Here is a 144,179-nt window from a genome sequence, read left to right on the forward strand (position 1 = left end):
GTTTACGCGAAGCTCTTTTATACAATAACGTAGGACTGATTTTCCAGAAACAATGAAAACAAAACGCTGGCTGTGGAACGAAGAAAATAAATTACAAGCTGTCTGGCCGTTAGAAAGTAGAGGTAAATATAAGTAAAATTCAAACGAAGAGTAGCTGCACCCACAGGAACCTGAAATTCTATCAATAATCAAGCCAACACAAGTCTGAATAAAAAAGACACTTTTTATATATATAGAGAGGAGTCTTTTTTATTCAGACTTGTGTCGACTTGATTATTGATAGAATTTCAGGTTCCTGTGCTGTATCAGATTCTATTTCCTCGCAATTATCAGGTGTTTCAATAACACAGAATAGAATAATAACTGCACACTCATATTTTGTAAGTTGTACATTTGTTTGCGGTGTACCCGTCAGTTAAATGCTTCCATCATACCTGAATTTGAATTTGTTATTCGCAAACTTTACCCCATGCAGTCTCCATCGGAGCAAAAAATCATTCGAACAATATTTTAAATATTTTTAGATAGTGATTAATTTTGTCTTTGAAAGTGTTGTATGGTTCAGCATTTGTTATATGAACCATCTCATTTTTCAACGAAGAGGCTCGGTGTTGATGTGGCTTTTGATAACTATTAAAGACCCACCAATACCTACTTTTTCTTCCCACATCAATTTCGTGCAAATAATTCTGATGATACTGACATAATACAGCTATTCTACGAGATGACAAATGGGCAATTTAAGTCTTCCCTTTTTTCAGTGTGTTTTTCACAACTTTATCTGCAAGCTTATTCAGTCAATCTGTTGTTAGTATAGTTTACAAAAACTAAAATAATAACTATCTTACACTGTAGAAACAAAGTATGGACTAAACTGGCCCTAACACATCAAGTACCTTGCATACTACTGCACTAATAGACTAATATAATAAGACATTAAACACATTGTCTTGGCCTTATATATGTCACTGTCAATTTGTTACTAGGTACTTGTAATTTCTCATTTTCTTCATACAAAGCATGCATAATAACCATTACGGAAATGCAAAAGTTATACAGTTATTTTGCAGCGCGTCTTTAATAGAAAACTTTAATAATCACATAATTTTTATCCCAATATCAAGGTTAAAGGCTTGGTATTCAAAGAAATATTTAGAATTAATCATAATGGGAAGTGTGAAATCTAGCGGAAAAAAAGAGATCACTTTGGATACAAAATCACCCCAATAAAGTCACGTACATAATAAATGTCTACATTCTTTACTTTTAATCACGAGTACGTATAATTGTGTAAATTATAAATATCGCGTGACCTTGAATTCAATGATGCATGTTATAATGATGTGAAACAGAAAGAGCAAGCCCAAATTTACTTCATTTACTTCTGTTTGTACGAAGGTAAATAAATAGAAGACGGCTCTGTTTATATAAAATTACATGAAAATAAGATACATTTAAACTTCAACACAGATCATGTACTTTTACAAATATATAATGCAGTAATATAGCTTTAATCTACACCCTGCTAAATTAAAAAAAAAGAACTGTTTTGTCATTCAGTTTTGGCAGTACCATTTATTATTCAATTCAAAGGCGTGTTCATGAAAGTTTATTAACAGAATAGCGAACAGTGCAGACCATGATGAATGTGGGCTCATTTTGCTCTGCGCTGGTCGCAAGGGAAGATTCTCTTGCCATTAGCAGGCTAAAGTAAATGGTAGATTACCCGGGAAAATATGGCATAGCAAACACGTCCTCAGCAATGCATCGCAAACTAGGAAAGTTAAAAAAAAAAAGAATAAAATAGAAACTGACGAGGAAAGATATAGCAGACGGATTGCTTCAAAAATCCAACAAGAACATATCTGTAATATTTACGATGCAATAATGGATATGGGGTTAACAAATAGGTGGGGTGTTGAGGCAGGTGGGAAAAAAGTATGAATTTTCAAGAAAGGATCCGCGCTCAAAGCACACAGTATCCCTAGTTCGTAAAAAGAGCACACGCACACGCAAACGCACACGCACACGAACACAAACACACACACACACGCAGAGCAAAAATAAAACTGGCCGATAAAAGATTTTGAGTAGAGAAAGTTCTTGCATAGAAAAGTCAGATATTTAAAAAGAAACAAAAAATATTTTTTGGAGAAAGAAAACCATAGTGAATAATATTGATAAAAAATAAATGCTGTCATTATTATTTTTAAAGGGGATGCATTTGTTTATTTATAGTCGTCATCGGTAACCTTCAAGAAGACTGTTAGTTACTTTAGTGTGAGATTCAGGATAGTGAAAGATGCAGAAGATGCTCCAATTCCAGAGGCCTACCTGCATCTTTAGCGTGACAGGTGTGTTGCGTATGTTTTCTTGTTTGTTGTAAGCGTTTTCCTCCGCCCCACTCCCCCTTTTGCCCTCTCCTTTCCCTTGCATCCCCTCCCCCTTTACTTTTAGTAAGTTTTCGTGGCTCCTCTTTGTTTTGGCAGCCGAATCCCAAGACGGTACTTGATTGTTTTTTCCTACTTGTGTGGGTGCGTTTGTAAGCTTGTGAGTCTATAACGGTGCCCTACTGTTTTCTTATGTGTTGCTTGTTCGTTTTTCTGTTATTCAGTTGATCGTCGTTGTGTGTTTATCTTTGGTACATAAGTGTCTGCGCTATTGTGGTTTACGTTGTAGTGCGACTGTTTTTAAAGAACATGGCATTCCCTTGTATATTCGTCCTTGTTCAACTTTCCCCTTCGGATCCCCCCCCCCCCACCTCCGCCCCCCGCCCCCAACCCGACCCCATTTCAACCCTTACCAATTCCTTCCCCTTTATCAATATTTAGCTTATATTAATATGTACTTGTTGGATGTTTGAAGCAACCCGTCTGAAATATTTTTCCATTACAGCCTCTTTTGGTTGTGGGCCTACTATGTAAATGCGTGGCTCTGGGACTGTGTTTTTGGTGCTCTGTGCTTCCGAGAAATCTACCCTTACCTATTATCTTAAGTAACTATTCAAGAGACTCTCGTTCCAAAGTAAGTATTTTCAGTAGGAGGGGTTAGGGCTCGAACTCAGGACCCCTGGTTTCGTAGTCAGACAGCGTTACTACTGGAAACTGCATCCGCTCTTTAAAAAGGCAGTTGATCACCGACCCTTTCAAGTGTACTGAATAGCTTTCCCATATGAAAGAAATATCCCTTGCAACGGTTTAAACAGAGCTCTAATATTCAGGAACATTGAATGGAATCCGTGAAGCTAACCTGAGCGTGCTCTCTGTAAACTATTTAATATCTTAAATTGCATTTAGTGTTGGCGTGCCGTGTAGCAGCGATTGAAAATCTCCATCTACTTTGACGCACGTGATTTTATATTTTCTAGGAAGAGGGGTGGGTTGAAAGGTGTAACATGTTTATCTGCCTTTCACAAACAGATAAAGGTAGAACAATAAGGTAAACAACAGACTCAGTAGGTAATTACATAGATGACGGACGGGAAAGCTTTATTTCTTTGATTTGTTTTGTTGGGACTACTTTACACGTTAGGTCGTTATAGCACGAGACGAGCTTCCAGAATTTGACAGTGCAGAAAAGCCACTTGTCGAGTTTGCACACGTTTCAAATACCAAAACAGGGGAAAGAAACTCCGACACAAATACAGATAATATGGCGGTTTTCCAGCCTTTCATGGTGGAGGAAGACTCCGGGGTCTCCCCGCGGGTGCTATTTTATCATGGGTGGGCAGCTGGGTGGATCAACAAACTTCCCGTAAGCCAGCTTAATGGCTTCCTCGCATGAAGAATTATACGCCCCCCAGTGAGGTTCGAACTCACATCGGTGAGGGCAAAGTAATATAAATGCAGTGACATTAACCACTCCTCCACTGTGGCTCCCAGTTTAGAGACATTCGCAGATGTGTTCATGAGACGGTTTACAAGGAGCCTTCAATGATACACAGAGTGCAATTCCATGAAAAGTGCGATATTGTCTCCAGTAAAAGGGCTTCTCCTTAACGAAAAAAAAAAACAGCTTGGCAGAATTAAACAGTCAAGAGGTGTATGCTTTCCGTGACGATTTGGGAAACGATATTGTGTCTGAAGTCATTCCGTCTTCTACATTTGATTAATGTGAAAAGGTTAGTATTGGTACAGAGGCCAGGAATACTGTTGATGTTAACTCTCCTGCTGTTACATAGCTGAAATACTTTTGAGAACGGCGCTACCCCCCCCCCCCCCCCTCCCACCCCCCACCTTAAAAAAAAAAACAAAAACAAAAACAAAAAAAAAACAAAATAATCCAGTTCTGTTAGGCGTGATAGGTTTGTACCTTTCAATCCATTTCTTGAATAGACTCAATCATTCCAAGACAGAGTTGCATTCTATGCTAGAAGGTCTTTTGATAGATTTTATTTAGTTCTGTTAATGAATGAACGGGTGTCAGACGCAGATGTGTACTTAAATAAAGTTGTTGAGTTAGACCTATAGGTCAATATTCAACGTTAAAAAAAAACTCTAAGTCATTCCGAAAAGCGTCGAGTTCATAAGTTACAACTTAATGAATAATACCGTATTTGGTATAGATGTAAACTAAATGCTTAATCATATAAAACGTATAAATATGAATTACTTGTAACATTTAATTTAAACATATTTTATTCGAATTATTTTCATAGTATGAATACATTATACAAAATGTAAGGATTTGACAGGAAACTACACCTGTAACAATGAGGTTTTGGACAGAAAAAGTCAATGGACTTGACTATGCCCCGGATCTATTAATAATGTTTTAGTATTTTAGTTTTATTGAACGCATAATTATGAAAAGGATTGAGCATAAAAAATAAATTGGTATTTCATCCATGACATGTTTGTAACGTTGATCTATTTAAAGCCAAAATATGAAAGTGTTATTGTAAATGATAACGAGTTTTAAGAAAGTGTTGTTTTTTGTGAAATTCATTGAAATGCATCAGTAAAATCTTAAAGTAGTGTTTTAAAAGGAATGCTTATTTTTTGTCATTGGACTGTTTGAATAAGATGCGAAATACCCTTATTGCATTGAATTTCATTGAGGCAAAGCATTTTCATTTCATCAAAATATGATAAACTTATTTCAAAGAATATAGTTTAATTTAAGAATTTAGCTACTTATAATCATAAACGAGCGCAAAAACTCTTAATACGGGTAAAATGGGAATATTCGGTCAGTTGGCCGGATCGTTGCATTTAAAATCAAACAAGACCGAATGTTTAGCGAGATGAACAAACAACTTTTTAGCGATGTTACCTTCATACGAAATTCGACTAAAATGTTCAAAGATACTTATATATCAAATATTTACATAACATGTCGCAAAACGGATTTTTTCGTTACTCGTTTTCACACGCGAATGTGTTTTGCAGCAAATATGACATTTTTCATGTTTATTCTTTTTCAAATAAAGCAAAAGTGCATTTTAAATTAAAACACGGTTCCGTAACATGTCAGTCATTTCATAGTCATTGTAATACATACTATAGAAGAACAGCGTCCTAATTGTCTTCTATGTATAGTAATAGTTAAATAATGACTGGCTCTGCATCGAGAAATGTGCACTTGTTTTTTTAGCGGAATAAAATCGGGGAATACTTTCCGCATGTTTCTCGATTCTAAACTTATAACCTATATTAATTCCATCCAAACAGAGAGATTCAGTCGTATTAAAAAATATGTAATAAGAAGGTTTTTAAAAGCAAACAATGCAACAAAACCATCAGTAACAATGAAAGTTTGATCGACTGTGTTCATGAGAGGTAATGAAAAACTAAACCGAACAAAATATCCCTAGCACCTGCTTACGCAAAGCTCTTTTATACAATAACGTTGAACAAATTCCATGATAAAACTGAATAGGAATTTTTGAGAACAGAATGCTGGCTGTTGAATCGCGCAAATATATTGCAGACTATCTGGTTATGAGAAGGCAGGGGTAAATATTAGAACAATTCGAACGAAGAGTCTATTCCCTTGAAATTTCCAGGTATTTAACCCTTAGCCTGCTAAATTTCGAAAATGGACTGGTCCATTATTCAATCTGGACTATACCATTTGTTATTTGAAGGGGTGTTCACTGAAAAGCGAACAGTGCAAACCATAGTCTGCAATGGTCGCAAAGACAAAATCACTTGCCGTCAGCAGGATTCTTTGTTAAATAACACAGTATAGAAAAATACATGCCCACACATTTTATATAAATTGTACATAATATACATTTTTTTTTAAGTTATGCCCGTCAATAAAACGCTTCTATCATGAACTGAAATAATTTGATTTTAATGTTTTATAAACATAACCTAAATCTCTGTCTAAGCAAGAAATCAACAATTTAAACAGAATTTGAAATATATTAAGTAAACAGAGTAATTAAATCTATCCTTTAAAGTGTTATTTGGTTTAATATTTGCAATAGATATAGCTATAGATATATATATCTCGTTATTCAACCATCTCGGTGTTTCTGTGGTGTTTTGTTTTATGAACTATCAATAGATACTTAATATATCTCAATTTCTATCCCAGTTTTCGTGGAAAAAGGCTTGGTATTCAAGGTTATTTTAAGGCAACGCATATTGCTACAGTTTGTGCAGAAATGAGGAAGGGGTGCATATTTAAGAAATTGATGGCGGGAAGATAAAAAAAACATATTCCTTAATTGATATAATACTCGTGGACACATGTAAATTCAGTACTTTGTGGATAAGGATGTGACACTATCATAAAAGAACTGTATAGATATAAACCCAATTTCACTATATATTACGAGATATCAATTACAATCAAATTCATTAATTGATATATACCTTATTCTATTAGGGGATGTGTAAATACCGATTAACTTGATGAATCAAGTTCGAATTATCGGATATCTACCTAACATGCATAGATACAAATAAAATGAAATGAATGGCCTTAGTATGAAAAATATAGAACTATAGTTCATGAATACATAGCGTTCCTTCTTATTGTCCAAGTTTTTACAAGGAACTTTGCACATTTACGAGGATATAAGGTTAACAAATGTTTAAATTTGATATTGTCAGTGGACATTAAAATGTATTCTTGGTTTCTTAGTACCTCGTTAAAGCTTTCCGATCGCACATTATTAAACAAAGAACAATGTAAAAGCATATGTCTTTCGTCTTCTATCTGTTGAGAATTACAAAATTTACAGAGTCTTTGTTCTGGCATTTCGCCAACATAGCGTCCTGTCTCGATGCGAAGAGGCAATATACCGCATCTAAGTTGAACTATTAGGGATCTTTCATTTCTGTTAAGATTCAGTTTTACATATTGCTCTGTATTTCACTGTTATATATGTTCCTAATTTTGAAGTAGTGCTTATTCTCTGAGACCATGGTTGGGAAAAGTAATCTGTTACCAATGATTTTGCCATATTAATGTCAACAATTTCTTTATTATTAGAATAATCAGTTATCTGTAGTTTGGTCATGATATCTCTGATTTCGCTCGACCAGTTATTAAGACACTGATTGTAGTCCCGTTCAAATACTGCGCGCGTTACCCTACTCGTATCTAACTGCAAAGGTCTGTTCCAATAGCATAGCATACATATCCATCGTCTGTAGACTCTTGGTATCCATCCGATATCACCCGTAATAGCTAACACGGGGGCAAACCTATGGACGCCCAGAAAATAACGTATAACTCGGTGCTGCACATTGTCAATACTGTTATACTGCTTGTAACCCCATATGCCCGCTCCGTAATCCATTACCGGGAGAACGCAAGTTTGGTACAGCTTATCGTAAGTTTTAAAACCAAATTCTTTCAACCCATTTAACTTTGAAATTATTTGTCCTAGAGCTCGACCGGCTGATTTTGCAAGAATTTCACAGTTTACAGTAAAGTCACCTTTACAGTGAAAAGTGACACCCAGATATTTATAACACTCTACAGTTTCAAGCGAATTATTTCCAATTTTGAAGACATGCTGACTTTGGGGTATTCTATGCTTAGCCTTTCTAAAATGAATACATTTGGATTTATTGGTGTTAATCAAAACTCGCCATTTCTTACACCACTCATGCATTTTGTCAAGCATGCGCTGCAAGTTTTCTTCATTTTTTGCTACCAGTACGATGTCGTCTGCGTAAAGAAGGAGTGACAACTTCAACGTGCCTACTTCAATCCCACAGTCAAGGGAGTTAACTTTCGTACCTGTATAAGTATCTGTACCATTCTTTACCTATTATCATATGTGTAAATGTAATTGTGAAAAGTATATATATTGTTTGACCTTGAATTCGATGGTACGTGTTACATTGATATGAAAGCAAATGCAAAAGCCCAAATCATATTCTAATCTGTTCTCTTTATATGTGGGTAGTGAATAAAATCAGTTATGTTTCTATAAATAACCATTAGAAATAAGACATCTTAACTTCAACACAGACTTGTGCCTTTACAAATATATAATGCAGTAAAAAAACAAAAACTTTCAATATAAAAGTTAAAGGTAGATTTCCCAGAACAACAGAGCATAGCAAACATGACCAGAGCCATGGATCACAAAGTAGGCCCTGAAACAAACAAAAACTGTAGTGGAACGATATAGCGGACGACAACAAGAAGAACATTTTAATAATATTCAAGATGCAACAATGGATAGGGGGCTGACAAATGGGTGGGGTGTTTGGGCAAGTAAAAAAAACCAAGTATGAATATTCAAGAGAGAAAGCCATGCTCCAGACAAGGAATCTTTCTAAATCGTAAACAGATCCCCAAAGTCATCCCCCCCGCCCCGCCACCCCCACAACTCCACACACACATATGCAAAGCAAAAATAGAATTAGCGGATTAAAGATTTTATCAAATGTTTGACGTCGCGGGAGGGAATTAAAGCCATTAAGGAGGTAGGTTATCTTGTTACCAGGGTAAATTCAAATTAGTTGAACCGCAGCATTTTCTTTTTTTATTTCGTGTAATTTAATGATTTAACTACTACAATTTGAATTTCGTTTGTCTCTGGTTCTTCAAGTACAATTTTTATACAGGTTTGAAAAACATGACCTTCCAAAGGTATCTTATATAGAAAGAAGAAGGAAAATAAGTAGAGCTATATTGAATAATTTTCAGTGCATTTTGGTTTCATTGCTATCCGTAGAAGTCTGCATAACTGATACGTTTACTAGTATGCGTGTTAACTTTCTGATTTAAGCTTAAAATGTATATGTCGTGGGCTTGTGTTTCCATGGGAACGGATTTTCTCTCATTTTTAAACAATTATGTATGGAAACGGGGTTTTCGACGGCTTCAATGCCAATCTGTAAATGACCAACATGAAATATTGCTATGAACATTGTTTTTGTGTCTTACAAAATGACGGGGCGCAGTATTTTCTTTGTTTAGATTTTCAACAAGCGCCTCGTGATCCAGATTTTGTCCCAGTTTTATCGCCATTTTTACGCATAATTCTGTCTGACAATCTGTATTACCGATTTCTATAGATCATATAATGTCTTAGCTTCATTTTGAGACCAATTTCTGCTTTTAACTCACTTGTTTTATCGAGTTATACGAGTTCCAAGCAGACCGCGCTATTCTGCACGTTGCGTATTCTTGCACCGTGTGACGTCATAGTGTACTAGGTCGCGCGCCCTTATTCTATTTAGTTCACTCAGCATCTTTTTGTAAACAGAAGCGCTAGAAGGTTTAAACCGGCTGTTACATTGAAAATGTATCCTCATATGGAGGTTAAGACCCATTTTAATTAATTAAACATTTAACCTGTCACTGATCCTAGATCTTTACCCATTTTTGTATAAATCTAGTTTATTCATTATAAGGTTTAACCCACTTTTGGAACTTGACCCAATCTGGAACTTGACCAGATCTTGACTTGACCCATTCCGTTCAAATAAGATTTTCTACCTTATCCTTCATTTTATATATCTGGTATACTTGTATGTATTTATATTGAAAACCGACATTGATAATACACAAACTGGTTTAACCAGATTCTATTATAAATTACTTTTAAAACCGTCTGTTGTCGTATGAAATTATAAAGGTGTACATTAGACCTTTAATAAAATAGATAGAACTGGACACATCTTTCTTGTCTCTGTAGATTAGAACCGAACCCAATTTCCTATTATGTTGTTACCCCTATTAAACGCCTGGCAAAAGCCTTTTTAAATCCTGACTCACAGAAAAGAGAACATCATTCTCATTTAAGGAGACACAACATTTGGTGTCAGAAGTGGGATTGATAGATTGATTGACTGATAGATGATTGATTCACAGATAAATAATAAATAAAGATATTTGAAATTTGGTTATTCACAAGACATTAAGTTTTCTGTGTCTAAAACAGAAATATCATTTGGACGGTTAAAAGGATAGCAGTATGAGAAACCTGGTAATGTAACAGATAATTCTGTTGACTTTATACAAAGAGTCGGTTATTTTCCAACCGGATGTTTGAACCAGATATACAGTTACTGGATAATAAATGATAAGTTCTTGACTTGGTGTTTGTGATTATTGAGTACAATAGCTCCCATTATTAATCAATGAGTTTTGATTACAGAAAATGAACAGTTAGTTGATAGTCTGATTTATTGATTGAAACTGTAGATCTACATAAAGCTACATTTATTTCTTCTTCACCAGTTCTGTTGATCGAATCAGTGACAGGTATTTTTCTTTCTGAAAAGAGAAATGACAATATAGTTTAGTTATAAACAAATATAGTATTTTACAATATTTCAAATAAAAGAATGTCTTTTAAAATTCATACATTTGTATATTCATAATTTACAGTATCATAGAAAAATTAATACAAATATAAAATGGATAAGTATTTACATGTTTATGATTTTGGGGGCAGTGCCTCAAGAAATGTCTCATCCAATGAAAATGACACTACTGAGAGAAATGAGACTAGTATTAATACTAGTATAAATGAGAATAGTTCTGTTTGCTCACCAAACCCTGCCACACAACCAGTTGAAACTGAAAATTCTAGAATAAGAGACCTTGAAAATTATATGGGAAGCCACATGTCTCAAGTTATACAAAAAATTACTAGTTTGGGTAATACTATTCAAAATGTAAATTCCCAACTGCAAAAGCAAATGAGCAAGGTAGAAACTGAACTATGTACTGTAAAATCTAAAATGTCTGAGATAGAATAACCTGACCCAGAAATAAAATTCAATCATCATGTGACAAGGGCCGCCAGTAGTTACGAAGCACAAAATGAATCTTGTTATGATTCAAGAAATGGGGCAGAAAATAATAACTGTCTGTCAAATGGTCAAAATATTCAACAGTCTGTACATGAAGTAGTACCCACATATCAGAATTTGTCCGTAGCCCGACCCACAAACAACCTAAAAATGAGACCCCAAACTTATAGTGGTGATGAAGACTTGCAAGATTTTCTTGCTCAGTTTCAAATAACGACAGAAATAAATCTTATATATGTTTTGTATCTGTTTAACCTTCTAGTGTCAGTGTTTGTGCAGTTAATTTCATCTTTTATTTGTGTACAGCTATGTGTACACATAAATTCAGTATGCACGATTACAGATACTTATTAATGATTCATTACTGTCATGTCGAGTAAATCTGCTTGGCTCTTTTATCAGTCTTAGAACTACAGTTTTTCGAGTTGAAGGCTTGCTTGGTCCAGTCCATTTTTTCGTTCACCCGCAAATCCTTCTCTTGGCTGTAACCTCTGCATCCATGGACCGATGATAGGCTAAAATCTGTTAGATAGAGCTATATATTAGTACGTACAAGTATTTTGTGTCTGGACTTGTAATATTGTCAAATTTTATATCGTCACGTTATTCCATCGGTCGAAATGGCAATATTCCTTGTCCAGAGCATGACTTTGTTATTCCTTGAAGGATTTCTAGCTCAAATATTCAAAAAATAATAGAGCTTTTGGACTCGCCCGTGCGTCGGTGTCCGCGTCTACGTCTGCGTCGGCGTTCCGATTTGGTTAAGATTTTGTATGTAAGCTGGCATCTCAGTAACCGCTAGAGGGAATGGATCGAAACTCATACACTTATTTACTGTGATAAACTAACACTGCACATGTTCCATAACTCTATTTTGCATTTTTACTAAATTATGCCCCTTTTTCGACTAAGAATTTTTTGGTTAAAGTTTTGTATGTAAGCTGGTATCTCATTATCCACTGATGGGAATGGATTGAAACTTCACACTCTTGTTAACTGTCATCATCTGACATGCACTAAGTAGGTCCCATACCTCTACCTTTTTCAAAATTATGCCCCTTTTTCGAATTAGCAGTGTTTGTTTAAGTTTTTGTATGTAAGCTGGTATAATGAATAGTATAGTATAGTATATAACATCACGTACATGAAATACATAGAGGATATTACATGAGTGTTTTTTTATATTGAATTTATTAAACGAGTTGAATAAAATGATAAAATGCGAGGCTCTGCCGAGCATTTTATCAAATTTATTCAACTCGTTTAATAAATTCAATGTGGAAAGTCACAAATGTTATATTCTTTTTATCACATGTAAGCCTTTCTTGTCGAAACATAAAAAAATCGACTTTCTTTTACTATAAATTTGACCAACGTCGCCTATACTATAAATGACGCCGACGTCAAAGCTTTATTAAACTAGTTATTATCATTTTTATTTAATGGCTTTATTACACTCCTGCGACGTCAAACATGATAAATACAATAAATAGACATTGCATAAGGCAGACTGAAAAGTATTTAAAAATACAAAAGCTTGGTACAACAGTTTACATATAGGAGGTTAGACAGTTAAACAAAGTCTTTAAAGTTTAAGTTTGGTCATATTTTGAACTTTAGAATATGAGTATTTGTTTCTAATTTATCTTAAAAATGTCAAGTCAAGAAAAAAAAAAAAAGATTCCCGCGTGGGTAATCAAACCAGGGCATTTTTCATTGTAAATAATAGTAAAAACAACTAATTCGCATTTGTTTCCATAACATATAGTCTGTCAGTAATTAAGAAAGCTTTTATTAAGAAATATAGTATTAATTTCCTGATAGCTATTTGTTTTCCTTTTTGTCATACGATCTGAAGTGCCAGTGCCTGTAAGTTTACAGGTCTTCTCCATTCTGTTCTATAGGAATTTACCTTCAGTCTATTTCGCAATGTATAATCATTCCATATAAGGAGATTTATAAATGTTATAAACAAAAGAACATTTTGGGAGATATAAGAATCCAGTTATGCGTAGGACTTGCAAGAAAGAACTAGAAATATTTTATTTTAAAGAAATGGTAGCTGAAATATTTTTGTTGTGCAGTTAGATTATGGATAACGTTTCTGTAATTCAGGATGGAATTCATTTTTAAACACATTGTGGGAACTTTATCGTCAATGTACTTTGATGTATGTGTTCTTATGAACTGTTTTGTGTGGATTATACTTGTTTAAACTTCACTATATGATAAATTAGTTTTTCAGTTGTGACAGGCATCTAATAATATTACGATCTGAATGAATTTGTTATTTTTTAAAAGTTTGTTGTTGACATTTCTTTCTAGTTACCCTTTGCCAGTAACAATATAAATATAAAATATCCGCAGCCTTTGATCATTTTTCGACGTCGCATTGTTTTTACGTCAAACCGTGATGAGGTCACAGCTGGCAGTCAGCATGTGTTTATCATGGGACCGCGACTGGAATATAACTTGATGTCATGAATAAAGGCGACATCGTGGCTATAATGTAGGGATGACGCATACGCCGGCACAGTTTAATCAGAATTTCAGCCATGCAACGGACGTCAACACACCCAGAGTTTCTGTGTTGAGTCTGGCACCGTTTAAACAGTATTTCAGCCATGTAATGACAGTTAACATACCCAGTGTTTCTGTGTTGAGTCTGGCACCGTTTAAACAGTATTTCAGCCACTTAATGACAGTCAACATACCCAGTGTTTCTGTGTTGAGTCTGGCTCCGTTTAAACAGTATTTCAGCCATGTAACCGTAGTAAACATATCCAATGTTTCTGTTTAGTCTGACTCCGTTTAAACAGTATTTCAGCCATGTAACGGCAGACAACATAACCAGTGTTTCTGCGTTGAGTCGGCACCGTTTAAACAGTATTTCAGCCATTTAATGACAGTCAACACACCCATAGTTTCTGTGTTGAGTCTGGAACCGTTTAAACAGTATTTCAGCCATGTAACGGCAAACAACATACCCAGTGTTTCTGTGTTGAGTCTGGCACCGTTTAAACAGTATTTCAGCAATGTAACGGCAAACAACATACCCAGTGTTTCTGTGTTGAGTCTGGCTCCGTTTAAACAGTACTTCAGCCATGTAACCGTAGTAAACATATCCAATGTTTCTATGTTTAGTCTGGCTCCGATTAAACAGTATTTCTGCCATGTAACGGCAGAAAACATAACCAGTGTTTCTGTGTTGAGTCGGCACCGTTTAAACAGTATTTCAGCCATGTAATGACAGTTAACATACCCAGTGTTTCTGTGTTGAGTCTGGCACCGTTTAAACAGTATTTCAGCAATGTAACGGCAAACAACATACCCAGTGTTTCTGTGTTGAGTCTGGCACCGTTTAAACAGTATTCCAGCCATTTAATGACAGTCAACATACCCAGAGTTTCTGTGTTGAGTCTGGCTCCGTTTAAACAGTATTTCAGTCATGTAACCGTAGTAAACATATCCAATGTTTCTATGTTTAGTCTGGCTCCGTTTAAACAGTATTTCAGCCATGTAACGGCAGACAACATAATCAGTGTTTCTGTGTTGAGTCGGCACCGTTTAAACAGTATTTTAGCAATGTAACGGCAAACAACATAACCAGTGTTTCTGTGTTGAGTCTGGCACCGATGAAACAGTATTTCAGCCATGTAACGGCAAACAACATACCCAGTGTTTCTGTGTTGAGTCTGGCAACGTTTAAACAGTATTTCAGCCACTTTATGACAGTCAACATATCCAGTGTTTCTGTGTTGAGTCTGGCTCCGTTTAAACAGTATTTCAGCCATGTAACCGTAGTAAACATATCCAATGTTTCTGTTTAGTCTGGCTCCGTTTAAACAGTATTTCAGCCATGTAACGGCAAACAAAATAACCAGTGTTTCTGTGTTGAGTCGGCACCGTTTAAACAGTATTTCAGCCATTTAATGACAGTCAACACACCCAGAGTTTCTGTGTTGAGTCTGGCACCGTTTAAACAGTATTTCAGCCATGTAACGGCAAACAACATACCCAGTGTTTCTGTGTTGAGTCTGGCACCGTTTAAACAGTATTTCAGCAATGTAACGGCAAATAACATACCCAGTGTTTCTGTGTTGAGTCTGGCTCCGTTTAAACAGTATTTCAGCCATGTAACCGTAGTAAACATATCCAATGTTTCTATGTTTAGTCTGGCTCCGATTAAACAGTATTTCAGCCATGTAACGGCAGAAAACATAACCAGTGTTTCTGTGTTGAGTCGGCACCGTTTAAACAGTATTTCAGCCATGTAATGACAGTTAACATACCCAGTGTTTCTGTGTTGAGTCTGGCACCGTTTAAACAGTATTTCAGCCATGTAACGGCAAACAACATACCCAGTGTTTCTGTGTTGAGTCTGGCACCGTTTAAACAGTATTTCAGCCATTTAATGACAGTCAACACACCCAGTGTTTCTGTGTTGAGTCTGGCACCGTTTAAACAGTATTTCAGTCATGTAATGACAGTCAACATACCCAGAGTTTCTGTGTTGAGTCTGGCTCCGTTTAAACAGTATTTCAGCCATGTAACCGTAGTAAACATATCCAATGTTTCTGTTTAGTCTGGCTCCGTTTAAACAGTATTTCAGCCATGTAACGGCAGACAACACACCCAGTGTTTCTGTGTTGAGTCGGCACCGTTTAAACAGTATTTCAGCCATTTAATGACAGTCAACACACCCAGAGTTTCTGTGTTGAGTCTGGGACCGTTTAAACAGTATTTCAGCCATGTAACGGCAAACAACATATCCAGTGTTTCTGTGTTGAGTCTGGCACCGTTTAAACAGTATTTCAGCAATGTAACGGCAAATAACATACCCAGTGTTTCTGTGTTGAGTCTGGCTCCGTTTAAACAGTATTTCAGCCATGTAACCGTAGTAAACATATCCAATGTTTCTATGTTAAGTCTGGTTCCGTTTAAACAGTATTTCAGCCATGTAACGGCAGACAACATAACCAGTGTTTCTGTGTTGAGTCGGCACCGTTTAAACAGTATTTCAGCCATGTAATGACAGTTAACATACCCAGTGTTTCTGTGTTGAGTCTGGCACCGTTAAACAGTATTTCAGCCATGTAACGGCAAACAACATACCCAGTGTTTCTGTGTTGAGTCTGGCACCGTTTAAACAGTATTTCAGCCATTTAATGACAGTCAACACACCCAGAGTTTCTGTGTTGAGTCCGGCACCGTTTAAACAGTATTTCAGTCATGTAATGACAGTCAACATACCCAGAGTGTCTGTGTTGAGTCTGGCTCCGTATAAACAGTATTTCAGCCATGTAACCGTAGTAAACATATCCAATGTTTCTATGTTTAGTCTGGCTCCGTTTAAACAGTATTTCAGCCATGTAACGGCAGACAACATAACCAGTGTTTCTGTGTTGAGTCGGCACCGTTTAAACAGTATTTGAGCCATGTAAAGACTGTCAACATATCCAGTGTTTCTGTATTGAGTCTGGCACCGATGAAACAGTATTTCAGCCATGCAACGGCAGACAACATAACCAGTGTTTCTGTGTTGAGTCTGGCACCGATGAAACAGTATTTTAGCCATGTAACGGCAAACAACATACCCAGTGTTTCTGTGTTGAGTCCGGCACCGTTTAAACAGTATTTCAGCCATGTAACGACAGTTAACATACCCAGTGTTTCTGTATTGAGTCGGCAACTTGATTCTCTTACATTGTCATAGTTATTCCTGGTTCGTAAAAACAAAATGGCACGTGAAATATCTTGTTTCTTTTTAGTTTCCCTCCACGAATTAACATCGGCGAAGACCGAGCTTTTGTATTTATCATCCCGTGTGCAGATCATCGACAGAAAAAATACACAAAGACTTTCCTCGAATAAGTAAGTGTGTTATATCAGCAACATATTTTGGGATTTTCAACTCCCAACAAAATCAGTATATCTTAATCTATAAATACGCAGCTTGTATCGTTGTATGATAAATTCCAAAGTTCAAGCAAGGCTTGGAACATTTGTTTTCGTATTTCAAAAGCCTTGAATAAAATTAAATTAACTATTTTTTTCTTGTTCCGTTTCGTTTCGCGTTTCGTTTATATGATTACCGTGTTAGATAGTTATACTTGGCAAAATGAAAATATCGATTTTGCAGAAATTGTATTGCAACATGCAATCTGACTAAAGTACATCTCCTATTACGCTACGCATAGGATCTGAGAACGACCTATTCATGGCCTCGTTCCGACGACCCTTTCGCTAGCCAATCAGAACATAACTTACAACATTTTGCAAATCTACCTGTAGCCTTGACTTTTGATATTTACAATTCTTATGTCATAATGTGTCAGATAGCGGGTTAGCTCAGTCAGTAGGCCACTTGCTTTGTAAGCGAGGGGTCCCAGGTTCGAGCCGTGGAATGACTGCACATTTTTCTTACTCTTTGACATTCGAACAAGTCATCTGATTGGATAAAATAAAAATAGCAATACTGAAAATCCAAAATATACAGAAGACGTCTGTGAATGGGTCGTTTTCAGATCTTCGTTTAGAAGATCAAGTACTTTAGTCAGATTGTTGCAACATGTAAGTTTGCGCTTTAAAAATATAAATTATGGTGATAAGATTTCCTGGACAGTGAAACACAACAATATAAATCGTTTATTACATACTACATGGCATAAAATGCTATGCTTCGTGTGGTTCCACACTGTTTGTTCCGTTCCGTTTCGTTCTGTTCCGCAAAATGTAAATAGCCTCATATAGCATCTATCAATATTGAAGCTAAATAATCCTCATTCAAATACTTTGTTTCAAGTCTTTTATTTTTATTTAGTTTAACGTCACACCGACACAATTATAGATCATATGGCTAGCTTTGATGGTGGAGGAAGACCCCCAGATGCACCTACGTGAATTCTTTCTTCACGAGCGGGTACCAGGGAAGAACCAGCGACCTTCCGTTAGCCAGCAGAATTCAACACCCCGAATGAGGCTCAAACCCACAAAGGTGAAGGGAAAGTGACCTTTACCTCTCGGCCACGTGCCCCCCTCCTCTGCCCCCGCTCCCCAACCCCCTCAAATTGTTTATAAAGAACATACTATAATACTCTTAATTAAGGTCTTGACTGCACCGTCTTTGCTATCAAAGGGATACTTTAAGTTCATGAAACTTTAAATTTGAAATTGGTAAATTAGTTCAAATGAAACACTAAAATTCATTGCCACAGTGTTTAAGTGTGCATATATGTAATTCTATTACGAAAAGTGTAAAAAAATAATTAGAGATAATTTACATAGGTTCCAATGGTAAACAGTGCGATCATTTTAACCTTTTTCACGGGATTTTAGGTGTTTTGTTAACAGATAAGTTGACATGATATTTCCCGCGACTCTTCATTTATGTTGTAAACGCTAGTGACGTTACGCTCATTGTTGGCGTACATTAGCGTAACTGACGTTATCGTCGTTTTAGCCGTTTTGACGTTACAGGGATTCCTCGGGGTGGTTGGACTACAGTTTTCATAAATTAATGCCGTTTCGATATTTAAGGAAATATTTGATATAGATGTACATATAGTATTGTATTTATTTAATCAAATTATTTATCAGACAGTGAATTATATTGCGATGTTTTAATACAGTTGTAATACGTATGCGTTATTTAGTTTTCAAACGTATCGTCGACGTTACATTAATTTCATGGCTGTGACATCTCGGCTAGATTTTGCAATCTTAATGTGTTAACTTTAATTCATATTCAACGTAAGACTTATGCATATCAATTTGCAGACAATTGTATGTACTTTCAGAATGTAGTCGAAGTTTTGTAAACACATACATATTTCTTTAAATATTTCAGCACGTAACAACTTCGTCATTTTATTTTTTGCATTTTTTGACACGTGTGACATCGCGGCTACATTAAAGTATACATATATTAAATGCCATTATCAAAGTCAAAATAGGACAAACTCTTACTAATTCAAAAGTAGAGTCTATGTACTTTTTGTAAAAATAAGTATTATAGAAAGCATACAATAGTTAAAGAAAATACAGAAATTTTAAACAAATCCTGTCGAGGAAAGACATAATATCTTACGTTTTCAGTTGGATCTGTCTTTTGCGTCCTGTTTTTTACAGGAAGTATTGAACGACAAATGACTGCAATGACGTCAAATATAGTTAACGTCACGTCACCGAGTGTTTGGGATTCACCAGTCTGTAAACTCTTGCTTCTGATTGGCTGTTTCAGGGAACAGTTTTTGAACTAACCAATCAAAAAATCACATTTTTAGACTGTTCTCTGTACTTTTCATTTACATTGTTCTGTAATACTTTGGCCTACAGTCTTCAAATTGCACTGGATAATTGACAGTGGTCTGTATATTACTCTGATTGATTTTGTATTTGGTAGGTCAAAGGTCAAGGTCACAGTGACCTTGAACTGAAAACAGTATTGGCGATTTAGTGATGAGCTTCAGATTTCATCTCACAATTGCCAGTGTTCAGTGAATGTCCCCAATTGTTCCGGGAAATCAGTAGGTCAAAAGTCAAGATTACCATGATCTTTAGACTGGAAGTTGTTTCCATTCAGTAACTTGAGAATCTTTTATCTACTACCTTTGCACTTTATCTGATGATTTCTGGTGGTCAGTAGATAAAATCTAATATTTTGTATCCTCTGTAGGTCAAGGTCACAGTGGCCGTGTGATGAAAATCGGTTTCCGTTCAATAACTAAAGAACACTGGCCTACTGTCCAAAAACTTCATAGAAGGATTGCCTGTTGTTAGTCAGTTGGGGCTCATTATGTCAAAGGTCAAGGACATTGCGATCTGTCATTGTGGGCATGCGTGTTTCAGCATAATAGAGAAAAAAATCAAATATGATATGAAAATATCTGAATTAATTGGACAGAAAAAATTATTTAAAGTAATTGGTATATTTCTTTCTGGGGTGCCTCCTTGAGTGAATGGTTAAGGGTGCTGACTTCAAATCACTTGCCCCTCGCTGATGTGAGTTCGAGCCTCACTCTGAGCATTGAATTCTTCATGTGAGGAAGCCATCCCAGGTTCTACCCAGGTGCCCGCTTGTGATGAAATAATGCAAAGAGGGGCATCTGGGGTCTTCCTCCATCATCAAACCTACAAAGTCGCCATATGACCTATATTTGTGTCGTTGCGACATTAGACCCAACAACAACAACAAATTTCATTCTAAACCAATGTTTAAGAAGATGAAAAACAATTCAATTTTGATAATTATAACATTTGAAAAAATACCCATTAAAATATTTCAGATAACAAATCGTCCCAATAATATTCCTGAACAAGAATTTTATAGAAGACAGCAACTGCAGCAGCAGTCAGGACAGAATGGCAACAACCCGTATGGCAATACCCAAAACCCATATGGCCAGAACCAGTATGGCAACCAGAATAACCAGTATGGCAACCAGAATAACCAGTATGGCAACCAGAATAATCAGTATGGCAACCAGAATAACTATGGCAATAACCAATATGGCAACAACCAGTATGGCAACAATCAATATGGCAACAACCAGTATGGCAATAACCAATATGGAAGCAGTTCATATTATGGTATGCAACTTTTTCTTCTCTTTCTTAGGTCACTTTATCCATAAAAATGCATGGTTGCCCTAGAGCAGGACAATTTTAAACTATATGTATAGCTCTACAGAAGTTTAAAAAAATCTTTTTCTTAAAAACTTGTAAATTCAGAATTTAGCATTATTTCAAATTATAAAACATTATGTATAATTTCATGGCCAAGTGCTGTTGAATCTGATTCAGTCTAGGGAGTAGTTATAGTAGTATGGGAATTTTTTTTTATACCCCCACAAAACGAAGTTTGTCGGGGGTATATAGGAGTGAGCTTGGCGGTTGGTCGGTCAGTCCATTGGTTTTCATGGTTTCCGGATGATAACTCATGAAAGGCTTGACAGATACATTGGTGTAACATCATGAAATACAGGTCAAGTTTTACTTTGAGGTCAGTAGGTCAATGGTCAAGGTCACAGTGACTCGGAACAGTTAAACAGTTTCTTGAGAACGCTTGGGTCTAGGATCATAAATTTTTGTACATAGGTGAAACATGATAAAATATACAGGTCCAAGTTCGACTTTGAGGCTAGTAGGTCAAAGGTCAAGGTAACAATAACACAAAACAGTTGAACAGTTTCCAGATGATAACTTGAGAATGCTTGGGCCTAGAATCATGAAAATTGATAGGGAGGTTGGTTATGACCAGCAGATGACCTCTAATGTTTTTGAGGTCACAGGTCAAGGTCACAGTGAACCGGAACATTTAAATGGTTTTCGGACAATAACTTCAGAACGCTTGGGACTAGGATCATGAAACTTAATATTGAGTTGGTCATGACCTGTATTGATTTTGAGTTCCAAAGGTCTAAGGTCAGAATGACCCGGAACATTTAAACCTTTTTAGGACAATAACTTGAGAACGCTTGGGCCAAGGATCTTGAAACTTCATAGGGAGGTTGATCATGACCAGCAGATGACCTCTATTGATTTTGAGGTCACTGTCAGAGGTCAAAGGTCAAGCAAGTTCAGCTTCGACATTGGCTTAGTTCTGTGACAAGGCCATGTTGTGGGGGTATAATCGTCACTCCTGTGACAACTCTAGTTATTTTAGCTCTAGGATCCAAAAATAAGTCATTAAACCCAGTTCACCCACATTTAAACACAATTCACCCATGTGCCGGACCCTTTGCTCTTAAGTTATCAAAAATAAATTGTTTTTCACCCTTCTTAAATATTGGTTCAGAATAGAAATATACAAATAACTTTAAATATTTTTTTGTCTTACCTCCAATTAATTCAGACACTTTGTCATATTTATGTCTCCCCCAGGAGACATATTGTTTTTGCCCTGTCCGTCCGTCCATACGTCACACTTCATTTCCGAGCAATAACTGGAGAACCATTTGACCTAGAACCTTCAAACTTCATAGGGTTGTAGGGCTGCTGGAGTAGACGACCCCTATTGTTTTTGGGGCCATTCCGTCAAAGGTCAAGGTCACAGGGGCCTGAACATTGAAAACCATTTCCAATCAATAACTAGAGAACCACTTGACCCAGAATGTTGAAACTTCATAGGATGATTGGCCATGAAGAGTAGATGACCCCTATTGATTTTGGGGTCACTCCGTCAAAGGTCAAGGTCACAGGGGCCTGAACATCGAAAACCATTTCCGATCAATAACTAGAGAACCACTTTACCCAGAATGTTGAAACTTCATAGGATGATTGGTCATGAAGAGTAGATGACCCCTATTGATTTTGGGGTCACTCCGTCAAAGGTCAAGGTCACAGGGGCCTGAACATGGAAAACCATTTCCGATCAATAACTAGAGAACCACTTGACCCAGAATGTTGAAACTTCATAGGATGATTGTACATGCAAAGTAGATGACCCCTATTGATTTTGGGGTCACTCCATCAAAGGTCAAGGTCACAGGGGCCTGAACATGGAAAACCATTTCCGATCAATAACTAGAGAACCACTTGACCCAGAATGTTGAAACTTCATAGGATGATTGTACATGCAAAGTAGATGACCCCTATCAATTTTGGGGTCACTCCATTAAAGGTCAAGGTCACAGGGGCCTGAACATTGAAAACCATTTCACGTCAGCAACTTGAGAACCACTTGACCCAGAATGTTGAAACTTAATAGGATGATTGGTCATGCAGAGTAGATGACCCCTAACGATTTTGGGGTCACTCTGTGAAAGGTCAAGGTCACAGGGGCCTGAACATTGAAAACCATTTCCGGTCAGTAACTTGAGAACCACTTGACCCGGAATGATGAAACTTCATAGGATGATTGGTCATGCGGAGTAGATGACCCCTAACGATTTTAGGGTCACTCTGTTAAAGGTCAAGGCCACAGGGGCCTGAACATGGAAAACCATTTCCAATCAATAACTTGAGAACCTCTCGACCCAGAATGTTGAAACTTCATAGGATGATTGTTCATGCAGAGTAAATGGCCCCTATTGTTTTTGGGATCACTCCGTTAAAGGTCAAGGTCACAGAGGCCTGAACATTGATAACCAGTTCCGATCAATAACTTGAGAACCACTTGACCCAGAATGTTGAAACTTCATAGGATGATTGAACATGCAGGGTAGATGACCTTAATTGATTTTGGGGTCAGTCTATTAAAGGTCAAGGTCACAGTGGCCTGTTCATGTAAAATCATTTTTTGGAAATAACTTGAGAACCACTTGACCTACAATGTTGAAACTTAATAGGATGATTGGACATGCAGAGTAGATGACCCCTATTTATTTTGAGGTCACTTGATCCAAGGGCAAGGTCACAGGAGCCTGAACAGTGACTTGAGAACCACTAGGCCAAGAGTGTTGAAATTTAGCAGGATGACTGGACATGCCAAGTAGATGATCCCTATTGCAGCCAACCATCAGTGTCTCTTTGACTTTCACTCCTGACCCCTATTGACTTCTTGCCTATAGGACTTTGCATTGGGGGAGACATGCGCTTTTTTACAAAAGCATTTTCTAGTTTTCTCTCTTTTTTTGGCATTATTTTACAGAAAATGTCCACTATTTCCAGGAAATTTCATTTCTGTTACAGGAACCTGTGGATCTGCAATCAATGTTTGTCAGTTTACAGTTTTTGTACCAAATGGCACAGCTGTTTATAACTACTATATGACCTCCCTAGGCAACCAGATTACACGTGACTTACCTCGATACAGATGGGTAAGTAATTTTGTTACTTCCTCTTTTGCCATTCTGACGTATTTTGTTACAATGCCAGTGTCCGTCTGTCTATTAGCAATTTCGTGTCCGTGCTGTAATTCTTGAACTCCTGGAAGGATTTTGAAGAGACTTAGCTCAAATGTTCACTTACATCGAGACAACGGGCATAGTGCCTGTGTCAGATCGCTGGCTTGAAGGTCAAGGTCACAGGGGTCAAATGTCATACCTTCTGGTGTATATTTCTCTTCATTGCAGTGCTCTTGTTTATTTTAGTTTAAAAGTGGTTTTATTTCTGGTACTGTCAGTAAACAGTTTTTCTCATGATTTTAAAACCTAAACTCATACATGTCCTGCTTTGCAGGGAGAACGCAGATGTAGAGATAGAGGAGCCATGGATACTTTATATACCTTAGACATAGCTAGAATTCGGAGATATGAAAGCGAGTTCAAGGTATCTAGTTATAACTGGATATATGTTTCAGGCGTAAACAGAAAAAAGTTTGTTTTTTCAGGTTTTACGGAGATTGATTATTCCAAACCAGCTGGTTTTCATTGAACAGCTTCCGGTTAGCTCACAGTCATACCGATACACGGCTCACAATGGAGATCAATTAATTCTTAGAAAGGAATCAGAAAACAGTAAGTCAGACTATTGAAATAATTATTTTTCCTTGGTAATCTGAATAGTTATTGTTCCTTGGGAAAACAAATCATTGTCATTTTTCGGGGTTACAAGTTATTTTTCTAGCTCGACTATTCGAAGAATAGGGGAGCTATTCTGCTCGCCTCGGCGTGAGCGTTAGCGTCACACAAATGTTAAAGTTTGCGTACCACCCCAAATATTTTCAAAGTCCATTGAGATATTGCTTTCATATTTTGCATACTTGTTTACCATCATGACCCCATTCTGTAAACAGGAGCAGACAACTCTGTCAAGCATTTTGACTGAATTATGGCCCATTTTCGACTTAGAATATGCTTATTGTAATGTTAAGTTTGCATACCACCCCAAATATTTTCAAAGTCCATTGAGATATTGCTTTCATATTTTGCATACTTGTTTACCATCATGACCCCATTCTGTAAACAGGAGCAGACAACTCTATCAAGCATTTTGACTGAATTATAGCCCCTTTTCGACTTAGAATATGCTTTTTGTAATGTTAAAGTTTGCGTACCTTAAATATTTTCAAAGTCCATTGAGATATTGCTTTCATATTTTGCATACTTGTTTACCATCATGACCCCAGTCTGTAAACAGGAGCAGACAACTCTATCAAGCATTTTGACTGAATTATGGCCCCTTTTCGACTTAGAATATGCTTATTGTAATGTTAAAGTTTTACTCATAGCTTATATTATACTATCAAGCACTGAGAATAGTCGAGCGCGCTCTCAACTGACAGCTCTTATTGTTCCTTGTGGTTACTATTCATCGTTGTACCTTGGAATGCAAGTGAATGTCAGCCCGCCCGCTTAGCTCAGTAGGTAAAAGCGTTGGTCTACGGATCTCGGGGTCGCGAGTTCGATCCTCGGGCGTATGTTCTCCGTGACTATTTGATAAACGACATTGTGTCTGAAATCATTAGTCCTTCACCTCTTATTCATGTGGGGAAGTTGGCATTACTTGCGGAGAACAGGTTTGTACTGGTACAGAATCCAGGAACATTGGTTAGGTTAAGTGCCCGCCGTTTCATAACTGAAATACTGTTGAAAAATGGCGTTAAACCCAAAACAAACAAGTGAATGTCATTCCTTAGGTGACAAATCATTGTTGATCCTTGAGATTAGGAATCATTGTTTTTCCTTAGGATTACAAGACTTTGTCATAATGAGTCCTTGGGGTTACAAATCATTATCATTGCTTGCGGTTATGAATGATTTTTGTTTTAGAAATGCTATTCCTTGTTAAAATCTTCTGTAGTATTCACACAAGTCATTATATATTTTGTACTTAAGATAATCGCAGTCAGTGAAAATCTGTTCTCTCTTTTTTTCAGCTGTTCGTCTGTCCTGGAGCGGAATGTCTGCACGAGTCATAATGTCAGATTTAGGAGCCACGAATGGTGTGGTTCACATCATTGACACTGTGTTGTCACAGTTGAGTGACCAGACAGTAGACATTAGTGCCAGCACAGCCCTTTCAGGAAATTTCTGTGTCTTTGGGTTAATTGCCTTTACTTTGTGTTTGTTGCATAAACTTTGGAGATAGTCATGTTTGTTAAGAATTTTCATTTACTGCATTTTTTTTTTCTCATTTTTAAGTCAATGATACGTAAATTGAATGTCTTTATATAGAAGAGTTTCATCAATGATACATAATGTCTTTATATACAAGAGTTACTTTTAATCTGAATGACAAGATATATTTTATAACCATGAATTGTTTTTAGTCTATTTGATACAAATGTTTACAGACTTATGATATATCTACCATTTTTGTTAGAAAAAAAAATCTATGAATTTCCCTTTTTTTACTTTTATAATACATTATATCTTTAAGGCAGGATTTTATAGGGAGTAATTTCATATACACATTAGCTAATGCCTGTACTGGTGCAGCATTAATTACTAAACTACTATTTTTAAGAATTTATGATATATTGTTCTAATTATGATTTGATTTTTATACAGTGCAAAAAATTCATTCATTTAGATCATAAATTTTTTTATTTTTCATCTTGCCATTTCATTATGCATTCCATTTATATATTTCAATATGCAAGACAGTTTGTCTTAATGCAGCGAGACATGTTTGAGGGTTGGTTTGGTTTTTCGCATAATTGAATTAATATCATCCGTGCCTTACGATGTTCAAGAATATCGGGCCCCTGGTCCTGATTTCAGGCTTCTGACTGCCAGAATTTCCCTATATAACTCTATTGAAAATTGAGATTTTGGGTTTGATAATGTAGATTTTCAGGTTTTTGATTTTTCAATGAATCTAAGTGACAAAGATGACATATATATTTATCAAGTGTCAAAATCACATAGAAAAATAAATGCTGTGATTTCCATTGAGAATCAAAGGGAATTACACGGTCAGGCCGCCTAAGACAACTTTCTTATCTAATCAGATTTCAACTTCTCCCCTAAGAAGACATGAATTTTTATTCAAGTTTGATTATGCGTAAAGCGTCAAACCTTTTCAAATATGACTGTATACTAGATAAATGCATATAAATTCAGGAACTATCGTATATTCCCTTATTAAACCCCTTTCACCCTTAAATTCTGACATTTTTGTATCTATTTGAACTATAAATCAAACTACTAGCGATTAAATTATTAGCTTGCCTGATTTTCCAGGAGGTATTATCGTCACTTGATTGTTGACGTTGGTTAAATTGTTTTAGGTCAACTTTTTTTCCCAAAAACCATAAGAGCTACAGCTTTGAAACTATGTACACTTGTTTGCCATCATTAGTTGACTTAGTAGGCCAGGAACCATATCTCTGATATATATTTTGTCAAAATTGTGGCCCTTTTTGTACTTAGAAAATTTATCATCATTAGGTGACTGTGTAGGCCAAGTACCATAACTCTAACCTGCATTTTGTCAGAATTATGGCCCTTTTTGTTCTAAGAAACTTTGAACTATAAAACTCTTGTTACAATTGTAGCAACATCATAGGGATGATGTCCGCTTAGGACAAAAATTCACTTCTTTTTTTTTTGAAAATATGGAGGGGGGAAGTGTTAATCAGGGAATATATGGAATATATTATATACATTCCAATTGTCTAGTGAAATGTTCATGTTTTGTGACACACATTCCAGCCACATTGTAAAGTTTTATTTGTTTTGTCACACATTCCAGCCACTTTGTAAAGTTCTAATTGTATTGTGACACATTCCAGCCACTTTGTGAAGTTCAAATTAATATTGTCTGGTGGTATATCAAAATCTGCAGTGTTGTCTTCGAATTTGTTTTTGTTTTTTTAGATATTTCAGTCTAAATTTTACTACATTCCAATGGTACTATGAGATATTTGAGTCAAGGTAGTTCAAAATATTTTGTGAAATATTTCTATGGGACAGTAATTTCATATCATTTAACCCTGCTATTTTACATGCAGTGACCATCTAGCACAAATATTCATTCACTTGTTAAGGAATCATAAAGATATTGTTTGAATTCCAAACATTTGTAAATAACACGTTGTGATACCCTATTCTTTCTATATCAAAAGAGAGCTCATCTCCAAAATTATAATTTTCAAAACATTAAAACCTTGTCAGCAGGAGGGGCCTCCAAGGCTGAGTGGTTAGAGTCGTTGACTTCAAACCATTTGCCCCTCATCGATGTGGGTTCGAAACCTCATTTGGGGCGTAGAATTCTTCACGTGAGGAAGCCATCCAGCTGGCTTACGGAAGGTTGGTGGTTCTACCCAGGTGCCCGCTCGTGATGAAAGTATGCATGGAGGGGCACCTGGGGTCTTCCTCCACCATTAAAGCTGGAAAGTCGCCATATGACCTAAAATTGTGTCGGTGCGACGTTAAACCCAACAAAATAAATAAATAAATTGTCAGCAGGATGAAATAATCATAGATCTATGTGAAGTTTTAGTGCAACTTGGCTGCGTGCGAGCTTTGGAGGATATGCTCTGTTGTTGATGTAACATCTTCCCTGAACCCCCATTCATTCAGCAGCTGTTAAGTCTTCAGAGGACTTGATCACTTGATATGTGAAGTTTTAATTGACATTTTTGCTGCTGTTTTAATTGATATTTTTGCTGCCTATGCTTTGTATATTTTGATGAAAAAATCTTCAAATATAAAAAAAAAACTAACTGTTAAGGTATTACTGCCTGACTATTTATATAAAATCCCCTTCCATAGTTTGTGCTGTTGACCAATCTATAGTTCTACACAAAATTTTGCTGGGTTAAAGTCAAATCATTAAGGAAAAAATTATGAAAAATTATTTCTGATGTCATGTAATAAAAACGTTTTCGAATGGCGTGCTGGTCAATGTTCACATCATTGACTAGCAAGTCATTCGATGAAACGAGTTCCTAATAGGGAGGTATAGAAAAAAATCACCTGCTTGTTTCATTGCATTTATTTATACTTCCATGCTGTATTTTATACTGTAAAAGCAGAAATTTTGCGAGGGTTTAATTAACGCTATATTCGCGAGGCCCTAGATCTAGTGAAAATTAATTCTCGCGTAAATATTCATCATTAGTATAATTATAATTCAAGTAGGATATCATTTTTACAATTTCCCGAATATTAAACCTCGCGATCATACTCAAAATTTCAAATTCGCGAAATTTTGACCCAGCGAAAATACGTGCTTTTACAGTATAATTGACATCTAAATAGTCAAAAATTAATCATGATGTATCAAACTAGTTTGTCTCGAAACTCTTGATTTTTATGTACATTTACTGATATTTAAACATGTATATCTATTTCTATATCTAAATATACATTTAAACATGTATATCTATGTATGCTTGACAAAATTAAAGTTTGCACGCTAATATAGATTAGAGAATATATCAAAGACTTAGAAGAAAATGAGAGAAGCTGTGAGGTCTATGCCCAGTGTTTCTTGATATTTGTTCAACTTTTATCTTGCTGAAATGTAATGAATGACGAAAAACATTGATCTTGTGTTTCTGGGAAAAAAAAAACATTTTCTGAAATTAAAATAGGTAAGGTTTTTGGCAAACAGCCAACAGTAAACGTAGAGCTTTTTCTATTTCATGTATAACCCTTATCGTGCTGGACACAATTGATTCTGCCTTTGCGACCAGTGTAGATCATGATCAGCCTGCACATCTGTGCAGTCTGATCAAGATCTGCACTGTTTGCCATTCAGTCAGTACCTTCTAACAGTTAGTGGTGCTGTCCAGATTGAAAGATTGGCAAGTTCATTATAGAAATTTAGCAGGGTAAGGGTTAAAGAGGAGATAACATAATTATTTGTAGTAGCAAAAATAGGAATTTTTAATCACTATTATTTAAGAATACATATGTAAATATATAGCTGTTAGATCTATTTAAGTGCTTGCTCTTACAAAATAATATGTATTTAAAGAGGTCAATAGTGCCATAAAAATAAATAATTTCATAATTTATAAAAAAAAAAATGACATTATACATTGTACAGTCTTAGTTGTATATTTTTCTAAAATGTTTTTCATAATTTTTGTATAAAAAAAAAGATAGATTAAAGATAATAAAACAGCCCTAACAAAATAAATTTCCATTTCTTTTACGGTATTGGACCCGTAATGACTTAGCAAAGTATGTATTCTCCATTATGTTGTTTTTCAGCATTTACAGGAATTAACGGAAAGTCATGCATGCTTTGAGCTGCATTTACATCGAAAGAATACGGAATCGACAAATAAGAAAACATTAGAACTTGGAAATTGCCGAGTGTCAATATGGGTCCACTACCTTAACTGTTAGAAATTTGCAGCATTATTTTATTTTTTTTATACTTACAACAGTCTACCTTTTATCTATTTGAAACAGCATTAGCATTTTTCATATTTTTATCTGGTAAAGGCATAGTATTATTATAATGTTTGATTTTTAGCTTGACTATTCGAAGAATAGGTAGGGCTGTTGGACTCGCACGTGCATCAGCGTCAGTGTTGGCGTCTGCGTCATGATTTTGTTGTGTTTTGTATGTAATCTGGTATCTCAGTAACCACTTGTGGCAATGCATTAAAACATCACACTTATATTCACTATGATAAACTAATTTACAATGCAATTCTGTTTTGCTTTTTACAAAATTATGTCCTTTTGGATTTAGCAGTTTTTGGTAAAGTTTTTGTATGTAAGCTCGTAGCTCTGTACCCAGTAATGGGAATGAATTTGAAACTTCACACACTTGTCCACTGTGATGAGCTGACATGCATTGTACAGGTTTCATAAATATGCTTTTTATCTTTACAAAATTGTTCCCCTTTTTCCGACTTCTTTATTCATTCAGTTGAAAAGGCTATTGAATAGTCAAGCGTTCCTGTGCTCTGACAGCTCTCGTTTTCCACCTATTTTCTATATTTAGACTGCTCCATTAACCCAGACAACTCCTGCATTTTGGGACTTCGAACAGCAGGTTTTGTACTGTAATTTTACTATCCATTAATTTAAAATCCACCTGTCATGTTTGTATATGTACCACAGGGTCAGTATCTGTTGTAATACTCTACACCTTGCTTGGAATAGATCATAATTAACTCAAAGATCATGATTAACTCAAAGATCATAATTAACTCAAAGATCATAATTATAACTCAACATTTGTCCAAGTTTTGGAGTTTAACTTGCAGGTTTTATGAACAACGCAATTATTACATAAACATGAGATCACAGTCCAGTAGTAACAAAGACACATGATCAGTATAGAACAACTCTTGTTCAAAAACGTGAAAGAAGCATTTCAGATTAGAACATAAAACGTTCATCTATATCATAAAAATCATTATTACTTTTACTCAAATTCTAAATGTTACTATATCATATTATGGAGCCTGCCCGCTTAGCTCAATAGAGTGAGCGCCGATCTACTGATCACGGGGTCGTGAGTTCGATCCTCGGGTGGGTCTAACTAAAATGATGGCGTTAAACCCAAAACAAACAAATGTTTATTTGCCATAAGCAGTTATGTTTTGGCACCCAGGCTTGAAATAAGTGCAAAGGCCTTCCCTTGCAAAATATATCAGTAGCAGAAAATATAGTCTATAAAACATAGTTGAAGACCTTGATGTGATATTATGGTTATAGTGCATAGAGTACGTGTGCTGTTTTACTGTTGATATTATGAGAGATGCTTTACCATATTTAATATAATTTAATACAATAGATAATTCTGGAAAATGACAATGAAATGTAAACTTGATTTTGTAAGAAAAACATTCCGTGCGTACATTTACATTATATTTTCTTTAAAAAAAGGATTCTTTTGTATAATTGCAACTTTTTATTATTAAGAAATCAGGACTTTCTATAAAATTTGTGAAATGACTACATTTTATCTTTTTTGAAACCTACTTGGTCTCAATACTGATACTAAATAGAGTAATTAGTTAATAGCTTGTATCATAAATTTGTACATAGCTGTATATACTTCTATGGCATTTTGTAATTATAATTGTAATTTTATCATAGGACTATGATTGTTCAGTAAATATGATTAAATCATATAGGATTCAATCCATTCTGTAAATTACATTCTGTCATGTTTTCATATGTACCATATTTACTCACCTATAAGACCAGATTTTACTCCTAAAAAATCCAACCAAAATTAATGTGTTGTTTGGTCTATTAAGTAGGGCTGTCATCGATAGAAACGATATCGATGTATCAACGATTTTTTTTTGTCGATCGATTATCGATTCCCATTTTCAAAAATCGATATTTTACAGGGAGAAAAAACTACCCAAATAAACACTCAGACCCTAAAAAACAACTTAAGTTCACAAAGTTGTAAATTTGGATGAATGCAAAAAAGGAGTGAAGGCAAAATAAAAATGAAAGATGTTATTAATTTTTATGTATTTCTTTTATTTCATAATTTCAAATACAACACAATGAAACAGAAATATGGAAAGTAGGCAATAAAACTTAAAATAGCATTTACAGGAAGGTATATAGTATTATATGAACAAATAGGTCGTTAATCTAACTTAATAATCAGTATATCGATGTATCGTCGATATTTGTCTTCTGATATATCGGTATCGTCGATACGCCTAAGACCCAATCAATGACAGCCCTACTATTAAGTGAATCAATAATCCGATAAGTTTTTATGAAAAAAAGTCTGTAAATACCGACAGTTTTGAAGTTATTAGAGGAAAAAGTCTTACAAATCGTCTTAAAAATGGGTAAATACGGCATTTATATTGAAGTTAAGGATGTGCTCGATTTTTAGTAGATTTAAAGTTTTAAATATTTTTATACAAATTTAGTTTTAACGCATTCTTCATGACATTTATGTATATCATTATGTGTGTATATAATCGCATGTTACATATCAGTGTCTTGTGTATATCATATCATAGAAACATATCTGTAAGAAATAATGGTAATTAACAAGAAAATGTAAGTTTCTACATTTTAATGGTCAACAAAACCACCAGTTTTCATAAAGTTTATGAAAGAGATGATTAATTTGTGCAGTCTGTTTCATTTATTTTCTCATTTTTCAACAGCAAAGTGCAATTCAATCATTTTTTTTAATTGATTGATACTAATATCGATAATTTCTTGCCAAGATTTCTTTTAACTTGGAAATAACTCTGGTTTATTAATCTGTCAATTTTCAAAAAAAAGCCTTAACATGCACCATATTATGTAGATTGTTTTAAATTAAGGTGGCCCACATGATTAGTACAATAGGGAGAGCACGGGTCTATGGATCGCTGGGTCATGAGTTTGATTCCCGGATGAGGCATGTGTTCTTGGTGACACTTGATAAAAGACATTGTGTTTGAAATCACCCATCATCCATCTGTAGTTCATGTGGAGAAGTTGGCAGTTACTTTTTAAGAACTGGTTAATACCGGTACAGAATCTAGGAACCCTGGTTAGGTTAACTTCCCGCCTTCAGTTAACTGAAATACTGTTGAAAATTGGCGCTAAACCCAAAACAAACTATCTAGAGGGGATTATACTTAATGAAGATACTGAAGAAATGAAGGCATGTACAACTTGTGTTCAGTTTTATGTACTGTTGTAAAGTAAGCACAATTTTTAAAGAATTTGTACTATCATGATAGCAATTTTTAATTTCTGAAGTATGCATCAATTTAGGACAAATTTTACATCATTTATAAGTCTATACATAAATGTTTAAATATTCTAACTTTGACGCTTTTTGAGCACCAGTAAGGCTTATAAATTTCTTAGCTATTAAATGTAAGTTGCTCTGTGCGTTTTAAGTACAGGTTTATCCTTACATGTAATTATTTTTATACCACTATTTTGTTGTATATCGCATATTATGTTCATTGCCATTATGTGTACATATCCCCTTTTTACACAATAAAATATTTTATTAGTGATAACCTGTATTAAGATTTTTTCTAATCTTCTGTTTGCAGACAGATCTTCTGGATAAAATAGCTTTTCCCTCTCGACTTCCTCTGAGTTTATAATAAAAAGTTCAGTGGGTGCAGATCAAAACGTGCCCAAACCAAAATGTACCCACGTGGTTACGTCAAAATGTACCCAGACCAAAACGTACCCACGTGGTTAGGTCAAAATGTACCTAAACCAAAACATACCCACGTGGTTAAGTCAAAATGTACCCAAAACAAAACTTACCCACGTGGTTAAGTCAAAAATGTACCCAAACCAAAACGTACCCACGTGGTTAAGTCAAAATGTACCCAAAACAAAACTTACCCACGTGGTTAAGTCAAAATGTACCCAAAACAAAACGTACCCACGTGGTTAAGTCAAAAATGTACCCAAACCAAAACGTACCCACGTGGTTAAGTCAAAATGTACCCAAAACAAAACTTACCCACGTGGTTAAGTCAAAATGTACCCAAATTAAGACGTACGCACGTGGTTAAGTCAAAATGTACCCAAACCAAAACGAACCCATGTGGTTAAATTTCAGATTCATTAGTATGATACTAGTAATCTCTTGTATAACTTAATACATCAAAATAGTTTCCTTCTTGAGGTTAAAAGCATCGAACATGTAGGTAATTTCACAAAAACGCCCAGTTAAGTGCTGTCACATAATTGAAAACAGCAAAGTAATTGTTTAAAAATACTTCATTTATTCTACACTCAGTTTCTTTTGTATTTTTGCAGAAAACAGTACAACCAAATTTTGACTCTTTTGTGGGTACATTGCAACTTTTACATTTAGGATTTATTGTGGTTTGTTTATTTTAGTTTGGGTATGTTTTCTGACTATAATGAGTGCTTTCCTCCGCACAAGGCATCTTCCATCAGTTTTCAGAACTTTTCTCAAACGCTTCGCCCTACTGCTTTTCTTGGACAAACGTTCTATCTAATCCGTACACACTTCCGTAGTTTGGCGAAATGTTAGAGAAAAGTCCAGAGGAGTGATTGCAGACGTTTTATACCAAGGAAAGCACCAATTTTCCTATATCCAACGCTCTTTATCTTTTGAAAATCCGTCAGTGCCTGAATCGGGAAATTTTCTCCGTGTCTAGGATATCCAAAAGTCATGTGAGTTGGCCACCTGTATTAAGAAAATTCTAGCCTAACACCACTGTCCTGTATTTCGGTATATAAGTTTTATTCATTATGAACAAATTTGATTTTCGAGGAATGATTTTGTCATCACTTGATCACTTACCAAGAGCCGTTACTCTCGCCTACATTTTTAGCTCGACTATTCATAGAATAGTGAGCTATTGCACTCGCCCATGCGTCGGCGTCCGCGTCCGCGTCCCGATTTTGGTTAAGGTTTTGTATGTAAGCTGGTATCTCAGTAACCACTTGTGGGAATGGATTGAAACTTCACACACTTATTCACTGTGACAAACTGACTTACATTGCACAGGTTCCATAACTCTATTTTGCTTTTTTACAAAATTATGCCCCTTTTTCGACTTAGAAATTTTTGGTTAAGGTTTTGTATGTAAGCTGGTAACTCAGTAACCACTTGTGGGAATGGATTGAAACTTCACACACTTATTCACTGTGATAAACTGATCTACATTGCACAGGTTCCATAACTCTATTTTGCTTTTTTACAAAATTATGCCCCTTTTTCGACTTAGAAATTTTTGGTTAAGGTTTTGTATGTAAGCTGGTATCTCAGTACTTACTAATGGGAATGGATTGAAACTTCACATACTTGTTCACTATCATGATCTGACATGCACTAAGCAAGTCCCATAACTCTACTCTCTTTTTTTTCAAAATTATGCCCCTTTTTCGACTTAGCAGTTTTTGGTTAAATTTTTGTATGTAATCTGATATCTCAGTATCCACTAATTAGGATGGATTGAAACTTCACACACTTGTTCACTGTCATGATCTAACATGCACTGTGAAGGTCCCATAACTCTACTTGGCATTTTTACAAAATTATGCCCCTTTGACTTAGCAGTTTTTTGTTAAGTTTTTGTATGTAAGCTGGTATCTCAGTATCCACAAATTGGAAAGGATTGAAACTTCACACTCTTGTTCACTGTCATGATATGACATGCAGTACAGAGGTTCAATACCTCTACTTTGCATTTTACAAAATTATGCCCCTTTTTCAACTTTTGTATTCATTCAATTGACAAGGCTGTTGAATAGTCGAGCGTTGCTGTCCTCCGACAGCTCTTGTTATTAGAATTACGGCCCTTTAGTACTTAGAAGGTTAAATTTTTGTTAAACCCCACTTGACTTAAATACTGTTAAAATTATAACTTTGAAACATTGTTCACCGGTTGATCAACATTAGTCGAGCATATAGCTTTAAAACAATATTTCAACATCTACAGGTGAGTTGGGCTCCCCGTGACCGGGTGGTCAAGGTCTCGGGCTTATTTCAAGTTACTTGCCCCTCACCGATTTGGGTTCGAGCCTCTTTTGGGACGTTGAAATCTTCAAGTTAGGAAGTCCTACAGCTGTCTTTTACGAAAGGTCGGTGGTTCTACCCAGGTGCTCGCCTGTGATGAAACAGTGTACGGAGAGGCACCTGGGCTCTTCCGCCACCATGTAAAGCTGAAAATTCGCCATAACATATAACTGTGTCGGTGTTACGTTAACCCCAACAAAAAAATAACAAGCATAAAAAAAAATCTATAGAACTATTTTCTTACGTATTTTCTTATTTCAAGCACGTACTGACGTGCATTGGCACCCACACGAAATATATGCTAACTAAACATACGAGATCATAGATTACTGAAATGCTTTTAAGTACTGAAAACGATGTCTTAAACTTTATGTATTTCATGATTAATATAAGTGAAATGAATTGGTACCTTAAAGGTCACGTTTTCGTATTTTATTTGGAATAACTGCATGTAGTACCGGTGCGAATTTTCGTCTTGTACTAGAGTGAGAACCGGATAGCAAAACTGACAAAGAAGCCGCAAAATCTAAATTATGACAGCAACTACTAATGTGTATTTAATATTTATAACAATTACTGCTCGAAGCCATACGTTCAGACCGAAAATCGCACTTGATACGATCAGAAAATGACTAACTCCTGTGTATCATGGTACGCGAAAACCACCCAAGGGCCATATCTTTATAGATTATATCACACACTAATTTTGCATTTCACTACTATAAATCTTTGATGAAATATGAATCAATATGAGTGTCCATGTTCAATAAAATTATTATCCGTTTAATCAATTCAAAATACTTAAAATACCCTTGAAAATATATGTTCATAGCGGTCGAAATGGTCCAGTGGAAACACTACCTGACTACGAAACCAAGGGCAGTTAGTTCGAGTCCCATCTCCTCCAACTACCATTACTAGCTGTGGGATATATATAAGAGTTCCGCGTATAGGTGTTTTAAACATGACACTCTTGGGCCACTGAAATATGTATCTCTCCCTATCTGTATTTTTTTCTTATCTATATATCCCTATGTATTTATCTATGTGTATTTATCCCTTTGTATCAACCCGTATGTATTTATTGTTTATGTATATATACTTAATTAAGTTTTTATCCTTATGTATTATTTATTTATTGAACGCATTTTACCAATTAAATAACAGATTGGCTTCAAAGCGTGTGCTAAAATGTCCAGTTGCTCTCTTCAGGTAAATCTCTACTTTTGAAGTTTCATATTTTGGTTTAACAAACACGTTAAAACGTGTACGGCTGAATTGACTGAAAATGTTTTTATTTTTTTGAGCCGCACCATGAGAAAACCAACATAGTGCATTTGCGACCAGCATGGATCCAGACCAGCCTGCGCATCCGAGCAGTCTGGTCAGGAGCCATGCTGTCCGCTAATTGTTTCTCTAATTGCAATAGGCTTTGAAAGCGAGCAGCATGGATCCTGACCAGACTGCTCGGATGCGCAGGCTGATCTGGATCCATGCTGGTCGCAAACGCACTATGTTGGTTTTCTCATGGTGCGGCTCATTTATTGTTTTTTACAACGCAGACGTGCTTTTGAAATAAAGAACGTAATCCTACACGTACGCATACAAGTATACTGGTGATTCAAAGCAACACTAATTTGATTAAAAACACCAAATTAATGGAACTGATACACTTTTACACTTTTAACTCTTTTTCTCTTTTAGATTTTTAAAAGAAATTTCAATTTTTAGCAAATGCATGCATTCGAAAAAGATTTACTGACCGTGTCATTTTGTCATTGTTCAATAACAAAACACATATATTTCTCAATATTTAGTTTATTTGATATCATTAATGTAAGACTCAAAATAAGTTTCAGTGTAAGGAAAGGGTTTTCTAATTCCTGTTCAGCTTATATGTAATGCAAAGATGATTTGGATTGACCCAGAAAACGTGACTTTTACTAATAAACCCAGTACCCTTCATAAACATGATATGGAAAGGTATTTGTACCGCCCATTGCACTAAAATACCTTAAAATTTTAGTAACAATCTCGATTTGATAGATAAATCACAAAGAAACAATATACATTCATATGTTAATTATTGGTTATTTGAACTATGACCATTCCGATAGATTAAACAGGTGGACTGCGGCAAGGAGACATTTTTCGTCCTTTTTTCTTTAGGCAATTTGTTAAAGATTTACAGATATCCCAACGTTCACAAAAGTTCAGAGCATATTAATCGGCAAAAGGTGTTAGGTGGATCTTGTTCTGTAGTTGAAAAGGTGTCGTTTTTCGAATTTTGCGTATATAGACTAGATTTTCAGGAATTATTGTGTCTATAAGTGCGAAAATGATCTGTCGTGCATTTGGCGTATTGCTGTATTTCGCAGCTGTAGCAATCGCATTAGGTAACAATAAATTCTTTTCCATAAATAATATAACTATATAAAATCATTTTGATAAGTATAAATCAGTGTTTAAATCACTGAACGCTTAATCAACAGCATCTTAATTTATTCATTAAACTTGGTAATGTAATGCTCAGCCGTAAAAATTGATTTTTTTTCTTAATTTACGCGATTTAATAAACAAGAACACGTTATTATAGTAAACTTTGTTAAAGAATAAAGTCGTTAAAAGGTAGATTTTTTTAAAGAATTTATTTGTTATATTTATTCTGATTTCACGTTCTCTGCTTCCAACGAAATATTAATAATTTTTACGAATTTTTTGTCTTTGGTGACACGCGTATAAATTTACCCATGATTCCATAATTTTCAGACCGTGATTGCGACGTGAAAGCGGATTTATTTTTCGTCATTGATGGTTCTGACAGTCTGTCTGACGCCGACTTCGCAGCTAGCAAAGCCTTTATAATTCAGGTAAGTTACGCTTATACTCTTATTGACCGGCAGTCGATTCGGTAAATATTTAATTTATTTTTCGTCATTGATGGTTCTGACAGTCTGTCTGACGAAGACTTTGCAGCTAGTAAAGCCTTCATAATTCAGGTAAGTTACGCTTATACTCTTATTGACCGGCAGTCGGTTCAGTAAATGTTTATTTACATGGTATCAGAAACAAATGTTCACAGATATTTTTTCCGGTCCTGATTTTAGCCCAGCAAACTTATTTCGAAAATAGACAGGTTATTATCAGTGATTTATATAAGAAGGCGTGTAATGATATATTTGTATTGTACTGCTGTTTCTTGGCTCCAGAAAAAAAAAACTTTAAACGGACACAGCTCTGGATTCAGCTGTCTGAATAAGGCATATATTGTTAAAATCTCCGGGTATTTTTAAACATCATTAAAAATAACTTCAGGTTAGATAATTATATAAATCAGATAAAAAATTGCCAAGTAAATTTCATAATTTATGTGACATTTCTGTTGACATGGCCGAAGCAGAATATCTGGAGAATGTAAAGATCATTGCTGAAACTTCGAGAGAACACTTACTTCGAAATAAGCCCGCTGTATCATTCGATGGAGCCGACTTTCTAGACGTACTTAAGGAAATGTTCAGCTTTTGGAGATCGCGTTTTATCGAATTATAATTCTGCCCTACTGAACACAAATAATAAAACTTTTTTTCTTCAAATTCACAGGTGTTAAGAGCATTTGCCGTTGAAAAAGACCGTATTCACGTGGGGGCCAACGTGTTTGGAACAGACGTCTACGACCGTATCGAACTTATGGGCCCAACTTTAGATTTTAAGATGAAGTACAGGTAAGGTGTAAAAGTTATTACCAATCCCGAACCGGAGTTCCTAATATCTTGTCTAATTACATCATTTTATATCGTTTTCACAAGAATTCATCATCAACCTCTCTTAAAATGTGATTTAACTCTATAAAAAATAAATAACGAAATGTGAAAGAACATGAAACACAGTTAAGCAAAATGATAAAAGCTTATTTTAGCCTTTAGTAAATTAATGAAATCTCGTAGCATTTCATTTTACATGAACAGATGTGTCATACAAGGAATGCATTTGAAAATGTAGTTCATTTCAATATTTGAGGAGTCTGAAGCTATCGATCAGGCAATTTTGTGCAAATCCTGGCGTTAGAATAGTTTAGCATGGCATGTGTTCGAACATTTATAAACATATATAAATTCGCTTCATATACCTTGATTCTTTAACCTTTATCCTGCTGGCGGCAAGTAATTCTGCCTTTGCGACCAGTGCAGATCAAGATCAGCCTGCACATCCGTGCAGTCTGATCATGGTCTGCACTGTTCACTATTCAGTCAGTAAATTTTTTGAGTAAACACCCCTTCGAGTAATAAATGGTATTGCCCAAGTTGAATGATGGACATGTCCATTTTAAAAATTTAGCAGGCTAAGGGTTAATGTATAATTCTGAGCATGTTCGGAAATAACAAACAGAATAACCTTCAATTTTGATTTTTGGATTTTTGTATCACCTAATAATTTGAAGTTAAGTGTATATGATATGGGTCCGTCCGTCTGTGTCGAAGATTAGCATTTTACCCAACAAGTGAGCAACACTTCAGTAAGTCTTATACATGTCTATTATATGGCTCAAAAAAACTTTATTATGACCTCTTTTTCAGACTTTTTGAAAAACGTATAGAAACTCTCCAACGGACAAGGTCTGGAACCGCCACTTTTAAAGCTATCCAAGAAATGAGGAAGGAGTTCGCTGATCGAGGTAACATTTGTAACTAAGGTCATAGTAAATTACCTCCCTACCAGTATTCTTTACCTCTCCAACTTTGATATTTTTCTCAATAAAAATCAACATTGCTACATAATTTATTTATCCTTAACTTTGCTAATGTCTTTTTTTTTTGTTTATTCAATTGACATATGTTACAGTTATATATCTAATGCATACAATATTTTGTATTTTTTTTTTTTTTTGTTATCATTTTGTGCCTATTCTACAAATAAATGATAAATTATCAGAGATAACAATGAAAAAAAATAAATCCGCCCCGCCCCCTTACCATCTTATTAAGAGAAAAGTTTGGATCTGGCATTCTATGTTTAATCGACTGATCTGGAATAGTCTACAATAAAAATGAAGTTATAGTAATTATATATTTATAGCTCTTTGATGGTAGTAGTGATAATAATAACACTTTATGTAACATGTTACCATGCCTCAAGACTAGCAGTATATGATTCATGTATTTGGACATCTCAAAATGAATTCTTATTTCGGAGAGTTTTCCCGTGAGTCATGCCATGCGGCACAGGATTTCAAAGAGATGATGAAGAAGATGGTGATGATGATAATAATGATAATAATAATATAACAATAATAGTTTTGATAATAATATTAATGATAATTAAATTTGATTTCCACCATAGGTCGCGATGACGTCACGAAAGTTGGCATTGTGATCACGGACGGTAAATCTGTAAACATAAATGCGACTGCGCAACAGGCACGCGCAGCACGTGACGAGGGTATTAATATGATTGCCATTGGTGTTGGAGACAACATCTTTAGGTACCCTTTTTTCTTATTATTAGGGCAAAATAAAACTATCATGGATGCATTTCATGAGAAAGTATTGTTAGTTTAACAACTATTTAACGTGTTTTAATCTGCCTCACAGTTCTAGATCACTTTATTCTGTGTTCTGAGTTTTTATACTTTATTAAATTTCAGATTACATTATATAAGGTGTATTCTGCAGGGTTAATAACTTTTTAATTAAATGCAAATTATATATTTTGTGGTCAGTAGATGACCCTTATTATTTAAGGGGTAAGTAGAGAAAAGATTAAGGTTACAGTCATCTCACCAAACAATACCTGGAGAATACGCCTAGGACTGCCAAACATTTTAGGATGATTGCATGTGAATAGTTTAAATTATCTCGAGGGTGTTGAGTATCCGTAGATCAAAGGTGAATGTCGTAGTGAAGTTTAGACTAAAATTGATTTTGATTAATATGATAAAAACGCGCCTATATTCATGAAAGTCCATAGCATAATTTGCTTTCCCGGTTTTTCAGACCGGAACTGTACAATATTGCCAGCTCGCCCACCTCCGTGTATGAGACAGACCAGATAATGGGTGTGGTCAAGACGATCCAGGATGCTGTCAAGGAATATATATGTATTGGTATGTTAGCAAACAGAAACGTGTAAATTTGATTGTTTGTAATCTTATTTATTGTCTGCACCGGTAACCCATATTGGCGACAGACTGCAAGTAATGTTAGTAGGAGGGTGGTGAAAGATAAAGTAGATGTTCCGACTCGAGAAGCTTCCCTGGTTCTTTGGTGCGCCAGGAGTAAAATACGAGACTGTTATCCCAATTATTGTATTTATGTTCGAGGAGCCGGGACTCGAACGCATGACCTCTGGTTTCGTAGATAGACATTGTTACCACTTAACCACTGCGTCCGCTCCGCACGTGCAATAAAATTAAGGTTAATAGACGAAGAATGGGTAATTCAAATCTAGGGAAAGCTTGAGATGACGGTAAAATATTAACAAATTTCACTTGCATATTGCCACACGGTGACGCAATAGACTTCTTCAATGATACGGCACAAGAACTATTTTTGAGAGTAGATATACGTCCTAAAACAAAACTGGGAAATGATCTTGTCTGCCAGAGCAGAAGGAAAAAAGGCGAAAATGGTCCAGATAGGATACTAGACAGAAATGGTTTTCTTGCAAGTACACCTTGTTCGTTATAATAGTCCATGTATTTCAATTTTCTGAATTCCTTCAAAGAAATAAAATGTCATGATACAAGGCCTATCAATATGCTTACGTTATTTTATACATATGTCTCATTTTGTTCCACTATTCCTCTATTCTATTACATTTTATTATACGCAGTGATAACTACTACCATATCAACGGAAGCGCCTACCACGCCTGAAAGTGACAGCCTGAAAGGTAAGTTTTTCTACGACTATTCTAACACTTTTAAGATTTTCTTTTATATGAACAAAGAAGGGTTTTACCGTGTATTGTCTTGTCGATTGATACACTTTCGCAAAATGACCTACTTAAGGATATTCAAGTTTACTGCGTCCATTTACGCCTAAAAAGGATCACAGATTAGTATCACTTCCTGGTGTAATTCGAACGTGGGCATGAAATTTCGTGGTTTTTGTCAAAACGGTAATTTCGTGGGGATATGAATTCGTGTATTTCAACTTCTGAACATAAAATGAATGGGAATTTTATTTGTTCGTTGGGATTAAATTTCGTGGATTGATTCAACCACAAAATCCACGAAAATTAGTCCCCCACGAATATTAATTATTTCACACTAACTTGTTTGATGAAAGCCTTAAACCCAGCCAGCAATCTATAACGGCCCGATATCGGCTTCAATAACGGCTGCAAATAGGAATGATGTCGGCCCGACGTCGGCAGACGATATCGGGCCAAGATCATAATGACATCGGTCCGACATTGACAAACGATATTTGGCCAACATCAAAACGATAACGGCCCGATATATCGTTGTCGCGAAATAGTGTGACACACAGTGCTTCATCAAAGTTTTCTTCAAATATACACTTTATAAATTATCAGAGTAATTTACTTGAGAACAGATGTGTCTCGCATCCTGTTTATGATGGTTATTTGATTTTATTGATATAATATTTTTCACAACTACATATATATACTACATGTTTTATACAGTTACGTAAGTTTTCTGTATATTCTTAACACTATTAAAATTGTTCAATTAGAATTTTTAAAAACATTTTCATTTTTTTTTTGTAAATATAAATTTTTCTACGGCGGCATTCTACATAAAATAAAAATGCATCTTAATTATAACCTCCCTTTATTACATATAAAATAAAATGTTGATAAATACCGTCTACAAATTTTGTTTGGAACCTAGTTTGATTAATTCTGGCATACATCATATTTGCTTAATAAAATAGCACACATAAACAATTAGATTACATTTTCACGTTTATCAATAATATTTTGAAAAATATAGCTATATTAGAGAATCCAATATCGGCCCGATGTCAATCCGACTTACGAAATAGTTACACTGATTGATGTCGATCTACCGATTTCAATATTTTGCGGCAGTTCAACGGTCCGATCTCGGCGATATATGATCATTTTGTGTGGATTCTCTGTAAAACCTAACCCACTCACTCACTCACAACGGCCCGACGTCGGCCCTACATCGGCACATTTTGCCGACATTCCGACATTATACCTATATCGGGCCGATGTAGTCATGCTTGCTGGGAACTTATTTGAACCACTGTCGAATCCGCTTCCTGGGAAAACGTGTACTGGTGACATAAGAGAATGTGTGGTCGTAACCCCACAACCACAGGGTTGAGTGGATGAACTTCCTGTTGCACAATATAAACAAACACTTTGTTTTTCTACTAAAATTATAACCCAGAATGACTTATTTATACCGTTCTTTTTTTTTTTTAATAAACACCAAGTACATTTTGTAATCTCACATGATATATGATAGGTTAACTTAAAAAGCAGGCTCGATACGCTGCTCGGGTGATCCACCGATCGCTCCGTATATCAAAAATCTTACTGACCGAAAATAACATGAGCCGTGCCATGAGAAAACCAACATAGTGGGTTTGCGACCAGCATGGATCCAGACCAGCCTGCGCATTCACACAGTCTGGTCAGGATCCATGCTGTTCGCTAACGGTTTCTCTAATTGCAATAGGCTTTGAAAGCGAACAGCATGGATCCTGACCAGACTACGCGGCTGCGCTGGTCTGGATCCATGCTGGTCGCAAACCCACTATGTTGGTTTTCTCATGGCACGACACATTTACAGATTATGACTGCCCTGACTGTATGATTGACGACACGCATGGCTTTATGAAACATCCCCATAGCTGTGAGAAATATATAGAAATCATCGCCGACGAAAACGGAAACCGCACATACATTTACAGAAAATGCCGAGACGGTCTGTTTTGGGATCAGTATTATTCCACATGCAGAAGGCCGGAACATGTCGAATGTGACCTTGGTAAGTACATTCTGATCCATCAGATGTTCCTCAAAAACGTTCATCCGGGGAACTATGGTAGACCTCTGGTATGCGGGAATGGGTAAGTAGTGTATATATTTCATGTTGTAAGCCGGAACGTGTCGGAGTGATCTCGGTAAGTAGTGTACTAACTTTGGAATACCTCTGTAAGATTCACATTGTATCATTGTCAGTCGAATATTTTAAAGATTCTGGTCGGTTGACTAGTCCTTTTTTTGTTTATAAACGCTTCTGTGAAAGCACTTTTTGTGCCGGGCTCGCTATTTGACTTTTTTGTGTTGGGTTTTTAAGTCACACAGACACAACTTAGGCCAAAGTAAATACTTCCAGATTTAATTGTGGGTTGAGACTACAGGCCCCATGCTCCAGGCCCCTCAATGGGCCTTATATCAGACACGAGTGGATTACTTGGTAGAACCATCAAATGTAGGTGGCAAGTGATTCGAAGTTATTAATTAACCGTTCGGCCCCGGACGCTCATTTAAGACACATTAGTTTATATTAGATTTAACCGTTAGCATTATCGTTTATAATTTATTTCCATTTGGTTATAATTATCAAGTCTTGAGCAGTTCAATAGGAATTGTCAATAAAACTTGGACTATTCTCTGCTCAGCCTGTTGTACAGTTACAACAGTCAATGAACGATTTAAACTTGTTTGTTTTTGTCATTTGTCTGCTAACTTCTTCTTTTCCACAGACCCATGTTTGACAGACGGTGTGGTATCCTATGATGTAGAGGATTTGTGCAGCGGTTACGTTATGTGTGTCAACAAACGGAGCATGCGCGCTTGTTGTCAGACAAACCACGCCTACGTTGCTGGAACGGGGTGTGTCTTAGATCCCACGTGTATGGACACGTGTGATGGAGATGATAATCACTTGATTCATCCGCTAGGTAAGTAATAAATCAAGTTCAGCTTCCAAAATTATTAAAGTCACGCCATACAAAATACTACGTTGGTATGCAAACTCAAAATATCTGTTATCATTTAACCTTAAATGTCTTTGCATCGATTAATTTATTTGTGGAATGTTATAAATGATTCCACTGTACTAATTAGTGAACATTTAAAGAGATATTTCCGAGCAGAATATATGACTGAACAAGAAATATCTTTAAAAAAGATGGTCGGCGTGATGTAACTGAAGCACAAGTTATTTATGGGCAGAAACCTGTATTTTAAATCTTTTGGCAATGTTGAAAGGGGCCTCTGTGAAGTTTTGTATAAATGAGGACAGTAAACTGTGTTTAGATATTGTGGAGGGCCATACGACGGACTCTAAATAATCACAAAAGCTCACTTTGAGCCTTTGGTGCTTAAAAGATGGTAACAGTAAGCAAACAATATTGAAATACGTTCTATACTTTATTTCTGGAATTGTTGGAAGCAACATGAACACTAACCCTACTTCAGATTATTACCAAATTTGTCTATCATTCAGAATGTAGTACTGTTTTCACCGGAAAGATTAATTTAAAATTTAGAGTCTAAAATTTAACAGTATCGGACATGTTGTTGCAGGTTAATAATGATTTGCATTGGTTAGAAATTGTTGATGTAATGCAGGGTAAGAGTTAATGACTGTATAAAACAAATAACCTTTTTGTAAAAACAAAACTTAAGGAAACGAAACTTAACAAAACAGAAATAACTTAACAAGAAAACTTAACAAAACAGAAATATGCCCGGATGAGCAGATGAATATTTGGTTACACACACCTGTTTAAGTGGTACGCATACAACCCGATGGTGCTGTACTTATAGAGGTTATAGATGACGAACGCGTTGTCATTTCACTCAGTGTCACACATGACTCAAAGTGAAGCATTTTCAGCCTTTCCTCCAAACAGCGCCACTCTTAAAAAATCTCTCATTATGGCTGAAAATACCGAGAATACCTTACCAAGCAATCCGATTGGTACATTATCCAGGCGGCATAAGGTCATACAAGGTCATAAAATCTCGCTTAATACACCACGCCGAAAATAGTTTGATTTCAGAAGATTAACAAGTTTTGAAATTGTACAAAATGGCACCCAAAGTGGGCTTCCTTTTGTATGTTAGTTTTTTGTATAAAATGCGCAGATTTGTTTTCTTTTTAGAGTTTATAATTTAAGCCCTGGACCCGCAATGGCAATCTGCAATTTCTGTGCGCCTATTTTTCGTAGAATCCATATTCGGAATACTTCAGTCATAACAGAGAGTGGCTTTTAATGTAACAATCGGTGACAATCGGTGAATGCCGAAACTGCATACGGTGAATACGGAAATTAACGGAAATTGCCGATCGTCATTACGGATCCAATACGGTAACCTTAACTTGCATTATGTTTCAGAATGTGATAGTATTCCTTTCCCTGGCGATGATCGTTACTACATACAGTATGAAGGTGAAGGTCATACCAATAAGACACGGCCTTGTGCCCCTGGAACAGTCTTCAACGTGGACAGTTGCATGTGCGATAAGCATGATACAAGGCCTCAGACTGGAAAACTTGACGGTAAACTTTAAAGAGTAATTTTAGAAATTAAGGCATGAAGACAGTTTTAACTGCCACACGATGAAACTGATGCACAGCGAAGATGCGCAAAAGCCGTATATTTATTTCTTGTGAATTCAGGCAATCACTCTACAATCAACTGTAATTTTTTTAAGAAAAACATATGTAATATTGTACTTTAGTCCTGATTTAAGGTGATAGACTCATAAACTGACAGTCGGTATTTTCCGTTCGATTACGTAAGGGCACTGCACCCGATATCGGCATTCTTTGCTTATTATGAGAAATCGCTTTTTCCGAAACAGCATAAGATGATACGTAATCGCACGGAAATTGCCGAAATTGCCGATTAACATTACGGGTCCGCCACATTAACTTGAGTTGCTGTTTCCACAAAATTGCGGCTATTGAAAAACTCAAACAGGTAATGGTGAAATATGCTTAATTACTGCATTTCATTTTGTTTGTAATAAATGGTGTATTCGATCATTAAGAAGATGCGATCGAATTAGTTTATCTTAACACTTAACATCTTAAAATAATTTCTTTTTCTTTTTTACAACTATATAAGCTACGCCATGAGAAAACCAACATATTGGCTTTGCGACCAGCATGGATCCAGACCAGCCTGCGCATCCGCGCAGTCTGGTCAGGATCCATACTGTTCGCTTTCAAAGTCTATTGCAATTAGAAAAACCGTTAGCGATCAGCACGGATCCTGACCAGACTGCGCGGATGCGCAGGCTGGTCTGGATCCATGCTGGTCGCAAAGCCACTATGTTGGTTTTCTCATGGCGCGGCTCATTTATATTTTGCTCTTTACGAAAATTTAAGATTGCAACCCTACTGCCAACTTCACTTTTGAGAACGGGTTCGAGGACTCGGCAGGACACGCTTACGCCGGCACAGAATTTGTTGACGTCATAGACGGACATGCGCAGTTCAATGGAAATGGAATGGTGAACATTTATAGGTTTTCTATGGACACTTTCGGAAAAAAGCTGGTCCTTCGAATCCGTTTCCTGCCGGCTGCATCAGGTAATGAAAACAGAATTACTGTCTAATCAGAAAATTTAGCGAGGGATTTGTTTCCGCCATATTCAATAACTGCCCATATATTGCGGAAATGAAAATTCCCAGAAGTAGTTTTATTACTAGAAATAGCTCTAAATTGTCACAAGCTGGCGTTCTACCACGCGAACCAGTTACAGTACTAAATACGTCGATCTTAAGTCTTGTGACAATTTCTGATTTTACAGAACAGTAGATACATATCCAGCCTTTTTTGTGTGTAGTTTTGCCTCTATTTTAGCCGAGCCCATAGCAAGGCTATGGAAAAGACCAAATAAATTCACCATAGGGCGTAAAAAAGGTTAATATTCATAGTTTTGGTTAATTGATTTGTAGAAATTTCTGCAGCAGAGAGACTGCATGACTTAAAAAACATATCATATCTTTTTTAAGTTTTTACATACTTTTTACGAACTACATGTACACATGTTCATGTTCATTTTACTCCTTGAAGTAATATATTTTAAGTATAAATGCGTAAAAATGTACATTACAGGACAAAGCAATGAAGCTCTACTGACCAACTGTATCTCCAGTAAAGGGGAGAGTTCAAGCATCTCTATAAGGGTGGTGAGGTCCTCTGTCGTCACTATGGTCGTCTTCTCAACAGACACAACCCTCGATACACAGCAAGTTACCATACCGCTGAGAAATCCGGTAAGTGCCCTCGAAATAACATATGGCAATTTCCGTACGATTACGTCACGACTCCCGTTATACAATTCGGCATTCTTCGGACGTAAACGGAGCTGAACGCGCACGCGACTCTCCGTAAAAAACCGAAGAATGTCGAAAGCGCATACGGAGAGAACGTGAATTACTCAATGTCACTACGGGTCCACTACCTTAAGTTGAAATTGTTGGTTAATGTGAGGCTGGCATTCTATAAACCTTTTTTAAATCCTCATTTCCCTTAATATTAGGTAATCAGCCGTTCTATGACGCTGTCCATATGGCGAGTTTGTTGTAATCTGTATTACTGTCTGAACTATGGTCCCCAATTCAGATGATCGGATTAACAATACTACTTTTGGACACTTTTTCAAAACATTGCAGTTTAAATCGGTGAATAATGACCGCCAAAAAAAGGTTTGTTTTAATCTTAAAGTTGTTAAGTCCGTTTGCTGCGATCGTTGAATATTCTGTTTTCTTAAGTGAATACCATTTACCATGTTAACGGATGGCAAAAAAAATCTGCCTAGATGTAAACCCAACCATTTAAATCGTATATCATACGAAGCATTTTCCATTATTTCAAAATTCTAGTATTTCTCTGTGAAGTTTTATTTTTCCACACATGTCATTATCATGTATAGTCATACCTGTAAAACAGACCATGTTTGGGAGAGCCGAAAAGTGACCTTTATTTGTTGGCGGTCATTATTCACAGACTGAAACTTCCGAAGTAAAAAAAATAGTTATCTTTAGGAGTCGGATGGACAGGAGTCGGATGGACAGTGTTCGCACATGTTGGAGTGTATACATGTTTCTTTTTTTTTTTTATTATTTCTAGAATATTTGGAATGAAGCAACATATATCTATGATGGCAGTATGTTGTATGGTATAATTGATGACGGAACAGATCCTGTACTGGTGCAGTCGGCACCGCTGAGCGGTAAGATTAAAAAAAATAATAATAAAAGGAAAACGTACATGACAGGGATGTAGGTCAACCGTTATTCAGGAATGTGACCCTATGTTCTGTTTATGGGAGATAACTCCTGAGGATATTCAAATTTTATAAAATTATGTCCCCTTTCTTCTCAGATCAAAGATATTCATTTTTAGCTAACAAGAAATTTACCGGGGTAGTACAATCGAAAAAAATAAAATTAAAACAGTATTAAAAATAGAAAAAAAGCTAGTAGCAAGACTAGTTAGCCGTAATTGCATGTATGCAGGTGAAAACCCCAGAGAATCATGTGCACAGTAACTGTCTTGCCACTCATTTTGGTGACATTTGGTAATCTGTATCAATAGTGATGGAAAACTATAGATCAATGTATATCTTTTAAAAGCGGGTTTAATGTCACAGGGACATTATTGGTAATTTTGCAACTTTCCAGCTTTTAGCGTTGGTGCCTGTCCAAACATTATTTTATAAGCGGAGGGCACCGCGTTAGAACAACTGACCTTTCATAAGTCAGCTGAATGGCTTCCTCACATGAAGATTTCTACACCTCGTGCGATATATCGATCCCACATCGATGAAGGGCAGGTGACCTTAGACAATTGGCCACGGGTGCCCAAATAATGAGTCCTATCTTCTTAGGTATTTGTGGCAGCTTTTTCAATAGGTCTTGAAAACCATCTGCTCGCTTGAAAATTGTCCGAAAAGTTAAACCGCTTCAATTCTGAAATTGAACGGCTGAATTGTGTTAAAGTCTCAAAATTCAGACACCTCAGGCGCTTATTTAAAATTCAGATTAAAATTCTAGATATCGATGAAATATTGACCTATTACACAGCTGATGTGCCAGGGTATTTTTATTGCTGTATGTGTTAGAGTTAACACTTTTATAAGAATTTAAAGATGTTTTGCTACCTTTATAGGGGACATTCTGTTAAGGAAAAGCGGTATGATTCTTGGAGCCGGGAGCCAGTTGAACTCTTATACTGGAGACATCGACGAGGTACATATATTTTTTTTCAGATTTTCTTCGTGAAAATCTAACGAGCTATTTTTAGAATTTCACCTCTTGTATTCTGTTATATTGGAAAATATGCATAAAGGGCTTTAAAAGCGCGTGAGTTTGTTATCATCTATTTCTTTTTTTATTCCTTTTCAGTTCCAACTGTATAAATGTTTCCCGGCTTATGCGCAAGGGTACAGGGCATGATGATATTGGCATGTTTCCCGGCTTATACTTAAGAGTGCAGGAAATGACATGGTTGATTTCGATAAACATTAAAGTAAAATATTGAGGGCAGTTCGAGTCAAACCTCGACTAAGTATGACGCTGAAATCTGAGCGACAAATCAGCCGATATACGAATATGTTATTTCGGTTCAATTGTGTTAGACATTGGAGGCTAATAGCAAAATATAAACTTGCCTGCTATTGGTCCATTTCAAGAGTGTTCCAAGAAACCAACCAACTGGCGTCCAAAACCAGATCTAAATCATTGGACCCTGGATTTGAAATTTAGCACATATAAATTTGTTCCGTTCAATAGAATGATGAATAGTCCACAAAGAAGGTCTGTAATTAAATAATATATTTTCAGTGCTCGAAATCAACAATTAGGTATTTTTTTCTAGCTGAACATTTTATTATTATTTTACATTTTATTATCCTTTTAAGCTTTTTTTTTTTGATGTTTTATATTTTGAATGTGTATACGTACTTCTCAGATTTTCAGTTTTCTTTATCTTATATTGATTTTCAAGTTTAATATTATTTTCATTGAATTGTAAGGATTTGAATAAATGTTTAACAAGTGTCTGAGTTTCTTATTTTGGCAACCTATCTATCTCTCCAGTGGAACAACATCTATAAATATTATTATTATACCAGATTTATATAGCGCCCTTTTCGTGATAAACACGTTCAAACGCGCTTTGTATACATAGTGGCAAACACAGCCACACAGGGCGAGAAATTCATCCTCTACTAGCACAGACACAGAGCGATCTGACCAGAGGGACAGAGTGATATATAGCCCCAAGAAAATTGCGAATAGACAGTCTGGTTCTTTAACGTGCCCACACACGCGAAGCCGTCTTTCCTGTGAAGAACCAGTACGGGCCTCGTAGTTAGGACGAAGACACTCGAGAGCAATTTAACATAACTTTCACAACCTTTCAACTAAGTTCCTGATTGAATTGGGAACCATCCGCGGTGCGAATCATATCCAGCTATACATCCTATAAAGATAGTAAAGGCAAACGGACGAAACGGACGAAACAAATATATTCAACATACAGTCCATAAAATAAACAAACGTGTTTGTAAACATGGGCGGATCCAAACGGAAGGGGAAAAAGCATTTTATAGAAATATTTCATTGGCAAAATACAATACATGTCGTAGCCCTGGCCAACCTTTAAACCGGACCTGTCTATTTTCTAAGTACAACAACACGGTTGACCCATTTTAAAAACGTTTTATACATATTGAACTTTTACACAATACAGACTTTACTGTTTAATAATTCTGAATTTCATATAAGGTACGTGTCGTCATTTTAATGTATTTCGTTGCGTTACTGTTTTTTACTTACGCCAGCTTGAACATTTTATTCAGGTGTTGCGTTAAAGGGTAACAATTGCCTGTTACAGGAAATAAAAGTAACAGAAAAACAAACTAGCAACTATTAACAATAACAAAATTTTATTCTTAAAAGTAACAATTCAAATACCTCAATACATGTATCTAATGTGCAAAAATAGTCCTGGTCAAATTTAAATCCAAGGAGTAATAATTCCAAATTATTCACAAATCAAAACTGTATTTAAGTATGTCCAAAGATTATAAATCCTCTCTTCAAATATAACTTTTTAAGTCCACAATTCCTTCAAATGTTAAATATTCAAACGGGTAATTTTATTATTAAGAATACAGGAAAGTTTAAAATAATATCTTTAACTGTCATCAGTCAGACCCTATTGAATGTACTATCATGAAAGGTTCCAGAACGTTCATGTAAACTAAGAATAAAAAGAACATTCTAAAAAACCAAAAACAATCCAGACTTTACAAATAATTGTTTCACCCTAAATCTGGAACACTATAGAAAAAAAACTTATTTACATGATGTCTGAAAACTAGGTCAATAAACAATGACTCATCAATAAAGTAAAGCCTAAAGAGGAATGACATATGAGCCGCGCCATGAGAAAACCAATGTAGTGGCTTTGTGACCAGCATGGATCCAGACCAGCCTGCGCATCCGCGAAGTCTGGTCAGGATAAATGTTGTTCCCTAACAGTTTCCCCAAATGCAATATGCTTTTAAAGCGAACAGCATGGATCCTGACCAGACTGCGCGGATGCGCAGGCTGGTCTGGATCCATGCTGGTCGCAAAGCCACTATGTTGGTTTTCTCATGGCGCGGCTCGTGTACATAACACAGGTTACTAAACAAATTAATAATATTTATATAATATATTATGAGAAGATACGTATGTCATAACAAGATTTTTTGCTTCGCTTCAAGAAACGTACTCGTTCTTTAGCGAAATGATTTTGCGCTCGTAAAGTCGCGCAATATTTCCGCTGCAGAACTCGTACATATATTTCGATTCAAAGCTAATTAACCTATAAATATAGACGTTTGCGATTCCATCATAACTTGACATACTATATTAGAACAAAAACGAGCATGTAATAATTATCAGGTTTCAAGTTAAATTTATCGACAATCAGCATTGTACATGCCTTTGGTCATATACAAACAGAACATGAATGGCAAAGACAAGACAATACATACATAAATAATTCAACATTATAAACAATAATTGAAGTAACTTACATGACATTATTATAATGCAAATTTCAAGAAACAGTCATATTTTCAATGGTATTATTTTCTAAATTTAAAATAATCTTTAATATAGTTTGCTAAGTTGTATAATCCTTTCTTATTATGAGTTGACATAAAACAATTAAATATATTCATACAAGACCAGTAATTATAATTATCTATATGGCATTGAAATGGCTCCCACAGCTCTAAAAATACAGTACTTTGCATTGTTATAAACTTAAGTTGAATGCTCTGGTTCGTCAAAAGTAGCGTTTTTTGTTGCATAAAACCACGTTTTCCAGTCTCTGTCTTAATTAAAAGCCTAGATTCACTACTATATAAGTGCCCCCCCCCCCCCCCCCCCAATCCAATATACAACTCCCATCAGTTCTGCTGCTTATCAGCGATTATGTAACAGTAACTGATTAGAGGGCAATTAGCACAGCAGGGACCCCAACTGGACCATGAAGAGGTGTGCAGTGGAGTTGAAAGAAATTAATTTTTCTTCAGTGAATGTGGAATGATAATAATAATAATTATTATTATTATTTTGATATTATATAGATTCTGATTCTGATTCTGATTCTGATTCTGATTCTTTATTTCCTCCACTCGGGAGATTGCCAGTTGCATATTACAAACATAATTTAACTTAAACAAACATGTATATCAAAGTACAAAGGTAATATATACCGTGAATCATGATGACTTATCAACAGAAATGCCTTAATGTATAATACTATATCATTTGAGAATACATATCAAGAAGCTAGTTCTGTGTTCTACTGCTCTTCCTTGTCATTTTTACTGTCTTTTTTTTTTTACACTCGTTCAGTATTCTAATTATCTGATATTAAAAGCAAACAGTCTATAATGTAATCATATGAGAGCCGCAACAAATCGATATTTCCGTAATGCGAATACTCTATCTCGTTTTCAGACATGCCTCTCAACAATTTTACTGTAAACATTTTTTCATTAAGCAATTTTATACTTGTAATGTAATTGTTTGTAAAAATTGTTTCTAATTCAGTGAAAAAGATTTCTCGTCGATAATAACTATTACTTTAATGTTATAATAATAATAATAATAATAAAAAAATTATCATTATAATTATTATTATTATTATATTATATTACATATAGAATGATAAAAGATACAGTTATAATAATATTGAAAATAATAATGATAATAAAACAATAAAAAATGAATTAGCATCACATCGTACACATTCATAAGGTTGGTTTTAATGATGTTGCGGGTGTAAATGTATTACCACGTATGTACGCAAACGTACAACGGCACTCCTATAGTTTATTTTAGTAACGTTAACTCAGAAATGGTCTGAGAGACAAATGTTGACAAAAGTCAGACAATTTTATATTGTAGCAAGAAAAAGATGATATACTTAGAACAAAACTTATTTGATTCTGATATAAAAATATTCAGGAACATTATCTTTGTATGCTTTGTACTGGATATGGTCTAGCAACAAATTTAGGCACGAACTTAAATTGCATAAAGAAAGGTACGCCTGATGTCAGTGCACGGTTGTCACGTGGTTACTTTGTTAATTTTTCATCCTATCATAACGAAGATTGCCATCACATCAGCTCTGTCCATTCCTGTCAATAGAATACGAAAATATTAGTATAAATGATATGGTGTAACTCTAGAATCGCTTACATTGCTTACTAGTTGCTGGGTTAAACGTCACGTCAACATGTTTCATACACAAAAGCATTAGAACCTATACATTTTATTTGACCTTATCACAGATAAGATTTGATTTAACATCTGTGAGAAGGCACATTCGCAAATATATCATTAGAAATATCAGTTCAACATATACTCCCAGTATAAAAAAATTGCACGAGGTCCTAATTTTTTAAGAATCATTCTCACAAAATTTCAAGCACATGATGGCATCTTAAAACGTACTTGCCAGATGTTCGAAGTATGTCCTGAAGTTAAAAAAAAAGAAATCGAAGTTTAATCAAATTATTCATCGTTGTAGGGACAACGCATGTGTTTTTCGTGTTATAGCATCTGCAGAATCCCGAGGTATTCTGAACATGTTATAACACGAAACGAACGTCATCGGAGACTCGCGGGAATGTTTTTTTCACGCTGACGTCATTACAATTTAAATTATCCGTTTTGGGGCTGTCATACGTTTACGCTATGCCACGGAACGCACATATATAAACTGTGTTTTAAGGGAACGCAGACTTTGAAATTAGAAAAAAAGTGGGTGGGGTATGATAAAATTTACCTGCAAAAAAGTGCAAAGTTTTGGTACATGAAATGGATACTGTTTCAACTGTTATAAGTACACAAAGGATTGCTCACTAAAATAAAAATGAAAAAAAAAAAAAACAACTCGAAGAATAAAGTTATTGTTGAATTACATACGACTTATTGTGTACATTCAAAGTCAACAATTAATATTTTTTTGTGCGAAAATAATAGTGCTTTACCATGTCCATATCCTACAGATTCTAATTTAAAGAAAAAAAGTGAAATAAGTACACTGTCTTTATTTTCATTTTGCATATGTAAGCCAAAACACATTATTAAGTTTGTTTACAAAGTAGTGCATATGAAAAGATATGGTGGTCAAGGAAGGCCACATTCCAAAATTAAAAGAGTATATTCCCTTTAATACATTAAACATTTATTGTTACAGAAGTTGAGTGGCTTACAATAAGGGCCTAGAAATGGTTCCATTATTAATTTTCAACCTGGTATTCATGAACTTCAATGCGCTTAAATATCAAAACACATTCAACAAACTTTTAAAAATGTATTGTCTTAAAAATCACTAAAATAAGGTATGAAATTTGGTTGAGAGGTCCAATCAATGTGTATATGTGCAAAAGTAACATTCTAATCTTATTCACAAAACTTACTAATACACAGCAGGAATGTCAATGATCAAAACTGGACGAATATACAAATATCCTCAGTTTAATGCCATTTATGATTTGTCTTTGAATTCTCCACCATATTTTTCATAACTCTGTTTGCACGAGTTGCACGAGACTGCTGTCATTCACGTAAAAAACGGGGTCAGGCAAGTTGTAAATGCAATATCATCTAAGCGTAATTAATTGATTATGCAGTGCAAGAAAAACTTTATCTCATAACGTAATGAACAAGTATAATGTTGTAACAACAACTACACTTCACTAACACTGATCTAAGAAGCATTCGGTTTATATGTGACTTTATGATTCATTTTGTGTTTTGTTATTGTTGTCAAAAAGTATAACGGAAGTGCCTCACAACTAAAAGCGGAAATGAGTTCGATGCGCAAAATAGTCCACTGTAAGTAATATTTTTTGATAAATGTCCATAGAAATTAACAATTTTCTGACATTAAAGACGAATATCTGAATAGGATTCGTTATTTGTAGGGATAGCAATGAATAGCAATTTTGGTATTCGAATATTCGGTCAGCCTTCCGAACGAATATTCGAATATTCGGTCATCAAATGATCAACAAACTAACTCAAAATCTTATGAATTTATCGTACCCATAGCAGCGCTCTGCATTAATTCTACTTTCGTTCACACCGGAAGTAATTCAGACATTGACGAATTAAGACCGACTTATCGTTCTCATTGCTTGTTCATCTTTTTAAATATAAAATGTTTGTTATTTGCGTCCATTTACATATAATCTATATAGCTAGGTTTTACTTATTTTTACATGTTTTTACAGGGATGTAGCTCTCTCGTAAGTAAGGTTCTCTCCACTCATATTACAAGTAGCCCAGGTCTTATCGGATGATCGCGTGAAATACTTTAAAGGTCCATTACTAAGGGAAAGTGAGTTGGCAATTTTTTTCATAGCCAGTGCATAGACTTCTGCAAGACACTAAATAATGAAGATTGGCAGGTCAAAATTTACAGAAGGTCTTTGGAACTCAAAGAAATGTATGTGTATTATGTTGAAATTTCAATGAATCGACAGAATGACCCCCCAGGTCTTTTTAACTTTCTTCATACTTCATAGAAAAATAATTGTACATATACTGCGATTTATTTCGAATTTCTACATACCAACTTTCATTTTCCAATAAAATGAAATAGTTTCTGTGCTTTTTAAAAGAAATTAAAATGTTCACTTTCTTTAGTATTGGACCTTTAAAAAGACAGGCGGCATTGCTTGCATTTTGACAGTAGATTCACGTAATAGCATGAACAATACTTTCAATTAAACGAGGTGTAAAATTAAGACGGGGGTGGGGGGCGTCGGGAGACAATCAAAATCCCCTTGATCAAAATCCCCTCCACTGAAAAATGACAGGGTGTTACAAAATCCCCTTCATACTTTTGCAGGGGGTATCATAATCCCCTCTGTGATTTTTACTTCTTTCATCAAGTTCAAATACAACTATATACAACTTAAAAGTCTATTGCATAAAGCACGTAAATACAATGCCTTTAGCAAACATGATATAATTTGGAGCACTGATATCTATATATCTATAATAATAATCACAGAGGGGATTATGATACCCCCTGCAAATGTGCGAAGGGGATTTTGTAACACCCAGTCATTTTTCAGTGGAGGGGATTTTGATCAAGGGGATTTTGATATACACTCGGGGGCGTCTTATAAAAGATAAATTTTGCTTTAACTTTACCCTCTGTCTGAATATTGAGTAGAATCTACTACTTTTTTCATACAAAATGCATTTATTATCAAGAGGAATCCGTTTTACATAAAAATAATATTCACCACATTTGACTTGTTTACAACACTTTTCGACATTTTTCTTTACTGAAATACATCTTGAATCGACTTTGATTGAAATCCGAGTCATTAGTTCAAGTGCTTGATGATTTTAATTACATGTTCGCACCTACCGAAAACATGGCGATTTGTAACAGATTTACATCAGTTGGGGACTAATAAAATTTCTAAAGGTAAGTAATTAGCAGTACTTACAACAGTGTACGATGTCATCACAATAGCGATGTACAATATCGGCACGCTATATACAAAGTGACACGTCTGACAGCGACGGAAGCCATTTTCACGTGTATTTACTATGAAAGCGAATTTTGGTAAATTAGATAAACGAACATACTGGTTATTGCATTTGGTTTTTATTTATTTCTTTTGATTTTATATTTTTTCCGAATAGTGAAACAGTATTCGAATATTCGTGTCATGAACGAATATTCGAATATTCGTTGCCATCCCTAGTTATTTGATAAGAAATTATAATCATCGACATTTTTTTTAAATATTATACACGTGCTGACACCTAAGTTGTCTCCCGTTGTTTATTAGAGTTACCGTTCGTCCAGCGCAGTAATACTTTTTGCAGTATAGGCTGATCACTACCAAATAGAATGTAAGCCTCCGCAGGTCTATCACAAGTAGTCCAAATATAAATAGTACTAATCTTTTTTCCTTTCCTAGTGCATTTTCTCGGCAGCAACGTGCTTACTTTTACCCTACCGCGCTTCAGTATGTATCACTTTGCATTCTAATGAAATCGGCATGTTCCTATCGCATGCTAGATAAAAATGGCGGCGTAAGAATTTAATGTCACGAAAAGAGAAATTGAAAGAAGCGAAAAGTAGTAAATTCAGCGGGTTGTATTTAACGAACTGTAGTTTTCTTATATAAAAGTTAACACCCACTTTTCTTTTTGTTTTTCTAAAGTAGCGATCTAGTTCTTTATGGGAATATAAGTCTCTGAAAATCTGATATGCTAGAAAATGTCGAAAAACCGTTTTGAAGTGAGTGGATTTTATATGAAATAAAGAACAGCTGGATTTAGTGGTGTTCAGCCTTAATCGCCGAGAAGTCGTGGGAAAATTAAAAACCATATAAATAAACTAAAATTAACCACCTTTTCAAGATCAATTTCAAGTGATCTACGTTATGCATTTAACCCACCAGACCTGTGTAGAATCTTAGATACCTGTTCTAGGGTATTCTTTGTGTAGAATGTCTTGTTATGCCTTTGCAATGCTAATCCCACTCTGATTTTTTTTGTTTACATTTTTTATCAGTGAGAAAGATGGCGTCAATCCCGAGTTGAAATGACGTGGCGTAAAATTTTTACATGTTTAAGCAAACCTGGTGCGTTAGAAAGAAAATCTCATCCCTTCAACATTATTTGTTACACTGGTAATATAAAAATATTGTTTTTTTTCCTTATACAAAAGCTTAATATTTTGTGTTGAATGTACTTTCACAAAGACCTCTGTTTTCCTATTACATTCATAGTACCACATCCTTATCCACAAAGTACTGAATATTACAGGTGTCCATCAGTATTATATCAATTTAGGAATATGATTTTTATCTTCCCACCATCAATTTTCTTGAATATGCACCCTTTCCTCGTTTCTGTATGAACTGTGAATGTAGCAACTTGATGATATGCGTCCCCTTAACAGCACGCGAGTGCGAGCATCTCTCTGTTAACATACGTTTTCTCTTCTGTTAGACCACCCCCAAAAAGTGACAAGGACATCAGTTTTATTCCAGAAAGATAATTTTTATTCCATACCTGCATAACCACAATAACAATTTACCTATCATTTGGTTTGGGTATCCATACGTTGCGGAAGTTGAGTAGAGAAACTGTGGGACGGTTTCTGGTACGTCAAAGTCACAGTTTATAAACTGTGTTGCTATGGTGACAGTATACGCTGTATCAACATCACAACCTCCAAAGTTCCGATTAGCATAAAATCGTCTAGTATTGTTGTACCTTAAGTGTGTACAAAATAAAACAAATTGTCACATGAAAAAGTAAAATCTCCTTAAATCTTGTGACAACCAAATGAGATCTCGTTTATCAATGAAGACGCATTCTTCTCATTATTTGAAAGCATCTATGCGTATGATGTATTGACGCTATTGATCACATATATACATTTCCCCTTGTTATTACTACTTAAATCGGCAGGCTTTAAAGACCCGCCACAAAATAACTGTATTCTTTTGTATTTCCATGATGGTAATTATACATGCTTTGCATGAAGAAAATGAGAAATAACAAGTTTCTACTTACTCATTGGCAGTGACATATATAAGGCCAAGACAATGTGTTTAATGTCTAAATATATTGTTACATTAATGTAGTAGTAGTATGCAAAGTACTGATGTATTAAGGTGAGTTTAGACCACACTGTTTCTATAGTGTAAGATAGTTATTATTCTATGTTTATAAAACTATAATGAAATGAGAATGTCTGGATAAGTTTGCTGATGAAATTGTGAAAACACATTAATTCAGGGAGGGCCTAAACTGTCCAAATGTCATTTTGTAGAATAGCTGTATTATACCAGTATTATCGAAGTTCATGTGGGAGGAAAAAGTAGGTCACTAGGTTGTGGTGGGTCTTTAAAGAACAAACATACATATAATTAATCAATATACGTCATTTTTTTCCAAAACTGTAAACAACTATAAAATGCTCAGCTACTTCCAACAAGAAATGTAGTGGTTTCAGCGTGAATAATTCTATCTGCAAGTAATAGTGGTGTAGGTTGGTTGCTGGGCGGGGTCGGGTGAGCTGAGGTGTTCATATGTGTTTGCTATGTTCCTATGAATCAAAGGCGTTCCAGGCTTAAGATTAAATTTCTGTCAGGTGTTTTGTTCTTGTATGACTACAATACTTTAACCTTTAGCCTGCTGGCGGCAAGTGATTTTGCCTTTGCTACCAGTGCAGGCCATGATCAGCCTGCACATCCGTGCAGTCTGATCATGGTCTGCACTGGTCGCTATTCAGTCAGTAAATTTTAAATGAAATCCCCTTTGAACATGTTGAATAATAAATGGTATTGCCCGAATTGAATAATGGACCAGTCCATTTTAGAAAAATAGCAGGGTAATGGTTAAACATTCCTACCCTGATGCAGAGAAATAGTTGTATGTATCATTTTTAAGATTATCCCATGTGGATTCAAAGACGTTTTCTTGTGAAAACCAAGACGTGGCGTTACTTCCAGTTCCGTTGAAAATGATGTATGCAACTTCTCCTTCACTTTTGTATAACACATATTTGACCTGTAAGATAATATGATAAAAACGAAATGTCTTATTGAAGGGATAACGTATTGTTACGTATCATAACATCTGCAGAGTCCCGAGGATTGGTTGGTGCCTTAGAGCCCAGCTGGGATTCTGCAGACGTTATAACATGAAACGAATATGCGTTAACGCAAATTCTGCCACAATCCAATTTATTTCCCTATTGAACAAAGAAGACTGAAACTGTGTGTTAATATCATGCAACACACAAACACAGTGTGTACATCACACTTATTACGTTACAGTGTCAAACGTAAAAAAAATGTATATTAACAGCACCCTTCCGTTAAAACACGTTAAATACTCTTCTGTCAAAACACTCCTCTGAAAACGATATAAAAAAAGAATATCGGTTAACAATACTATCAATTATTTGGTTCTTTAATGACCCTCCCATAGGATTTTAGCATTTTCATGTGTTGAAAGGTGGTCACATATGGTGACTCCCTATATTTCTGTAGTGAGTCAGTAATTTTTCATGTAAGGATAACGCATGTTTTTTCATGTTATAATATCTGCAGAACCCCCGAGGGATCGGTTGTTGCCCGAGCTCAGTAGCGCAACGTATCCTATGGAGCTCTGTAGATGTTAGAACAAGAAATGAACATGCGCTAACGCTTTTCTAACATAAAAACGTGTAAAAATCCGAAAAAAATGAATACATTGTCCATCAACGTCTCCAAAAACTCCATGACATGCGCTGAAATATCACTGTTGTTTTATCACTTTGACGTCATTTTCTTTTGAATTATCCGTTTTGGGGCCGTAAGACGTTACGCTTTGCCACGGAACGCGCATGTATTAAAGGGTGTCTTAACAGCACGTGTGCGCGAGAATCTCTCCTTTAACATACGTTAACTCTCCTGAGAAAAAAAAACATCTCGAAAAGTGACAAGAACGGCAGCTTTATGCTGGAATGTGGATTTAGGCTCGATAAAACAAATCATTTATTGGGTTTGTTATTGACTCCCTACGGAAATATGTGAGGTTAGTATCATGAAAAGCGGGGACACATATATTATTTAACGCCTCGCCTCCTATTTATCATACTGACCCCACTAATTTTCATAAGTGTTACTTATCCGATATTTGATTATGTGGGGTCAGTATGATAAATAGGGTGTGAGGCGTAAGCCGAGTCCCATATATATCATACTGACCCATATTTCCGTGGAGGATCACTTACAAACCCAATAATTGATTTCTTTTATCGACCACTTATTTTAGCCTAACCCCATCATAATTCAACTTCCCTTAAAAAGTTAGTCTAAAAGTTCTAAACAATTCAAGCAGGCATAATTGAAAATACAGCATACAGAAATAATAAATTGATATGTACCTTTATTTGAGTAGTTGCGAGTGACGACCACATATTCACAATCGGATTTCTATAGTGCTGATTACAGGAAGTTACGTCAGTTGTCATGCAGGTGACGTCATCTTCTGTAACTGAATCACCATTGGTCCATGCTGTGTAGATATCCCCGCCAATACCGCGTGTACCTCGAAACAGAAGTGTCCATCCTGTGTTTATTAGATTATTGGAATCAATCGATTATTGGAATCAATCAAAAAGCACATTTCCATTGACATAAGAGTATGAAAAAGTTTGAAAAATATAAAAATTCATGCAAGAAATGTTTGAATACATAAACAGAATGGAATTTACTGATTCAATGTAGTCCTACCTATGTGTTATGTCCGCTGAAGAAGTGTGTGTGTGAGAAGCAATGTTCATTATGAGAAAACTTCAAAACTAACTTGAGCGATGGTATGTCTAGTGAAGATTTTTTTGAAAGTAGATCTAAGTCCATTTAGATATGCAGAACTGAAAAAGTAGAATAGATCTATACAACTTCTCATCCGTGCAATGCACTGGAGTATTTTTTTCTTTGAAGAGTATGGTTGGGGGACTGCGTTCTTGTGAAATGTAGCTTTTTTAAGTATGAAGTGAATTCTTCGTGAAAAAGAAACCGACAGGGAGGGAAACGGAGCGTAGCGGAGTGACAGACCGAGGTTTCTTTTTCTCGAAGAATTCTCTTCATGGACTCTATCTGACATAGTGTGAAATCTACACTTGACCAATCAGAATTGCAGTCAGTCGTGTCGGATTCTCCGCCTAGGCATGCCTTTGACTAACAAAAATCTGTCGGCTTCCCTTGAAATACGATGAAGGGGCGGTCATTGGTACACATGCGCATTCAGTCGACGCTCTTCGAAAATCATTGCTACAGTCGCATTGGTCTTAAGGAATAAGAAACCACATTTTTTTGAAAAATCGCTCGCTCTGATTGGTCAAAAAAGTAGGTTACACACTATTGTTTTAGATTAAGAGCATACAATAGAATCGAAACAATGTATAGTAAATCGTGTTTTACTTAAACTAATACATTTTGCTGACATGTAACCTCTTTTTTTCGTGTTAATAACGTTGAAACATGAATTTTTATACATTATTTCTTATATAAAATAGTAATTAAAATTTCAAAACATTTTACCGATTTTTGTGTAAACGTCCCAGTTGGTGTCATATGTTGGAATCCAAGCAGACAAAGGCATTGAAACAAGTTTACACTCCTTCGCGACTCGCTGGTAATTCACACTTTTACATGTGTCATCCTTACTACACATACCACAACAGTACAATTTTGTAACACCATGCAGCGTCTTATACACTCCTTGTATGAACATTTGTCCAATTTTTGTGTACGTACCATCCGAGATTGAGGTACCGCTTACATACTGCCAATTAAGTATCGCCGTGCACATGTAAAGTAGAACTATAACAAACTTCATTGTACATAGATCTGGTGCTTTTTCATTCTGAGCATTTACTGGGCAGTGACGTTTCACGTGCAGAACAGAACAGAACAGAACAGTTGTTTCAGTTTCAAATGTTTCCTTTCGTACAGTCCTTTAACTGTGATACACATTTTATTGTCAGCAGCATTATTTGACTCTCGGCTGATCCTTTCATATCAAATTACATATGGATAAATGATGGCTACCTTGTTTAAACATTTTAAATGAAATGCATATTTGGAAAAGAATATTGTTTAAACCAAACATTTTAGGAGCTCGATTATTGGGTTAAAAGTTTCCGGAAGAAATCTTCGTTTCAAGTAAAGTAAAACAATGATTTCGATTATTTTAACTGCTCTTTATTTACACAGAATGGATCTGATTTTAAGGTAGTGTATGATTTACTAAAGGCCAATAATGGCTTCTGGTGGATTTTGTAATGGTGCCGCTAACTGCATTTTGAAATTCAAACAACATATAATTACCAACGTTATGACTGTGTGTAACGAACCAAATCAAAACTAGACATCAGCGCTCGAATACATTGCACTATTTTGTAAAAATAAAAATAAAAATAATAAAAAAGATCCAGCAATCCAACATATCGTATAGATGTATAAATTAAAAAAAATAATGAAGCAGACGACACAACAACAATCGGTGTCTGGGTAAGTCCGGTGATGATGTATTTCTTGCTTTGCTTCGATAAAATAATTAAAAGCTAGAGTCAAAATCTACGTTATTTTTGAACAGCCCTCGTAAGAACTCAAAATATGATACGTGGCCCATGTGCAAACAAAATCCATAGTAATTACGAAGATTATGAATGATTTATACGGTGCTTTTATCTAATGTGTTATAGGCTACGTATGGTTGACTGTTTCATTAGATGCATTCATGAGGCAATTAAAAAACGTTCCGTCATATATAGTTCGCATTTATTATGCATGTTTCAAACTAATTTGTTCTTTGAAATATTAGAGAATAATCAATGAACAATAGCTGAGAAAAAAATGTTGGTCTGTTCGCACCATTGGTTATGTATTGTACAAAGATACATGTTTGACACTTTTATTTCCTGTGCATCATAAAGATCTTTTACGGGCGGCACATGTGGCTTTTGTTTGTTTCTATACATTATTCAAGTTAATTGTTTCTTTCTTTAACAAAACAACCTGCCTTGTATATGGTAGCTGATTTCGTTCTGACGCGTTGGCTTTCGCGCGGTTTATGTAGCACATTTTGTTCTGAGATCATGGCGTGCGTGCGCCCACGTGCCTGGACGAAACTTTTGAAGTTTCGTTGTGATGTGATTGTGCCACCAATAAAGATATCGTGTTGGTGCCCTGGCGTACTTGCCAAGATGAAATGAAATGTTTCGATGTCTCGCTTTTGCGCACGCGCCAGGAGAACTCAATGAAATGTTCTACATAAGTCGCGCGCACGCCAATGCGACATAGCGAAACATTAATGTTTCGTTTTGTCGCGTGGACAGTTTCGCTTTGTGATCAAGACGACATAAAAAACTTCCAAAATTTCGCGCGCATCAGGACAACATGTGTTACATAAGCCGCACGCATACCAGCATCACATAACGAAATGTCCTAAATAAGCCACCATAATTATTTCATTTCAGTGTGTTTTTAATCTTTTGCTGGCATTTGAAAAGAAATATTTATTTCATAGCCTGGCGGACTGGCGAATTAAAATTGAACGTGGGCGGGTCTTTTTTTTTTTGGCTATTCTATTGAGATGTTTAAAGGATCTATATCCAGAAATGTTCTTTTCATTTGAGCCGTGCCATGAGTAAATCAACGTAGTGGCTTTGCGACCAGCATGGATCCGCGCAGTCTGGTCAGGATCCATGTTGTTCGCTTTCAAAGCCTATTGCAATTAGAGAACCTGTTAGGGAACAGCATTTATCTTGACCAGATTGCGCGGATGCGCAGACTGGTCTGGATCCATGCTGGTCGCAAACCCACTATGTTGGTTTTCTCATGGCGCGGCTCATTTTATGATACAAATGGAAAGCAAACCACACGTATCTGTACTGAGCTAGCTTCCTCCTGCAACTTGTATTCAAATACTTGGATATTCATTTGTTAATAACATTCAATCTGATATCAAATGTGGCGGTTTCTTTTGTGATACTTGAAGCAAGACAGTAAAGCTCGTGCTATACCTCACGTCATGCAAAATTCAAAGCGCGCAGTTACAGAAATTACATGTCATTACATGTTGAAGTCAGAACAAATGAAATATGAACAACCATTTTCTTTCAAAATGTCCCAACTCTTATTCAAGGACTTCACATCAGTAATAACAATAAAATCCGTAAACCACTCCTTGGAAGCATAGAATGCAATCAAAACAGAATGATAACAAACTCGGTTTGATTGAGTCTGTTCATGACAGGTAATGAAATGTGCAATACCTCTCACGCCCCCTAGTACCGGCTGAAGCGGAACTCTATTACACATCTACTGAATTGACTCCATGATCCAAAAGGACCAGAAAACCCTGAATCCAAGATTGCTGTTGTGATAGTTAATAAAATCTATAATTGAGCCGCGCCATTAGAAAACATAGTGGCTTTGCGACCAGCATAGATCCAGACCAGCTGGCTAGGATCCGTGCTGTTCGTTAACGGTTTCTCTAATTGCAATAGGCTTTGAAAGCGAACAGATGGATCCTGACCGGACTGCGCGGATGCGCGTGCTGGTCGCAAAGCCACTTTGTTGGTTTTCTCATCGCGCGGCTCAATTATACTTCTCAGAAGTATGTGTTTCTCGAAATATTTCATCGAAACGCAATAAAGATGTAATACCTTCTAGTATTTCAAGCGATAACATTTAACACCATCGAGTATTTTGATACGGATGAGTCACCAAAATGGACAGGCTATTTCTTATATGTTTGACACTACTTCCGGTGGAGTTTTGCAACGTAGAAATTATCTTCTAACACGGCACGATTTGATTTCCAGTTAAACAAAGGAGATCAAGCTCTGTATATTTAAAAAAATAATATATATAAGAAACGTGTTTTAACGTTATTAATACACTGAAAAAGGTTATAAGTTTGTGGAATAATTTCACGAGGGCGTAGCCCGAGTGAATTATTCCTAGAACCGATTTTGAGTGTATTAATTTAGATAAAACACGATTTTAGTTTAAACATATTTTGTTTCAGTAATACATGAAATATTTACAGAACATTAGTTAGGAATTGGACAGAAAGCTATGTCAGATTACGGTTGTCCTCTCCATATCGGTACAATTACATATTTTTCATGGCATAACTGATTATACATGAATACAGTATTATATGAAAGAAAAGAAAAACAATGACATATTTCAACAAAACAAATAATAATTTACATATCTAAAATAAATAGTATCGTTACGTAAGATTAATTAAGATATAAGAGTTTAGAAGCAATGCATTTAATCGAACAATTTCGAAAAGAGTGTGAATTAACATAAACAGATGTCATTAAGAGGGGTACTGGAAAGTAATTGAAACACGATTTTTCAATACATTTTTTAGATTCCAATATGCCCTTAATCTAAAACAGTAGAAAACATATATAGTAGCGTTAATTCTTGGACGCTAAAACAACATAGACGTCATCACACGTTAACGTGACGTTATTTTAGCGTAAGCGTGTTTTAACAGAAACAAAGATTTTTGCGATAAACAACAGTTGACCCGCGGACCGGTAAGACAGCGTTTTCTCACTTATCGGACAGAAAAATCTCTATTTTTAGAAGTGCTGGAAAATCTTATCTCACATGGGTTATCCCACACTCCTGTGACGGACTCCTTCATGCGCTGAATATACATATTATTTATGTAAAATAATTAAAAATCAGGTACCTTTATCTTTTCTCTCCGTTCCTTATAGTGTATTTCTCGATTCAAAATTCATTACTTTATGATAAGAACGTACCGTTACGTTACAAACGATAAAACTAAAGCGGAACTTTGTTATTGTGCGTCACTGAAATATCACGACGTCACTTCTGCTTACGTACGCCAATTTCCCGCGTTTTAAGTAGTTTCATATTTTTATCCTTGTTTTTATTGTTTCTGTTGTGGTAAGTGAGAAATAGAATCCAACATTGGTGTTCGGTGAAGATCGGAAATCCCAACCCTCGGGCGCACCGCTCAAGTCTTAAACTCGGCTCAGCCTCGTTTAAGACTTGAGCGGTGCGCCCTCGGGTTGGGATTTTCTGATCTTAACCGAAGACCAATGATGGATTCTCTATATCACGTCAAGTTTGACGTCAAAATGCCCCATGACGTCCGGTTTATTACTGCTCGAATAAATGAAGCCCAGCAAAGTTTTACCAACATACTTCAACGAACATGTAAGAATAAAAAACAGTCAATGTCTTCTTGTGATTTGTCATGTTATTTATCACGGTTCGTCGTTCAGATGCTTAGATATTAAACCACGAGTTAGACGACAAACTCGAAGGCCTTAGTTAATTTGATAATTAACCCTTTATCATTTGGAAATACTGGCAAATTAATTCATCCTTAGTGGCGTTACAACTTTAATGGATATTTGACATTCTTTTCAAACGATGACGTTGATGACTCGTGACTATATATCCGAAAAAAAACAACAACAAATATGTGCTTCATTGGTTTCAAACGCGCAGATGAGGCGTTGAGTGTACGCTAATTAATACTTCATACGTAATTAACTGAGGGTTTTCGGTTTAGTAAACAAGAAGGACTAGTTCGTCATACCCGAGAATTGATTGTGAGAGAGTGGGTTTGAACCTTTTTATTCCTAAAAGCAAAGCAGGAAAACATTATAGCCGTGCTGTATTGAAGGAGACGCGACGCATAGACATGGCAGTTTTCTTTATTCGTTTTACAGTTTTAGCTTTGGGCATTGTGAGTGTTATTGGGTCAATGCAGTTTAGGGCGTTGCCAGATGTGCGGATGATTCAAGGCGTGCCTTTGCAAAGTAATCTGAGGCTTACAGAATCACGGTGTTGCTTAATTTGCGCAAAAGACGAAAACTGCACGTCTGTTAACTACAACGACGTTACGTCAGTTTGTGAGATAAATTCGATTAAAATGATGTCCCAGGAGTTCCGCCTTCAGCAGGCTACAGGATGGAAAGTGTTTGAAAAGGTTGCTATTTTGTTGTTGTTGTTGTTATTTTTTACATTTGTATGACGTTGCGCACAATGGTGCGACCGGTTAGCGTCAAAATGTTTGTTTTTTTAACAAATCATGAGAATTGGTATCTGACCACACTTAATGCTTATTCATTTATTTACGATTTATTTACTATTTCTATTCATTTTATACACATTATTCACACCTAACTGGACACGATTTTAAGTAGATTTATTTTAACTATTCGGATATTCTTAGAATCCCAGCCGAATAAAAATAAGACAGATTTGTTCCAAAACTGAATAAATAGCTTATTCTTAAAAGACTACAAGTTATGTCCTATGAAATAATTGCGTTTGAAAAAGCCAATAGCTAGGAAAGAACTTTTTTTTTTTTTTTTCAAAACGTCGCACCGACACAATTACATATATTAGTCATATGACGACATTCCAATTTTGGTGGTGGAGGAAAACTCCTGGTGCCCCTCCCTGCATTATTTCATCACGGGTGGACACCTGAGTAGAACCACGGACCTTCCGTAAGCCAGCTGAAATATTAAAAATGCCTTATTCCTGATTGAGAAGCGGAACACAGCATGATGGTAAAAAAATCCTAAAAAAATATATCTACTTCTGCATTTTATTTAACCATATTATAGGCCGAATGTTTATTTAAGACTGTGAGAACTTTCTTTAAAATCCACGTTGAATGCTATTCGCGAAAATGTTATCAAAATTGTGATTTTCCCAGAGACTCGCATTATGAAAACTTGTGTGAAGTTTTTTTTTTCTAGCAAAACATTGAGCACACGGCCCTATCATTTTATTTGCCGAATTTTCTTAGTGTATTCTGAAGTTTTGAAAAATCGTGCTTTAATCAAATTCTACATTGTGGAAATGTTTTCTCTGAACATGCAACACTACCTTAAAGACACTGATTCTGGTATGCAAGGTATGTGGCCTATGGTCTGCGTATTGGCGGTAAGAGCCAATATACAAGACTGGACGATTGATAGACTTGCTTCTGTTTATCATATTAAGCTACTGTATAGCTACTGTGCAGTACATAGATTGCATGTGATATTTTTTTCACCTTTATAGTCAACCAGTTCTCACTTTCATAACGAGTTTAGAAAGCCCGATTAAACTGGGACTAAACAAACAAAGGGCATATCTATCTTTTTAATCGATCAAGCTTTAAAACAATTATATCTCATTATTGCTTCATTTAGAATAAATAAATAAATAAATAAATAAATAAATAAATAAATAAATAAATAAAATGCATTCAGGCACCTTTTTTAAAAATAATGGATAATTTATGTATAAATAAATCATGTGTATTTTGAACAATGATATCTGTTTATTGCGGAATTTTATTATGAGGGTCCATATTTTTTTCATTCATCTAAAATGCAACTGAGCGCTTCTTTAATTTCTAATAAAATCCAGAAATATTCATTTTGTGCTTGTTTTTATTTTGTTACTTAGATAAAAAGATCATAATTAATTAATAATTGAAAAAAAATGCTCGTCGTTTCTTTTATTGAGTTTTAAATAATTATTTCATTAACCCTTAGCCTGCTGCAGGCGGATTTAACAGCCTTTGCAAACAGCTTGGAACCAAATCAGACGCCGATCTAATCAGGTTCCAAGCTGTTTGCTACTCTGACAATATTTCTTCCAATTCTGGAGCAAATTGAATGAACTTTACAATTTTAGCAGATGACATTTCCAGCAGACGACAATTTATCTAGCATGCTAAAGGTTAAATAAAGGTGAGAGTTTTCTAAAATGGTGAGAATTGTCAGCTGGCTTCTCTTGTTCGACGCCGCCCTGAAGGCGGTGTCGAGTATATGGGATACACTTTTATTTCGGACCCTGTAAAGATGGTAATGAATAGTTTCGGAGTGATAAACTGAACACAGTAAATAGTTTGTAAAAGGATCAACGATATTGCACAATACATTTTAGTGAATAAACAAAAAAATGGCAAAAAGAAAACATAAAAAATGTATGTAATGCAACTTATTATGTGATTTAAAACAATGCTATCTGTCTTTCCTCTCCTTATTTGTAGAGCAGAACATATTTTTTTATTTACAATTTCGTCAAAAATGTTGATCCGATTTATTGATATGGGAGGTTACTCTGTAAGTCAAGTCTTAGCATGACTACTTACCTATCTCATTTTCTATAAATAGAACACACCGAAGCAATGCGTGAATCGCCTGGACAAGGGAGCGTTCGTGTATTTTACAATAATCTTGCAGTAAACTTCGAAGAGAATATTAAAAATAAATTATGGAAAATTACAATTTGCCTGCATAAAAATTCCTTGAAAAAAAAACAACGTATTTACAAAGTAAATAAAGGAATCAATAAGCATAGATATGTTGAAATGAACGAAGGAAGTGCCGCTGTTAACTTATTTTTAACCTTTTGTCTTATTTTCTTTGTTGATAGGTACAGTGATGCGCACACTTTTGCAAATTCCTATTTCTATTTGTTTTTGTTTGTTTTTTTCTTCTTTTTTCTTCCTTTTTTTTTTTTTTTTTTTTTTTGCTTATGTGTCATATAGATCTACTCATTGTTTACAGATATACACTGTCAACTAAGGTGTGCAATAGGCTAAAGAGCATTTGGCTGAATTTGTCAGTGACAAGTTAATACTTCTTTAAATGTGGTTAGATCGAAATATCAAAACCCATGGGACCATAACTTATCAAAGCATCAGTGACTTTAAAATAGAATTCCTTGTTGAATTTATATGTTCATAGATCTTATATGACTAGTCAGTTGCTCTGGTTTTATTATATCTTGTTACTTGCTTCTTTTTTTCTTTTTTGTTTTTAATTTAATAGATAGTTTTTGTATTTGTCTATTCCTGACAAAAAAAAAAACCCCAAAAACAAACATTTTCATTGAAATATTTTCTACACTTTGGCAGTGGGTTATTACGCTTGCTAAATTTCTTGTAATATCAGATTTGAATCTAGACACTGACATACTCCTAGTAACCTTACAGTTCAACGAGGACTTCAAGTTTATCGTTCGTCCGAAAAAAAAATGAATTCTATGATATTCAAAAGTATATAAGAAAGATTCATGCTTTGTGAATAGGGGCAATATAGAGATTATTTATGTTATATCATTCTTTTCTTGGACAAAATTTTTGGTTGTTTTTGGCAACGGAAACAGTAAATTGCTGTGTATAATCTGCATTCTGAAATCTATAATGTAGGTGACTAAGGTCCATAAAACTTCATCAGTAAATAGAAAACACTCATTACATTACATGATAATAAAAATAATGGTTTCTGTGAACCACAACTTTGAAATAATTTCAACATTTCCTCATTTCCCAACAAACTGCATTTCTGTGAAACTTCATACACACGCTCCAGCATATAAGAACTTTTCACAGGAGGTGACCTTAGTTAGTGAAATAATTACTTTAATTTTGTATGTAAAGGGACCACCTACTCGCAATGTTAATGTCATTGCAGGTAGAGGATTTGTATTGCATGGTAAAACTTTTCTATCATGTTTATTATTCATGTTTTAAACAGTTTATAACATATATTGTTTTATGTGCTAATGTTGATAACTTGTAGCCAGTCAGACTAAATAAAGTAATGATTAGGTGGTTTCTCATATTGCAGTAAATGTACTCCAGACACAACACTTGGCGGCGTCTTTGATGCTTGCATCAATGAATTTCCTTGTTAGCATTGATGAATACACTTCAGTTATTGTAACTGTATATAAGCACAACAAGACTGTCATTTTAACAATAGAATATTTTGGTAAATTTGATCTGATGCACAAGCAGTAAGTGTCTTGTTTCTATATTTAGCTTCCATGCGGACTTGGTCACATGACTGGAGCACACTGCCACCACATCCAAAACTTGTTTCAAACAGATAACGTCCTTACCTATCAAGAGGCATTGGATTTTTGTCACGCTCTTGGTTTAAACTTGGCAACACTTGAAACTGATCAGGAGATAACAGACTTGTTATCTGATGCAGGTGAAAACATTACAATATTTCAATTTCAAATTACTGAGAAAAGTACTGAAGAATTATTTCAGTTATTTGATTTTTAAGGTAATGGCCTCGTAATGACAATCGGCTATTTACGTGACATTACGTAATATCCCGATACTACTTCGGAATTTTCCGGCTGCTGATGAAGCTTGTATGAGCAACTAGACGGAGAATGCCGAAGTTTTATACGAAGAATATGTAACCGCACGGAAATACTCGAAATTCAGTACAGGTCCAATACCTTATGTTTGAAATGTTACAACGGCTTTGGACCAAAGGTTATTAACAACTGGATTTTACTACCAGTCTCGCCTCTTATTGGTCGATTTTGATTCTATATATATTATGAATAACTGGCTATCATTTTACGAAATAAATGTGTTAATTTATTTAATGCACTTTCACGAATAGGCAAGACCTTGAAAAATAAATGACTGCACATGTTGAAAATTATTTGAAAAAAGGAGATATTCAATATCAGTATACATTTTGATTTTGTTTTCTTGAAAATTTATTAGACCAAAGTTCGTACTTGAAAAAGTAGAATAGTATATGCATATAACACTGAATGCAGTAGTAATGTATTTATGTAGTATATGCATATACCACTGAATGCAGTAGTAATGTATTTATATAATATATGCATATGACACTGAATGCAGTAGTAATGTATTTATATAGTATATGCATATACCACTGAATGCAGTAGTAATGTATTTATATAGTATATGCATATACCACTGAATGCAGTAGTAATGTATTTATGTATTACATTGTATATGCATATACCTCTGAATGCAGTAGTAATGTATTGATATAGTATATGCATATACCACTGAATGCAGGAGTAATGTATTTATATAGTATATGCATATACCACTGAATGCAGTAGTAATGTATTTATATAATATATGCATATAACACTGAATACAGTAGTAATGTATTTATATAGTATATGCATATACCACTGAATGCAGTAGTAATGTATTTATATAATATATGCATATACCACTGAACGCAGTAGTAATGTATTTATATAGTATATGCATATACCACTGAATGCAGTAGTAATGTATTTATATAGTACATTGTATATGCATATACCTCTGAATGCAGTAGTAATGTATTGATATAGTATATGCATATACCACGGAATGCAGGAGTAATGTATTTATATAGTACATTGTATATGCATATACCTCCGAATGCAGTAGTAATGTATTGATATAGTATATGCATATACCACTGAATGCAGTAGTAATGTATTTATATAGTATATGCATATAACACTGAATGCAGTAGTAATGTATTGGTATAGTATATGCATATACCACTGAATGCAGGAGTAATGTATTTATATAGTATATGCATATACCACTGAATGCAGTAGTAATGTATTGATATAGTATATGCATATACCACTGAATGCAGTAGTAATGTATTGATATAGTATATGCATATACATAGTATATGCATATACCACTGAATGCAGTAGTAATGTATTTATATAGTACATTGTATATGCATATACCACTGAATGCAGTAGTAATGTATTTATATAGTACATTGTATATGCATATACCTCTGAATGCAGTAGTAATGTATTTATATAGTATATTGTATATGCATATACCACTGAATGCAGGAGTAATGTATTTATATAGTACATTGTATATGCATATACCACTGAATGCAGTAGTAATGTATTTATATAGTATATGCATATACCTCTGAATGCAGTAGTAATGTATTTATATAGTATATGCATATACCACTGAATGCAGGAGTAATGTATTTATATAGTACATTGTATATGCATATAACACTGAATGCAGTAGTAATGTATTTATCTAATATATGCATATACCACTGAATGCAGGAGTAATGTATTTATGTAGTATATGCATATACCACTGAATGCAGGAGTAATGTATTTATGTAGTATATGCATATACCACTGAATGCAGGAGTAATGTATTTATGTAGTATATGCATATACCACTGAATGCAGGAGTAATGTATTTATGTAGTATATGCATATACCACTGAATGCAGTAGTAATGTATTTATGTAGTATATGCATATACCTCTGAATGCAGTAGTAATGTATTTATGTAGTATATGCATATACCACTGAATGCAGTAGCAATGTATTTATGTAGTATATGCATATACCACTGAATGCAGTAGCAATGTATTTATATAGTATATGCATATACCACTGAATGCAGTAGCAATGTATTTATATAGTATATGCATATACCACTGAATGCAGTAGCAATGTATTTATCTAGTATATGCATATACCACTGAATGCAGTAGCAATGTATTTATCTAGTATATGCATATACCACTGAATGCAGTAGCAATGTATTTATCTAGTATATGCATATACCACTGAATGCAGTAGCAATGTATTTATGTAGTATATGCATATACCACTGAATGCAGTAGCAATGTATTTATGTAGTATATGCATATACCACTGAATGCAGTAGTAATGTATTTATATAGTATATGCATATACTTCTGAATGCAGTAGTAATGTATTTATATAGTACATTGTATATGCATTTAACACTGAATGCAGTAGTAATGTATTTATATAGTATATGCATATACCACTGAATGCAGGAGTAATGTATTTATATAATATATGCATATACCACTGAATGCAGGAGTAATGTATTTATATAGTATATGCATATAACACTGAATGCAGGAGTAATGTATTTATATAGTATATGCATATAACACTGAATGCAGTAGTAATGTATTTATCTAGTATATGCATATACCACTGAATGCAGTAGTAATGTATTTATCTAGTATATGCATATACCACTGAATGCAGGAGTAATGTATTTATGTAGTATATGCATATACCACTGAATGCAGGAGTAATGTATTTATGTAGTATATGCATATACCACTGAATGCAGTAGTAACGTATTTATGTAGTATATGCATATACCTCTGAATGCAGTAGTAACGTATTTATGTAGTATATGCATATACCACTGAATGCAGTAGCAATGTATTTATGTAGTATATGCATATACCACTGAATGCAGTAGCAATGTATTTATGTAGTATATGCATATACCACTGAATGCAGTAAATGTATTTATGTAGTATATGCATATACCACTGAATGCAGTAGTAATGTATTTATGTAGTATATGCATATACCACTGAATGCAGTAGTAATGTATTGATATAGTATATGCATATACCACTGAATGCAGTAGTAATGTATTGATATAGTATATGCATATACCACTGAATGCAGTAGTAATGTATTGATATAGTATATGGATACCGTCTAGTTACCCTTACCTACTAAAAGGGGTAAAAAAATGTTTGTTTCCGGTATCCCGACCTACCCTAAATTTTTGGCCCGACCCTAAATGAATTATGGCTTAAGAAATTATGTTTTTCAACTTTTTCACACAAAAAAATTGTAAAACTGCAGTTTTTATGCTTTAAACATGGTCAGTGATGCTTGAAATCAATTTACTGACTCTCTAAAAGCATAATCACCTTATTTGTATTCAATTTTTGATACAAAAATTATTTCCGAAAAGTCTCACTTAATTACAAAACAAAAAAAAAAAAAAAAAAGAAAAGAAAAAAAAACGACCTCGTATACCCTAATTTTTTTTTTCAGCATGTTACCGGAAACAAAGAATTTTTAGGCCTAATTCAATTAGAAATACAAAAGTCAGGACGGATTTGAATAGAATAAAGCGTCTGTATATGAATAAAATAAAGCGTCTGTATATGAATAAAAAACAAAACAAAACAAAAATTGCTTATTTTCATGTTCCTGTTTTTGTTTCCAGCAATGGCAGAGATGTATATAAATGCATACATATGGCTTGGTGTCAAAGAAGAAAACAATTGCCTGTGCTTCAGGAGAGAGTATGAGGATTCCATATTTCGGAGTTGCGACTTAAATGCCGCTGTTGTTTGTGAAAGTCGAAACATAGAGTAAATATTTCTATCACTGTTCCGTAAACGATGTCGCTCACTACAGACCTGGAGCGGCCGTTCTGCGCATGACAGGAAGTGGTCATCATTGGAGCGCACGACAAAAATACGCAAATTATTGCGTGTCCGCACGCTTTTAGTGTTTAATTTGTATGTTATGATGACTTTGGGTTAGGTTTAGATTTACCATAGTTACAAAACATTTACATTAAAGATACTCTTCATTCCAATCCCTTGAATCCGGTATATACCGGAGTCTGGAATATATTGCAGGCACTGAAGGTCTGTTTCCGTATAGCGGCTTTTTTCACAAAGATACACTATTCGTCATTCTAAAAAATTATGGTGATAGTATTATTTTCAAAAACAATTAAAATCTCTGTAAGAATGCCGATGTTATGGCCAAAAATGTTTTTTTCCCGTTGTAAAAATGGGACAGAATCACAATTTCGGAAAATGATTTTAGAATTTAAAACAATTATGTTGAATGAAAATGTTGCTTCAGTAATCTTACACAGTGACTGTAGAACTAAAATATGGTCTAAACTTTACTAAATACCTCAAAGATTGTGTATATTTCTACAATAATGCAATGAAGATATCCGATCCAACAATAGATAACATTTCGATGCCTTTTTTTTTGTAACATTTGAAGGAGTTGTGACTGCTGAACAAGAATTAGTAAATAAGTTGACCATAATAAAACGCACAAATCACTACACTCATGTCTTTTGACAGCAAAATTTTAAATCTGACACTTTAGTTACCGGATTTCTGTTAAAAATCATTAAAAACTATAGATTCAAAAAAAATCTATCTATTTTTGTCAAATGATTTATATATCCTTTTTCAATAGAGAATACACTTTAAATTGATACAAAAATATATGAGCATACCAGGAAATGATATTTGACAAGTGTTAATTTGAATGCTATATAGAACTTGCTTATTTGTGGATCGGATACCTTGAGCACATTGTCTTGACCTAATATATGCCATTGTAAATATGTAGCTAGATACTTGTATCATGCAATTTATATATACATATTCTGTAGTTATAATCATGAAAAGACATTAAAATAAAGTTATTCTGTGATGGATCTGTAATGGTTTGAACTTTTGTTTTTGCAGATTGGAAATGAAAGTGGTCAAAATCAGAAGCTATCATATGGGCCAAACTGCTTCTAATTTCAAAATTTTACCCCTTTAAAGCTTTACAAATAGATGTTATGCGTACTTATTTATTTAGAAAAGCACTACTTTTAATATTTCACATGAACTGTTATAGTTAGAACCATAGCCGTAAAGGTAGGTAATAAAACAATAGATTCAGTAAACCATTCTAGTATATTCAGCATTATCGAAACCTGTGACAAATGTTAATCAAAGTAATTTATCAGAAATAGGATTAAACAAGAAACTTATGTATTTTGTGCTCATTAATGAAAATGTGGCAGCCAAATTTTAAACAAAGGAATTATGAGCCTTCAACGAGCTTATTATTTAAGAAATAGAAGAACCATGTTTTAATATATCGGAACAATACGAAGAGGTTATTCGCCTGCTGAATCATTTCACCACTTGAAGCAGAAAAATACTGACTCCAAGCTAAATTCCACCCCACTCCAAAAAAAAGTTCAAATGGAATGGACGGTCCCTCATGCTGACAATAATTAAATGCACATTGATACTTGAATTATATTCGGCAATTACGATATTGCATGATATAATTTAATCATTGAATGACAGGTAATTTCAAGAATAGCTTTCCTTACTCTAGTTGAGAGGCTAACCCTGTTTCGGAAAAAAAGCACTGACCAGATAAGTAGAGCCCCGCCCGCTTAGAGGCGCTTCTTATGCTGATATTAAAACATATCAACATCATAAGACAGCTAGGTCTTTCCATACAGACTTTTAATCTAATATTGTCGAATAAATAGTACTGGTAACATTGTTGATATAAATTTATGAACGTTCAATAACTACAGCCATTCAAACCAAGAAATACAATTCTGTAAAAGCAGAAATTTTGGCCTGGGAAATTTAACTTTCGCTATATTCGCGAGAACTTACATCTCGCGAAAATTAATCTTAGCATGAATTTTTACCATTAGTACTATCAAAATTTAAGAAGAAAACCCTTTTTACAATTTCGCGAATATTAAACCTCGCGAATACCAGGGATGTTCCAAAAATAATGTCATTTGTGTTTTATTTCGCGGAAATCGTGTCATGTGTACACAAAACCACCTCGTGTCGATAGAATGATCACTGAATCGTAACATAGGTAAATATCGCGCTCACACGTTCACTGACCTGGGTACAGTGTACATTGCTTTATAGCGTATTCATTACACTTTACACAAAATGACTGGGAAAAGAGCTGAAAATGTGCTTGAAATTAGGGCCTACATAAAAGGTAGGTCGCTACTCGGCATTAAGCTTGTAGATATTCACCGTGAGATGTGCGACATTTATGGGGAGGGTCAAATGTCTCATAGGACTATTTGTAGGTGGGTAGCTAAACATAGGACCCGACAGCAGCAACTCAAAGATGCTGCTCGCACAGATCGTCCTACAACAACTACATCGAAAGGTAACATCGAAAAAATCCTCAATTTGCTAAAAAAGGATGCCCGATTCACCTTAAGGCAACTGGCCCAAATGACAAACTTGTCGTTAGCACGAGTTCATGGAATTTTGAAGAAACACCTAAAACTTAGAAAAATAAATGCAAGATGGATACCCCATTTGTTAACAGATGAACAAAAGAGGACCCGTGTAACAATGGCAAAAATACTTCTGAACATGTACCTAAAATACAGCAAAAAGGTTTTTGATAATATAGTTACTGGTAATGAAACCTGGGTTTATTATTTTGAACCAAAGCGGAAGTATTCCAACCGAATTTGGGTCACCAAAAATGCGAGACGCCCAAGTATTGCCAAACGAATACGAACGGTGAAGAAGGTTTTGTATGTATTTTTTTTTCACTCATAAGGGTCCAATCATTCAAATTCCGGTACCAAAAGGCAGTACGGTCATAGGAAAATTCTATAAAAAAAAGTTGTTCTAAGAAAATTGAAGAACTACTACAAAAGTCGCCGCCCCAAAACAGGACTTAAGTACCTCCGACTTTTGCATGATAATGCACCCGCTCACAAGGCACGCATTGTGACCGAGTTTTTGGAGTCGGAGAAGGTTACCGTCCTTCCACACCCTCCGTTTTCGCCAGACCTGGCCCCCTGCGACTATTTTCTGTTTCCCAAACTTAAATATGATCTGTCTGGAAAGAGATACAGATCGAGAAATGCCCTTGGATCTGCTGTTTATCAGTATCTGATGGGTGCTCCCATAGAAGAGTATGAACAATGCTTCCAAAAGAGGACAGACCGGTTCAAAAGGTGTATTCAGGCTGACGGAGAGTATTTTGAAGGGCAGAGCAAGTTAAAATGATCAGAACATTTGCAGTATAGGAGAACAGATGCAAGTGACATTACTTTTGGAACACCCCTCGTATACTCAAAATTTCAAATTCGCGAAATTTTGACCCAGCGAAAATATATACCTTTACAGTAACATTGTAGGGATAACGCATGTTTTTCCCGAGGGATTCTGCAGATGTTATAACACGAAATAAACATACGCTAACGCTATTCTAGCATAAAACGCGTAAAAACTGATAAATGAATACAATGTCACTCAACGTCATTAAATTACCACGAATGCGCGGGAATGTATGAGTTGTTTTTTACGTTGACGTCATTTCGTTTTGAATTATCCGTTTTGGGGCCGAATGACGTTTACGCTTTGCCACGGAACGCGCATATACAAAAAGATGTTATAACAGCACGCGAGCGCGAGAATGTCTCTGTTAACACACGTTTTCTCTCCTGTTAAAACACCCCCGAAAAGTGACAAGAACAACAGTTTTATGCTAGAATGTAGGGATAACGCATGTTTTTTCGTGTTATAACGTCTGCAGAATCCCGAGGGATTGGTTGGTGCCCGAGCCCGTAGGGCGAGGGTACCAACGTATCCCGAGGGATTCTGCAGATGTTATAACACGAAATGAACATGCGCTAACGCTATTCTAGCATAAAACGCGGAAAAAATACTAATAAATGAATACATCCTACCTCAACGTCATTAAATTTCCATGAAATGCGCGGGAATGTCTGAGTTGTTTTTTACGTTGACGTCATTTTGTTTTAAATTATCCGTGGGGCCGAATGACGTTTACGCTTTGCCACGGAACGCGCATATGTAAAAAGGTGTTATAACAGCACGTGAGCGCGAGAATCTCTCTGTTAACACACGTTTTCTCTCCTGTTAAAACACCCCCGAAAAGTGACAATAACAGCAGTTTTATGCTAGAATGGGAAGCAAAGAACGCAACCAAGCAAAAAAAAAAAAATAATAAAACAGTCTCGGTATATAATTTCTATATAAAAGTTTCAAGATATTGCTCTTAAATGATGATAGATAAAATAAAATGTTCTCACGTGTATTACCGCTTGGTATGAGCCAATAAATAAATAAATGTCTAACTAGGTCTTTAAATGTATCTTAGTGGCCCGTCGCATGGCATTTCATACATTCTTAATCGTAAGAGAAAGTGTATGAACGTCATTTAAGTAAACGTTTAAACTGTTTCACGTCCTATACATGTACTTAACAGCGATTTGAATTGTTGAAAACAGAACTTTGAACAACATTAATGCAATCAAAGCACTAAGACGTCTGACGGGGCGGATTATCTGGAACGGATATTTTTCTGAATTATAACATTGTCGGCGTGCCTCCGTGCCACTCATTAAAAGATGTGGTGAAGCATAGACTACCCGGATTCATATTTTGTCTGTTAAAATGCCATGTTGCTTGTATCAAATGCAAACTTTTTAAAACCTGATCAGAGGATGATTTCTATGCCACGAACACAAATTAAATAATTTCCATGTATCTTGTTGTTTTTTTTAAATCAAACCTTCGCAGTGAAAATACCAATTTCATAAATATTTCAATTATAAATTGCGTTTTAATAATATACTTCTGATCTATTTGTAACACTATAAAAACATTACCAAAGTCTACCTCTTGATAAAACGATAAGACTTAACCAAAAATCATCTGTTCATTTTAGCTGCAAGTAGGAAATATGCACATATTTCAATATTTGCACTTGTTTTATTTTTTGCTGATAAATTGTATCTGTGTGGTCCCTTTATACAATACTTTAGCTTTATATAATAATGACTGACATCAAAATTCTATCAGTCAATTGTCAAGGTCTTGGCTCATCAGAAAAGCGAAAAGATGTTTTTAATTTTCTAAAAGCTAAAAATTGTCAGATATATTGTTTACAGGACATACATTGTACAAAAGCAACTGAAAATATTATTCGTACACAATGGGGCAACAATGAATGCATTTTTAGCTCCTTATCCTCAAACTCCAGAGGTGTGGGTATTTTGTTTAACAATAATGTAGATTTTAAAATACACAACCATATATCTGACCCAGATGGTAACTACATAATTGCAGACTTAACTGTTGATAATAACAGATTAACTCTTGTCACACTATATGGCCCAAATAATGACTCACCTTCATTTTTTGAAAAACTGATTGAACAAACACATCAATTTAATAATAGTAATATAATTTTATGCGGAGACTTCAACTGTGTACAGAATGTAAACTTAGACTATTATAATTACAAACATATCAATAATAAAAAAGCACATGAAAAAATAGCAAATTTAAAAATAGAACATAATTTGATTGACCCATTTAGAGAATTAAATCCCGATTTAAAAAGGTATACATGGCGAAAATCAAATCCACTTAAAATGAGTCGTTTAGACTATTTCCTGATAACAGAAAATTTGCTTTCTACTGTAAATATGTGTTCTATAGAATCAAGTTATAGGTCAGATCATTCCATGGTTATATTAAATTTAAGATTTAATAAATTTATTAAACACAAACCCCTGTGGAAACATAATAACAGTCTTTTACTTGATGCGGAATATTTAAAAGTAATTAATAAAAAGATTTCAGAAATAAAGGCCCAGTATGCAGTACCAATTTATAATCCTGATAATCTGAACAATATTCCTGATCAGGACATACAATTTACTATTAATGATCAATTATTTCTAGAAGTATTACTTATGGAATTGAGAGGCCAATCAATATCCTATTCATGTTATAAAAAGAAGCAAACTGACGTTAGAGAAAATGAATTAATATCCAAAATAGAAAAACAAGAACATAATTTAACAGAATCAGATGATAGCATACAATCACTTGAATTATTAAAAGAAGAATTACACAACATTCGTAAACATAAACTTAATGGTCACTTAATTAGATCTAGAGCACAAATAATCGAAGATGGAGAGAAACCTTCCCATTTCTTCTGCAATCTTGAAACTCATAACTATACTTCTAAATTAATACCAAAACTAAGGAAGTCAAATGGGGACATCATTACAGATCAGTTTGAAATCTTAGATGAAACTAAAGAGTTTTATGAAAACTTGTATTCTAGTAGAGATGATGAACTAGAAAATGTTGATTTAGATATTGAACTGTCTGAAATTAATGTCCCCAAACTTGAAAATGAAGAATCAAAAATGCTGGAAGGTCCTTTAACTATTGAGGAATGTTCAGTTTTTCTAAAACATATGTCAAACAACCGAAGTCCTGGAAGCTCTGGGTTTGGAGCAGAATTTTTTAAAGTGTTTTGGAAACACATTGGTCACTTTGTAGTTAGAAGTATCAACTATGGTTATGCTAAAGGTGAACTCTCTATTACCCAAAGAGAAGGAATTATTACCTGCATCCCAAAAGATAACAAAGATAAAACAATGCTTACTAATTACAGACCCATCTCACTACTTAATTGTGTGTATAAAATTGCTTCTGGAGCCATTTCCAACAGAATTAAATCAACTTTGGATAAATTAATAAGCAGAGACCAATCTGGTTTTATCTCTGGCCAATAATTAGGCGAAAATACACGCCTTCTCTATGATATAATGCAACACACTGATCAATACAACTTACCTGGGTTAATTCTCCTAGTTGATTTTGCTAAGGCATTTGAGTCATTATCATGGAAGTTTATTTTAAATGTTTTAGACTTCTTTAAGTTTGGTAGCTCAATTAAAACATGGATTAAAGTTTTATACAAAAATGCTATGTTAGCGGTTAACCAAGGAGGCAATCTTTCAAGTTTTTTTAATATAGGACGTGGTTGCCGTCAGGGCGATCCACTTTCACCGTATATATTCATTTTATGTGCAGAAATTTTAGCAATTAAAATTCGTAATAATAAAGATATTAAAGGCATAGTTATAGACAACACTGAATTTAAACTTTCACAATATGCTGATGATACATCCCTTTTATTAGATGGGTCAGCTAAGTCAATAAATGCATCTCTTTCAGAATTGGCTAGATATGCCCAATACTCTGGCCTCAAGGTCAACTTTGATAAAACTCAAGTAATTTGGATAGGTAGAAAAAAATACAGCACTGATACAATCAAAACAAAGTGGAAATTAGTGTGGGGTAAATCTAATTTTAAGCTGTTAGGAATAAACTTTCATGTGGACTTGGATAAAATGATTGACACTAACTTTAAAGATAAGATAAGAATTATAGAAAACAAAATAAAGATATGGAAAAGAAGATACTTATCTCCACTAGGAAAGATCACTGTAATTAAATCTTTACTGATCCCAGTATTAACTCACCTATTTATCTCTCTACCCAACCCAAACAGTGCAATTATAGCACAATTGAATAGATTATTTTTTAATTTTCTTTGGGATGGTCCAGCAAAAATAAAAAATACAGTTATTATAAAACAATATTCAGAAGGAGGACTTAATATGATAAATTTAAATGCTTTCCTGGACAGCCTGAAGTTAACATGGCTTAGAAGATTACTTAAAGAAAATAGCAAATGGAAACTCCTTGTGGATAATATGTTTAATTTTAATAAATTACTTATTTTTGGCCAAAGTTATTGTGAAGCAACTATAGACACACTTTCCAATAATTTCTGGAGGGACGTACTCCGGTCGTACTCAAAATTATTACAAGCATATGTGCCTCAAGGGGACTTTGACTTTCTATCAAGTCCTTTATTATATAACAAAAATATTAAAATTGGTGGAATCCCAATTAATTCCCAATCTTGGTATAAAAATGGTTTATTTTATGTAAATGACATTATAAATCAAAATGGAGTCATATACACTCTAAAAGAATTAGAAGAAAAACTTAACATAAAGTTAAACTTTTTACAATACATCGGATTTAAAGCATCATTAACATCATATAAATCAAAAATTCCGAAGATAACTGGAGTTACAAAACTAACATATCCTATAAGACCACCCATAATAAATTTATTTTTTAAAAGCACAAAAGGATGTAGTGATTTTTACAATATTCTTAATAAAAATAATGATGTACCAACATCTAAAGGTAAATGGGACAACACTTACAATATAGAAAATGAAACTTGGAAAGAGATTTATCAATCCCCCTTCAATCTCCCAGTCAGCTCATTATTACAATGGTTTCAGTATAGAATAAACCACAGAATTTTATCCACTAAATCATATTTATATAAGATCAAAATTATTGATAGTCCATTATGTACATCATGCAACCTAACAGTAGATGAGACAATTACTCATATGCTTTGGAGTTGCCCAGAAACTAAAAAATCAATGCTCCACTCTAAAAATATCCAGTTTAACCTTTCTGAAGAATTATATATATTTAATATTGGTAAACGATATAATATTGGAACTTTAATCCTAATTCTAGAAACAAAATATTATATCTTCTCTTCAAAAAGATTAGGCATACCTCTGTCTATTAAAGCATTTAAAAATAGGATAAGATGGTCATTTACTGCATATGAACATATTGCCAAAAAAACTAACAGACTAGACACCTTTGAGAAATATTTGAAGCCAATCTTGCAGGCATGTGGGTATATGCAGGATAACTTGCCTCAAACATAACCAGACCATGACAATTATCATAAGACATTACAAAAATTTTACTATTATTCATCAGTGTAAACAGGTGACCACACAGACACAGACTGCCTCTTCTCTCTTTTTTTTTGGCTTCTATTCTTCATTACTTTCAGCCACCAAACTCTATTACTAAAATTAATGGAATTTTAATTCTCTCCATGCATATGATATGGAATTATCTTTCAAACTTTCATATCTGTGAAACATACCAATGATTAGAATATATGATCAATGATTAAAATGTACATATTATTTGCATAATTTGCATATATAACAGTATTATGTATATATAATTGTAAGGTGCAGTAGGGGATGATTCCTCGACCCCTGCTTCACCTATTTACGGGGAGAATAAATGGGTCACCTTTAGGTGGCTGGAAAAAAAAAAAAAAAAAAAAAAAAAAAGTCTACCTCTAAAACGGGAAACAAATACTCATGTTCCTTCAACTTAAGATGAACTCTATTTGACCTCGCATAAATCAGGAATCAACATTATGTAAATGGTCAGCTGGAAAGCAGCGATGTAACCATTGGATGAACTACTTTATTGTCGACAGAAACTTACGTAATCTAAACTAAATATTCAGTTTGAATAATTTGTACTGCTTTATCATTGATAATTCATCCGCGATATTCATGAATTATATTACTTTTGTGGCGCATGAAGAACTGTTCGGTGCGATAAAGAATAAAATAAGGATTATGTGACAGTCACATGTGTTCAATTGTTGAACATCGTTTTTGTTAGGCATTTATTTCTTTTCAGTGTGTGGTAAAGACCGTCAATAATCGCATTTAAAAATCACTAAAGTTATCGATTGTGATAAAATAATATATTTTCTTAAAAAGAAATATATCATTTGCTGTAGAAAATAAACAAGAGCGCCGCCAAGCGGGGCAATATACGCCCAAAGGCTTACATCATAGGATGGGAGCAAAATTTTAAGAACTTGACTGTTGAAGCCCCAAAGGACTGGAACAACAAAAGGAAAACTTCAAAAAACAAATCTAAGTCCACAAAAAAAAAATTCAAAGTCTACAAAAAAATCCTTATCAGGTACAGGTATGTAAAAATACACCTTAAAATTAGAGGTACCATCCATGTTGTACCACAGAAAAGTGGTCTCGGTTTTTCCCTACGGCCAATAATAAAAAAGTTTTAAAATAAGCTATTTATAGTAACATAAAAGGGAAGTAATTAAAAAAAAAATTATTGTAAGTACAAAAAAAGAGATCTGCCAAATAAAAACAAGAGCACTGCAATGCAGAGCAATATACACAAAGCAAAGTCATATATGACCTTTGACCCTTAAGTGTGACCTTGACCTTGAAGCGAGTCATCCGGAACATGCGCTCTGCACATCGTTGCAATGTGGTGAACATTTCTGCCAAGTTTCTTTGAAATCCTTCCAGCAGTTCAAGATTTACAGAGCGGACACGAAACAAACTGATATGACCTTTGACTCCTAAGTGTGACATTGACCTTGAAGCGAGACATCCGGAACATGCGCTCTGCACGTCGTCTGGGTGTGGTGAACATTTGTGTTAAGTTTCTTTGAAATCCTTCAAGGGGTTCAAGAGTTACAGAGCGGACACGAAACAAACTGATATGACCTTTGACTCCTAAGTGTGACCTTGACCTTGAAGCAAGACATCCGGAACATGCGCTCTGCACGTCGTCTGGGTGTGGTGAACATTTGTGTCAAGTTTCCTTGAAATCCTTCAAGGGGTTCAAGAGTTGCAGAGCAGACACCAAATTGCTAACGGACAGACGGACAGACAGACGGACACCAGCGTCATAACATAATACGTCCCTTCGGGCGTATAAAAAGGGTTATTGTAATAGCAGCTTGATATGGAATGCTGTATTCAGCTCTCTTTGCATCACATTCGGCGCTTGCGTAACTTGCAAAATCCACGAGAGCCGGATCTAGATACTGTCATAAAGACGCTTTCATTTTACACTGTCACCTTTTTGTCCGTTAATTTTTATCGATGTTAAAATAGACGTTGGTGCAGTTTTTGTGAGCGCTACAGAACTGTATCAAGTCATGCATATTAAATGAAAGGAGCCCAGCAACCGACAAAACAAAAGGTACAACACGGATTTTTTTTCTGCCTGCTCGTATCTATTTGTAGAATACAAGTCATATCTTTGACAGAATTTATATAGTTATATAATAAGGCAATACATTTTTCTGCCGAGGCAACAGGCGATCGAAACTATTTACAATAATATCAATCAACCATCGGAATAGTTTAGTAGTAAACGAATTAGTTTAAACATATTTATTCCCAAGAGTACATTACAGATCTAAACAAGCTTTTGGCATAAAATATTCCACGGGCATAAATCGTTTGTCAAGCAATATACAGCACCATGCAGTCATATTATCTGCTTTACAGCTGCATGGTAATTACAAAAATATTTTAACCTTTAGCCTGATAAATTTCTAAAATGGACTGGTCCATCATTCAATTTGGACAGTACCATTAATATTAGTCGAAGGGGTGTTCACTGAAAAATTACTGACTGGCAGTACGCAGGCTGATCTTGGTCTGCACTGGTCGCAAAGGCATAATCACTTGCCGCCAGCAGGCTAAAGGTTGAGTCACGAACGTATCTAAATGTGTCTGTGTCTTCTTACCTATATACATAACATAGAGATCCTAATTTGTTTGTCGTACATAAAATGACTAAAGGAAAATAATTATTTTTATTGTTCCCTTGACACGATAATTGAAATAGTTTTTTCCTGCTATACTTCATTTTCTTCAAATTTTAAGATATGATATAATAAAAACTTAAAATAGATGTTTATAACACATATGCCCGTCCCTAGTTGAAATATTGTTCAACAGTTTGGGCAAAAGTTCATAATAAACAAAATTAAATTTATTATTATTATTATACCACATTTATATAGCACTCTTTTCGTGCGCATGTACACGTTCAAAATTGCTTCACAGAGCAAATTGCAAACAATACAAACAATTACGCATTCAACACAAACAAAATTTTCACATTAACAAAAGTCATGAATGTAAAGCATGTAGATAAAACAAGACAATATATCTGGTATTTAAGTGACTCAAGGATAAAAGATACTGTTCTAGGCTGTGATATGAAAATCAGAAAATGTACTTGTCAGTTTACGAAATGCTGTACAAAGAAGTGGGTTTTATGCAGGTTTTTGAATGCAGCCAGCATGTCAGCTTCCCTGAATTTGACGGGAAAGGAGTTTCCAAAGCTTGGGAGCAGTACGTGAACGAAAAGCTCCGATTGCCATACATCACGGTTTTATAGTCTTTGGCATAATCAGTGACAGCGCGTCTTGTGAGTTTAGGTTTCTGACCGGATTATACACTTCTATCATATTCCGTATATAGGATGGGGACTGACTGTGCAAAACTCTAAATGTGTAGGTCAGAACCTTGAACTGCACCCTGTATTTCACTAGCAACCAATGGAGCTCCTTCAGAACCGGTGGTATGTGATTGATAAGGGGCGTCCTGGGTAGTGACAAGTCGAAAGATTTCCTGCGGCCAGAAGTTATACAGACCAGAAATTGTTATGGATGTATATGTGACCACTCAGCCTAGAGAGTAACTATAAGCTCAACTTGTCACTTTTCTTGACTACTGAAATACTTTACTAGAGCTTTTTCAACTGTGATTCATACCTCCGCCTGGACTTATTTGACAACACAGGACCATAATCCAGGAAACTGAAGAGCAATTAACACAAAAACCCTTATGCACAACTAGGTATCAATATTGATCATTGCCGAAAGTTTGAATAAATTATATGAAATAATGAATGAGGAATTCAGGTCACAAACATTTCTTTATATATCATATAGAGTGCCAGCTATATTGCAAAAACGGCGTTCCATAAATGCGAGCTGCTGTGTTTTGGACACACTGCAACTTGCCAAGTGTGTTGTTTCAAATACCATTTAACAATTTACATTAGTCTAACTGTGAGGTAACTAGGGTCTTTGTAGCATCACTGGTCAGATAACGTCTGGTGTGACATATTCTGCGTAGTTGTGCATATCCAGCCCGGCACAGAGTGTTGTTCCATATCCATACTATTGTCAAATACTGCACCCAAGATTCTTAACACACTTTGTAGATTTTATCACAGTCACTGGCTTTCACCGAGACGTCCTCAGTGAACTTGGAGTGATGCTTTTATGTGAATAACGTTACCTCCGTTTTATCAGCATTGAACTTCAGCATGTTGCAATGCATCCACGAGAAAATTCAGCCAGACAACTTTTTTTGTGGCACAAAGCCGCAACTTCTATCGGCTTAAGGACAGGTATAATTGAGAGTCAATGGGGCGTAGAAATGATGAAGCAGTCCATGACACGCCTGCATATGGCAACAAAGGGCTTAGTGTACATTATATAGTTTTTTTACGAAGAATTTATTAACAGGTCTTCAGCACGCTGTGTCTACAAAATTATCAGTATACAAGCAGTGTGTCCCACATGACGCATACCATAAACTGACAAATATTTTAACAACAACTTCTCATATCTTAAATATATTGAATATAACCTATGATAGTATAATCCATGTAGATCAACATCACCTCGGGAGGAATTCCTCATTCAGGTAAAATGCTATTCAAATTCAAAGAACAATGCGTCAGTAGAACACCCCTCCAAGCAATGTGCAGCTCAGCACCAGCCTTGGTCTATTTGCTTAGCGGCTTGCTGCCCCTCAGTTAAGGTAAATCTTTTTTAATCACTGCACTGTACATATAATAAATCAAGTCTTTTTTTTTCTTTTGACCTTGCACTTCGTGAGATCTTTCTTACTTTTAAGACCTGTAGGCATGTATTGCACCCCTGTATGTGCTAAATATGTAAACAGTGACTGTTTCAATCCTTTTATTTTTATTGTTTATGTGCTAACATGATTTTTCTTGATAAATAACATGTTTGAATGTCTGGCATGTCATTATGTTTGTAGGAGCCAACACACCTGCCTTCTGTTGCTGCCTGTTTTATGTTCAGTTCAACGTTTTGATACACTTCGTTTTACATTTTGTTTTGAATTGGTTTGGAATATTTATTTGTATCTGAAGCGGAATGTGCGAAAATGTTTAGTGTTTTTAGCTCGCCAGAGCATGAAGTGCTCAAGGTAAGCTATTGTGACCGGTCATTGTCCGTTTTGCGTCATCCGTCAACATTTGCCTTGTTAACACTCTAGAGGCCACATTTGTGACCCAATCTTCATGAAACTAGGTCAGTATGTTTGTATTGTTGATTTCTAGGTCAAGTTTTAAATTGGGTCATGTGCGGTCAAAAACTAGGTCAGTAGGTCAGATCAAAGGAAAATCTTGTTAACACTCTAGAGTCCACAGTTTAAGTTGAAGACTCATGAGAATTGGTCAGAGTGTTTGTTTTGATGACTTTTAGATAAAGTTCGAATCTGTGTCTTGTGGGGTCAAAAACAGTTTAAGTTGAAGACTCATGAGAATTGGTCAGAGTGTTTGTTTTGATGACTTTTAGGTCAAGTTCGAATCTGTGTCTTGTGGGGTCAAAAACTACGTCAACAAGTCAAATCAAAGGAAAAGTTTGTTAACACTCTAGAGGTCACAGTTGTAAACAAATCTTTATGAAACTAGGTCAGAATGTTTGTATAGATTTTTAGGTTAAGTTTGAAACTGGGTTATATAGGTCAAAAACTAGGTCAGTAGGCCAAATCAAAAGAGATCCTTGTTAACACTCTAGTGCCCACTGTTTAAGTTTGAAAGACATGAGAATTGGTCAGAATTATTGTCTTGATGACCTCTAGGTCAAGTCTGAATCTGATCATGTGGGGTCAAAAACTAGGTCACACGGTCAAATCAAAGGAAAAGATTGTTAACACTCTAAATGCCGCAGTTGTAACCCAATCTTTATGAAAAGTTAGTCCGAATGTGAGTATAGTTGATCGCTAGTGTGTCATTTGGGGTCAAATTCTAGGTCAGTAGGCCAGATCAAAGGAAAATCTTCTTTACACTCCTAGAGTCCACAGTTTAAGTTTGAAACTCTTGAGAATTTGTCAGCATGTTTGTCTTGATGGCCTCTAAGTTAGGTTCGGTTTTGGGTCATGTGGGGTCAGATACTAGGTCACTCGGTCGAATTAAAGGAAAAACTTGTTAACAATCTATATGGCACTGTTGTGACCCAATTTTATGAAAGTTAGTCAAAATGTTTGCTTTGATGATCTCTAGGTCAAGTTTTAAACCGGGTCATGTGAGGTCAAAAACTAGGTCAGAAGCCCAGTTCAACTCTGGTGAGCGATATAGGGTCAACATGGCTCTCTTGTTTAGAATAAGGGAAAACTACCCTATTCGTATCTAGACAAATTGAACAGGGGTAGGTGGATATTGATCTATAGACATTTGTTTATTTGAATATTTTGCAAATGATGTTACAATATAGTGTTTCCCTATTAATATTTTGTTTTGTTTCTTTCAGATTAGCAGGAAGTTTTCACTGCTACTGTCGCAGAAAGACTTGGAAATATATAGAACACGAAGTAACAAATTCTATAGTACAAATTTCTGTCTAGTGTCACAGGTAGATTTTATTCAGATAGAGGTTGACATAAAATGTCACTAACATATTTAGGATGATATTTTAAAAACATTATATCCACAGAGAAACTTTGTAGTCCCAGCATAATGGCTGAAGATATAAATCCTAAAAACTTGATGCATTTTACAGAAAGTTCCAATAAGTGTGGGTTTTTTTGCTCAGAAATGTTTAGTTTGCCTGAAGATTTTTTCACACATATGCTTTCTCATAGAGACGAAAAACATCCTAAAATAGAACAACGTACTGGTTGGAAAAACATATTTGATTGTAATTTTTGTAAGAGGACTTTTAGACGAAGTCGGGAATATTAGAAATGCATAAACGAATTCATACTGTAGAAGCACCTTTTGAATGTAAAACTTGTAACAGAACTTTCTGGCAGTCGGGTGATACATGATAAGCCATACAGATGAGAGACTTTTTAAATGTGAAGTTTGCGGAAAAGCATCTAAACGTTTTCAGACGTTGCAAGTACATAGGAGGATCCACAATGGACTTCGCCCATACAAGTGTGAAATCTGTGGGAAAGCTTTTACACAAGAACCTCATTTACACAATCATATGATGGTTCATACAGGTGACTACCGTTTCGAATGTGAAGATTGTCTAAAGAAGTTCATTTGATTGTGCGATTTACAAAATCATCAAGTGGTCCATTCGAAAAAAACGCCAGCATAAATGTATGTTTTGTGAGAAAGCCTTTAGCCACCCAGGCTCTTTAAGAATTCACACAAGACTATACACACTGAAAAAAGACCGTATAAATGTGAAATGTGTGACAATACATTTATCCAGTTGATGGAATTAAAGAGACATACGTATACTCATACTGGAGATAGGCCTTTCAAGTGCGAATATTGTGACAGGTCACATGTACAATCATATGAATTGAATGTGCACAAAAGAAATCATATTGGAAACTTTAGGTATCAGTGTGGAATATGTCGCAAAGATTTTGATTCTCATAAACATTTAAAAAAACACAGATCAGTTCATGAAGAAGAATGTAAAATAAAGTTTGATAAAAGTAGGGGTACTTACAAAGCGGTACAGATAAACGGAATTCAGCGTCAGTTTAAGTGTGAAATATGTTTTAAGATATTTGCGCGGAAGATATATTTGAAGAAACACATGGTCATGCTTACTGGTGAAAAGAACTTTACATGTGAAATTTGTCAGAAAAAGTTTGCACGAGCATAAGAATAGAAAACTCATATGATTGAACGTCAGTTTGTTTGTGATGTATGTGAAAAATTAAGAACTTGCCCGAGCTTCATATTTGAAAAGACATATGCTAGTTCCTACTAAGGAAAGCCATTTTAAGTGTGGCCTGTGCGAGAAAGCATTTGCACGTGCTGGCAGTTTGCATAATCATATGGAAGTTCATAACAAGCTGCGATCTTTTATGTGCAAAATTGAAAAAAGTTGAAGATATGAAAAATAAGACCGACACTAAGATTTTGTTTGGAGAAATAGACGATATAGTAAAGGACACAACAACTTTAAAGCCTTTTCTGAATTGATGGAAATTAGGACAACAAATAAGCTGCCAAGTCTCCAAGAGAAAAATACAGTATCACGATGTATACTTTCAATATTTCTACCATTACAGTGCATGATTAACTAACATTTCGTTTTCTCTTGTTCAGTAGCCTCTGAGTTCTGCAGCGAAAATGGATGTCCTTTGAAATATTTCTGAAACGTTAATGCTAAAAAAGGATTTGTCATAAAATCTTAATCTTCACTTCGGGATAATCTTATCACCTATTTGACTTTTGTCCTTATTTCGTCCACCAGATGTCGTCAAGGGCCACTCACCTGTACAAGTAAACTTTAGTCTTTCCGGATTTGGTGCAATATAGACTGTAGGTCTAGCAATAACTTTTACAACTGTGTTTTATAATAGTATTAAAATTATATCATATACATTTACATTCTGATTCAGACATGTATTTTGATACCACCGTACTGGCAATTGTCCCTATAATTGCATTCATTTACAACATATACACCACTTTTACTAAACATATTTATTCATTTACAACGTATATATAATAAATCTAATTAAGAAATAAGGAAAACATGTTCCCATATTGTATCAGTTACTAAAATATAGACAGCAGTTCGGATGAGTAATGATAGAATCACGAGTGTTTAGGTACATTATAGAATATTTCATGGTAAAATGTATCAGCCAGCCATAGTACGTTTTATAGCTATTGCTGCGGATAGTGTTAGAAGGAATATTTTCATTCATTTGCCACACACGCACGCACGCACACACATATTTCTAATTATTTACATTGTATATATCATATTTGAATAAATATTTTCATTCATATACCACATGTTTATCATATTTTACTGAATATTTTCATTCATTTATTACATATATCATATTTTGATAAAAATTTCATCCATTTACCACATGTATATCATATCTGGATAAATACTTTCATTCCTTTATCACAAAATATATATATCATATTTTACTGATTTTTTTTAAAATCATTAACAACGTATATATCATATTTTACTAAAAATTTTCATTCATTTACCACATAAATATCATATTTTACTGAATCGTCGTCAGAATCATTTTCAATTTCATAAGTGGGGTTGTGAAAATCGGGCTGTTCTGAAAAATGCTCTTTTGAATAATCTTGAATATCAGCAGGAGACTGGCTTATCGTTCTTGAATCCTTTCTCCTAGAAATAGAAAATGCAACTATGAAATCTAAAGAATTTACCATTCAATTTTGGAAAACTGCGGCATTGATCACTATTATAGTCTGAAACAAAATACATTCAAGGCATGGTTGGAGATGGGTTTTTTTTAAAAGATTTAAACATCAGCTTCTGGTCCGAGACACTAAGTTACCTCAAGGTTTTCTCCAGTCATTTTAAATGATCAATAAATTATTTCGCTATTGTTTATTTCAAGTTTTTTTTTGTCCATATAATTATATTTGATATAAAGAAAGTTAAAGGCGTATGTTAGAGAGTCTGAATGGGCGATTTTTTCCCAATAATAGAATTTCTCCAAACTTTGGATATTGAAGGACAATCATCTAGAAACAAAGATATGCAATAAAAGTCATAGGTCACACGTGTTTAAAAAAGAGTTTTCCGCCCTTGAAAACGGCATTTTTGAAGAAAGTCTATTACTGGGAAAAAATTCGACCCTCTCACACACAGAGACTCTAGCGTAAGCCTTTAATATCCCCAACTTCTTTGTATTATAGGAAAATCATCTTATACACTACCTTTGCCGGACAGAGAGAAAAACTATGAGAAAAATGACAGCTATCACAAACAATACACATCCTATAACTATCAACGCAATACGCCAGCTCTGAAAGAAAAAAAACAACGATAACTTGTATCAATGTGTGTTGGTAATTAAACGTGTTCACTGAAAATTTACTGACTGAATACCGAACAGTGCAGACCATGATCACCATCTTGGTCTACACTGGTCGCAGCCACCAGCAGGCTAAATGTTAAGACAAAGTGAAATGTACATACAACAGGGTAAATGAGGACAAAAGTAGCAAATAAAGGATATAAGTAAGATAAAACTACTTCAGAGGAATTCAAACCGCATATAGTTGTGCATCACCAAACGTCAACTTTTATTATCATCATGTTCGAAAGTTATAGGAAAATAAAAAGAAATGAAATCCCCACAAAGTGAATCCCTAACACACTTTATGATCTCAAAAGATAAGATATGTAAAACACAGAAATGCTAAGTAAATAGATATGTTTGAAAAGAAATGTATACATTTGTCCTTGTGCAGTGAATTACGTGCTAGGTAACATTTTCCTGTCCTGTGCAATTAATTCTATATGTCAGGTATTAAAGATATAATTTTGTAAAAAACATGTCACAGCACGCTAAGATATGACAACTAACGTGGAAATGCATGTATGACTCTTCAGAAATTGTTTTGTGGTAAAAACACTTATTGCTAATTTTGCCATACTGTGTGGATGGGGGTGGGGTGTAAACATCTTAATACCACAGATTCCTTTTAAATGAACTATATATATTTGCGTAACACTGGCTCTAGGCAAGGATATTTACTAAAGATATGAGTGTCTATATTTACCATACCTGTTAACGTTTTTAGAACATAATTTTTAACAGAATCAGTAAAATGTGAATATTTGACTTTTATTATACCTTATCTGAAATACAATAGAAATCGAAATAACTCTGATTACCTTTGAAATCCCTTCATTAGATTCCGAGTTCAAGTCTGTTATTAACATAGTAGGTGAGACGAAATCTACATCTGTTGACTGTATAGCATTTGCCGAATGTCTGAACGATGTCGGCGCCAAACTAACAGTTGGCTTTTCATGAAGTGACGAAGACGCTTTTGTAGAGGCATGGATACGACTTGTAGTTTTGGCGGTGGCAGTATTGGGGACTATGCTGCTAGCTGCAGTTTTGACGATTCCCATTGTGACAATTCTACCGCTACTGCCAGAATTACTACTGATGCTGCTACTTGTGGCTGGGGCGACGGCGATGTAGCTGGTGGTGATGCTGCTACCTATTTTGGAGGAAGTGGTGACAATGTTGTTGCTTTTGATAGAGCTACTGTGGATGTTCGTATGGAGGGAAGAGGAATGGGAGATGTAGCTAGTTGTACTGCTTGTTGATGAAGCGGAGGTTGGGCTGATATATAAGCTATCATAAATTCTTGTTTCGTGATTTTCTAAATGCATTACCTTCTTTGAATTAATTCCCGCTATGGTTTTTATATCTGTCGCATCTAATACCATACTGTCACTATATGGCATTGCTCGCATAGAAGTTTCTGAAAATGTTCTAACGGTTCCTGACAAAGTAGGAATTACGCTGTCTACAGCAGATGAAACACCATTTAATGAGAACGTACTCAGTCTGTCCATGGCACTATCAGATGGTTTAATTGTAAAAGAGGGTTTAATACTGCTAACAACTGTATAATCAATATTGTGATAGGAGACCGACGATGGAGTTGGTACAATATTTATTTTTGTTGTAGGTCCCATTGTCGACATATATTCTGATGAATCACGATCCATATTGTTAATGTATGTAGACATTTGTGTACTTGTGAACAATGCTGCTTCATGAACTGTCGTAGGTAATATATTATGTGACGTGGAAGTACTAGTATGGTCGGGCGAAACAACGATGTTAGTAAATTTAGTATTGTCCACATTTGATGTAAAGAGGTTTGTTGTTTTCTGGATGGTAGACTCCCGTATTATAGGGATCGAGTCAGAAAGAGAATTTTGATGTATAAATGGAGTTGTTTCGGAGAATGAAAATGAGATCGGTGGTGTAGTGGTAAACACATGTGCGGAATTTATGTCAACAGAAATCGTATTAGATGAAGATGAAATGTATGCTGAATCCACTGAAGAAACCGAAGACTTTGATGATGCTGGAAAACGTTTCGTAGAAGTTTTGTACAATATTGAAGTTTCCAACATATTCGTAGATACTGGCGCAGATGTTGCAACTAGACGTGAAAGCGACAATGAATCGAATGAACTTAATAAGAGAGTATTTGAGTCTGTGTGATCAGAGAAAGAAGGATCCACTACAGTAGGTGAAATACGAACTTTGCTAGTGTGTATACCTACAAATTCAGATGATAAAGTATTGGCACTAAATCTATCAATATGCTCGGACATTGTTCCATCTTTTACCGAAAGCGAAGAATCAAATGTGGAAGTTATTAGTATATTAAGAGATGTGGAGGAAGAATATTTAGGAATATACATAAAACTAGATGTTTCAAACGATTTAGAGAAAGAAATGAAGTTCGATGATGATGATCTTGTCCGCATATTACCATAAGGTTTTGATGTTATCCCCAAAAGTGACATTGGTAAGGTACCTTGAGACGGTAATATTTCTACAGAAATACTTTTCAAGTGAGATTGTCTAGCAGTGATTGTAGATGAAGATAATTGCGAGTAAGTTGTGACTGAATCAAAATATAATGAAGAGGGTGATGTATTCAAGAGTGTTAACGTGGGAGAAATACGAGATTCTGTACCTGAAATATGAGATTCAGATTTCCCTGTCAAATGGTTTGATATCGAGTTTGATATATCAGTGTAAACAACTGATATCTGATTTGATGCTGGTATTTCTGTAGGTGGTAAAACTAAACTGGATTTGATCAATGAATGTATAACATTTGGTAAAGCCAACGTGCTTGTGAAAGATGGCATAGGATATTTTGATGAAATGTGATCAGTAAAACTGGAAGAAAAATGTTGTACATTAGAGGCAGCAGCTGAAAAGGTGTATGCATGAAAAGCACTGTGAGTATTTTGTGTATCGGTGGCTTTCGGTTCAATAGTACTATATTTTATGTCATTTTCGCACATTTTTCCCGTGAAACTTTGAAGACATTCACAAATAAATCCATTCCCTTGATTTGTACAAGTCGCGTTATTCTTGCACGGGTTACTTAGGCAACCTATAGACTCTATCTGGCAGTTATCCCCTGTATAATTATTTCTACAACAACATCCATTGTGGAAACACTGACCATCATTTTTGCAGCCATGATTTGGACAGTCCGGGTCAACACGCTGCGGTAAATTTCTTGTATCGCAATGTTGTCCGTGCCATCCGCCCATACATATTTTCCCGCCTGTCGATTTGTCACAAACATAGTGTCCGAAGCAGCTGTCTTGAGGCTTACAAAATGTCCGACATGCAAGCCCAAAATAATTTTCTGGACACGAATTTTGCTGAAACAAAGGATGTACGACTTAATATACAATGTATTACATCTAACTCTCTATCAATATGACAATGTGACCATTATTATTTCAATTTCGTTTTGCTTTTTTAGTATGCCTAAAAATGTACTCCACAATATCAATTTTCTAAACATATCGAAAAGGTACATATAAAATGCTTAAAATCATAAATCAATATAAGAGTTTGCTTCAACTTTACAGCAAAATACTTTCCTTTTTCTGAATATTTTATAGGCTGCATGAGTGATGTTTTTGACCAAAAACTGACTAAACACTATGTTTCTACTCATTATTTACAATAAATAAATTTGTAACATACTATTTTAGATCTTTAACGTATTTTCTAATATATTTTATCAGTATGAAACATTTCGAAATAATTCTATGCTACAAACAGTTGCTTTCTAATCAGTGCACGGAATGCATATTTTATGTCAGATAACTTCAATTTTACTTTCTTTTTTTTTAATCTCAAACATTAATATAGAATAAAACGTACCAAGCCCGACGAGGTTCCAATATGAGTTTCGCATTGTTCCCCTGTATAATAAGTCGGACAAAGGCAATAAGTCAGAAATGTATCCTCCAAACACGTGCCATTGTTCCGGCATGAGTTAGATTGGCAGCCGGAGTCACGTGAAGGCGTTGTCTGCACATGCGTACTTACTGGTATTTCACAGTTCTTTCCTCTAAATGTTGGTTTACATAAACACTCGTACTTTCCTATCAGATCTTTGCAGATCCCTGTTATTAAAAAATAAAATGGTTCATGTTCATCATTTTAGGAACTAATATTGGCCGGTTTAAATACATCTTTTCGGAAACTTGAAACGGGAATTACCATATTGTTGCTTTGATATCCGTGAAAATGGCATTCATGATTGATTTAATTTGGTTACCTAAATAAGAAATGTAAAATATTGCAAAAGAATCGAGCACATGGGCATTCGTGACAAAGTGGTTACCAAGTGATGCCTCACTTCCACGTGTTCGAACTTTTGCTATGGATGTAGATAAAATCTGTGAGAAGATCCTTTGGAAGCAGGGAAACGTAAGCAAGTGTAATTATAGTAGACTTTGTTTAAGTGAGTTTGTAAATGAGAAGTAATCAAAATAGGCTGTGACTAAATACAGAGTTGGTGCGCCCGTGATATATTACAGACTCCGGTATATACCGGATTAACTAAATTTGAACAAAAATACCTTAAATGTATATATTTTGTAACCATGGTGATTCTAACCCTAACCTTTAGTCAGTATATTATGCACATTATACACTAAATGCGTGCGGACATGCAAAAAAATGAGTATTTTTGCCGTACGTTCCATTTGATAATAATTCCGCGCATGCGCAGAACGGCTGCACCAACTCTGCAATGAGAAACATTCATCAAAATAAGCACCATTAGCATCGGCTTAAATGGAATGGGCAGTAACAACAGTTACCTGTTCGTAGTAGTAGGAGGTAACTGCTCTTACTGCAGGCAGTAGTACCCGATAATTAATTGTTGCTATTGCTGTACTGCCAACTTCCTACCGATCATCTGGCTTTCTTTCTAAAGATCCATGTTACATTCTTTTTATATTTTTAAATGATGTAAGTTACAACTGTTTATCTAAATATATACATTTATGCACCATAAGAATGTATACACACCTCCGTTTAAGCAGGAGTTATTCTTGCATTCTATTATCTCAATTTCACACAGTATTCCGGTGAATCCTTCCCTACAACAGCAATGTCCGGAAGCACATGATCCGCCATTACGGCATGTATTTTCTGGACACGTGACGTCATAATAATTGCTGGCATGCTTAGTTGATATTCTGCAATTTTGCCCTTGGTATCCCGGTAGACAAATCTTATTTCCAGTTCTGACGTCACACGTAAAATGGCCTTCTTCACACGTGTCACGCGCGACGCAATATGTGCAATTTGGTCCATGTTCATTTTGTAAACACTGTGGTCGTTTGGTCGACTGTCTCGCTTTAATATGTACTTCAGTTCCTACTGGAAGGAGATCTATCTGTCGTTTAGAAATGATACGTTCTTCCTTCGAAAAAAAGGAGAGAAAAGTTGCGTTAATAGATTATAAGATTCATTTTCGAGTGGCTGCATTTTTTCCTAACCGTCTTCGGAAGGAAATGCTTTTTTCATAAATTTGCTGCCTTATTTAAAGCAAATAAAATAATGATAATAATAAGAAGAAGAATGATGATAACATGAGTAAAATTTAACTGTTTTGTCTTTTTTAAAATTTTATCAGAGGTTGTCTGGTACCCGTATTCATATTTGGTCGACAGATGGTTACGCTTCCAGGACAAATTGAGATAAATTCATTCTCCACTGCGAAAGGTAAGATATGGCTGTTTGTAAATGAGATTATAATACAAAAAGTTAAATGTGAAAACTTTACCTTTTGTGAAATACAAATTCCATTTCTTGCTTTGCCTGAAATCAGAATCAATATATAGAGCAACACATGCACGCTTATTTCCATATTTCTTTTTTTATAATTTATTTTTGTCTTAAGTTCAAGCAGGTCCTTTTTCAAAAATTCTTTCTAATATGATTATTTTGAAACATTAGAAAAAAGGCGTAACAAATAAAAGATTTTTTTTCTACTATTTAAGTGCATTGTTTTACTTTTCTGTGTGACCCGCTATCAAAATTGTACGCTACATAAACCGGGTGGAGCATCAAGACGGCTGTATTTCCAAATCTCCTTTGTTTCATGGATACTCAGCGAAAATACCAAACAAACTCAACTAGATAAATGTGTAAACAGGGCCTGCTCTTAAGTGATGCAAGAATTTGTTGACGATTTCGTAAGATAATTTAGTGAAATTTAATTGTTCAAAAATGTTGCGTGATGGACCTAGGATTAAAGTTTATCATTTGTGGTTTTTATCTTTGTGTACAAATGTTTCCTCCTTTACCTATCTCATGTGAAAGTGTTACGGATACAGGATGAGAACATCGGAAATGAAAATTGATAAATAAACTGACATAGCTCTTTAACCTTGTTTCTAAGCTAGGAGTTTCTGCATTGTTTATAGTGTTTAATTGTAAATAATACACAGCACAGCTACCGAAACACCCGATTTATTAAATGTTTGAAATTTGTAATCGAGCGATAATTAAATTTATAACCAAACACCAAGTCGAGGTTGGACGCAACAACGTCATAAATCCTTAATTTGATATGAGTTAAGACAGTATTGTGTTCATTCTTTTAAATAATGACCTTGTTCCTCTTTACGTAAGAAAAAAAAAAGAAAATTCATCTGAAATTTGAGCAAACTTGATTAAAGTCTACGCATCTGTTTCCCTATAGATGATACTCAGCAGAGCGCTTATAATGTGACTTATTTAAAATGGGATGATGTCGAAAAATGAATAAAAGTATTTCTTGCATGTTTTTTTCCAGTGAGTTATCAAAATATTTTTGGCATTTTTACAGTGAAGAATATCAAATATAATTTTCACTGGTAAGAAACTATAAAATGGTTGAATTTAGTCAAAACATGAAATAAATGAAAATTTATTTTTTATACATTTAAGGTTAGAATATGTTTTACTCATGAACACCATATCTGATATTTTCACTCGTGGCTATGCTACTCGTGAAAATATTGCATCTGGTGTTCATTCATGAAAGATATTTCAATTATACACAAAAACAAACAAATATCCTCTATGTCTTCGCATTATTCGATTTAATTCAAGTTATCAACATCATTTTGTTTTTACAGCGTTATCATTTTCAGATATATAATATTAACGCCGTAAGGAGTGAAAAAAAACCCACTTGACTTTATACATAACAACCACAAAACCGACAAGAAAGGGCGTGTCCCCTTATGTTAAACAAAATTCACAATATTTAATCTGCTAAATGTATAGTATGAGTCACTATTCCATGGCAAAATGATACCATTAACTGTGTTTACCGTTTTAAAGACGACTCACAAAGTGCCTATAGGAGAACGCCTCCGTAAATATGTTTTCTTTCGAAATTTAGAGTCTACTTTGATGTATCATTAATTGCATGTTTAAAGAAAGAGATTCGGGTAAGATATCTGATGAAGATACAGACATTAAAAAGGAAAATGGCGGATTCAAATGGTCCTGTTTTTTTTTTTTTTTTTTTTTTTTTTTTTTTTTTTTTTTTTTTTGCTCTGTAGAGCTATTTTGAGATTTGTTTACTGAAATCAAGTGACAGATCTATGCTGACATATAAGTAGGATTTTCATACTGAAATAATAACATGACAGAGTTTGTCATGGATACTTAGATCATACACCACCACTTCAACTTGGCGATTCATTTTTCAGCTGATTTTGCAGTTTGTGTGGTCGACTGAAAGTATTGTTCTTGCATCAAACATGACTCCCACTTTTCTTTTGATTTTTATTCAGCACTGACAATATTCTTCAAGAACATGTAACTTACAGACATTTAAAATGGGTCCTGATGTGTGCTGCAGCCATCGGAAATATGTCAGTATTATATAGAATAAAGAAGAACATCTATTTAGTATGTTGTAACCTTACACCACATAGTCTGCAGGATATGGCTGTCTTAGTCAGTTGCACAGTATACATGACACCATTGTATGGCTAAAAACTCGAGTAAGTGGCAGCAGTGTGTGACCCTTACGAAGGACTGGTTGGGACTTCACATTTCATACTTCGCACATTTCATACTTCGCATTTCAAACTCCAGATTAGAAAATTCCCATTACACATTAAAACTATTTATATAATATTCCATATACACTTTCTATGATGTGTTTTATATGTATGAGGTATTTTCAAAACTAGTGGACGCATTGGTCGAGAGGGCTAAGACGCTTTCCTACGGAGGTGAAAGCCCCTGGTTCGATACCTAGCTACTTCCATTGCGTTGTTTCCTTGGGCAAGGCACTTTATCACGATTTCCTCAGTCGACCCAGCTGTAAATGGGTACCAGCAAATCGCTGGGGGTAAGGTATAATTGGTTTTAACTGTTCTTAAAATAGAGTCGCTCAAAAAGCTCCACAGAGCTTATGTCAATTGTTTCACAAAGCGACGGTAAATAAAATTTACCTTTTAAACTTTTTTTTGGCGGCCACCTTGACCGCCATTTCAGATTTAGCAAGGTATACAGACACTAAATAGGAAAATGGCGCGAAAAAATGTTTGTCGCATAATTATCATTAATCGCCTCACTCAAGAAAAGTATGATTGCGATTTGTTATAATGGCGGATTCAAATAGTTATTTCCTTTGCATTATTTTTTGCTGAAATCATATGACAGATCTATGCTTGACATTAAGGTAGCATTTTCGTAATGAAATAAAAGCATTACAGAATTTGTCATAAAAACTTATGTCATACATCACCGCTACAATTTGGAGTCGATTTTACAGTGTACGTGTGTTTGACTGAAAATGTTTTTCTTGCATCAGACATTACCCCGACTTTTCAATTTATTTTATACAGCACTGACACTTATATTCTTAAGTCAAATTTAATATACAAACATTTGAAATTGGTCATAATGTGTCCTGCAGCCACTGGATGCTTCTAAATTTAAAGAGGAGCACCTTAATTTTTAGTTTGTTCGTGCCAAAAGAGAGATTTAGAATCTATTTAACAACAACATTTTAATGAATAATGGCCATTCTCCTATACAACATGTCAAAAATATTTGTTAGCCATGGGGGATACTAGAGAATCCTGGTTACTGGAATGTTTGCAAGCTGAGGCCTATGTTGTAAATTTGATATAGTTGTTCGGTTAAAATAACGAATTACTAAGGACTGGTAAAATAATTGAAAATATTATTCGTTCGTCACACAAAGAGATTTAACAATCAAACGCATCAGTTAACCGGAAGTTGTCGTCAGTGGAAAATTGAAATTAGTTTCAGTCGCAAATTTGCTTCAAAATGGGCATGTTTGACTTTGATTTTCTGGATGATGTAAGGCGAATGAATAAAAGACAGGTATTCAATTTATTGCAATTAGAATTGACATCACTATTTAACCAGAATCCATTAATATTGTTGTCACATATGTTGAAATGTTACTCCTCCACTACCGGCAAGTTAGAAAATAGCTTTTAAAGTTTAATAGAAAAGGTAAAGGTAAGTTTTATTTACTTGGTGAAACAATTAACATAAGCTCTCTGGAGCTTTTCTGCGACCGTTTATTAAGAACAGTGAAAACCAATTATACCTCACCCCCAGCAATTTGCTTGTACCCATAATTTTCAGCTGGGTCGACAGAGGCAATCGTGATAAAGTGCCTTGCCCAAGAACACACCGCAATGGGAGTAGCCAGGATTCGAACCAGGGGCCTTTACCTCCGTAGGAAAGCGTCTTAGCCCTCTCGACCAATGCGTCCACAGATCCTCTATGCATAGAGAAAGATAAAAGGCATACGACTGTATTTTGCACGGTATATTTGGAATTGGCTGAATAGGCTACGGAAGCTAGAAATTCAGCTTCAAAAACATGGTGAAAAAAAGCAGTGGCTAGGGTAGGGTTGGATATCGTTAAGGACGAAGCGGTCCGATACCGATACCAACGAAACGATACGGTATTTTTAACGATACCGATACCATGCTTTGTAGTACATCACATAAGCAGTGCTTTGCTTAGTATTATATACACCTATGTAAGTAGATATACATGAAAATTTGCTGTGATAAATAAACATTTTAAGTCTGTTAATGGAATGTTGTATCATTAGATTATGAAAGAGTAAAAAATAAACATATCTTACAGACTAGTTTTCCAATAAAAATCTAGAGTAGATACCTCGCTCACTATGCAATTTAAATCTATGAATACACTCACTGTAGTAATGCGTTTAAAGCTCAGTACTGTCTAGAACTGTTAAACTGAACACTTATTAGCTTTCAAATTACCCCTCTAACAAGTCAGACTCATTTTCACTCTGATAATCTTCGACTAGGTTGACTAGTAATGTTTTTAATGTGAAACACTTTGCAACACATTTTAAATTGAACAATAACCTTCAAAACACTTCAAACAACCAACATTCCAACAATGACATTATATCTAATGGTTCGCGAAAACCGATTATTTGTTTACATAGGTTACAGCTTAGTCTCGTAACTTTTTATTTACATAATTTTTTTTCATTAGTTTTAAAAGAATACTACTAAGAAAAATAGTGTCGTATATTTTGAAATGAAGTATTGGTTTACGTTGTTTAAAACGACGGGAAAAGAAGTATTTCAGGTAATATTTAGCATACGAAACTATTCGCACGGTTAGCTCTCCATGTCAAGGGAGGTTACTCGGAGCGGTATCACAGTAAACAATGTCGATCGTGTTATTACGCTATTTGCTTAAATTTCTGCTTTATTTTGCCGCAGATTTTGTAAGAATTTTGTTTTTACTTTTATGGAAATACCGAAATAGGAACCGGTTCTTTTACGAAACGGTATATACCAGTACTTTTCGAAGTGATTATTCAGTATTGTACCGATACCGGGAACCGGTATCCAACCCTAGGCTAGGGGTACATTGGCTTAAACAATTCAGCTTCAGAGATGTTGTATTCTATTTTGGATCTGTGAGCTGAAATCATCAGAAATGAACCTAGTATTGAAACTTAACCAGAAACATTTCCAGAAGACTATCACGCTAACATTTCATCAAATCAAATGGCTTGCATCAGACTCACCTTTTGCTTTGATATTCTTTTTATTAATATTTTTAACCGGACGCCTTTAATCCATTTTCCTTTTGATCTGACATAAAATAAACCATGCGACACCATTTGAAAACAATTTATAAACAAATGTTTCAAATTGGTACTGCTGACCTGTCTGCTATATTTTCCCACCATCGCAGTTGTTGCGTGATCGAGGTAATCTTCATTTTGAAATATATCTAGCAGTAAATAAAAGTTATTTTTGGATTTTTCTGTGAATTTTAACTTTATTTCTAAGGTAAGTTTTTATGAACTTTTTTATTTCATTTTTAAGTTAAATTAACCATGTGCTATGAACTTGGCATGGCGTAACAGTTCCTCACGAGAGTCAGTGCTCAGATGTCGTGGTTCAGCCAGGTTAGGTAAACAAATGTGGTTACGCCATAACTTACCAGTCAGGGGTGTAACTGTTTCAAGTTATCGCAGTTTATAACCTATTTGAGTTATTGCTTATATACTTAAATAACTTGTTTCAGTTATCATAAAATATTACAAAGCCCTCCTGTGCCTATTCTTCTTTTGAATGAGGCTAATGCAGTTATTTCCTGAATACTTAAACTTTTTTTTATGCAAGGCTGATAAAGTTTTACACAAAAGTTTTAAAGCTATAAAACTCTCAACATCCCATTATGCTTATCAGGTCATGATCAGACTAAAAGAGAATTGGATTAACCACAGTTTGCTACTAATTTGTTTATTTCACTTTAAAGGTCACTTTGTGAAAACAGCAAAGTTTAACAGACTTTTTAGCTCACCTGTCACAAAGTGACAAGGTGAGCTTTTGTGATCGCGCGGTGTCCGTGCGTGCGTCCGTCCGTAAACTTTTGCTTGTGACCACTCTAGAGGTCACATTTTTCATTGGATCTTTATGAAAGTTGGTCAGAATGTTCATCTTGATGATATCTAGGTCAAGTTCGAAACTGGGTCACGTGCCTTCAAAAACTAGGTCAGTAGGTCTAAAAATAGAAAAACCTTGTGACCTCTCTAGAGGCCATATATTTCACAAGATCTTCATGAAAATCGGTCAGAATGTTCACCTTGATGATATCTAGGCCAAGATCGAAACTGGGTTACGTGCCATCAAAAACTAGGTCAGTAGGTCAAATAATAGAAAAACCTTGTGACCTCTCTAGAGGCCATATATTTCACAAGATCTTCATGAAAATTGGTCAGAATGTTCACCTTGATGATATCTAGGTCGAGTTCGAAACTGGGTCATGTGCCTTCAAAAACTAGGTCAGTAGGTCAAATAATAGAAAAACCTTGTGACCTCTCTAAAGGCCATATTTTTCATGGGATCTGTATGAAAGTTGGTCTGAATGTTCATCTTTATATCTAGGTCAAGTTTGAAACTGGGTCACGTGCCATCAAAAACTAGGTCAGTAGGTCTAAAAATAGAAAAACCTTGTGACCTCTCTAGAGGCCATATTTTTCATGGGATCTGTATGAAAGTTGGTCTGAATGTTCATCTTGATGATATCTAGGTCAAGTTCGAAACTGGGTCACGTGCCATCATAAACTAGGTCAGTAGGTCTAAAAATAGAAAAACCTTGTGACCTCTCTAGAGGCCATATATTTCACAAGATATTCATGAAAATTGGTCAGAACATTCACCTTGATGATATCTAGGTCAAGTTCGAAACTGGGTCACGTGCCATCAAAAACTAGGTCTGTAGGTCAAATAATAGAAAAACCTTGTGACCTCTCTAAAGGCCATATTTTTCATGGGATCTGTATGAAAGTTGGTCTGAATGTTCATCTTGATAATATCTAGGTTAAGTTCGAAACTTGGTCACGTGCGGTCAAAAACTAGGTCAGTAGGTCTAAAAATAGAAAAACCTTGTGACCTCTCTAGAGGCCATATTTTTCATGGGATCTGTATGAAAATTGGTCTGAGTGTTTATCTTGATGATATCTAGGTCAAGTTTGAAAGTGGATCACGTGCCTTCAAAAACTAGGTCAGTAGGTCAAATAATAGAAAAACCTTGTGACCTCTCTAAAGGCCATATTTTTCATGGGATCTGTATGAAAATTGGTCTGAATGTTCATCTTGATGATATCTAGGTCAAATTTGAAACAGGGTCATGTGCGGACAAAAACTTGGTCAGCAGGTCTAAAAATAGAAAAACCTTGTGACCTCTCTAGAGGCCATACTTGTGAATGGATCTCCATTAAAATTGGTCAGAATGTTCACCTTGATGATATCTAGGTCAGGTTTGAAACTGGGTCACGTGCCTAAAAAAACTAGGTCAGTAGGTCAAATAATAAAAAAACCTTGTGACCTCTTTAGAGGCCATACTTTTCATGGGATCTGTATAAAAGTTGGTCTGAATGTTCATCTTGATGATATCTAGGTCAAGTTTGAAACTGGGTCAACTGCGGTCAAAAACTAGGTCAGTAGGTCTAAAAGTAGAAAAACCTTTTGACCTCTCTAGAGGCCATATTTTTCAATGGATCTTCATGAAAATTGATCTGAATGTTCACCTTGATGATATCTAGGTCAGTTTCGAAACTGGGTCACGTGCGGTGAAAAACTAGGCCAGTAGGTATAAAAATAGAAAAACCTTGTGACCTCTCTAGAGGCCATATTTTTCATGAGATCTTCATGAAAATTAGTGAGAATGTTCACCTTGATGATATCTAGGTAAAGTTCAAAACAGGGTCACATACCTTCGAAAACTAGGTCAATAGGTCAAATAATAGAAAAACCTTGTGACCTTTGTAGAGACCATATTTTTCAATGGATCTTCATGAAAATTGGTCAGAATTTTTATCTTGATAATATCTAGGTCAAGCTCAAAACTGTGTCACATGAGCTCAAAAACTAGGTCACTATGTCAAATAATGACGTCATACTCAAAACTGGGTCATGTGGGAAGAGGTGAGCGATTCAGGACCATCATGGTCCTCTTGTTTTTAATAACTTACCTGAGTTAACTATATTTTATAACTAATGCAGGTTATAAAATGCTTGAATTATGTTGAAAAAGTAACTGAAATAGATTACATAACTTAAAACAGTTACACCCCTGACTGCTTACTGGACACGAGCATCAGATTATATAAATAATTTTAATAGCATCAGTTAAGTTATGGTAGCCACTTCTGGTGAAAAAAGCGCTCAGTGACAGTGGAAAGGGGTCTAGGTTTTCAGTGTTTTCACAGACATTCTGTAAATATATCGACAATCTGTTACAGGTACACATCATACAGATTGCTTCTGTAGCAGTGGAACTGAAATTTACTTTCACATTGTGACCAAAAGTAATAAATAGCAGTACTGTTGGTCAGATTCCTCTTGCAAATGTACAGTTTTTGAGCTTTGCCTTAAACCTCTGCATATCTGTACCTTTGCTGCTCAAAATTGTCTTTGTAAATACTATGTCTTTTTCTTGTTAGCAAATTATTACCATTAAATTTTGTTAAAATATTTTCCTTTTTTTCAGCTGTATTACAAAGTTTGACTTTGGTATCATTGTGTTTCCCTTTTATTCATCTGTATGGCCAGGCACTTAACTTTGGTATCATTTTATTTTCCTGTTTTTCAGCTATATTACCAAGTGCTCAACTTTGGTATGATAGTCTCGTCAGCATTAATGATATGGAAGGGTTTAATGGTTGTTACAGGAAGTGAAAGCCCAATCGTTGTAGTACTCAGGTAAGATAATCCGAGGATAGTTTGCGGAGCTGAAATGGATAGATGCTTTTTCAGGGTTCTCAGAACGTTGAATTTAGAGTCCCCGTATGCATAATTGGTCTTGGTATACGTGAGTTTATTGAAGCTTTACAAATTGTTTTTCATTAAAGTGACACCTGCTGTGACAATAACAAATTGCACATAAATCAGGATAATTATTTTAAACACTGAATATGGCCTGTTCTTAACCCTTAGCCTGCTGGCGGCGATTGGTTTTGCCTTTGCGACCAGTGCAGACCAAGATCAGCCTGCACATCCGTGCAGGCTGATCATGGTCTGCACTGTTCGCTATTCAGTTAGTAAATTTTCAGTGAACACCTCTTCGAATAATAAATGGTATTGCCCAGACTGAATGACGGAACAGTCCATTTTAGAAATTTAGCAGGCTAAGGGTTAATTAAGTACAGAATGCCTTAACTTTCACTGGTTCTGATAACATTATATGTTTTCATCATTATATACAGTTGAACTTCGTTAACTCGAACTCAGATAATTCTATCACGATCCTTCTCAAGAACTTGTTGTGAGGTCCCTGTATAATGAATTTTGTTTTATAACTCGAATAATCGACCAAATTTTGCAGGTCCCATCGAGTTTGAGTTAACAAAGTTTGACTGTATGACTTATACGAATATACATCAAGATCCCACCCCAACCAACCAAGGTAGATAAAATCACCCCCATCCCCCACCCACCCACCCTTTGATCTTGTTGAATGAAAACTTTTAAGATTAAACAAAGATGAACCGAAATTTTAAAAAAAATACAGTTTTTAAAAAGATAATTATCGATTCCAAGTAGAGTGAAGTGAACATTTAGCTATACAGTTCAGACTCGTTAAGGGGAGCTGTGGTCTAGTGGATAAGGTGTCGGCCGCTCAATCCAGAGGTCGTGGGTTCAAGCCCCACTGGAGTCACGACCATAACTTCTCATATGACACCAGTACTGGTTTTTCCAGGAAGCAGACTAGAAAGTGGTTCCCAATAAGCTTGAAGCTTTCATCACAATCTAGCTAAAACAAATTAGTATAAACTAAACTAATAAACGGGCCGCTGACTAGCTATTTTCATACAGCTTAGTATCTCGAATTCCAAGGGATCAAGCTTGTTACATCAAGATAACCAAAATACAATTAAAATGTTGTTTTGTTTATGTGTTTTCCGGACGGGACTAGACAATGTCTTCAAGATAGCTGGAATTTTGAGATAAGCGAGTTCGAGTATTGAGTTTCAACTGTATTTGAATAAAAATGAGGGATTTGTCAACCTTGGTCAGAATGAGCAGATATGATTTTGTTGTTTTGACAGTTACATTGTTTTCGTGTAATTTGAAAGCAGTTTTTATTTTTTCAGTGGAAGTATGGAGCCAGCATTCTACAGAGGGGACTTGTTGTTCTTGACAAATTACCGTGAAGAGCCAATCAGAGCTGGAGAAATTGTTGTGTTCAAAATTGAAGGAAGGGAAATACCCATTGTACACAGGGTGTTGAAAGTTCATGAAAAGTAGGAAAAATTGTCTTGTACACTAGAGTGTTTAAAATTCATTTAAAATAGGAAAAATTGTATTGTACGTGTACAAGAGTGTTGATTGTTCATTTAAAGTAGGAAAATTTGTATTGCAACTTACACAGGGTGTTGAAAGTTCATGAAAAGTAGCAAAAAATGTATTGTACACATGACTGAGTGTTGAAAGTTCATGAAAATTAGGAAAATTTGTATTGTATACAGGAGTATTGAAAGTTCATGAAAAGTACGAAAATTTGTACAAGAATTTTGAAAGTATATGAAAAGTAGGAAAATTTGTTTTGTACAATGTACATATATATGGTGTTTATGAAAAGTCTAGGAATTTTTTTTTTTGTACAAATATGGTTTCGAAAGTTAATGAAAAGTAGGAAAATTTGTATAGTAAATAGGCCCGATGTCCTTAAAACCTTTCTTATGATAGTCAGAATACTGTATGCACACAAAAAAGTCATAAAAGTGTACATTAACTGAATTGAGGCTTCGAAATACAGTAAATGAGCCGTACCATGAGAAAACCAGCATAGTGCATTTGCGACCAGCATCCGCACAGTCTGGTCAGGATCCATACTGTTTCTCTAAATGCAATAGGCTTTGAAAGCGCACAACATGGATCCGGACCAGACTGTGCGGATGTGCAGGCTGGTCTGGATCCATGTTGGTCACAAACGCATTATGTTGGTTTTCTCATGGTGTGGCTCAGATGGTTTTATGACTATGTTGCCCTTGAAATAGCATGTAAAATGACAGTTAGGGTCTTTCTCCAGCAAAAAAGCTGGGAAATTACCACTTCAGCATGATATTGATTTTTGGCATGACTTTAGGTAGCAGGGTACACTTAGAATCGAAAATTTAGGGCACAGACAGTCTTACATGTAGCAAGTCACAATATTGCACTTCTCTTATGAGCAGAATCAGGGTGGCCATTTTATAAATTGCGTGCATGTTTCGTGCTTTTAATTAATGGCAAGATCAGGAGATTCTCATACAAGAATAAAGAAAGTTATCAAAATGAAAGTTTTACACCATCCATGAAAAATAGCATGCCAAAATCATCAGTTTTGCACTTTTTGAACAGCCCGCAATGATCCCGCTGCAAGAACAATGCCCAATTTTATTGCATTTCTCAATTTAATAGTCCTTACTGAACTTCAAGATATAAACGGAATGGGGGCCTATCCTGCTCATTTTTTCACAAAATAGCGAAAATGTTCCCGAGTATCAACAAGCACAGAACCGTTCCGTGATTTGAATTTTTCCGCGAAAAGGTGTCTCATTGATTCATACAAAGCTACCAGCACTTAGTTTTACAACTGACATCAGAATTTTACATGTGTCGGCTGTATAAATTTTCTAAAGAATTAACAATCATTATCTCTCATCTTAATTTACAGACATCCAAAATCACAAAGTTCTAACTATAATAGATATTGACGGGGGCCAAAATTCGAAGTGTACCCTGCTACCTTAAACTAAACAGCATAGACAAACTTCTTATCATTTAACAGTTCTGTACTCTGAGTTCACAGGAATTATGTATCTGTTAAAGTCATTTACATGGTACATTTCATTATAATTTTCAGAGAAAATGGTACAGTAAAATTTTTGACCAAGGGAGATAATAACTCAGTAGATGATAGAGGGTTATATGCCCCTGGACAGTTATGGTTAGAAAAGAAAGAAGTAGTTGGCAGAGCCAGAGGGTGAGTTTTCTATCTTTGTAAAAGATTTTTCTTATGACTTTTTGTGAACCTTTCATTTGTGGAAGGTGCTGATGGTAATATCTGGCTTGAGGGTAACTGTGAGTCAGGCAATTGCCATCAAGTGCCTTGCTCAAGGATACACTGCAGTTGGGAGTAGCTTGGGATCGAACCCAGGGCCTACCATCTCTTAAGAAGGCATCTTAGTTCTCTGGACCGATGTGTCCAGTGAGTCCAACTTGCTTACCCGTTGTTAAGTTGTTATAATCACAGACTTCAGTTCAGTCATCTCTGAAGGTTTGAAAAGGTACAGACCTTAATTTGGGATATAGAATTCTGTCGTGCCACAAAGCCATCCAGCAACCTGTACCTGAAATAAGCCTTGGGGCACACCTTGGGTCTCCCTCTAGCACCAAAACTGTAAAGTTGTGGCATGACATAAAATTGTTTTGGTGTGACATTAAAACCAAACAAAAAATAATAAACTAACTGCTGAAATATGATCTGAATGATATGACTTTCAAAACTTGAGGTCATGGTTTGAACTTCTGCTAATCTCCTAACAAAATAGGATGCTCTACCTGGAGGTCATAGGTACATGTTCTTTGTAGCCTAATGCCAATAAGTGATTTGTTACAAGAATAGGATTTTAAATGCTACCATGTATAGCTTAAGTCTTCTTGAAAAAGGGAAAATTAAATAATGTTAATTCTTTATTTGTTGTTTTGCAGATTTGTGCCTTATGTTGGAATTGTTACAATATTGATGAATGATTATCCAAAATTTAAGGTGAGTATTTTCAACATCTCCATTTCTTACTGTATAGTTTTTGACAAATCTGTTAATCTTAAACTAGCGTCACAGACTTAACTCATTAGTTAGACTTCAATACTACAAAATAAGAGGTCGCAAGTTTGATATTCAGACAAGGCAGTATCTTTTATGACAAGTTGGACTGAAGACATAATGTCGCAAGTTATTCGTCTTCCATTCCATGGTTATTGCATCATACAATCTATTACACCCAGTATGGAAATAATTATTATATTTGATGGTCAAGTGTAGTCTGTATTCAGACCCCATGTGTTGTTTAAAGGAGATTAATGCCTGATGCTATTCAAATTTTGTATAATTATAATAACCCTTTTCTTCTCAAAACATAGATAATCAAAGCTTTGAGGGAAATTGCAGCTAAAAAGTAAAAATTTAGAAAGAAAAATTTAAAATTTAAAAAAGATTATTTAGTCGGTAGGCAGACTAGGTCACATGGTACAAGTACGAATTGCTGATTGGAAAAGAAGTATAAAATAAAATATTTTTACACTTGTTCCATTTCAGTACGCTATCCTGGCGTGTCTAGGCGCGTTTGTGTTGATACATCGAGAATAACCTAATTGACATCCTAGGATCTTACCTCGGCAGACATCAAACATTATTTTTCTCAGTGCCACATTTATCACAACAGATACATACTTCCTCTACACCCCACTGTTCTGCAATGGAGTCTTCCAAGTAGAAATATTGTAGAAAAAAGACTCAACATTACCTTCATTTAAAATGAGATCTTCCCATCAGATTACAGAAGAAAAGGCTTCAAATTACACCACAACAGTTGTAAAACTTCGAAGAATCTTTATGTGAAAATACACAGACTGTTTAATTAGAATGTCTAGTAATTATTAGTGATACATGCTAATTACGGAACAATAACACAGGTTGGACATTGTGTTTATCGGAGATTTGAAGGGTTATCTACCATTTCTTGCTGGTTAAAGGTGGTGTATTGAGTTATCCGACCAAACTTTGTCTTTTTAGCTCATCTGATTTTTTGAAAAAAAATGATGAGTTATTGTCATCACTTGAGCGGTTGTCGGCGTCGGCGTCGGCGTCGGTGTCGGCGTCGGCGTCTGCGTCGGCGTTGCCTGGTTAAGTTTTATGTTTAGGTCAGCTTTTCTCCTAAACTATCAAAGCTATTGCTTTGAAACTTGGAATACTTGTTCACCATCATAAGCTGACCCTGTATAGCAAGAAACATAACTCCATCTTGCTTTTTGCAAGATTTATGGCCCCTTTTGTACTTAGAAAATATCAGATTTCTTGGTTAAGTTTTATGTTTAGGTCAACTTTTCTCCCAAACTGTCAAAGCTATTGCTTTGAAACTTGGAATACTTGTTCACCATCATAAGCTGACCCTGTACAGCAAGAAACATAACTCCATCTTGCTTTTTGCAAGATTTATTGCCCCTTTTGGACTTAGAAAATCAGTTTTCTTGGTTAAGTTTTATGTTTAGGTCAGCTTTTATCCTAAACTATCAAAGCTATTGCTTTAAAACTTGCAACACTTGTTCACCATCATAAGTTGACCCTGTACAGCAAGAAACATAACTCATCTGCTTTTGCAAGATTTATGGCCCTTTTGTACTTAAAATATCAGATTTCTGGTTAAGTTTTATGTTTAGGTCAACTTTTTCTCTTAAACTATCAAAGCTATTTGTTTGAAACTTGCAAACTCTGTTCACATCATAAGCTGACCTGTACAGCAAGCAGCGTAACTCCTCCTGATTTTTGCAATAATTATTGCCCTTTTTGACTTAGAAAATCATTTTTTGGTTGAGTATTATGTTTAAGTCAACTTTTCTCATAAACTATCAAAGCTTTTTGATTTAAAACTGCAACGTTTTTCACCATCATAAGTGGACACTGTAACAAAGAAACATAAACTATCCTGCTTTTGCAAGAATGATGGCCTTTTTAGACTTAGAAAATCATGGTAGACAATATTTCTATTACACAAAAAATCGATGAGCGTCAGCACCGCAAAAGCGGTGCTTTGTTTCTTTGTTTCACATACAGATAAATTAGTATTTTATTTTAAAGATGGCGTGGAAGGTGAAATTAGTCTAATACAGTAGAAACCAGATAATCCTGAGCCTGCTAGTTACTGTAAAAAAAATGAAACACATAATTATCAGTTGTCATTTCTGGTTGATTTCTTACTTTTGGTATTTCTTGTTTAGGGTTAATGCATTGATGGAGGCACCCTAGAAATTATCTGATAAAAGATAGTTATTTTGCATCGGTTCAAAGTACGCAATTGTTTAAAAAGATGTAAATACTGTGTACATGTAAAAGTATTCATTATTGTATGCATACAGTTTTTGTGCTGTAAAACATGTAGTGTTTTGCATCAGTAAGGTTTTGATATGTGTTTTAATCAGTGATGAATTTCTTACTACTTGTATCTGTTCAGTAATAATGTCAAGGCATTTAATTTCATGGGCATAATATTTCGTTGTTTCAACAAATCCACAATTGCTTGGGGACAAGTTTGTGGATTTCAAATCTTTTTGTTAGAATCGAGATTTGTCCACATTTAATTTCGCAGATTGATGCATCCACAAAAATTAGTTTCCAGTAAATATTAGCATACAGTTTTAAAGGAAAGATTTAGTATTGCCATATTTTCCGTGCACATTTTAAGGTCAAGTAAAATATACATCAGCATTAGAGTATAACATACACAAATGTGTATATATTGGCATCTCAGAAATATTAGGTCATAATTGTTACTTCTGACCTTTTTACGACCTGTATATGTAAGTCAGAAACTTCATTGAATGCACCTTAACATGAACATAAAACCAGAATAATGTATAACCCTGTTTACTGATTGAACCAATACAGACATTTTAAGGTTGTAACTGTCACTGGTGACCCATTCTTTTAGTTAGTTTTAAGAAATATATACCAAAGTAAAAGGTCTTATCAACCACTTACGACCTTTTAAGATTGCAAATTATGAAATTTTGATACAAAAATTATGTCATTAATATGTAGAAAGTAGCAGATATGTCCTTTCGTTACAGACATTTTGTGAAAAGGTATACATATATTTACTTCAATATTTAACTTCAGCGCGATATATATATATATATGTATATATATAGTAATACATACTGCCTGTTTTTTAAAAGCTTTAGCAGAGAGGTTTCAATTTGGACGAGAACAATCTGTAAAAACGAAGTATAAAAAATTTTATTCAGTTTTCTCAAATTACTCTTTCACTTCAGGCCTTTCATTTCTGGGATGTCGGTATATATATATTGATTAAATTGTAGGACAGTAAAACTAGTCTTGATAGCGTAGACATCAAGTAATAGGTACTCGCCAGTATTCATTACTTTTGTTACTTCATTTTATACATATAATCATTTCACATAGATCATAGAGTAAGTGGTATATCACCTATCCTTGAGCCAGGTATTAACTCTTAAGAGTTTAGGCTAAGGTTGTCTTTCATCACTTCCCATCATTCAGCATTTTTTTTCACCATTTGTTGCACGTTTTTTTTTAATCCACAAAACAGCTGAAAACAGCTGGTATGACAACCAGTCTGTTAAAATCTGTTCATCACTCGAAACAGTAAATGTATACTGTAGATCAGGTCATTTTTGTGTTGGCTTTATTTAGCAATTTAATTTTTAGCCCTTACCCAGCTGGACACCATTGATTTTGCCTTTGCGTCCAGTGTAGATCCATGCTGTCTGATCATGATCTGCACTGTTCACCATTCAGTCAGTATCTTTGGTAATGGTACTGTCCAACTTGAAAGATAGACAAGCTCATTATAGAAATTTAGAAGGGTAAGGGTTAAAGACAATGCAGATTATTATTCATGAACATTTTGAATTCATGCATGAAAGTATACACAAATATTAGTGAAAATAAAAGCATCGCGAATATCACTCGTTCTACAGTTAGATTTTTTACTTTTTTAATCAGGCTAAAACTAAGACTATCTGGGACACTTTGCCTAGTGAGTGGTCTCAGGTTAGCATCACTGATCTGGCTCTAAGGCTACGAAACTAGTTTGGAAACCAGTCTAGGATTGCTGGGGCATTTAGAACGTTGTTTATTTTTTCTGTCATTAAAGGGTTTGCCGAAATGTTTTTACTTTTTATAATCATTGAAATATTGATTTAGGTAAAGGTATTTTTGTACTATTGTCAGTATCTTTTTTATCACTAGGAATAGGGATCTTTGCTTAAAATTTCTGTTTTATACTTAATGAGATTTGTAAGATTGAATGACAGGAAATAGTTACAGATTAGTACACGAGAGTGTAATAGAGTGCTGCTTTTCGAGCCTTGGAACCAGCAAGTATCCAGATCATAGCACATCTATACAGCTCATTGATCCCCATTTCCCTACTGTTTACTGTATATTTTTCGCTTATAAGACACATTATTACAAGTCATATTTCCAGTTCAAAGAGTGGGGAGCATCTTATAAGCATGTACTACAAGAAACTTAATAGAAAAAGAAACCCCAGATTGTATGTCCGATGTTGCTTCCAGTTAAAAGAGTGTGGAGCATCTTATAAGCATGTTCTAAAAGATAAAAAAGAGAAACCCCAGATTACATGTCTGATGTTGGGGGTGCGTCTTATGAGTGAGTGCGACTTATAAGCGAAAAGATACATTATCAATATCAGCACATGTGCAACTGATAAGCAAAGTTGCTGATCAGGATCCATTCTGGTTGCAAAGCCCAAACACAGATGCATTCATATATGATTTCAGTGTAATTCGGTCATAAAGCAAGTATATATAGTTGAGAAAGTGTTAAGAATTGTGTTTGCGAAAAAGGTAATATTTAATGAATCAAACCATAGTACTTGAAATGGTATGGCCAACCAAAAGTGAATTTGAAATACGGTGCAATACAAAAAAAAATGACCTTTTCTGTTGTCTAAGTTTTAAAATCAGCTTTTAAAGGAAAAAAACAATAAAAAAACAAATCAAATACAATATGTGTATGGAATGGATCACTAATTTATGAAATGGATATTAATTTTCAGAATAAGTCCCATTTTATAACACCTTGATACTGATTTTGAGTGTTAAAATTCATGCCACAATGTTCCAGTCTGTTATGAAGATTTTTTGTCCTTCCAAACATGTAAATATCAAGTACTCATGTGAAAGTATGAAAAATGAAATAGCTTTACACTGGTGTATGCTGTTGTAAAAATTTTGTGTGCTTTTATTTATAAATGTTGTTAATGTATGTAAATGTTTTTGGTTATGGTTAATTTGAGAGGATTCGATTTTAATAGATTTGTATGTGCACGAGTATTTTATGAATAGCAGTATTTCAATGATAAGAAATGGCTAAAAATTGTAGATGTATTCTAGTTGTATTGCTGCACACATTTAAATCTCCACATAAAAAACTTTGGAATTATGTTTTACAAGTACATTTTGAACATTTAAAGCTAAATTGTTTAAATAACTTGCAGCATTGCTTACAGAAATACAAAAAAAATCCTTAATAATAGAAGTTTGAAATAGCAGTCTAGCTATAGAGAATAAACTGTGCAAATATTGTATCGTATCTAGTCTAGTGGTCAACACTTTGGCTGCATCGATCTGATTGTTTTAACCCTTAGCCTGCTAAATTTCTTAAATGGACTAGTCCATCATTCAATTTAGGGACTACCACTTATTATTCAAAAGGGATGTTCAGTGAAAATATATTGACTGAATAGCCAACAGTGCAGACCATGATCAGCCTGCACGGATCGCAAAGGCAGAATCACTTGCCACCAGCAGGCTAAAGGTTGACCAGTCAGCATCCATTTATTTCATCTTTTTATGATATACATGTACATGTACGCATAATTTGTAAATATTTTATCAAAAGACTGAATAGCGTGTTTAGTTATTAATTTATGAAAGAAAAAATCATGTGTTTCTGAATTTCTAACAGTATCAGAAGTAAATGATGTGCAAGCTATGTATATCTGTGAAAAAAATAAATGTATGTTGAAATTATGAATAAAGTTGTCAGTAATTATGAAAAAAGTCTTAGCATTTTTAGCTCACCTGTCACGAAGTGACATGGTGAGCTATTGTGACCGCTTGATGTTCGTCGTCCATCAACAATTTCTAAAAAATCTTCTTGAAAACTAATGGGCAGAATTACACCAAACTTAACAGGAATGATCCTTGGGTGGTCCCTTTTCAATTTTTTTTCAAAAAACTGAATTCCATGCAAAACTCTGAATGGAAAAACTTTAAAAATCAACTTGTGTAAAACCACAACACCTAGGCATTTGATATTTTGTATGTAGCATTGCCTTGTGGTCATCTACCAAAATTGTTCAAATTATACCCTTAGGATGAAAAAGGGGCCCTGTCCTGGGGGCGGGGTCTCAAGTTTTACAAAGACTTATATTGGAAAAATTTTTAAAAATCTTGTGACTGTCTGAAACTGAATATTTGTTCAAATAATGCCCCTGGAGTGAAAAGAGGCCCTGCCCCGGGGTGGGGGAGGGTCTCAAGTTTTACATAGACTAATATAGGAAAGAAACTTTAAAAATCTTCTTGCTCGACACTGCAAGGCCCAGGCTTTCGTTATTTGGTATGTTGCCTTTCCTAGTGTTTCTCTACCAAAATTGTTCAAATTATGTTCCTGAGGTGAATAGAAGCCCTGCCCCGAGTGTACCAAGTTTAACATAAGACTTATTATATAGGAAAATAAATTAAAGATCTTCTTGTCTGAAAGTTCAAGGCCTAGGCCTTTGATATTTAGTATGTAGCATTGCCTAGTGGATCTCTAACAAGGTTGTACAAATTATGCCCATGGGGTAAAAAGAGGCCCCACCCTGGGGGTCACTTGTTATATTTGTTATATAGGAAAAATACTTCTACAGCCCATCATGCAAGGATACAATGACCTCGAAATTGAAAAGTTTTGGAATACTTGGGCATCTATGGCATTTATACAGGATGCTTGCTTGTAGACAGTACATGACACCAATTGTTTAGTCGGGAGAAAGGCCAAGTTCATTAAGCTCAAGACAAGTAAAAACTATTTCAGAAGATGACAGGATAAAGCTTTTGCCCAAGGCCGTTTACTTCAAAGACATATTGCCAGTAGTAGGTAAACTACCCCTATTGTTTTCAATGTTAGAAGGTCAAAATGACCTTTGTTTTTGGGGTCAGAAGGTCAAAGTGACCTTTATACTGAAATAGCAATTGACCAGTCAGTATGTCCAAAAAGACTGAAAATGATTTCAATACTACTGGAAAGAATTTGGTAAAAGGTTAGGGTTACCCAAAGAACATTGCTGTGAAATTATTTTAAGCTGGCCGAAGGATTTCTGGGATTTTTTCCTCTTGCCATAATTGCATGGATCAACCAGATAAGAACTTTGAAAGAGGACAACCCAAGGTACATTTTTGTGAAGTTTGGTTTAGTTTGTTTTGGATTAGCGTCATTTTTCCAGCATTTCTGTAACCTAGCTGCTGACAAATAAACAAATCGGGTGTTTGTGGATTCTGTACTGGTACTAGCCCGTTATCTAAAATTATGAAGTAACTGTCAACTTCTCCACACGAGTTAGAGGTCAAAATCACAGGTGGCAGTAACGCACCTAGGATACAGTATGGGTCCATGAGCCATATGCACTTGAATTTATTACAATTATAATGTTTTCTTAGGAAAAAATGACAAAAAACCATTTTGAAAAATTTTTTGCTCCTGTAGCAATAAGCCATGATAAACTGTTCTTGATCACCTTTATCATGGCTCATTGTCACAGGAGCAAAATTTTTTTCAAAATGGCTTTTTGTCATTTTTTTTCTAAGAAAACATTATAATTGTAATAAATTTAAGTACATATGGCTCATGGACCCATACCACATCCTAGGTACGTTACTGCCACCTGTGGTCAAAATAAAATTAGACTGTCACAGAGAACATAATTATGCCTTCCCCTGGAATTTAACTCCAAACACTGCAATGCATAGAACTGGGCTCTCCCCACATAAGCCAAGTCATCAGGCTTGTGAAGTTTGAATCTGCCGTTATGATTTAGGAGATGTTCTTCTAACAAATGGAGGACAACACCTTCGGGCAAACGGACATTCAAATATCGTAAAATCCCGCCTAAAACGAGGCCCAGGCTACCTCCAGCTACTGACTGGAAAAAGTTTCTGTATAAATTTGACTCTTGACCTCCAAAACAGGTCAATTAAAAAAGCTGTTTTAAGTCTCAAGGTTACACCGACCTTTGACCTCTAAAACAAAAAAGATAATTTATTGACCACAGGCAAGCATTTTATGAAGTTCCATATCTGCATTCCTTCTATTTCTCTGGTTATTTTTATTTTTAAACCAAACCACCCAAGTGACAGGCACAGAAACAGAAGTAAGCCAATATACACCTTCTCTTAATGCGGAAAGATGAAAAACGTGGACCGGTGGTCTAGTGGTAACACACTTGACTGTCAGTCCAGAGGTTCGGTGTTCGAATCCCGGTCCAAGTTTGGAAATTTCTGAGATGCTCTCGAGTGTTTCCCACCTAACTAAGAGGCCTGTACTTGTTCTTACCAGGAAAGACAGCTTCGCGTGTATCAGTGCTATGCACTGGGCACGTTAAAAGTCAGACTGTCTATTCACAAAGAGACAGGCTAAGATATTAGGACAAGCCTGTATCTAAAAAGAATTTCTATCTGTTCTGGGGGCCTCTGTCTCTCTGGTCATATCGCTCCGTGTCTGTACTACTAGATGAATTTCGCGCCCAGTGTGGCTGCGTTTGCTGTAAGTGCCTTTGAACGTGTTTATCATGAAAAGGGCGCTATATCTGGTATAATAATAACAAGAGATGTCACTAATGGTGACAAGTCCCCCCCACCCCAGCGCCTTGACCTTTGACCTGGTGACCCCAAAGTCAATAGGGGTCGTGTACTCAATAAGTACTATCAGCATGTGTAGTTTGAAGGTCATGGGTGCAGTGGTTCGCGAGTAAAGTGCCTTCATGCAAAAACTTAACGTTGTGACGAACGAATGGACGGACAGTTGAAAACTAATATGCCTCCCTTCGGGGGCATAAAAATAAGAAACACCATCTGGGATACAATATTTACTAAATTGTTCATCAAAATTTACATAATAATCAACCTTAAAATTATCTTTCACAAAACCTTTACATAAAACATGCAAAAAATGTACTAACAAAATAAAATTTCAATATAATTAATTTTCTCTCTCTCAATAAAACTGGCCAGTTTAAAAAGAACACTTATATTCAGATACATGTATATAATACGTATATAAACAATAGGTTTAACCGAAATAAATAACTTTTGTCGATAAACTTTTTTCAGAAACAAAATGTGGGGACTTATGCATCAGTCAAAGCTGAATTTGGTGGTAAACTGAACTATAAATTATATCCAACTAGAGGTGCTTTTGAGAAAAGCGCACTTCTCCTACAACTGCCTAATCATCTGAATAATAGTGTATGAGTCAAACATGCACCAAGACCTCAACTGCCTAATCATCTGACATGATTAGGTCTTGGGGCATAAATGACTCCTATACCGAGGGTTCAACGCAATAAGGGCGTATCTACATATGATTATTATATGTAGATACGCCCTTATTGCGTTGAACCCTCGATACTACTTATGATGAGCAGTATAAGAGTCCTTTATGTGCCCCAAGACCTGAGTGTTTTTCAGTAATTCAAGGGCCATAATTCCGAAGTGCCTGGGCTGATTTGGCTAGTTATCAAACTTGGCTAAGGACTTATTGGCAAACACATTTTGTTCAAGTTTGGTGAAGATCAGATGAGAAATGTTCAACTTAAAGAGTGCGAACAAGATTTGTGACAGACGGACACGCACACAGACAGGAGTAAATCAGTACATCTCCCACCACACAGTGGTGTGGGAGACATAATTATGGTAGTGGACCCTAAATTACCAGAGGATCAAAAAACCCCTGTATTTCAACTTCAAAAACATCGGAACTGAAATGAATTATTTTGCATAAACTAAACCCTTTGGGGGCGAATTTGTACTTATTTCGCAAAATATTATAACGTCGACCGGGAACAAAATTGAATTTTGCATATGCGTCGAACTTGGGACAATTTGAACTTTATTTGCACAAATGTCAAACCCTTTGGAAAAAAAATTGAATTTTTTTGAACTAATAGCGTCAAACCCTTGTGACAATTTTAATTTTTTTTTTCATAAGCTCGAACCTTGGACAAATTTTTAATTTTTTTTTTTGCATATGCGTCGAACCTTGTGACAAATTTTTAATTTTATTTTGCATATAGCTTTGAACATTGTGACAAATTTTAACCTTTATTTTCCAATGCTTTAAAATTGGGGGCAATTTATTTAAGCAATACTCGAACCTTTGAAAATTTTGCTTATTTTGCATTTAGCGGGACTTTGGAATTTAATTTTATTTTGCATATAGCCGCATTGTGACAATTTTTAATTTTTATTTGCATATACGCGAATTTTTGGGACAAATTTTGAATTTTTTTTTGCATGAGCTTTAAACATTGTGCGAATTTTTCTTTTTGGGCGTGGCTACATTAGGGGTACCGAATCCACCTCCGATTCTAGATTACGGAATTTCCGTTTTCCCAAACAACCCTTGGGATGGGCTGGGATTAGGGAAGTTTTAAAAAAGGGCACAAATATAGTTAAGACAGCAAAAAAGATATTGTAAACTTCTTATTTCACATTAGAATGCGAAAACGAAATACAAAAACAAATATGAGTTTGATTTCGCCCATTCTATTCAGGAAATCTACGGGCAAAATCTATATTAAAGAATAGAAATTTTTTTAAAACCCTTTTTTAAGGCTATTTTTAAAACAATATATTTCTTCGTTTGGCTGCCTTTTTCAAAAAAGAAATAAAATCTACATTTTCTGGAAAAGAAAAACTAGCATACGGTGTTGATTTCTCCGTTTTACGGAAAAACCAAGTGACGGCAAAATTAACTCAAAAATTTAAAAAGTATAGAATTTTTTTTTAATCTAATTTTGACCCTCATATTTCGTTATCTTTCCGCGCGCCGCCATTAATATATTTTTTTAAGATTATATTAACCCAAAAAATTGGCTGAACTAAACTGAAATAATGGGGCGGGATGAAAAAAGCATTTAAAAAATTAAGTAATTTTACAAAATCATTTATGCATCCCCTAAAATACTTCCGTAAACCTACCTATCTCAAGGGGCTAGGAATACGAACTTCCTAATACTAAATCGGAGGCAGATTACGTACCGTAATCGTAGCCAGCCTTTAATTTTATTTTGATATAGCGTCGAACCTGTACGAATTTACTTATTTTTTCATATACGTTGAACATTTTGACGAATTTTAATTTTTTTTTAAATACGCAACATTTTCACGAATTTTAATTTTTTTTGGGGTATAGCTCGAACCTTTTCAATTTTTAACTTTTTTGCATATCTCGAACCTTGGGGACGAATTTTAAATTTTTTTTGGGATATAGCGTCGAACCTTGTGACAATTTTAATTTTATTTTTGGGATAAGCTCGAACATTGTACGAATTTGAACTTTTTTGATTTTCGTGAACATTGTGACAAATTTTTAATTTTATTTGGATAAGCGTCGAACCTTGTGACAATTTGAACTTATTTGCATATAGGGTCAAACCTTTTGGACGAATTTTAATTTTTTTTTTGGCATATAGCGTTAAACCCTTTGGGACGAATTTTAATTTTTTTTGATAAAAACTAAACCCTTGCGAATTTAATTTTATTTGCATATACGGTGAACATTGTGAGAATTTTTAATATTTTGCATATAGCTTGAACATTTGACAAATTTTTTTTTTATTTTGCATAAGGCGAACTTGTGAAAATTTTAATTTTTTTTGCATATAGCGTCGAACCTTGTGACAATTGAACTTATTTTGCTAAGCTGAACATTGTGACGTTTTTAATTTTATTTTGCATATAGCGTCGCCCTTGTGAGTTTTTAATTATTTGCATATATTTGAACTTGTGACAATTTTTAAATTTATTTTCATATAGCGTCAACATTTGCAAATTTTTAAATTTTTTTTTTTGCATAAACGTCGACCTGGACGAATTTTAATTTTTTTGCAAAAAGCGCGAACCCTTTAAACAAAATTTTAATTTTATTTTGCAAAGCGCCCCAACCTTAAGACAAATTTAATTTTTTTTTCTATAGTCGAACTTTACAATTTTGAATTTTTTTGCATAAGCTTTTGAACTTGTCCCAATTTGAACTTTTTTTTGCAATAGCGTTGAACATTTGACAAATTTTTTAATTTTTATTTTGCATATAGGTCAAACCCCTGGACAATTTTAATTTTTTTTTTCATAAGCCGAACCTGGACGAATTTTTTTTATTTTGCTATAGCTCAAACCCTTGTACAATTTTAATTTATTTGGCATATAGCGTACATTGTGACGAAATTTAACTTTATTTTGCATATAGCGTCGAACATTGTGACGAATTTAATTTTATTTGGCATATTACGTCGAACCTTGGACGAATTTGAACTTATTTTGCATATAGGGTCGAACCTTGTGACGAATTTTAATTTTATTTTGCATATAGCGTTAAACCCTTGTGACGAATTTAACTTTATTGGGATATCCGAACTTGGACGAATTTGAACTTTTTTTGCATTAGGTGATTTTAGAATTTTAATTTATTTTGCATATAGGGAACATGTGCGAATTTTAATTTATTTGCATAAGGTCGAACTTGTGAGAATTTACATTTTGCATATTACGTCGAACTTGTGACAGACAATTTTGAACTTTTATTTTTTTGCATATAGCGTCGAACATTGTGACGAATTTTAATTTTATTTGGCATATAGCGTCGAACATTGTGACGAATTTGAACTTATTTTGCATATTGCGTTGAACATTGTGACGAATTTTTATTTTATTTGGCATATAGCGTCGAACCTTGTGATGACTTTGAACTTATTTTGCATATAGCGTCGAACCTTGTGACGAATTTTAATTTTATTTGGCATATAGCGTTGAACATTGTGACGAATTTTAATTTTATTTTGCATATAGCGTTGAACCTTAAGACGAATTTTAACTTTATTTGGCATATAGTGTCGAACATTGTGACGAATTTGAACTTATTTTGCATATAGCGTTGAAAATTGTGACGAATTTTAATTTTATTTTGCATATAGCGTCGAACATTTTTTTTTGTGACGAATTTTAATTTTATTTTGCATATAACGTTGAACATTGTGACGAATCTGAACTTATTTTGCATACAGCGTCGAACATTGTGACGATTTTTAATTTTATTTTCCCATATAGGGGTCGAACCTTGTACGAATTTGAATTTATTTTGCATATAGTGTTGAACATTGGGGACGAATTTTAATTTTTTTTTTGCATATAGCGTCGAACCTTGTGAAAAATTTTGAACTTATTTTGCATATAGCGTCGAACCTTGTGACGAATTTGAACTTATTTAGCATATAACGTTGAACATTGTGACGAATTTTAATTTTATTTTGCATATAGCGTCGAACCTTGTGACGAATTTTAATTTTATTTTGCATATAGCGTCGAACCTTGTGACGAATTTTAATTTTATTTGGCATATAGCGTCGAACCTTAAGACAAATTTTAACTTTATTTGGCATATAGCGTCGAACCTTAAGACGAATTTTAATTTTATTTTGCATATAGCGTCTAACCTTGTGACGAATTTGAACTTATTTTGCATATAGCGTTGATTCAACATTGTGAGGAATTTTAATTTTATTTTGCATATAGCGTCGAACCTTGTGACAAATTTTAATTTTATTTTGCATATAGCGTCGAACCTTGTGACGAATTTGAACTTATTTTGCATATAGCGTCGAACCTTGTGACGAATTTTAATTTTATTTTGCATATAGCGTCGAACCTTGTGACGAATTTGAACTTATTTTGCATATAGCGTCGAACCTTGTGACGAATTTTAATTTTATTTTGCATATAGCGTTGAACATTGTGACGAATTTTAATTTTATTTTGCATATAGCGTCGAACCTTAAGACGAATTTTAACGTTATTTGGCATATAGCGTCGAACATTGTGACGAATTTGAACTTTTTGGCATATAGCGTTGAACATTGTGACGAATTTTAATTTTTTATTTTGGCATATAGCGTTGAACATTGTGACGAATTTGAACTTATTTTTGCATATAGCGTTGAACATTTGACGAATTTTAATTTTATTTTGCATATAGCGTTTGAACATTGTGACGAATTTTAATTTTTATTTTGCATATAGCGTCGAACCTTAAGACGAATTTTAACTTTATTTGCATATAAGCGTCGAACATTGTGACGAATTTGAACTTATTTTGCATATAGCGTTGAACATTGTGACGAATTTGAATTTTATTTTGCATATAGCGTTGAACATTGTGACGAATTTTCATTTTATTTGGCTTATAGCGTTGAACAAAGTGACGAATTTTAATTTTATTTTGCATATAGAGTCGAACCTTAAGACGAATTTTAACTTTATTTGGCATATAGCGTCGAACATTGTGACGAATTTTAATTTTATTTGGCATATAGCGTCGAACCTTAAGACGAATTTTAACTTTATTTGGCATATAGCGTCGAACCTTAAGACGAATTTTAACTTTATTTGGCATATAGCGTAGAACCTTAAGATGAATTTTAACTTTATTTGCAAAAATCGTCGAACGTTAAGACGAATTTTAACTTTATTGCATAAGCGTCGAACTTGTTATGAATTGAACTTTTTTTGAAATATAGCGTTGAACATTGTGTCGAATTTAATTTTATTTTGCATATAGCGTCGAACATTGTGACGAATTTGAACTTATTTTGCATATAACGTTGAACATTGTGACGAATTTTAATTTTATTTTGCATATACCATCGAACCTTGTGACGAATTTTAATTTTATTTTGCATATAGCGTTGAACATTGTAACGAATTTTAATTTTATTTTGCATATAGCGTCGAACCTTAAGACAAATTTTAACTTTATTTGGCATATAGCGTCGAACATTGTGATGAATTTTAATTTTATTTGGCATATAGCGTCGAACCTTAAGACAAATTTTAACTTTATTTTGCATATAGCGTCGAACCTTAAGACGAATTTTAACTTTATTTGGCATATAACGTGGAACCTTAAGATGAATTTTAACTTTATTTGGCATATAGCGTCGAACCAAAGACGAATTTAAATTTTATTGGCTTTATAGCTTTCAAACCTTAAGACGAATTTTAACTTTATTTGGCATATAGCGAGAACATTGTGACGAATTTAAACCTTCTTTTTGCATATAGCGTTGAACATTGTGACGAATTTGAACTTATTTGGCATATGGCTTCGAACATTGTGACGAATTTGAACTTATTTTGCATAGAGCGTTGAAGATTGTGACGAATTTTAATTTTACTTTGCGTATAGCGTTGAACATTGTGACGAATTTTAATTTTATTTGGCATATGCGTACATTGTGACGAATTTAATTTTATTTTGCATTTAGCGTCGAACATTGGGGACGAATTTTAATTTTATTTGGCATATACCCGTTGAACATTGTGAAAATTTTAATTTTATTTTGCATATAGCGTTAAACCTTAAGACGTTTTTTAACTTCATTTTGATTATACGGTCGAACATTGTGACGAATTTGAACTTATTTTGCATATAGCGTTGACATTGTGACGTTTTTTAATTTTTTTTGCATAGCGCGCAATTGTGACAAATTTGACCTTTTTTGGCATATAGCGTTGAACATTGTGACGAATTTGAACTTATTTTGCTTTATAGCGTTGAACATTGTGACGAATTTTAATTTTATTTTGCATTTAGCGTCGAACCTTGTGTGAATTTTGACTTTATTTGGCATATAGCATTGAACATTCTGACGAATTTTAATTTTATTTTGCATATAGCATCGAACATTGTGACGAATTTTAATTTTATTTGGCATATAGCGTTGAACATTGTGACGAATTTTAATTTTATTTTGCATTTAGCGTCGAACCTTTAGATGAATTTTGACTTTATTTGGCATATAGCATTGAACATTCTGACGAATTTTAATTTTATTTTGCATATAGCATCGAACATTGTGACGAATTTTAATTTTATTTTGCATATAGCGTCGAACCTTGTGACGAATTTTAATTTTATTTGCATATAGCGTCGAACCTTGTGACGAATTTTAATTTTATTTGGCATATAGCATCGAACCTTAAGACAAATTTTAATTTTATTTTGCATATAGCGTCGAACCTAATGACGAATTTTAATTTTATATTGCATATAGCGTCGAACCTTGTGACGAATTTGAACTTATTTTGCATATAGCGTCGAGCCTTGTGACGAATTTTAATTTTATTTGGCATATAGCGTTGAACGTTGAGACGAATTTTAATTTTATTTTGCATACAGCGTCGAACCTTAAGACGAATTTTAACTTTATTTGGCATATAGCGTCGAACATTGTGACGAATTTGAACTTATTTTGTATATAGCGTTGAACATTGTGACGAATTTTAATTTTATTTTGCATATAGCGTTGAACATTGTCACGAATTTTAATTTTATTTTGCATATAGCGTCGAACCTTAAGACGAATTTTAACTTTTTTTGGCATATAGCGTCGAACATTGTGACGAATTTTAATTTTATTTGGCATATAGCGTCGAACCTTAAGACGAATTTTAACTTTATTTGGCATATAGCGTCGAACCTTAAGACGAATTTTAACTTTATTTGGCATATAGCGTGGAACCTTAAGATGAATTTTAACTTTATTTTGCATATAGCGTCGAACGTTAAGACGAATTTTAACTTTATTTTGCATATAGCGTTGAACATTGTGATGAATTTAAAACTTATTTTGCATATAGCGTTGAACATTGTGACGAATTTTAATTTTATTTTGCATTATAGCTTTCGAACATTGTGAGGGAATTTGAATTTTTTTGCATATAGCTTTTAAAACATTGTGACGAATTTTAATTTTATTTTGCATATACCTTCGAACCTTGTGACGAATTTTAATTTATTTTGCATATAGCGTTAAACATTGTGACGAATTTAATTTTATTTGGCATATAGCGTCGAACCTTAAGACAAATTTACTTTTTTTTGCATATAGCTACAAAACCTTAAGACGAATTTTAACTTTATTTGGCATATAACGTGGAATTAAGATGAATTTTAACTTTTTTTGGAATATAGCGTCGAACCTTAAGACGAATTTTAATTTTATTTGGCGTATAGCGTCGAACCTTAAGATGAATTTTAACTTTATTTGGCATATAGCGTCGAACATTGAGACGAATTTTAACTTCATTTTGCATATAGCGTTGAACATTGTGACGAATTTGAACTTATTTGGCATATGGCGTCGAACATTGTGACGAATTTGAACTTATTTTGCATATAGCATTGAAGATTGTGACGAATTTTAATTTTATTTTGCGTATAGCGTTGAACATTGTGACAAATTTTTAAATTTTTATTTGGCATATAGCGTTGGACTTTGTGACAAAATTTAATTTTATTTTGCTTTAGCGTCAAACCCTTAAGACGAATTTTAACTTAATTTTGCATATAGCGTCGAACATTTTTGACGAATTTAAACTTATTTTGCATATAGCGCTGAACATTGTGACAAATTTTTTAATTTTTATTTTACATTAGCGTCGAACTTTGTGACGAATTTGAACTTTTTTGGCATATAGCGTCGAACATTGTACAAAGTTTGAACTTATTTTGCTTATAGCGTTGAACATTGAGACAATTTATTTTTATTTTGCTTTATAGCGTCGAACTTTGTGACGAATTTTAATTTTATTTGGCATATAGCGTTGAACTTTGTACAAATTTTATTTTATTTTGCATATAGCGTTGAACCTTAAGACGAAATTTTAACTTTATTTGGCATTTTGCGTCGAACATTGTGACAAATTTTGAACTTATTTTGCATATTGCGTTGAACATTGTGACAAATTTTAATTATTTTTTGCATATTAGCTTTGAACATTGTGACGAATTTGAACTTATTTTGCTTATAGCGTTGAACTTTTGGGACGAATTTGAACTTAATTTTGATATAGCTTTGAACATGTGACGAATTTTAATTTTATTTTGCATTTTAGCGTCGAACATGTGTGACGAATTTTAATTTTATTTGGCATATAGCGTCGAACATTGTGACGAATTTGAACTTATTTGGCATATAGCATTGAACATTGTGGCGAATTTGAACTTATTTTGCATATAGCGTTGAACATTGTGACAAATTTTAATTTTATTTTGCATATAGCGTTGAACATTGTGACAAATTTTAATTTTATTTTGCATATAGCGTTGAACATTGTGACAAATTTTAATTTTATTTTGCATTTAGCGTCGAACCTTTAGATGAATTTTGACTTTATTTGGCATATAGCATTGAACATTCTGACGAATTTTAATTTTATTTTGCATATAGCATCGAACATTGTGACGAATTTTAATTTTATTTGGCATATAGCGTCGAACCTTGTGACGAATTTTAATTTTATTTTGCATATAGCGTCGAACCTTGTGACGAATTTTAATTTTATTTGGCATATAGCATCGAACCTTAAGACAAATTTTAACTTTATTTGGCATATAGCGTCGAACCTTAGGACGAATTTTAGTTTTATTTTGCATATAGCGTCGAACCTTGTGACGAATTTGAACTTATTTTGCATATAGCGTTGATTCAACATTGTGACGAATTTTAATTTTATTTTGCATATAGCGTCGAACCTTGTGACGAATTTTAATTTGATTTTGCATATAGCGTCGAACCTTGTGACGAATTTGAACTTATTTTGCATATAGCGTCGAACCTTGTGACGAATTTTAATTTTATTTGGCATATAGCGTTGAACATTGTGACGAATTTTAATTTTATTTTGCATATCCTTTCGACTACCGCTATCATACACCGACGCACTACCTGAGACGCCAAATGCAGACTATATTTTTGGGGTTCTCCATTACCGCTACTGTTTTGCAGGCGGGCTACCGCAGACGACTAATACGTACCAGAAAAATGGGGGTGCTCATTTCCATAGCGCATAATGCAGTATTTGGGGAAAAATTGTATTTTTTCGCAATTGAAAATAGAAGGAATTAACAAAAATATACTACATTTTTATGCTGCGGTAATTTTTATGTAAAACGGTTGCTACACTATGGTAGTTATGTCCATTGTGTGGTTATTGGTATGACTACACTGTGGCACAACTTATAGTTCCTTGTTTCCTGCAATAGTCTACTATGGTATTTATATGCAGATAAAACAAACAGTTAATGTTATTTATTAAAAGTCACATATTTAAACGGCCACTGCATCACTGTGGCAGTACATGCTATTTTGTGTGAATATGTATTAATACGCTGCGGCACTCTCTTTGGTTTCGCATGCCTGCATTAAACTACTGTGGTAATCGGGGGAAAAAATAATGCCTACAGGATAAGTTTTGATTATTAGTATAATCCTTTCGCAGGGTAACTTTCTCAGCACTGTGGAAGTGCACTTATTTTCATTTAATATGTATAACTACACTATGGCACTGCCTTAAAATTCAAGTTTCTCACAAAAGTCTACTATAGTCCTTAGTAACAGGACGAGTAAAACTACACTGCAGTACTACATTGAAATTCGTTCTTCCTGCAAACGTCTACTGTGGTAATTATTTGCAGAGTGGTTTGGTTGCTGTACCACTTCCTCCCTATGTCAGCCCCTCCTCCTCCCCAATCCCGTCTAACAAGACATATGCATCCCCACTCCTATACCTAGATCCTCACTCCCTGTAATTACTATAAGTACTCTTTTTTCCAGGCACCATAGTGCTTTGGAATTCCCTTCCAGTACAACTTGTGCAAGTCCCAACCCTGAACCAGTTTAGGCAGGGTTTAACCAAACTTGCACACAATGCTTAACATGATAGACCTGTTTTTTTAAACTGCTTTTATCTGTAAATCCTTCTTGTTTTTAACACTATCAACTGTATTCATGCTTGCAATACACATCGTGTATTACTTTTATTCTCCTGTCCATTCTACTTTTAAAATTCATGTACAGGCGCGCAGCTGCACGTAATACTCGTAAAGAGGAGTGATGCAGTATAAAAAGATAAACATTTAGTTAATAGTATGTATTAAAGAGAGGCTTTAAAATATTCGTTTTAGCAGATGCAGTTTCTGCATATCTTTGGAAGTTTAAAGTTTATATTAGAGGGGGAAAAAGAAGTAGAACTAACGAGGAAGGTTGTTGAACATCTGGTTGAACCGTATAGTGCTTCTAGACACATCCCTTTGGCACAGGCGTTCCTTGCCATCTCAACCCATCTTTGTGGGTCTTTTAATAAGGGCGAAAATTCTTGCCATATGATTTGAAACCACAGAAATTAGTCCGACAGAAGGATGTTTCGGCAGTAATAATGTAATACATGTAATACATTATAATTCCTGGTTTCGGTTAGTACAATGAACAAAGGACAGCATATGACACGTCAAATCAAAGATGGAAACATGGTAGCTAGAGTATGGAAGGTTACCGTTCAGGAATTAGGAAACCCAAATAAACGCAGGTAGTTGATACCATTGACCGAGAGTTTGCAGACTCACATGAAATTATCTCAATGTCAGGGCGAACAAATGCTTGTCAGTTTTGCAGTATGAAGAAACTAAAGACCGCCGGTGGTCTCCGAACACCAATGTCATCATTTGGTTGTAAGCAGTGTAAAGACAATTTACACAGGTATAACAATACTCTTCTTATTAAAAAGTTATATTGATCTAATGAGTAGTTTTAAAGATTTCATGGTATTATTGAGTCATTGCTATGTTACGTGAACGTACTTTCTTTTACACCATGTATATAAATTGGGTCTGAGTCAACAAGTCGCTCAAATCCAAAATTGTACTCAAATTATCGCTCTGGGTCAAATTTCTCGAAATATTTAAGCATGTCAGAAGAGGAAAAGTCTGTTATTGCATTATATATTCGACTGCTCTTAACAGGTTAATCTTCTTAGTACAGGATAAAATGTTTCGAGAAATCCAGCCCTTAAGTACAAAAGCCAGTTCCAGAGAAGTTGTGCAATAATTGTAGTTGAAAATCAAAATGTCTTGCTTACATAAAAATATTTGTCATCTACTTTCAGGGTTAATCCCCGTGATCTTTTAAATAATACTTTCAGGGAATGCTTTCTTTCGTATCATGCGTCCAGAACTGGGATTGGCTAACTAAAGGACAAGTCCATACAGACTCCAATCCGTAAACGTCCGTAAAACTTATGGGAACAAGAGCAAAATTGGAATATCCAGAAAATCGATTTTAGTATATATAACCATTGCAAATCACTAAATGTTATAATTTGATACGTTTTATTATTGCTCATTATTACTACATTTTAATAAGAAATCCCTTCCTTCAATTTAGCTACATAACGGTTGCAAAAAATCACCCAGGAAGGTACATATTAAAATAGAAACACCCCGTAAAATGCCAACAAAATTATCTTGGAAATCGACGAAGAAGAAATGACTGTCTGACTAGCGGACATTAAGCACAAACTGGAGAAAGAAACAGACAGTGTCTAAGATTAGTGACAACATTACATTGTGTACACATTTTTACTATGTGTCGTGTGTGTATGTACGTTATGTTTTTAGTATGAATGAGAAAGTTTGATTGATTCATCTTTTGATAATTAATTTTCACATGCAATATACTTTTCTAATATGAGCTGTCTCAAGGGAAAAGGTGTTTAGAGTTAAAGTTTTGAAATTCAAGAAAAACATGTTTCATAAAGTTTGGCTTCTTGTGAATTTTGATACATTGTAATATGGTATAGAAATAATAATCATACAACCGGGCATATTAAGTATAGACACATAACTAACTTATTAAACAGTTCTACCGATGACATGTTTATCACAGTGAATTTTGGACATTTTACCTTTCTATGCGTTATTAACAATGCTAATTACCCTACCCCCACCCCCTTGCCTTTAGACGGCTATTAAAAAAATACATGTATATATAGATTAACGGTTATTGTCGTAAGTTGTTGACAAAATTGTTTCATTCTTACTCAGTTTAAACGGACTACAGTACAAATTCAACAAAAAACAGGAATTATTTCATGACTTTTAGTGAACTTTTTGTGTAACATTACATATGCTCTATGTTACCTTTTGCGATGATTTGTAAGTAATGAATGATCCTCATCTTTATAGCTTTTACAACTTGCTTTCTTTTAAATATATTTTTTTTTATTTTCTGTCAAATGTTTTTGTTCGCTTTTGATGTTTTACTTTTAGTCTCCTACCCGTTTCTCTGGATCGGACTATAAGTAGACTATCATGAATTTTAGTCCAAAATACGTTGTTCAGGTTGTGTAGCATTTGATATATGATTCTTCTTACTCATACCCGTTCATAGGAGATTGCCTGTACTGTAGTGTTTTCATTCAGTTGTTAATTTTATTGTTTTATCTTATTATTTTCTGTTATAAAAATATTTTTGTTGCATTTTACTTTTAGTCACCTACCAGTTATGTCAGCGGATCGGACCATGTAAACGCGTCAACTATACGTTATTAAGGTTCATTTAAATTTATTCATATTCATAATCTGTTTTTGTGGTGTATACGATGCAAGTGCCAAAACAAAACTAAAAAATGTCGAATGACACTTCGTGGTAAAACTTATAATAGTAGCTAAAAGTGTCTTTTTCTTAGTTTGTTATGCCTTACTGACTTCCAAACAGATTTTGAAATAACTGAATTTATTAACAGCAATATATCAAAATTAGAGCGTATCCCAGTTGCGAGCTGTATTCCGTTGATACTTTTCTTTAAAGTCGTCACAATTAAGGTATCAATTGTTTAATCATATAATGAAGAATTATAAGATCTCATTTCACCGAAAGCACATTCATGTACGGTTTTGGAAACAGATCATTTTAAAGTCTGTTTTTGTTTGAATTTACGGCCATTTTCAACATTATTCCAGTTATATCAGGCAGCCAGTTCAACTATCCATCGTTCCTGGGAAAGACCAGTACTAGACGCCAAAGTCCGTAAGCAACTCCCTACTTTCTCACATAAAAAATCCTAGTCGGTAGCAGAGCTCGAACCTGCGACCCTCCGTCAGCGGGAGGACTCGGAGATTACAAGTGCACGAATGTATCTCCTACATTACGGACCCGGACTATAAATTAATATAATGCGTACACAAAGGCACATGTGAAATACTGAATACTGTACCATTTATAAAGCATTCCAGAGTATCCATGCATTATAATGCATAATGCATGGAGCTCAAAGTCAAAATTACCATTGTGTACTTTGGGATAATTTAAATGCATTCTTACCTAAAGTTTGAGTTTTAAATTTGAAAAGTACAATACTTCCATAGTGGATCTATTTACACACGTATATATTGTATACATATTTTTTTCTAATTAAATGGAGTGTTTGTCAAGAGTGAATGCTGTATTTAAATGTTTATCATTCTAATTCTGTCTTATATTATAATTAGATAATTGGTTTTAATCTATTTTTGTGTGTTGAACTGTTTTTATTAATATTACAGAAGGCCACATTGAAATTTAAGATGTTTAATATGTTCTAACACTGTTATATATCTTTATGTGTTACCTTCTTTAAATAAAGTTATTATTATTATTATATTATTATGCAAATGGAAGAAGCGATGTGTGCATATGTATTACCGTTGCGGCGTAAAAACGATAAAGCGTTCTGTAGAGAATTACCACAGTGTATATATGTATGTTCCATGTGCAATAACAATTTAAAATATTACTGCCGTAGTGTATAAATGTACACTATTTCTGATTACCACAGTGAAATTTTGTATTTCATGGAAAAAAGTTCAGAACTACCGTTGTGCCACAGTGAAAGTAACTGGTGAAAAGTCTACAAAACGCATCAGTGGCAGACCCGTGGTTTTCAGACTTCTAGAATGCCGGAGCCGCATAATGCAGACGTAGTAAAATAGCTTTAAATACCGTAGCGTAGAAATGAGTAATTAATTAAGTTTTAAAAACTGAGTTTGGTAATTACCGCGACGAGCAACCATCATAACTAATGGGTATTTTTAGAGAGTAATGATCCCTTAATTGTCTGAAAAGGATTTTCTTATCAACAAATTGCGATAACAATGATTTTAGAACATTATTGCGCACGAGACGTTTGGTTTTGTTTATAAATTTTATGGAGACCTGTAATTTGTTGCGTAATATTATTTAGTATGTCATATGAATGATTTAACTTATTAGTTTAACTGATTTTATACCGTTTTGTTAATAACATAAATGGAAGTTTACACTTCAGATCAAATTCTGCAATAAATAAAAAGCATTCAAATTCCCCCCAGATACAAAGAAAAATTAAAAAATTCCGGTAGTCCTACGCTGTACGATGTCGGTAATCTGGACCCTCGTTTTGATGGTACGTTTTAGGCGTCTGCGGTAGTCAGTCGGTGTATGATAGCGGTAATAGCAACCCCCGTTTTTATGGTACGTATTAGTCTGCTATGGCAGCCGAAAGGATATAGCGTCGAACCTTAAGACGGATTTTAACTTTATTTGGCATATAGCGTCGAACATTGTGACGAATTTGAACTTATTTTGCATATAGCGTTGAACATTGTGACGAATTTTAATTTTATTTTGCATATAGCGTTGAACATTGTGACGAATTTGAACTTATTTTGCATATAGCATTGAACATTGTGACGAATTTTAATTTTATTTTGCATATAGCGTTGAACATTGTCACGAATTTTAATTTTATTTTGCATATAGCGTCGAACCTTAAGACGAATTTTAACTTTATTTGGCATATAGCTTCGAACATTGTGACGAATTTTAATTTTATTTGGCATATAGCGTCGAACCTTAAGACGAATTTTAACTTTATTTGGCATATAGCGTCGAACCTTAAGACGAATTTTAACTTTATTTGGCATATAGCGTGGAACCTTAAGATGAATTTTAACTTTATTTTGCATATAGCGTCGAACGTTAAGACGAATTTTAACTTTATTTTGCATATAGCGTCGAACATTGTGATGAATTTGAACTTATTTTGCATATAGCGTTGAACATTGTGACGAATTTTAATTTTATTTTGCATATAGCGTCGAACATTGTGACGAATTTGAACTTATTTTGCATATAGCGTTTAACATTGTGACGAATTTTAATTTTATTTTGCATATACCATCGAACCTTGTGACGAATTTTAATTTTATTTTGCATATAGCATTGAACATTGTGACGAATTTTAATTTTATTTGGCATATAGCGTCGAACCTTAAGACAAATTTTAACTTTATTTTGCATATAGCGTCGAACCTTAAGACGAATTTTAACTTTATTTGGCATATAACGTGGAACCTTAAGATGAATTTTAACTTTATTTGGCATATAGCGTCGAACCTTAAGACGAATTTTAATTTTATTTGGCGTATAGCGTCGAACCTTAAGATGAATTTTAACTTTATTTGGCATATAGCGGCGAACATTGTGACGAATTTTAACTTCATTTTGCATATAGCGTTGAACATTGTGACGAATTTGAACTTATTTGGCATATGGCGTCGAACATTGTGACGAATTTGAACTTATTTTGCATATAGCATTGAAGATTGTGACGAATTTTAATTTTATTTTGCGTATAGCGTTGAACATTGTGACGAATTTTAATTTTATTTGGCATATAGCGTTGGACATTGTGACGAATTTTAATTTTATTTTGCATATAGCGTCGAACCTTAAGACTAATTTTAACTTTATTTTGCATATAGCGTCGAACATTGTGACGAATTTGAACTTATTTTGCATATAGCGTTGAACATTGTGACGAATTTTAATTTGATTTTGCATATAGCGTCGAACATTGTGACGAATTTGAACTTATTTGGCATATAGCGTCGAACATTGTGACGAATTTGAACTTATTTTGCTTATAGCGTTGAACATTGTGACGAATTTTAATTTTATTTTGCATATAGCGTCGAACATTGTGACGAATTTTAATTTTATTTGGCATATAGCGTTGAACATTGTGACGAATTTTAATTTTATTTGGCATATAGCGTTGAACATTGTGACAAATTTTAATTTTATTTTGCATATAGCGTTGAACCTTAAGACGAATTTTAACTTTATTTGGCATATAGCGTCGAACATTGTGACGAATTTGAACTTATTTTGCATATAGCGTTGAACATTGTGACGAATTTTAATTATATTTTGCATATAGCGTTGAACATTGTGACGAATTTGAACTTATTTTGCATATAGCGTTGAACATTGTGACGAATTTGAACTTATTTTGCATATAGCGTTGAACATTGTGACGAATTTTAATTTTATTTTGCATATAGCGTCGAACATTGTGACGAATTTTAATTTTATTTGGCATATAGCGTCGAACATTGTGACGAATTTGAACTTATTTGGCATATAGCATTGAACATTGTGACGAATTTGAACTTATTTTGCATATAGCGTTGAACATTGTGACAAATTTTAATTTTATTTTGCATATAGTGTTGAACATTGTGACAAATTTTAATTTTATTTTGCATATAGCGTTGAACATTGTGACAAATTTTAATTTTATTTTGCATATAGCGTTGAACCTTAAGACGAATTTTAACTTTATTTGGCATATAGCGTCGAACATTGTGACGAATTTGAACTTATTTTGCATATAGCGTTGAACATTGTGACGAATTTTAATTATATTTTGCATATAGCGTTGAACCTTGTGACGAATTTGAACTTATTTTGCATATAGCGTTGATCATTGTGACGAATTTTAATTTTATTCCGCATATAGCGTTGAACATTGTGACGAATTTTAATTTTATTTTGCATATAGCGTCGAACCTTAAGACGAATTTTAACTTTATTTTGCATATAGTGTCGAACATTGTGACGAATTTTAATTTTATTTGGCGTAAAGCGTTGAACATTGTGACGAATTTTAATTTTATTTGGCATATAGCGTCGAACCTTGTGACGAATTTTAACTTTATTTTGCATATAGCGTCGAACATTGTGACGAATTTTAATTTTATTTGGCATATAGCGTTAAACATTGTGACGAATTTTAATTTTATTTTGCATATAGCGTCGAACCTTGTGACGAATTTGAACTTATTTTGCATATAGCGTTGAACATTGTGACGAATTTTAATTTTATTTTGCATATAGCGTCGAACCTTGTGACGAATTTGAACTTATTTTGCATATAGCGTTGAACATTGTGACGAATTTTAATTTTATTTGGCATATAGCGTCGAACCTTGTGACGAACTTTAATTTTATTTAGCATATAGCGTTGAACATTGTGACGAATTTTAATTTTATTTGGCATATAGCGTCGAACCTTGTGACGAATTTTAATTTTATTTGGCATATAGAGTCGAACATTGTGACGAATTTTAATTTTATTTGGCGTATAGCGTTGAACATTGT

At 34.7% G+C, this 144,179-nt stretch overlaps 7 protein-coding genes across 7 annotated transcripts; 5 read left to right on the plus strand and 2 right to left on the minus strand.

Moving 5' to 3' along the window:
• The first annotated feature begins 20,449 nt into the window (after positions 1-20,449).
• LOC123542040 (myb-like protein P) lies at positions 20,450-34,044 on the plus strand. Its single transcript, XM_053531405.1, has 4 exons — positions 20,450-20,831; positions 23,874-24,001; positions 24,514-24,640; positions 26,002-34,044. The coding sequence occupies exons 1-4, from the start codon at positions 20,453-20,455 to the stop codon at positions 26,211-26,213; spliced, it is 846 nt and encodes a 281-aa protein (XP_053387380.1). The 5' UTR covers positions 20,450-20,452; the 3' UTR covers positions 26,214-34,044.
• Positions 34,045-38,874: 4,830 nt separating this feature from the next.
• Positions 38,875-53,005, plus strand: LOC123542039 (protein PIF-like). Its single transcript, XM_053531313.1, has 14 exons — positions 38,875-38,932; positions 39,306-39,406; positions 40,137-40,258; positions 41,111-41,208; positions 41,874-42,015; positions 42,527-42,636; positions 43,365-43,424; positions 46,244-46,441; positions 47,885-48,049; positions 48,884-49,087; positions 49,617-49,777; positions 50,634-50,736; positions 51,675-51,754; positions 51,911-53,005. Exons 1-14 carry the CDS (start codon positions 38,875-38,877, stop codon positions 51,959-51,961), a joined length of 1,653 nt encoding a protein of 550 aa, XP_053387288.1. The 3' UTR covers positions 51,962-53,005.
• A 2,720-nt stretch (positions 53,006-55,725) lies between these two features.
• On the minus strand, positions 55,726-65,353 carry LOC123542038 (uncharacterized). Its single transcript, XM_053531314.1, has 5 exons — positions 65,161-65,353; positions 64,002-64,186; positions 62,481-62,638; positions 61,158-61,336; positions 55,726-56,214 (listed from the first exon to the last, which is right to left on the minus strand). The coding sequence occupies exons 1-5, from the start codon at positions 65,351-65,353 to the stop codon at positions 56,168-56,170; spliced, it is 762 nt and encodes a 253-aa protein (XP_053387289.1). The 3' UTR covers positions 55,726-56,167.
• A 4,879-nt stretch (positions 65,354-70,232) lies between these two features.
• On the plus strand, positions 70,233-79,752 carry LOC123542448 (uncharacterized). The gene is made up of 3 exons (XM_045328318.2): positions 70,233-70,618; positions 74,465-74,639; positions 78,503-79,752. Exons 1-3 carry the CDS (start codon positions 70,331-70,333, stop codon positions 78,652-78,654), a joined length of 615 nt encoding a protein of 204 aa, XP_045184253.2. The 5' UTR covers positions 70,233-70,330; the 3' UTR covers positions 78,655-79,752.
• A 6,802-nt stretch (positions 79,753-86,554) lies between these two features.
• On the plus strand, positions 86,555-88,100 carry LOC128551109 (uncharacterized). The gene has a single exon (XM_053531518.1). The coding sequence runs from the start codon at positions 86,555-86,557 to the stop codon at positions 87,701-87,703; it is 1,149 nt and encodes a 382-aa protein (XP_053387493.1). The 3' UTR covers positions 87,704-88,100.
• A 7,726-nt stretch (positions 88,101-95,826) lies between these two features.
• Positions 95,827-103,849, minus strand: LOC123543133 (uncharacterized). Its single transcript, XM_045329206.2, has 6 exons — positions 103,527-103,849; positions 102,767-103,163; positions 101,609-101,853; positions 98,554-101,097; positions 97,590-97,678; positions 95,827-97,032 (listed from the first exon to the last, which is right to left on the minus strand). Exons 1-6 carry the CDS (start codon positions 103,608-103,610, stop codon positions 96,870-96,872), a joined length of 3,522 nt encoding a protein of 1,173 aa, XP_045185141.2. The 5' UTR covers positions 103,611-103,849; the 3' UTR covers positions 95,827-96,869.
• A 3,114-nt stretch (positions 103,850-106,963) lies between these two features.
• LOC123541724 (signal peptidase complex catalytic subunit SEC11A) lies at positions 106,964-117,297 on the plus strand. The gene is made up of 6 exons (XM_045327291.2): positions 106,964-107,101; positions 112,391-112,500; positions 113,892-114,041; positions 115,646-115,765; positions 116,494-116,551; positions 117,101-117,297. The coding sequence occupies exons 1-6, from the start codon at positions 107,045-107,047 to the stop codon at positions 117,149-117,151; spliced, it is 546 nt and encodes a 181-aa protein (XP_045183226.1). The 5' UTR covers positions 106,964-107,044; the 3' UTR covers positions 117,152-117,297.
• Positions 117,298-144,179: the final 26,882 nt, after the last annotated feature.

This window comes from Mercenaria mercenaria, chromosome 19 (assembly GCF_021730395.1).
Source record: "Mercenaria mercenaria strain notata chromosome 19, MADL_Memer_1, whole genome shotgun sequence".
NCBI lineage: Eukaryota > Metazoa > Mollusca > Bivalvia > Venerida > Veneridae > Mercenaria > Mercenaria mercenaria.

Excerpts from the sequence above, each read along its gene's own strand:
- LOC123542448 (XM_045328318.2), top strand. The coding sequence starts at position 70,331 with ATGGCAGTTTTCTTTATTCGTTTTACAGTTTTAGCTTTGGGCATTGTG. Across the intron at positions 70,619-74,464 it reads GATGGAAAGTGTTTGAAAAG|CTTCCATGCGGACTTGGTCA; the intron begins GTTGCTATTTTG and ends TTCTATATTTAG. Across the intron at positions 74,640-78,502 it reads AGACTTGTTATCTGATGCAG|CAATGGCAGAGATGTATATA; the intron begins GTGAAAACATTA and ends TTTTGTTTCCAG.
- LOC128551109 (XM_053531518.1), top strand. The coding sequence starts at position 86,555 with ATGATAAATTTAAATGCTTTCCTGGACAGCCTGAAGTTAACATGGCTT.
- LOC123542038 (XM_053531314.1), bottom strand. The coding sequence starts at position 65,353 with ATGTTCATACAAGGAGTGTATAAGACGCTGCATGGTGTTACAAAATTG. Across the intron at positions 64,187-65,160 it reads GGACGTTTACACAAAAATCG|GATGGACACTTCTGTTTCGA; the intron begins GTAAAATGTTTT and ends TAATAAACACAG. Across the intron at positions 62,639-64,001 it reads TCGCAACTACTCAAATAAAG|GTCAAATATGTGTTATACAA; the intron begins GTACATATCAAT and ends ATTATCTTACAG.
- LOC123541724 (XM_045327291.2), top strand. The coding sequence starts at position 107,045 with ATGGGCATGTTTGACTTTGATTTTCTGGATGATGTAAGGCGAATGAAT. Across the intron at positions 112,501-113,891 it reads CCAATCGTTGTAGTACTCAG|TGGAAGTATGGAGCCAGCAT; the intron begins GTAAGATAATCC and ends TTATTTTTTCAG. Across the intron at positions 116,552-117,100 it reads ATGATTATCCAAAATTTAAG|TACGCTATCCTGGCGTGTCT; the intron begins GTGAGTATTTTC and ends GTTCCATTTCAG.
- LOC123542039 (XM_053531313.1), top strand. The coding sequence starts at position 38,875 with ATGATCTGTCGTGCATTTGGCGTATTGCTGTATTTCGCAGCTGTAGCA. Across the intron at positions 42,637-43,364 it reads CAAGGAATATATATGTATTG|TGATAACTACTACCATATCA; the intron begins GTATGTTAGCAA and ends TATTATACGCAG. Across the intron at positions 49,088-49,616 it reads TTTCCTGCCGGCTGCATCAG|GACAAAGCAATGAAGCTCTA; the intron begins GTAATGAAAACA and ends TGTACATTACAG.
- LOC123543133 (XM_045329206.2), bottom strand. The coding sequence starts at position 103,610 with ATGGAAATAAGCGTGCATGTGTTGCTCTATATATTGATTCTGATTTCA. Across the intron at positions 103,164-103,526 it reads GAATTTGTATTTCACAAAAG|GAAGAACGTATCATTTCTAA; the intron begins GTAAAGTTTTCA and ends TTTTTTTCGAAG. Across the intron at positions 97,033-97,589 it reads TTTCTCTCTGTCCGGCAAAG|GAGAAAGGATTCAAGAACGA; the intron begins GTAGTGTATAAG and ends TTCTATTTCTAG.
- LOC123542040 (XM_053531405.1), top strand. The coding sequence starts at position 20,453 with ATGTTTAAGAAGATGAAAAACAATTCAATTTTGATAATTATAACATTT. Across the intron at positions 20,832-23,873 it reads TGGAAGCAGTTCATATTATG|GAACCTGTGGATCTGCAATC; the intron begins GTATGCAACTTT and ends TTTCTGTTACAG. Across the intron at positions 24,641-26,001 it reads TAGAAAGGAATCAGAAAACA|CTGTTCGTCTGTCCTGGAGC; the intron begins GTAAGTCAGACT and ends TCTTTTTTTCAG.